The 144,179-nt window shown below is 36.1% G+C and overlaps 1 protein-coding gene across 1 annotated transcript; it reads left to right on the forward strand.

The window, feature by feature from the left end:
* The first annotated feature begins 1,218 nt into the window (after positions 1-1,218).
* MAN2A1 (mannosidase alpha class 2A member 1) lies at positions 1,219-104,671 on the forward strand. The gene is made up of 22 exons (XM_021524782.2): positions 1,219-1,433; positions 13,217-13,477; positions 20,834-20,978; positions 28,587-28,758; positions 30,499-30,626; positions 31,982-32,155; positions 33,111-33,297; positions 38,481-38,658; positions 42,593-42,795; positions 46,792-46,977; positions 48,283-48,397; positions 51,257-51,324; positions 67,832-67,997; positions 69,931-70,161; positions 70,437-70,559; positions 77,273-77,387; positions 80,927-81,060; positions 82,128-82,269; positions 85,367-85,500; positions 99,103-99,297; positions 103,554-103,664; positions 104,019-104,671. The coding sequence occupies exons 1-22, from the start codon at positions 1,299-1,301 to the stop codon at positions 104,169-104,171; spliced, it is 3,456 nt and encodes a 1,151-aa protein (XP_021380457.1). The 5' UTR covers positions 1,219-1,298; the 3' UTR covers positions 104,172-104,671.
* The last annotated feature ends 39,508 nt before the right edge of the window (positions 104,672-144,179 follow it).

A 144,179-nucleotide genomic window follows, 5' to 3' on the forward strand; every position in this document is an offset into this window, starting at 1 on the left:
ACTTTGCATGAAAGCAGAGCGGCATATTCTACTTCTTCATACTAGAAAACCCTTACCCAATCTGGAGCTTCACAGCGGCTCACAAGCATGCCTAACTGCGCTGGGGGGCAACAGGGATCCCACAGAAGAGGGGACAGGGCTCTGCCGAACCACGCGGATGCCGGAGTCGTTCGACACCGCAGGTCTCCCCACGCCCCGCACTCCCTCTCCTGCAGCGCCCTGCCGCCGCGAGGCGCGGGCATAACGGCGGAGTCCCCAGGCATCCCTCCCTCCCGCTTCCTCCTCCAGCCCCCTCGCTTCCACGGCGGAGGCTGCCACACGCCGACCGCCGACGGGGCGGCGGCGGCAGCAGCGGGGACATCGGTGCGCGGCGCCTCCGAGGGGCCGCGGGGCAGCTCCCGCCGAGCCGAGCCGGGCCGGGCCGAGCCGGGCCGAGCCGAGCCGGGCCGGGCCGAGCCGGGCCGGGCCGGGCCGAGCCGGGCCGGGCCGGGCCGAGCCGAGCCGCGCCGAGCCGGGCCGAGCCGGGCCGAGCCGAGCCGAGCCGAGCCGAGCCGAGCCGAGCCGGGCCGGGCCGAGCCGAGCCGAGCCGAGCCGAGCCGAGCCGAGCCGGGCCGAGCCGTGCCGGGCCGAGCCGAGCCGGGCCGAGCCGAGCCGCGGGGCTGCCCCTGCTCGCGGAGAGCGGAGGGGCGGCGGCCGCGGCTCGCCGCGGGTGGGGAGCGCCGGGGCGGCGCGGCCGGGGGGCGGAGCCGCGGCCGTGACGCGGCGCTCCGGCGGCAGCGGGGCCGGCGGCGGCGGACGGGCGGGGGCTCGCTCGGCGCGGAGCTTTGCGCCGCGGCCCCGGGAGCTCCGGCGGCGGCAGCAGCGCTCCGGCCGGGGAAGGAGGTGCCAGACTCCGGCGTCGCGGGGGAGCGGAGCGGCTGCTGAGGCGGCCGCAGGAGGAGGAGGAGGAGGAGGAGGAAGGGAGCGAGGAGCGGCGCCGCTTGGTCGGCCCGGCGGTGCCGCTCGCCGCCACTTCCCCGCTGGGCGCTTTCCTGCCCGTGAACTCGATCCGCTCCCGGAAACTCGGCTCTCCTCTCAGTCCCGCCGGCGGGGTCTCGACACGGCTCTCGGCCCCGGCGAGGCGGGCGGGGGGCAACTTCTCGCACTTCTCCGGAGGAGGATTTGGGCCGCCCAGCTCCGGCGGCGGCAGCGCCTGCGAGCCCCGCCGCGGCGGCAGAACTTTCGCCTCCGATTTTGGGGCGGCGAGGCGCCGGCCGCGGCGGGAGCAGCGCGGCGGCGCCGGCCCGGCAGCCGCGGAAATGAAGCTGAGCCGGCAGTTCACGGTATTCGGTAGTGCGGTCTTCTGCGTGGTGATCTTCTCCCTGTACCTGATGCTGGACCGCGGCCACTTCGACCACCCGAAGAGCCCCCGGCGGGAGGGCACCTTCCCCAAGGTGAGCGGGGCGGAGGTGGAGGGGAGAGCGGCCGTGCCGCCGTGCCGCTGCCGGGGCGGCGGGGCCGCCTGCGGACCGCGGGGGAGCGGGCAGGGCACGGGCACGGCCGGGCGCGGGTCCGGGGCTCGCCCGGCGGCTCGGGACGGGACCGGGGCCGCGCCGCCGCTGCGGCGGCTCCGCGGGTGGCGGAGCGGGGTGCGGGCCGTGCGCGGGGAGAGCTGGCAGCTCGGGACCTCAGCCGTGTCAACAACAGGTAGATTTAGAGAAATGCTGACTTGGTGGCTGCTTTCCTTTCCGCTGAGCCGTGCTTTGGAGCCGTAGGTGGCTGACCCGACTGCTCCTCACGGACGCGGTACTCCAGTTCTTCACTTTCCTGTGTTCACTGCGTGGCAGAGAAGTTTGAAAGCTGTGTGTCGTGGTTGTGTTCTAATAAGGAATGTTTGCCTGTGCGAAGAAACATGAATTTCAGAGAGGACGCGGTTTGCTGTGCAGAACGGCACAATACTGCTGGCTATACACAGCTGTGTGTTCTTAGAGACAAAAGACCTAGCAAAGCCCCACAACATAGAATACAAAGTTATAACCTATTTATGCTTGTACGTACTTATTTTTATTTTTATTGGAAACAAACAGAAAGGAAGTATATTTTAATACTGGAGTGAGACTTCAAGTGAATAAAAGAACTCTAAAAACTTAGTTAAAAAGTAACAATTATCTCTCTGTTAGAAACTCTTGTTTCATTCAATGCAAAAGTAGTAATTGATGTAGTTTTTTAGTAAATAGTAAAGACAAGGGCCTCGACTTAAATGTAAAGAAAGAGAGCAGATCTGTTCTGCCTTTATTCCTCAAGTTAGGGTTCAGGGCTCAGCCTTCAGTTTTTGCAGGAAGGAAGAGAACAAGAGGAAGAAAAGAGGAACAAGACAAGGCTGGTTACAGCAGCTGTGTCTGTTCAATGTGTGACTCCAGCAGGAGGGTAATGCCACATGCCACTCTTGTAACAGCTAAGTACAAGTGCTGCTTTGGAGATATGGACAGTATCTTATGTGAGGAAATCACTTAATGTACCATTGTTCTGCCAACTGGGTTTAATACAGGTATGTATTAAAGTAAGGAACAGGAAAGCTCATCCATGGGTGTTGTTTTATTTTTAGTGTTAGATTTTGGGTTGAAATACTTGAGTGAGCAAGGAAGATCTATTCCATGTGTTTTCTTTTCCATTGTCAGTGTCTTGCAGTAGTCTGTTCTTGTCCTGCAGTGTAATCCTGGTCAGGGGTGTAACATGGCCTTACCTCTTGTGACCATGGGTTTGGTATCTTAATCTATTTCCAGGCCTATTACTTCCAGGTGATGCAGTCAGCTAGAGACAAATGTTTCTCCTTTCATCCTCCTCCCTCCCCTTGATCTTCTAGAACAGTCTTTCAGTGTTTACTCTTTTTGTCTTTTCCATGCCTAGATTTCTTTGAAGCTTCTGATTCTCACTGGAGAAACTTCTTCCTTTCACTGGTCCTTCCTTTGGGTAAAACAGTTACCTTTGCCTTTCTTACTGCTTTGTCTTTTGAGGAAGTTACAGATGAAATTCAAATGTTTCACTTTGTCACAACTGTGTGTTACAACTGTTACCTCTGACACCTAGTAAATGCTTTCAGAGTTTTATAACATCAGTTTGAAATAAATGCAAAAGATAAAGAGTGGAATAAAAGCCTCTAGAAACATATGAAAGAAACACTTTAATACTACTACCTCAGCTGACAAAAAGTTGTTTGTGTTAGTGCAGTGTTGCTAGAGCTCAAAGTGCTCTAAGTGAAACTAGCCACAGATGTAAAACCTTTAGGCTGTTTTTGGTTGAAAAAAACTATGGCAGCAGACTGTCGATTTAAGAATGCGTTTTCTTTTCTGATGACAAGGGTCAGAATTTTTTAGCTTAGAAAAAAGTGTCTAGATTTGTTATTTTCTTTCATATGTTATTGGTTTGATTCACTTCATACCTCTCTGATTTGGCAACGTGCTTTGCTGTTTCTCTGTGCAGCTCTAGTAACAGCACACGTCACCTTTCATGTCCCGGAAGTTGCACGTTGATTAGTTTGTTCTTTCTGACCTATGTGGCTTACAATTATCTCACAGAAGTGGGTACTTCTGGAAGCAGTCCCTTGTTTAGCTTATAAGCATTTGCTATCTAAGTATTCTGTTTGAATTCTACCAGACCAAGAGATGGTATTTTTCAGCTGGTAGTGCCTGTTGAGCTGCATTCACCTAAAATGTCATTGTAACTAGTGCCAGTAGTAAAATAAGTTATTAGAACTTAGACTTAGTCCTCTTTTAGGCTTCTCAGTGTAGGCCTATGGGGTCAAGAGAATGTCCTCACAGAACTTGCTTACTTACTTAGTTTGAGAGTTCAGGACACAAACAAAAATGTCTTGCAGAAATAATTTTTGGGCAAGAGCTCCCAAGATGGATAAATATTCATTGACAGATGGCTTTATGTTGTCTTTGACCCAGTATTTAAATGCTTTTTGCTGTGGTACTAAAGAAAACCGGGCTTAGGACACAGCAGTAACTCTGTGTCTTTTTTGGTGTTTGTGCTGCAAAAGCTGGCACCAGTAGTCAGTTTCACGGTTAGTTTTTGCCATGCCTGTCTATGCTAGGGTGGCATCAAGGCAGCTATAATGAAACCTTAGTGAAAGTGATTTATAGCCTTGTCATTGGTGGTGCATTTAAATCTTAATAGCAGAAGATCTCTATGTTGCCATAGAATGGAAACCACTGTTAATTTGAGGAAAAATAGGTACCTATAATACATGTAGATCAAGGCTTATAGACCACTCTTCTGCAATTCCTGCAGGTATCTTTGTGGATCCTGCATGTTTGTCAGGTGTATATTATTCTGGTGAGGGCTGTATCACAATCATTATCTAAACCTGTTCCTTGCCATGGGATGTTCCTGTCTTGGGTCACATATCAGAATATGATGAGCCCTAGTGTCTTGTCTCAAGGCTAGAAAGCATGTTACAATATTGTGCAGAGATAAGCTCAAGGTGCAGGGAGACAGGTGCATTTTTAGGTTATTATTGTAGCAGTTGTCTGTACAGATCATTGTGTAAGATTCTTCTAATTTAATATGGTGGAAAAACGGTTGGATGTATTGCTTTTGGTAGCCATACTACAATATTCTCTTGGAAATCTTGTGTGACTGCAGAGTTGAGGAAATTTCAAAGTGGTATTTAGTTCTATGACATTGCCTGCACAGCAAGTGTCATGTATGAGGTGTGGGCTAAATTGATAACTACTTAGTGAAAGCTACATTCAAATCAAGTCTGAGAAGACATCCATAAGCAGCTTACCTTTTAGAACTTGTGTTATTATATAAAGATGAATAACAAATACTGACAAATCCATATGAAGATATTCTGGATTTTGGATTCATACAGTAGAATAAAATAGTGGGCTGCTTATTTTGATTCTAGAGTCTCACCAAAGCATGCATGGCACACACTAAAAGTCCACCTGAAAAAAGAAAAGGTGGAGGGTTTGTTTGTAATAGTGTCTTGCATCAGAAATATATGCTTGTTATGTAGTCTTATGATGAAAGTTAATTTTGAGTGAATGTTATGGCTAAGCAAGGGGGAAACAACATCACATTGAATCATCCTCTGTCACTGCCTGACAGGTAATGCTTTGAACTTGAGCTTTTCCCTCTAAATACTTTTTCACATGGTTTGGTTTAACTTTTATAGGACAATATCTCTGCACTGTGTTAAATATTGTTTCTGGAAATACATTTTTGAAAGTGAAGACTGCTATAATTTTGGTAGGTAAATGCACCAGCACCAAGGAATGCTTCATTTTGCCTTTATTCTTTTCTTTTAACTTTCTTAAAAGGCAAAGCAGAAACATACAGCAACTACCATGCTTACCATTTTCTTTTTCCTAAACAACTGTAACTTGATTAAGATCTCCTGTGTTTTTTCCCCACCTCTTTCTTTGACCACCATTGTTTGAAGCATGCTGTCATCTCATGTGTGTTAACTGCTTTTATGAACCTACCAACTGCACTGCATCAAAGAGAGATGATTGAGTACAGTTCCTCTATAAGTAGTTGGATTGAGTTTTTGTTTTTTTGTTGTTTTTTTTTTTTTTTTTTTGGTTCCTGTGTCCTTCCAGCAATTTATTAAATTCCCTGTCAGTTGATACTGCTAAAGGTTCTTGTTCGATTCTTGCTTTCAAGGCATCTACACAATACATCAGATACTCCAGCATAAATATCACAAGTGGTGGTTGTTTCTGTATGGGATATTATTATTTCATCTGAGCCAATAATTTGACAGCAGTACCACTTGGCCAAAATAGGGCAGAGCAGTAGTGGCAGGAAATTATGATCCAAATACAAGGCAGAAACACCAGATTTCTCTGAGTTGTGTGGTGAGCTTTGCTGAAGTAGCTCCTTGCCTGCTGTAAGGCAGCTCTGCCTTCTGTCAGCTCTGAGTCCCCACTGGGCTGCGGGCTTGGTAGGTGCCATGCCCCACAGATACACACCTTTTCCAGCTACAGCTTTGCTGCTTACCTTGCCATAGTAAAGCACCTGAAATCAATTAGTCAAGTGCAGTATGAACACATGTGTTTTGAATCTGCATGATCTGAGTAACTAGTGTGTTTTCATGAACTCATTTGGGAGCTTTCTGGCCTTTGTTATACAACAAGGAACAGGACATTTGTTTGTACAAGTATTGGAAGCAGCCTGGTCAGGTATTTTAGGAAATGTTTGTCTAAAATATGAATGGTGGTAATTAAGGTTGTGCATTTTGAAGTACTCATTTTTTGACCTCTGAGCACTGAAAAACTGTGGGCACAGTGACTTTTACTAGCACTTGTATGAGTTTTTCATCAGAGGAGATTGAGTTGAATGAAGCAATCTGCAGAAGGAATCAATTTTTCTGGTTTTGAAACATGTTGACTTATTTAAAAACAAAAAATTCCTATTAAAAACACTTAGTAACTTCACAATCTAAAAGCCTTTGAATGTCATGGAAATGATCTTGAGTGCAAATATTGAAAATCTAGGATTACTTCTGCTGAGTTTCTTGTACTTTGCAAAGGAGGAGCAGCCACCTTTGTGAACATAATTACAGGTCACTAACAATTTTTTTTTTTTCCTAATGTTCACAGTGTGTTTGTTTTTGTTGCTTGCACATTGTGTGTAAAGTTCTGGCTAAGCAGCAGTCAAGCAGAAGCTATTAGCCTTCTTCAATTATAGTCTTTAAATCTGGTGCAAAATGTATTTTACAGAATACATAGTTTACAAAACAGTAACCCTTAGCTATAACTGAGCACATCCTTCTGCTGCCTAGAGGCATTGCCTAACTTAATTGTATAAACAAAAGAGAGAGGTTTTCTAGTTTGTTCTTACTTAAGCTTTTCTTGGTCTAAGTTTTTACTTGTTTGAATGAAACTAACCATTATTAAAGTTCCTACTCTTAATGGCAGATGAGTTGTGCTTCACTTTGGTACTGTTAGACATTTAAATAAAGATTCAGCATAGGGTACGGAGGAGAATCAGCAAGGAGATGACCACAAAATGTGTCAGTGAGAGTAGTAGTGAATGTTTTTCGGTTTAATTGACTTTAAACTGGGTATTTCTGGATTTCTTTTTCCTTGCCTTCATGTCCTTGATGATGGTGTCAAAAGTAGTCCCTAACAGCATGTCTTATATTTGTCTCTGTACATGGCATGAAAGAAAAGTCCAGTGTAATAGTACTTTGAACATTCTTGTTTTTGCTGCCTCTGATGATAAAGCAAAATGTGAAAGTCTATCAACTAATTAAAATCTGTTTGTCAGACTGTTGAATCTCTGGATCAGAACTTTCTCATTTGAACAGACTTCCGTAGTTATTCAATTCGGAAGACTTCCAGTGCCTCTGTAAAGTGAGCTTTCTTAGATGAGTACTTTAAGGGTAGAAAATTACTAACAAGGTTTCTTATATTCTTTTTATTGTCACAAATGCACATAAGCCCTCTGCACGGATCAGCAAAGCCTTCAAACCTTGATTTGTCCTTTAACTGATACATTGTATGCTTGTTTTTTGTTCTGTATCCCGCCTTGCAAAGAGAATACATGCTGAAACAGTGTACTCTAATATTAAGCTTTGATGGTACATTGGGTTGCATTTTTAACTTATACCTGCTTGTTTTTTCTGTGCAGGAGGTTAACATTTAATTGCATATTTAGTATGTTCTGTTCACTGCACAGTGCTCTGATAGTGAACAAAGAATGCCTCCTGCTGTTACCATCTTGATAAGCTGGCATCTCATCAGAGTTTATATCAAGATTTTGGGAAAGATAGCTCATGATTTCTAGAGATGTACCTGGATATAGTATCTGGCAAGACTGGTGCAGAAAACTGTTATGATGACTGCCACTCAGTGCAGCCAGAAAATGAGACTGACTCCAGCTTGTAGTGAATGTGTATAGGCAATGACCTCAAATTACACATCTTTTGGAGAGCTCTGTCCATTGTGGTGCTCCACTTTATACACCACAGTTCTTTGGTACACCAGAGCCTCTAATGCAGGACACTGACAGATCCTTTGTGGTCGCCTTTTTCTTCATGTGGGTGAGAAAGGGAATGGGTTCTGGCTTGTTTTGAACCCAGCACTCAGTGGTTGCTGGCTGAGTCTGGATGCAAATAACCATATTCCAGCTGACATAACATCAGAAGTCTCTAATCTGGATTTCTTCTCTGCCTACCTGTTTCTATGAGATCTCATCTGTGGCCCTGTCCTACTCCCTCTTCAATTATTTGAGCTAGATGTCTTTTTCCTGATGAAGTGATTACTATTGGTCTGTTGAAAGCCACTGCATTTAGAGAAGGAGTGTGCATTCACTCAGAAAATGAAAATTCCAACTAGCATCTTTTCTGCAATGTACAGCGTTTAGATAGGAGAAATTGAACATTCTCTACTTCCTCAGAATGAAACATGTTGGACTATCACTGTGTTACTGGGCTTCCCTCCATGTGTTGGGTGTCACTGTGCTCCTTTCTGGAGAGTCCTTACTGCAAACCAGACTCGTGTCAGGAGCAAACAGAGAAGGACAAGCAGAGGGCAGTGGGAAAGCAGACTGCTCAGGAGGATTTGGGGCATGAAAACTGCTGAGGGGTTTGGAGTGACTGAAACATGAGCTGTTTATGCAGATGATTCATGTGTTGATAGTGGCAGGTTTCTCAGGCAGCTAACAGGTGTGGACACTTCTTATTCCAAATGGGAGGAAGGTGTGTGGATCTATATTATCTTCACAGAAGGCAAGAAAATTGAGAAAATTATGTTGGTTAAGTCCAACCCTGTGTAATCAAAGGGGTGGTGAACAGGTGTGCTGCTCATGTGATGCCATTCTCCTACCAAAGCAGCTGTAGCTATTTTGGTAGATTTATTGGCACTTTGCACTTCTTGTAGAAGTGCTTCCTATGCTGTGAAGTAACAGGGATTGGCTTTATTCCTTTAAAAAAAAAAAAAAAATATTTACACCTATGTCAATATATAAAGACAGAGGGAAATGAAAGAAAGAAACTTACACCAAAGTTATTACAAACTTTTTAACTGGTTATGTAGGCCAAATTATCCACATTGCTTTTAGTTTCCTTATGTTAAAACAAGTATGTAGATTAACAGAACATCCTTTAGTGTTGTTCAATTGTATTAGGATATACTTTGTGTATCTCCAATTTTTGGTGCAGTTAGGCATTTCTCAAAGTCTTGGGTCAAGGTTACTTCTCTTCTGAGAAGACTTGATGTTGTGAAGTCAGGAATAGTTCTGCTAACATTTATGACTTGTGTACCTACTAAAGTTTTGTTATTCAGTATCTACAAGGCCATGCAGAACCCAACATTTCAGGCAGAATTGGTTAATGTAAAATTAGTACATCTCTGCTCAGATTAAAAAAAAAATCTCTCTGCTAACCCTCAAATGTGTGCAAAAATGGAAATTTTAATTTAAAAGAATGCTGTTGAAGTATGTTTTTAGTAGCAGCAAGGATCTCTGTGTTTTGTCTTTTCATTAGATCTATTTACTGTCCCCTGTAACACGCTTCTAATCTGTTTTTCTGGTAAGACAATGTCTATTACTAGAAATTAATAAGATAAAACTGCTTTAGAGCAAATTCAGTTTGGTACTGTTTGGCCTTGATGTTTGAAGTCAGTTACCTTCCTTTAAAAATGTTGAAACTGAATTTATTTTCATCTGTTAAATTAATTGTTTTGAAGAGTTTGCAGTGTTTTCTATATTCAGCTCATATTTTAAAATAATTTTATTGAACAGGCACTACCTATTGAAAATGAGTAAGAAGAAAAGGTGAATGTACAATGAAAATAGACCTAGCTTTTGCATAATGGGGATCCATGTGAAATTTTCACCTTGAGAATGGATTCCTGATGTGAATTATTTTCATACTGAATGAAGGCTGGGATCCATTTCTAGTCTAAGACACTTGTTTCTTAAAGTTAATTCCCATGGATCTAGCATTCCACAACAAAAAGCAAAAACATTTTAATGATCTCAAAAATTTGATTTGTTGCAGTTTTAACTTGGGTATTGCATGAGGTCTTGGTTACATGTTCTTAACCGTAGCTTTTTATTTCATGTTTTGCATTCAAGTTGAGTTGGCCAATAGCATGTTTAAAAGCTTTAGAAGAGAGGCATGCTGTATCTCACAGTCTCCAGAAAAGAAAGCAGACTTTTCTACATTTATGCCCTCTGTTAGGTTGCACAGTGGGAGGTCTTCATAAGGCTTTCTTTCTCCAAATAACAGAAGACCTACCTCCAAAGTTAAAGTAACTTACTTTAACAGACTTCTGAAAGTTTCTGAAAGTGTCCTAGGTAGGCTGAAATCTTGGAGCTTACAAATTGTTGATGGGCATGTGTAGCAACAGATGAAGCTATTGATGTTTGAAGGTCATCTGGTAACAAATTGCTATTTGTAGGCAGAAAACTTAGTCTACAATGGAAAATATTTTGTCACATAATAAACAGTAAACTGGTAGAATTGTTTTAGATTTTTCAAGGTTTAACGTATAATAAGTTAAAAGAAAGGTATATCTTAAAGATATGAGATATGACATGACCTCCAAATTTGTAGGAAGTTCATATCTGTCTTCTAAAGACTGGCATTTTATGCTGGTGGAAGGATCACTCAAACATGTATTTTATGATGTTTTTATGTATTTATTTTTTTTCCCCCACTGTGTCTATTGTTGTCCTGGAAGAGCATATAATTGGCTAGATGATATAAACCAGATTGGTGGTGTATTCTGTGACCAGGTAGTTCACAGGCTATTGCTAAGCAATGTGAAACTCTTTTTGTGGAAGAAGGTGTAAAACATTTCTACAGCATGAATGAATGAGAATAAAAATTTTAAATAGTTGTCTGATTTTACAGTTGTAGAGACAGTGTCAATAGTGGTGGGATAGGTGTGAGCAGTGCTTTAGCTGCTTGCATACTTGATAACTCTGAACTGTAGTAATATGCAGTGAAGCTGGGGATTATTTGTATGGATGGCAGCTGTACTGTAGCTTCCTAGGAATCTAAAGATCAGAGCCTCTGGTGGGCAGCCTGTAAAGCCCCTATCAAGTATTTTATATATGTTATTTTTAGACTTGAGTGACATAATAGGCTGTTAGGCTTCATATAGAGAAGCCCTTCTTACTTTCAAAACATTACAGGTATTTCAAGGGAAAACACTAATTTTACGTAGAAATATGTGCATTATCTTTAACATAGCTTTTGAAAGATTTTAGTCTGATTGTTTCTTTTGTGCCACCAGGTGGCATGGGACTACAGTCTGCTTATTTTTTTTTTTTCTTTATTCTAGTATCATCTGCTTATCAATTTCTTCTTGTTTTCAGTTCATCAATTTTATAAATTTCTAGAATTTATCTTTAAACTGTTGGGATTTTAGGATGTAGCTCCTACATCTCATTTAGCTTAATCTGGTTCTGTCATCAAAATATATCCCTGTCTTTTTTGGAAACAGTAGCTGTCTGCCTGTGTTGCATTTTAAAACCTGTTACTGTTTTCAGGATGTATTAATCTAAGAAACAGAAATAACAAGCAGTGGATCAGTGCTTTTCATAGCCCATAAATTGCAGAGACAAGCCAATAGCATTAAAGAAATACTAAAACATATTGTCTGAAAATTATGAAGAACTTCCATAAAGGTAGAATTATAGTAATAACAGTTTAGAATCCAAAAACATGATTGGTAAATCTTGGTAAGGATTTTGTTTTATTTTTTTTTTTTCATTCCTGAGGACTTTGCAAAGCCAAGAGAATTTGAAAGAATGTACACATCAATTTAGAAAGGAGACCTAATCCTTTGCAAACCACTGTTGCTGAAAAGAAAAAGACAAATATTTCAAGTATATTGCTGTTGAAAGTGAAAAATGTGTCATGTACAGATGTTGTTTCTAATATTATACTACAGCCCTAAGAAAATAAGGCAGTGGTGCTGGGAAAAAGTCATTAAAATCATAAGTCACAGAGTAGCTGTCTACTGAATCAATGGTATTTGTGTTGAATGTAATGGGAAAATGTAGATGCCTGAAACTGAAGCAGGTTTTGCTGTTATGATGGCTGCTTGCAAAAATATCTAATCATGTGTTGTATCTTTTCAGATCTGAATTCAACTTTAATAATAGAAAGAGGCTGTTTTTTTTTTTTTTTGGTTCTCTTGTCACTTCTCGTTACGTTAAAATAATTCTGAGGAAATAAATTTCTGTAAACAATGATAGATATCCCTAAGGTCATATTAAATAATCTGGCCTTTTTGAATCTGTAAAAGCTAGCACCTTCATGCCTGAAAAAAAGGATCCCTCAAATAATTTGGAAGGAGTGGCTAGTACATGAGAGGGTGGTAGCATTTTGGGGTGCCTTGATTGGCTGTGCTTCCTCCTGCATTCCAAGAATACAGTGATTAGATACTATTAAATTGCTTTGTGGGATCTGTCTCTTCCTTCCAAGTTGCTCTGGAAGATGCCTTGACTTCTTTCAATTCATGCTGGTGCTGTTCTACAGCCTTCCTTTTGTGGAACTCCCTACAATGTCTAGAAAATTCTGTTGTTTGGCAATTGAAGATGACCTTCTGATTGAAAATGCCATAAACTTGATCTCTCTTTTACAGTATTTTCTTGATGATTGTAATAGTTCAATTATACAGATTTTTCCTGTATCAGGCTGTTAAGGGATCTCTTACGCCCATTAAGTTCTTTTGTTAATTTCTCTCCAACTTATGCTGAAAATCAGAAAGATGGTATTTATATTTTGTATGTATGGGAAAAACCTGAAATGTTTACAATATCCTCTTAATCCCATCACAATGTGACTGACTTGTAAAAAATTGCTTTCTGTTTGATGTTCTGATAAATGAAAAGATCGGATTTTTGGAAATGAAAGAGGTGAAAAAAGTTGAATTAGATATAATTGCTGCTTGACACTAAAACTTTGAGAATATCTTTGTATCACTGATTAAATCTTGTGCTGTGAATTCAAGTTCACAGAGGAAAAATGTATCTTTTGCTATTTTTTCTTGTACTGGAGAGAGGAACTTCTGTGTGTTGCATCAATTCCTTATTAGTTTGTCTTTATGTAAAATGTAAAATAAAGATATATTTGAATTTTCTTTGTGATCACATACTATTGTGAATTTTCTTTTTTTTGTTGTCATTGGGGTTTTTTGGGTCTGTCAAGAATTTTCCTGAGAAATAATTAAACTTAACTTTTTTTTTTTTTCTTCTGCCCTAGGGCCAGCTTTCAATATTGCAAGAAAAAATAGATCATTTAGAACGTCTGTTGGCAGAAAATAATGAGATTATTTCAAACATACGAGATTCTGTGATCAATCTGAGTGAATCAGTAAAGGATGGACAAAAAAATCCAGAGGCTGTAAACTTCGGTCAAGGATCTGTTTCTGAGCTGTTCCCTTCTGCTTCAGTTTTGCTTGCAGTTGATTCTGAGGATTGTTTGTTTGCTTCAAAAAGTGGAAGTCACAGTTCAGGTGTACAGGTAAGCAGTATGCCTTTAGCTGTTAGTATGTGTTTAATTCTGAAAATGTCAAGTTGCTGCTAAAATCGTGGTACTAAGGGATAATAGAATTGCTAAAGTGACTGCTGTGTTTAACAGATGAAATGAAACTGTTCCTTTATATCTTTTTTAAAAGTTCTCTGGAAATTTAATAATGATTATGAAAAGCCAACATTTGAGAAAGTTTAGAAGTTTTTTTGGAAAAATAAGTAAATCCCCATGGTGATTATTTCCCCACCAGTTCTTTGGAAACAATTTATTTGAGAATCTCTTTGATTTCCCCAAATTCTTCTAAAACTGATGAAAAATAACCTGGAAATTGTGGGTAGACTTGATTTAAAAAGTGGCATATGTGTAGATGAAGCTTGATGGGGAGGTAAAGAATGTTCAAGAATTAGTAATTTCAAAAAAATCTTGGGTCCTTTTGAATGTCATTTCTGTATTTCAGCATTCCTGTGTGTCTCCAGTTTGTATAGGCACTTTGATCAGAAAGGAGGAACATATACCATGTTGACTGGTTGGCATAAACTGCGGAGGTTGAAGTTTTTAAAGTCAAACACTTCAAGCTGAATTTATTTTGCTTTCTGGTGATGCTTGTGAGTTCACAGACTCTTATATATTCAGTTTTAATGGAGTGATTCAGGAGCACTGAGAATACTCTGTGAAGTTTGTGATCTGTACTGTTTTTGTGAGTCTTGTGGGAGTATTATAAATATTCATAGTACTCTAAAGCAAAGATTAAATTTGAAGTCCAGCTTTCTCATTTCAGAATTTGAAGTATTTTTATTTCAGGAGAAAGACAATGGACTTCAGTTAAATAAATACAATAATTAGAACAATTGCAGCCTCTGATGTATCATGCTTAATGCCTTTGGACTCTTCAGGGACAGGCACTACCTTAATGTTTTTTATAGAGAAAACAGATTTTTTAAAGGCAATATCTGAACACCACTTTGTGTGTCTGATATGCATTCAGATTTCTGTGCGGAGAAGTGAAACATCTGTACCAGTGGTTACAGCTTATTCACTGTACAATCTGTTGCCATGTTAGGTGATGTACTTTTTTTTTTTTTCTGTGCATTAAAAATAAGTTCAGGTAAATTAATTTTGAGATAAAATATGTTGTCTTACATTATTGGGCATGTTATGAATGGAAGGTAAAACATTTTCTAAAACTGCTCTTTGTTTTTGCTTCACACTTGCAGGATATAGCTATATCAACCAACTACCTACTACAAATCTAATGGGAATCTGTTGTAGCTAAACTGATTTTGGATGATTTTCTTTACTTTTATGTACATTTGTATGTACATAAGAAGCAAACATTCTGTTCCCCTGCTCACACTTTCCTTTCTTCCATGTGCAGGGAGGAGGGCTTAAATGTTCTCTGTGTCATTCCATGGCACCCTCTGCTCAGCAGGTTATTCACAACCATCATTAAGTCATTTTAATAGTGCTTCTGTACACAGTTAATTTCCCATCCTGTGAGTTTGAACTGCATTTCAGTTATGGAATCTAAGACCTTGACTTTAGTAGAATTCCTCTAGCACCACATTAACAAATTGATCTAAATCACTGATCTAAATAGTAAAACTAAAACCAGTTTTGCTATTTAATACTTTGCCAACACTGATGTATTCTTCATGCTCAATTTATTTGAGACATTTCCAATAATTATTTTGAACACTTTTTGAAAGAAATGTGTTAATTGCTGCTGTTTGTAAACATTAACTTAAACCCATAGATTTTTACATTACTTCTCCCATGTTTGTCAGGTGGGTGTATGAGAGACTAGAAAGTAGCAAGAGCCAATATAGGTGAGATTAAATGTTGGGATAAAAAAAAACAAAAACCAAAAACTATACAGAATGAAGGCAAAAGACTTTTCACTGAATAAATCATGAAAGTTGATTATAATATCCCATAATGGAGAAACCATTGTAAGAAGGTATTCAAATATGTATTAAAAAACCTTGTGATGCTACAGTGAGAAATATTGCTAGATCTGCTACTCAAAGACACGTGATTTTGTAAAATAGAAAAACCAAGTTGTTAACAACATGAGAGCAAAAAATTCTCAAATGGGACAGCTGAAGGATGCTTTTTTCATGGAGGAATTATAAATTAAGAAATTGTTTTGCTACTTGTGCTGTTTGTAAGTAGGTAGAAAACTGTAACAGAACTGGAAACTGAAAAGAAGGCTGACTTGAGAATGCTATAATTTAAGTCAGGTAAAAGACTAGTGTGTACTTTTTCCCAAAAGATAAATCATAGAGACAGGTAATAAAACCACAGAAATGAAGATGACTGGATTAAATATGGATATAATCTGATGCTTTTTCAGTGTAGTAGTTCAAGAAGTATCTGGCATTTTTGCTCAGAGAAGATGGAATTCTCAATAGTCATTATGCTGAGCTGGAGAGTCTTTTAAATAATACAGTGAGGTGTTTTCTCCTCTTGTCCATTTCAACTACTGAAGCATCTAACATCAGGCTTAGTAATGTTACTCTTTTTGAAAATGAAACATGAATCACTCTTTGAAAAGGTCACTTGAAGAGGCACAATATGAGCTTTTATTTCTTTTGAGCAGTGGTTTAGTATTCACTGTTAAGATGTTATAATGTTTTCATGAGATTTATATAATTTCAGCAATTTGAGTCCTTCAGTATAGAGAAAGAGTATGCCCATATAGAAAAAAGATAACTGATTACCTTCCCAATGTTTTAATAAAAGTCTTGTAGCAACATGGCTGTCTTCTGAAGCAGTCGCAATGAAGACAGACAGCATCCTTTTTGAATTTCTACTGTCTACTGTTTATAAAAAGTCCTCTATTTCTTTATCAGTATTTTATACTTATATGTGAATCTAAAATATCTCTGTGAAATACTTTCTTTAATCTCTTTTGCCTTTTACTGACTGGCTTGGAATTTATTCCTCACTTGTAATCATGTAACTTGTTCAAGTGATGATGCAATTTGTAATTAATCCTTTGCACAATTCCTACTGAGGATGGTGTTGTAGGAAAGAGCAAAAGGATTTAACTTCTGTCTTTTAGATTTCTTTTCATAAGTGTAGGGATTTCAGCCTGATCTGGCTTTAGCTGATTTCAGTGGAAGTTTTTCAGTTTTTTCATTTTTTTAAACTGCTTCTAATTAACCTCTGAATCTGAATGGTTGAGGTTGCCAGGGAACTCTGGGTGTTGTCTGGTCCAGCCCTGCTCAGGCTGGGCTATCAAGAGTCAGGTGTTGTGGATCATGTCCAGGTGACTTTTCATTATCTCTAAGGATGGTGATTGCACATCCTGACAGGGCAACCTGTGCCACTGCTGGGTCACCCTCACAAGGAAAAAGCTTTTCCTGGTATTTAGGAGGAACCTTCAGTGTGTGCCCATCACCTCTGATCCTGTCTCTGGGCACCATTGGAAAGAGACTGGCTCCACATTCTCTGCACTCTCTGCCTTTGATTTCCTGGATGCTCCTTCTTGCCATTCTTGAAGACAGGAGTGAGGTTGCTTTCCTCCAGTCTTTGGGCACTTCCAATCACCATGGTCATTCAAAGCTTTTTAAATGTGGCCTTGTAGTGACAACAGCCAGCCCTCATGGGTGCATCCCACCAGGGCCCATGGACTTAGATATGTCTCATTGCGTTAGGTATTCCTTGAGCTGGTCCTGTTTCAAGAAGAGACAATCTGATTCCTGGCCACATTGTCTCTGATAAAGGCCAGAAGGCCTTAGAGAGGCACCCCAGCATGCTAATTTCCCAGAAAGGATTTTGGCAATTTCTGTGTGATTGTGCCTTGTTTGTACTTCCTTGCTTGTCTACAAATGTTGGAGGTGACCCAGTTTTACTGATTTCTTACATTCTTTTTAAAAATATGACATCATTCCTGACCACTACTCCCTCAAAGGGCTGCTGTTGATTCTCTCCTTCCCCTTTTATTTTTAGCCAGAAGCTCCTTAATAGTTCAGCTATCTTCCTGGCAAAGGTACCTCTGCTGCCCTCAGCTGGATCTCATCCCTCCCAAACAGGCACAGATCTGAAAACAGGGTCAGAGAACCCCCAGCACCAACTCTGAGAACAATTATTGATCTGTACTAACACTGTCCTCCTCTCACACTCTTATCCCCCTCACTGGTGCATAGAAGGGAGCCCCATCTGTGACCTTGATTACCTACAGAATTCTGCAGTCAGTTTTGATGCAGTCTGTGCTGCCTCTGGTAGCATCAGTGATACCCACATGGAAGTACAACAAGGGTACTTCCTTGTAGCCATTGAGTTAGACAAGCTTCAGCAGTTCTCTACAATACCCAGGATTCAGGCCTTTGTAAGGCAGCAAACATCTCTAGATGGTTGGTCAGGGACTCTAAGACCTATTTCCTGAATTGCAGTTTCTGTCTCTCATAGTCATATCAGCTTGGTTTGGAATAGCTGTAAAGTTGTGGATGTCAGTAACAAAAAAAAAACAAAAAACAAAAAACCAAAAAAACAAAAAAAAAAAAAGAATGTTATGACTGTAAAAATTAGTATCTTGAAGAGTACATAAAATTGCTTGTCAAATTCAAGCTACATCCATAAGAAAAAACTCATAGGAATGTGTAGAATTCCATGAATTACTACTTTTTAACCAAATAATATTTTCATGGTTGGAATGTCCGAAGAGTTTGTCAGTATTAAGGCCATTCATTGTTAAGTGGCAAATTTACAAAGCATGCACTTACATTTTCTTCAGAACATTGTATTGTAGAGAAAAAATACAGTTCTTCAAACTCAGGTTTTAGAAAATACAGTATTTTGAAAATATGAAATAATAAAATATAATCCGTATTATGTATTGTATAAAATATGTATTATTTATTATTTCTCTAATATATAAATCAGCCTAATAGTGTATTTAGAATATATGCTATTAAGCTAGCCAACTTCAGCATAAACCTTATTTGGGCCCTTCAGACTGACAGTACAGAATCTTCAAGTATTGCACCTGTGTTTTCCACTAATCAATATTGTCCAAATATTGAAGCAATCATGAGGGACAAGTGATGTGAAGCAATCATGAGGGACAAGTGATGTGACAAGATCATCTCACACAGGCCACGGGTGCCTGGTGTACATGGAATCTGTCTGAGGCTATAGATATCTAGTGCACATTGCAGGCCCAGCTCAGGCTCTGCTAGATGCAGGATTGCTGTGTTGTATTCCCTTCTTACATTACCTTGTTTCCTTCATACCTTAAGCTAAGGGCCTGTGGTGGATTGACCTTTTCTGGCTGTCAGATTCCAGCCCATCCAAGGTCAACCCACTGTTTTTCCTTTAAGGACCAGAATCTGTGTCTTGAGGATTAAGAGATAAGGAGTGGTATGGCCAAATTTGGACCGAGCATTGCCAGAGCGAAATAACTGTAGGGATTCTTTTGTTGTTCTTATGAGGTGAAAGGGCAAGGAGTGAAGATTCACCTTGTATGTGGATGTGTGTAAAAAATTCCCTTTCTTAGGATTTTTATGTCACTGTGATTTAATATGGGAAATGTTGGGGATTTTTTGTTTATGTAAATGAAGTTTGTAAACAATATGTGATTGATTTATTGACTGTTCTTAAGTAAGTGCTTCACAGAGATGAGGGTGGAATGCTCTGGGTGCAGATGTCCAGGTGTTGGCAGTGAGGGTCTCCAGTATCTGTGAGGAGAGGCCAGTCCTGCCCTGTGCCAGACACAGCTCCAGACCCACCATGGGGTACAGCCTCCATCAGCAAAGCATGTCAGTTCCTCTGGCAGAATGGGTTTTAAGAAAGGGTAAAATGCTGCCTGACACAGTCTAAAGGCTGAAAACAGGGGAGAAGCCATCCTGTGAACACCATGGTCCTTGATGCAGGAAGCAGAGGAGGCATTCTAGACACTGGAGCAGGTTGGGAAGACCACAGTGTTTCCCTGAAACCTGTGACAGGACCTCATTCAGAGTAGGTGGATATTTTCAGGAGGAACTGGAGCCTGTGGGGGATCCACGCTAGAGGAGTTCCTGACGTGCTGTGTCTTGTGGCTCTCAGCTGGAGCAGGCAAAACATGCGAGAAAGAGAGAACAGCAGAGAGGAAACATTATGGACTTACCTCTCATTATCCAGCTCTATTTCAATTGGCAACAGATTAATTTAATGTTCCCAAAGTCAGGTCTCTTTTTCCTGTAATGGCAATTGGTAAATGACCTCCCCGTTTTTATCTTCACCCATAATATTTTATATTTCTCCCCATGTTTTGTTGATGAGGAAAAATGAGAGACCAGCTGGGTGGAGGCCAAAGTCAACTATTGCAACTAGGCCTTAATTTCTTTAGTCAGATATTTGTTTCAGATGTCTGTAGTTTTTTTAAGTTTTCCTAGCAGGACAGAAAGCACCTTACCACTGGGAAGGTTTTACTCTTGTGGTGCTAAAGTAGTGAATGACTGCAGTAGGAGTCCTTTTTTGTGTAAATGAATTGGTTTTTATAGAAATTTTGTCAGGTGTACAATTGTATTCTAACAGGGGTTTGGAACTGTTTAAAGTTCAGTTATTAATCTAGAGTGTCTGGAATTGCTTGTCTGATGTCAATTCATGTTTGTATGTTGTTTTCCTTCTTAAAAGCAAACCAGAGCCTTACAAAAACAATTTTCTTGAATCTCATATTAGTAGACTCTCTTTGAAGCTATATCCTAAGTTTCCTTAGTTAGCTCCCTAGGTTTCATAGGAACTTGTTAGAGTAATTCTAGAGTTGCTTTATTTATCTGTGACCTTTTTATTTGCATTGACAAGTGACATATGTCCTCCCTTGTACAATTACTATACTAGGGAACAGGAAATGTACGAGGCTTTGTTATAGCAATTTGCTATAGTTATCAACATTTTTGTTGATAGCATCTTTTCAGTTCCTTTTTGTGATTTTGATGTTTGCCTCTATCTCTCTCATGCTGTCATTCCTTCTTGCTCAGTTTATTTCCTTCAGTTCCTGCATTCCCCTGTTTCGGGTACTGTGTTATTTTGTATAATCCTTTTCATAATCTCTTGCCCAATGCCATTGTGAGCTGCCATAATTTTTGTGACTTAAGGCTCTTAATCCTACTGTTTATCTAATCAATGTCAGTTTCCTCAGTTCAGAGCCTGCCAAATTCTCCTCTTCCTGGCAGCTGTGTCTTTGGTGTCCTAGTGTGATTTGAAACTTGCTCTCATTTGTTGGTTTTCTATTCATTTGGCACATCATCCTTCCTTCTGTAATGAACAAGCAGATCCATTTTAGGTGAAAACAGCTTTGTTTTTTAATAGCAGAACTGTTTCTGGGAATTCATGTTTTATATTCCTTTAATTTTTCTTTTTTAGATGCTGGATGTCTATGACATTCTTCCTTTTGATAATCCAGATGGTGGCGTTTGGAAACAAGGATTTGATATCACTTACAATGAAAATGAATTTGACAATGAACCACTTCAAGTTTTTGTTGTGCCTCACTCACATAATGATCCAGGTAATATGTTAACTGAATTGATTTGAGGATCTAGAGGCTTTTGGATTAGGAAATGCATTGCCATTTCTGTCAAAATTTGAGTTCTTTTTAAGCATACCATTTAATATGTTATATATAAGTCTACCAAAGCAGTGAAACAGATGTATGATTTAAGTGCCATTGACTTCCAATGACAACTGTTATGATATAAGTTGTATGTCTACTGAATTTATTAACTGGAGCAGAGCTTCAGTGTTGAAATTGAAAAGTGATGGATTTCTCCTAACACATTCAGTTTATACATTACTGCATTAAATACCATGAATTCTTATTCTGATTTTTTGGACTATGGCAGATATCTAATCTTTAGCCTATGCTAAAGAAATGCACCTTCTTCACTCTTCACTTTTTTGTGCACACCCCAACCTATAGTGGGATAATGAAAAGTCTACATTCAGAAATATAGGTATACCTACATAATTTCATTTCCACCCAAGTGGGTTTACAGTGTAATAAACAAAATGGAGAAGTGTTCCTTTATTTTGGAAGTGTTCCTTTATCTTTTATTTTATTTCTTTATTCTTGGTAAAATTTACCAAGTAGCAAATTATACTGCTACACTGTGGTCCTGGTACATGTACACTGACCATGGGAGGCTGGTGGCACTGGTTGTTGTCACAGAAAGCCACAATTTAAGTGATATTAAATTTTACTCCTGTATGTCTCTCTAAATTTAGTTGCATGAGTACTGTGGATCTGAGTGAAGGTATGGTAGTTGGAAAATAAGTGGCTTTTATTTGCAAGCATGTAGCATTCTTAAAGAAAATGAATGTTAGAATGTGGAATTACTATATTACTGTCCACTTATGACAGGTAAATTATGGCAGTGTGGATATGATAAAAATATTCTGAGCAAACAATCACAGTATAGACCTAGATCTGCCTATTTATTGAACTGTCTTAGAACCTGTGTCCATTTATTTCCTCTCTGGTTCTCTTAAAGACTTCCCTAGAAAGAAGCAACTCTGTACAGGCACATAATGAATCAAAGCAATACTAAAGCAATATACAGAACTTACCATTCTCTTGGGTCTCCTGGAATGGGGTGTGGAGTTTATCTGTCTCCCTTTTTCTGCTGAAGCTGTTGGGATCTTATCCTAACTGGTACAGGACTGTTGGCACTCCACTAGAGGCCAGTTGCCTGGTGTCACATCTGCCCTCCTGTAATGTCTTTAACTGAATTGAGCAAACACCCTGTGCACAGTGTAGGCTGAGGTAACTTCTCAGGCACATGAGGCTTAGTTGCTGCAGGGGAATGTCCTGAGGGAAGCTGTGAAGAGACTTGCTGATAATTTCACCAGTGTCTGTTCAAGTAATGAGGTACTTTTTCTGCAGATTCTAGTAATTTCAATGTACGTGAAAGATATTTAGCAAGAAATGGCATGAGTAAAGTTATAACTGTATCAGCTGCAGAAGCTTCAAATTCTCATTAGATTTTATCTTTTCTCATCTGAGGCTGCTTCCTCTTTAACTTTTCATATAACCAGGTATGCTAGTGAGAATGTGTAGCACAAAGGCAAAGAAAAAGGACTTGAAACAGCTTTGTCTAGGGGGTGGCATCCCTGCCCATGCTGTAGGGCTGGAGATTGCATGGTCCCTTCCAATCCGTGTCACTCTGTGAATCTGTGAAACACAATCATTAGTGAAGGTGGTGGGTTTAAATTCCACCTTGTTTTTTGGAGGGATGACTGAATGTGCCAGTGCTCTGAAGCACTTTGTGATGCTAAATCTGGGTTAACTGCTTCTGTGTGAATTTAACCACGACCTGCAAACTTGGGGTCTCTGTGCTTCTCTCTGCAGTAGCTATAAGTGTTTCCCTTTTGGGAAATGGGTTGAGAGTGGGTATCCTTCAGACTTTTGATAATGGTGGCATGATTGTTTTAGTTGCTGGCAGTTGATAAAGATTTGAGCACCACAGTAGCATGTCCTAGTCTTAAACCATGGAGAGAAATTTGGTTGTTGTGTGAGATTATAGCTGTCACAGATAGGTGGCAGTTCCATCAGGAGCAGATTGAGTATATAACCTGCTGTGCTGGCACAGCCCTTATGTTGGCTCTCACCTGCTTCAGCTGTGGTGTTTTGTGGCTGGCTGAAGTGGAGGAGGCAGCTGAAATGCAAAGGGGAAACCTCAGATCAGGGCTGGCAAGATTGTCAGCCAGCACAGATGGACTTGAAAGATGAGGTTTGGATATGACCGGAGAGATGGAAAGACACCTCTAATATCTATTGATCTGTAATAATTTTGGTAATGACTAGTCGTTAAATTATTTAAGAATTAAGACTTGTGAGCTTTCTAAAATATGTGTGTACCAGTATCTCACTGCTGAATGTGGTGGTTACAGACCTAGTATAAACAGTACTTAAATGGAATTGGAAGTGACTGAAGTAGATTTTTCTCTTGCATCTCAGCCCACATGGAAGCATATGGGCACAAAAGTCAGAACTAAACACTACTTTTAAACACTCCATCAATTATCTATGACATTGGTAATTTTACCTTACTACCACTCACATTAATCACCTTTTGTTATTTAAGACAGTCTACATTTCTCAGGAGGAAATCTATATAGACCTAAGTCAGTGTTAAGATAGAAGATATCTTAACCATAAAACTTGATGCTGTTACTGCACCATGGAGTTTCCTGTACATTTTCTGTTAGCTGAGTCTGGATATGTTTTTCTGGTGACTTCTTCACCAGAACAGAGATTGCTTAAATAGTTGTCCGACCCACCAAAATACAAGAAATGGGGAACTCACAAGTTTTTCTTGACGTGCTGAATGAGGGAAATTAGAGCTTTATTCCTGGGTTATTTTTCAGTATTTCTGTGTTTACAGAAGAGGTGCAGTTCCTTTGCAAATCAACAAAGCTGTTACAGAAAGAACACTTCTGACTCCTGATCAGTAGAAATTTCCTTTCCATCTTAGCTATGATGGCAGCAGATTTGATATGTACTAAAGCAAAAATAGATCTTGCATAAGACTTGAAATGTAAGAAGTCTAATTATAATTTTGGTAGTACCTCACAGATCAGGGCAGATTTTAATTTTTGTGAAGTGTGCAATCATTCAAATTTTTAGTTATGCTTGTGAAATTAAGGTAAATTAAATCATTCTTGTTTTACCTTAAGCAGAGATCTTTTACAAGTTAAGGTATGCTCTTGGAAAAGTAAATACACTGTCATACTTTTTCTGTGTATTTTCTTATACCTAAGTTATTTTATTTGGTACACATTTTGCAGGAACAAGAAGATCATCTATCTAATTCCTTTTGAATCAGAATGAATGCTCTAACACAGGAGTGTTTCAGGGGACTTTCTTTCTCTTATTTGACTATGTGAAACAGAAAAATGAGAGAGTCTTAAGCAGCTTTTAGTTTTAATTTGAGATTGCCTTACCATCGGGTTTTTTGAGTTTTATTTCACAGTTGTGGCTATGAGTCATTCATCTTCATTGAAAAGATACTTTTTGGTGAAATTAGCACTGAAGTGTTAGAAACATCCATAAAATATTAACTATGCTAGTTCTATATTTTGCATCATAGAATGATGCAGTACTTATAAATTAAAAAAAAAAAATATGTGTGCATTCTCTACCTTAAAATAAGGGATTTTTTAAAATGCTGAATCTGCAAAGGAGCTAATGCCAAATTATTTTCTTGTGTAATCATACTTACTAAGATGTAAGTTAAAACTTAGATTTTGGATTTATTTCTGGTATTTGTCTTATTGTTATTGGCTGAATATGATCAATTAAAAACACATGCATACTATGCTTAAGTTCTTTAGAGCTCTTCTTTTAGAGGTAAGAAGTCATGGCTACTTACCCTTTTGTTTGTGGTTTTGTTTGTTTTATGAAAAACTTTTACTCTTGCATTTTGTGGGGCTTGGATGTAATTAAGAGCAAGGATATCCTCACAGTTTGAAATTTTTTACTTCCTCAGCTGTCAAAACAGTCTTCTGTCTCTTCTCACAGGAAGTAGTTAATTAAGCATCAAGCATAAATGTAAAAAAAACCCATTACTGATAATTTTTACAAACTTGGGTGTACATTTTAAAGACCAAGAACTGAAGTTGCACTAAGATAATTGCAAAGAGAATGCTCTTATTTTCTAGAAAGCTGTATAATGCTAGCTGAAATGTAACAGTTTTATTTAATACATAAGAGAAATAAATTACTCAAGTTTCTTGTGTTGCAAGAAGTGTCACCGATGGCTGAATTTTAGACTCAGTGAAATTAATTATGATCTCCTGAAAAGTGAATCAGAGATGCAAACTTCTATCAAAAACACATTCATCCACTATATATTGGCATAATATTTCAGAAATTCATGAGGTGATCTGCCTCTTCATTAATACAGACTTTGTCAGAAAGAAGATTTTATTTCCTCTTAAACATTCGAGGGTGACTTTTGGAAGTAAGCAATTGAAAAGCTTACTTTTTATTTCATCAGTTATTTTAAACCAAAATACAAAAATACAAATGTAAAAAACCACCCAAGGAGTCTTGCAGGTGTATGCCCGCAGTACCTAAATACTTTTTCTAGAAATGGATTTGTGATCCTTGTCATGATCAAATTGTTATGTGCTTTTGCGTAATAAAGTTACTTTTTGAATAACACTAATTTGTCAGCTTCTGTTCTGATTTTGTCCTGAAAGTTTCCCTTTATCTCTACATCTGTGTCAACCATGTTAAGACACCAGAGTGCCTTCCCCTAGTGCAAGGAGCTGATAGAGCTTCAAGAAAGATTTTGAGCTTGAAAGGGTAGACAGGAATAGTGGCAAATCAGTTAATAAAATGTTTCAGGACTTCGCAGAGCAATGAGTTGTGTTGATATTCAGATGTGATTCTTGGATCTGCTGTCAAGCCAAGTAAATTTACATTACAGGGGGGGGAAAATCAATTAAAGAAACAGCTGCATAAGGGTGATAAATCTCATGGAGGTTGGGGGGAGATAGCAAGTTTCCACACTTGCAAACAAGGACAAGCATGAGAGAATCAAAAGGAAAGCAGCTCAGCAGTGTATATGTACCCTCTGTTGTTATCACATAGGCTGGCAGAAAATGAAAATATCTGGCAAAGTCCTCAATATGTATTAAGTTAAGCCTAGCATAATAATATGAAAGACAGTACAATTTTTTCTCTTGTTTACAGGGTTATTAAACATTGGAATGGTGGAGTCACCATCCCTGGAGGTGTTAAAGGAAAAAGTGCATGTGGCACTGAGTGTCATGATACGATTTATAAGGTGGTGGTTAGTCAGAAGTTGGACTTGATAATTTCAGAGTTCTTTTACAACCTCAATGATTCTGTGATCTTGTGATTTATGCTGACAAAGGGCTTTATTTACATTTAAATCACCAAGCGTTATTTTGCTGTTAATAGCATATTTAGTCTTGATAATTGCAGCTTTAAACTATTGCAATTTTTCCATGTGTAAACTACCTTTGTATTGAAAGTTTCCTGTTCAAAATGGTACACCTTTTCTTTCAGCCTGGGAACAAATTCTTAGTTCATGGATAAGCACAAGAATGAACTTGAGTTGTAGTTTCTTATGTTCTATTAGTGACTGAGGTGTGAAATAATACTCTAGCTAGCAATTATACATTGATTTAACCATTATTTTGTTCAGCTTTTGATTTGTTTTTAAAATTTTTATTGTATGTCTCCATGCATAATTGAAGAGTCTCTGTAAGTCATTTGGTTTAGAGCAGCACACTTCAGGAAGTGTGGCATTCTGTTGGCTTTCAGCTAAATCTATGAATACCCCTAAAAATTTCCTAGGACTCTCTGGAGTGTATTCACTTCAGTGTGTTAACCATGTTACAATCTTCCTTATCTAAATAAACTGAGTATGTTAAAACAATCATTTCATTATAATACTGAACACTTTTTCCCTACATCATACTGTATTCTTTTGTCAGCTATTTTGACATTTAACTCAATGTTTCAGTTAAGCTGGTTTAATAATGTTTTTAAGAATGTTTCAGAAGACTAATGTAAATTTGCTTTTATTGCTGCAATATAAAATATTTTTAAATAGTTCATTATGATGATATATTTCTGTTCAGGAAAATCATAAGATGGCTTTAATTTATCCTCCTTTAGTTGTGTGTTCTGTCTCTTGCAGAAGAAATTTCTGATATGCATCTATAAACTGGTAGTCTAATACAGGTGGATATTTTTAATGTATTTTTCAGTAAAATATTCCTTTGATTTGTTGAAAAGTAAATGAGAATTGAGAAAGAATAATTTGCTATGTGATCTCAATTTTTTAAGTGGAAGTGCCTATTAAAAAAAAAAAACAACCCAGACTGAAGTGGGAAGAGGTCAGAAAGAAATTTGATTTCAAATTCAGATTATTCATCACATTTTTTTCATCCTTTAAACTGTTGCATAGCAGTAATTTACTGTCAACAGTTTTTTCGTATGAAGCTATTTCCATTCCTCTAAAGAAAGTATGTTTTAATTTTATGCTTTAAGTCCTCATATTAACTACCTTGACAAAATGCATTTTTGCCTTTTAAGACAGATTAGACCCCAATTGTCTATCTCTACAGAAACTTATATCAAAAGTGATGGTCCTCTAGATGCAAAATATCTGTAAAAGAAAAAAAGAATGACCTAGAACTTTTCCTCTGGAGTGTTAGTTTTATTTCTTCTTTTGTGAATTAAAAACAGTATCTCTGCATCTAAGAAGAATGTTTGGGTTTTTGTATCCCTAAAAGAAAGTATGATATATCCTTTGAGTCAATAGTCAGAATATATATAATGATATATAATTATAATTTAATTATAAATTATTTTTAAACTAAATTTGAGAATTATTTTTTAGCAATAAAAGTTTTTACATTTATGTAAATTCCTTGAAACAATAAAATGTCATTGCATAACAGCCTAATCCTGTATCCTGTAAGCAGACCGGCACTGTTAGAAAGGCAGCGGTTCTGCAGAGCTGAATTGGTAAATCAGAGTGGAATTACTAGTGTCATATTTATCTGGAGTGCTGTCTTCACATAGTGTGGAAGCTTTCACAGAATTTTAAAATGGGCATACTTGACAAAAGCTGGTAGGAGTAGGAAGGTGACACTATAGAGTAAGTAGACAGACCTAATTTTTTCAGATATAGTTACAGGTTCTGTGAAGAAAGATGCATATGCTCTCTAATGCAAGGTATAATGAAGAGTTAAAAGACATTATGTAAGACTGTAAAGTCTGAAAATGTTAAAAATTTTTTCCTTTGCATCTCACTGAAGCACAATTGTTTGAGTCTACGTATTCTGTTAATCAAATTTTCTACTATGTAAAGCATAGAAAAACTAGAAAGTATTAAGTCTAATAATTTCCATATGTTTATACATTTAGGAAATAAAACATGTAATCTTTTGTAAAAAGAAACTCCTTGGAAATTTAGCACTTCAAGGTGTCCATGACACAGAAAGCTTTTTAAGAACACTCTACTTAGCTTTTTCTGAGGAGTGAGAAGGAGCCAATTCTGTCAGGGGCTGTTCTCTAAAGAGGCTCAGAAGCCACTTCTCTAAAGAAGCTTCATTTATATTTTCTTTTTCCTAGGTTGGCTGAAGACTTTTGATGATTACTTCAGAGATCAGACACAGCATATTTTAAATAACATGGTTATAAAATTGCAAGAAGACAACCGAAGGAAATTTATATGGTCTGAGATTTCCTACTTTTCAAAATGGTGGGATGGAATAGATAGCCAAAAAAAAGATGCTGTTAAAAGGTTTGAGTACTGAACTTTTATTCTGTGTATCTTGTTTTGAGATTTTGTGTATTTGATTATACTGTAAACTTGAGATTTCACTTGTGATGTGGAATTGCTAGAATAATGGATTAACTGCTTCAGTTCCAAGTTTTTGGGATTGGTTTGGTTTTCTCCCAGTTGCAAAATAGGAATCTACTCAAGGAGGTGGAGACAAATTACTGAGTCAAATTACAGAGTTGCCTAAAAAATTGACAAAAGTTCCCGTGCACAACCATGAACGTGCCATTAAAATTGTAAAGGAGTAGCAATTATAATCTTTATTTGAAATCACACTAAGGAATTAGCAATAAAATAAATACGTCTTTCACACTAGCTATTGAATACGGTATTTTTTCCTTGTTGCAATGATATGCGATTTTTGTTTGAATAAAAATTTGTGAGTTTCTTTTGTGTTTAAGTACAAAGGGTTTTTATAAACATGCAGCTCCTTTAAGGATAAGGGTAAGTATGTACTACTCTACATCCTTGCTCTTCTTAGTAATTTTTAAAATCACAAGTCTAAATGGAATATAGAAGTAAGAGGTTTGCCTAGGCATTGAGACAAGGAAGCAGGCTGCTTGGATAAGCTTGCAGTATAGATCTAGTTTGGAGTTTTTATAAAGTGGGGACTTATTTTCTTATTTTTACTTGGCTTTTTTTTTTTTTTTTTTTTTCTTATTTTTACTTGACAGTTCTTAGCCCATCCTTGTGATAGCCGCCTTCTCATGCCCCTCTTTGAGATGCCTGTGTTGCAGTATGCATTAAATCTGTGAGACCTTCACAGACTCAAAGGTTAGGTAAAAGTGGGAATTTTGGGATCTAGGTAAAAAAGCTACTTATTAAAAATAATTATCTGCAGTGAGTGACTATTATAGCACAGCTGTGTAGTTTTTTGACATTAAAAATATCTCTTGGAACACAATAAACAATAAATGACAGTCACTAGGGAGCTGTGTCCTCTCTTCAGAGGAGTCAGGTATTGGTTAAGCTGCACTTGAGATTGAAGAAGACCTAGTGAAGCTGCCCTTGATACTATTTTTGTTGCATGATTTTCATTGCTCCTATTGGTATCATCTGTGATGGGACTAAGTTTTGATGAATTCACTGTGGGTTTTTTCTTGAATTCATTAAACACTTCCACTCTGGGGAACAATGTAAGTGCTGACACTGTGGGAACAACCTGGTGCTGGGAGTGTGATCTTTATGTACACTGACAATAGAGAGGATGGGTTATCCTGTGACCTGTTTCAATAAGGCATTTTGATGAGTGAGATGTTCTGAAATGTTTATAAATACAATAAACTTCCAATCTATCAGCTCTCTAAAACTCTAAAAAGAATATGAGATCAAAGATGGGGAGATATTTCAAGCAGTGCTTGAAGTGTGCAGTGTCTAAGCATCTTGCTCAGTTGGCCTTCAGTGCTGTGGTACATTTATTTTTTTTAAGTCTGTGCAGGAAACAGCTTTCTTCCCAATTAAAAAAAAAAAAAATCTAATGTAGCACATGCAGTAGAACTTTGCACAAAGACATGAAATACTTCACTGTTCAACAGTTCATTTTTCCCCTGTTTGATTAAAGAAATATAGCCCAGTGATGAAAGTAGCAAAAACAATTTAGATTTTAGAATAACATTGCTGGTGATTGCAATGGTAAACTGAAATTGATTTTAAAAGTGTTTTCATATAGAAGATTCTAAATATGATTTATATATTTTTCAGGTTAATAAAAGATGGACAATTTGAAATAGTAACAGGAGGATGGGTCATGCCTGATGAAGCATCTTCTCATTATTTTGCTTTAATTGACCAGCTGATAGAAGGACACCAGTGGCTAGAAAAGAACCTTGGTATGTACATGAATCTAAAATTTAACTATGTAAAGACAAGAAGTCAGTAGGAAAATACTTTTTTGTTACATTTCTGAGGTGCTTAGGAGACTTTTTACTCAGCTTTCCTGAAACATTAAATCAGACCACTTACAGGAAGCTGGATCAAGTCTAGTATTTGCCATTCATGTTTGCAGATAAAAGTTCCTGTACAAAGTATATTTGAACAATTTTCTGCCATAGCATTTTGTCTTGATCAGTATAAGACATGCATATAATGGCTTAACCAAACATTAACAGTAGTGCTGAATTTTAGATCCCGTGTCTAAACAGTCTTTAATTGCCTTTTCTGTCTTTTGAATATCATGACAAAATTCTTAAAGCTACTTAAAAACTGATACTGCTTTTATGTATTTGGATCTGTTCTGCCTGCTCTGTGTTCATTAGAGTCTCTTCTGTAAGGATTTCAGAACAAAAAAATTGTATGTAGCAGCAGCAGTAGTAGTAGTTTAAAAACCCAAACCCTTAGTAATGTTAGAATTGAGGAATTCTTGACTGCAGTTACATTGACTGAACTGTTTTTCTGCCTTTGGGATGTTCTTTTGTTTAGTTCTATAAGAGGAGAGAAACCTTTTTATATAGAAAATATTTGTGCAGTGATTTTAATAATAAATTGACATTATTTCACCCAGTTAACTGAAATTATTTTGGAAAGCTGTTTCCCCATTGTTCTTAGATTGCAATTTCCACAAACACATTACCTAACAAAAGGGTAATGCATTCCTTACTGTACTTTTTTGGAAAGACTGTAAAAAGTGCCCAAGGAGCCATGCTGATGAATTAATAAGAGTTAGATGTAGCTTCTTTAGTTACTAGTATAAAGTTCAGTGAAAAGAGTATTAATAAACATGATTCTCTTTATCAACAAACTAATAAATTAAGGAAAAAAGTTCTGAAGCCAACAAAGATTAACATTATTTAAATAACAGTGAAATTTCAACAAGCTATTGCATTTATCTATCCACATTAATTTTCTTTCAAATTTCTTTTTTAATTATGATATCTGTAAATGACTTTAAGTGAGAGGATGTGTATCATGTAATGATTCCAAATTAAGATGTTTGATGCAAATTTAAAACAGCATAGTGACAAGTACTATTTTAAAGTTTTAAATTTTTTTTAGAATACTTTATTTATAAGACATTTTGCTTGTTTGTTTAACTCCTTAATTCTAGTTTTTTAATTCCAGGGTTCTGCAGGAGATTTAACACTTAACTGGGTATATCATCTTGGAAATGTTATCTTTAGTACTCTCATTTGAATTATTGGAATAACTTTCTTGAGTGAAAAGTAAAGCATTTTACTTTTGTCAACAGGAGTAAAACCAAAGTCTGGATGGGCAATTGATCCATTTGGGCATTCACCAACAATGGCCTACCTTCTGAAGCGCACAGGATTTTCCAGAATGCTTATTCAGAGAGTTCATTATTCAGTTAAAAAACATTTTGCAACACAAAAGACACTAGAATTTTTTTGGAGACAGAACTGGGGTATGTGTTCTTTCTTCTATGTCAATTTATTTTGTTAATTTACAATTTAATTTAGGTAAAATATGAAGAGAACTTGAATAAGTACTGTTGAAATACTTACAAGAACTAGCAGAGTTTGTATAGACCTGAAAATTTTAAACTTGCAATTCTGTTAAACAAAAGCCTTTAATCTACCTTAAATTTATGAGATTTTTTTTCCTTCCCGCCCCCGCCCCGTTTCAATAATAGAAGGGGAAATGAGAATATTTGTGAGTTAGGAAAGGCACTAAATGTAAAACTGATATAATTGCCATTGTTCCTCTGTTCCTCTGATCTTCCTTTGTTTTCACTTTTATTTCTTTTATTTTTGCTTTTACCTTCTCTTGTTTTTTTTCCATTCTCTCATATTCCTTGCAAAAGTAAAAGGGGTGAAAAAATCTTTACTTGTTTTTACTTTTCTTGTTCCGCCTACTCCTTTACTTCCTCCTATGTGGAAATAAAGTGTAGGAGGAGGAACATTTCAACTAATTCAAATATTGTGCTAATGAGGCCATGACAGGAGGGTGATTGACTTTTGTTTTTTTTCTTTGTTTTGTTTTGATATTTGGTTTTTTTTTAAGTTGTTTTAATCCACTCAAAGTTTAAAAGATGTTTATTATTATTGTGTTTTATTACTTCTAAAATTCTGAAAATCACAAGTTTTATCTGAGAAAAACACACCTAATATTTGTTCCTATCGTTCCCAATCAGTTGGTACTTCATTAGAACATTACAATTTTGGTTGTAACTTTGTTTTATCCTCTTTATACATGTCAGGTACATACAAAAATAGACTCAAGCTATGGATATTCAAAATAAGAAATTGTCTTGGTGTGGTATCTTTCCAGTACAATCCTTGGACTGAGAACAAAGGAGTGATTTACTTCTGGCAAATCTGAAAGGGTTTCTTTTAAAGTTTTACTCTATTTAATTCCAGATTTGGGATCCAGTACAGATATTCTTTGTCATATGATGCCTTTCTATAGCTATGACGTTCCTCATACTTGTGGCCCGGATCCAAAAATCTGCTGCCAGTTTGATTTCAAACGACTTCCTGGAGGAAGAATAAGTTGCCCTTGGAGAGTCCCACCAGAAGCCATTCACGCTGGGAATGTTCAACACAGGTACAGTTTTTACATACTCCTCTAGGGAATAACCTTAAAAAAATGTAATTTTGCTGGCCAAAGATGACATCTGGCATAGGTTGGTGAATTTAATTCTGTTGTGGTTCAACCCCATTGAGCAGATCAGCTCCACTAAGCTCACTGCTGCCCTGGTGGGATAAGGAAGAGAATCAGAAGAGTAAAATGAGAAAACTCATGGGTTGAGATGCAGGAGAGGCCTTGGCTCTGTGCGAGCCCTGCTCAGAAATAACAAAATCATCTCTCTGTTGTCAACCCTGTCATCAGAGCAAATCCAGATCAAACCCCATACTGGCTGCTGTGACTCTACCCCAGCTAAAACCAGGTCAAGTTTTTAAAATAAGCTTCTTGTGGGTAAACAATACCTATTACATAACCTAGTGTTTGCTCCTTAGTTGGGAACATAACTCTTAGTAAGGAAGGGGCGTTTTTGAAAATTTTCTGTTCATGATACATGAGTCCATCTCTGAACAACAGTAAGAACACAGTCATCTGGTTGGACTCATGTTACTGGTTTACTGTGTTTTTTGTGAAGTTTGTGGACAGTGATCTGTCTCCTGAAAACAGAAAACTTCAGGAGCAGAGCAATGTAGTGTGCTGTAACTACAAACAGTGGAATATTTCCTGTGGTATATCCTTGAAAAAATTGGCATCCTGTGGCCTAAGTTTCCTGAAATGTAAACAGTAAGTTAATCTGATTCCTGTTTCTTTGTACCCAAAGTGAAAATTCCTGTTTCTTTGTGCCCAGGGTGGAAATTACTATTAACCTCCGTTTTACTTTTCAAACAGAAACATTGAGTAGTTTTGCCACTGTTAATAATCAAATTTACACTTCTACAAAACTGCTTCTCAGTTTTGGGGGGTGGAGGTAGGGAGTTGGGGAGGGAGAGTAAAGGAAGAAAAAAAAAAAAGAAAAGGAAGTGAGTTAAATTGCCAAAGGTGTTTCCAGAAAATAGTTTTATTCTGTGGTCCTGTTGCTGTCTTCAGGCTTCACACTACACCAGGATTCCAGAGTTAAAAGCTGAGGCAGCTGTTTATTATTTGTGCAAATTGCAGAATGTAACAAATATATTAAGGATAGCAGGGTGACTTTTTGGTCCTTTATGCTGAAGTTTTAAAGTGATAATGTGATTATGGTGCACTGCTTGTCTACATGTCAAGTGTGGGTCACTTTTTTCCTGAGTATAAATTCTGACAAACATAATGAAAACTTCACTTAAACAAAATTCAGTTACAAAATATTACTGAAGATTAAACCAAAAATAAACAGCATGCGTTATAACTGCTGCATTTAAAGGTAGCAATTGGAATGATGATAAGAAAAAGGGGGTTTTAACAAAGTAGAGAAAAGAAAGATGATGGTGGCATGAGAAAAGTAGAGAAATTATGGTAAACCCAGTGCCAATTGCACGTGAAGGAAAATTCATATGTCATTAAATCAAAGTTGTAAAAAAGAAAAATCTTGACTATATATCTCAATTAGCTGAGACAAATATTTGCAAAAACTCAACAGCTTGTATAACAAATACATGGAACATAGAGGCTGTAAATATAGTCTGCTTGAAATCGTCTTTTTAAGGGTCTTGTTTTTTAATTATTCTTAATCCCTGCACTTCCTAGATGCAATCTTTGCATAACAATCTAAATTGGATCTTGTAAAAGAAATGGTTTTTCACATGTCAAAGGATACTTAAGAATGTGATAAATGGAGCAGGGATGTAGTGAACATATGATCAAGTTGAAGTGATTATTGTCTCAATATGGTCTCTGAAACTTATTATTTTGCATCATCTTGTTTTAGTTAAAAGCAGTTTTGATGTCTTAACAGGGAGGTGAAACATCAGTATGCTGTATGACACCTATGGGAAAAGTAAAACTGGCACAAATAATCCAGGAAGCCTGGATTATTTACTTTTGGAACACTCGAATCACACTTTTAATCACACTTTTAATCACACTTTTAGCCTAGTTTCAAATAAATCCATTCAAACACAGGAAGTAATGTTTTGATGGAGAATGTTAAAACACGCTCTGTCTGTTGTTTTGAAAAAGCTGGAATACTGTAGACAAAAATGTTATTGATCTGACCTCTGTAATAACATGTTTCACAGTTGTTATGATGAGGAGATTTATGAGTTCCAGAATTGAAGAGTCTATCTTTACATCATAAGTTTTCCAAGATTATAGGTTTGCAGCACTCTAATTAATCTGCCTCTTATCTCTGATTGCTTTAAGACTAGAAAAATAAAGGAAATTCAAGGATTGAAAAAAGTTGATTAATTTAGACACCAGGTAGCTCACTGACCTTCTTTCATGCCAAAGCTAAAACAAAAGTAATAAAACTCAGATCCTGAATACTCAACTGGGACTGTTGCGTTTGATTTCAATATTATTTTGGCCTCACTTATATATTAAAGAGATACTGAGTTGAAAACTTTGGGCTAGTAGTTGGATTTTTTTATTGCCTTGTCACTTAAGTTGTGACCTGGTAAGAAGGAATGAAGCAGCAACCTAATTGAAAACGTGTACTTGTTTAATTACACTTCATAACAGCTTAGGTTATAAAGACTACTATTGGACTTGTCCTGATTTGCAGCTGCATTCTTATCCATATGTCTGAATGCTGAAGTGTGAAGTTTTTCACACTAGGAAAAAAAGCAGCTGTTGGTTGTTGTAGTTTTTGTTTGTTTGGTGTTTTATTTTTTTTTTTTAATTTATTTTCTTTGTTGGTTTTTTCCCTTGAATGGAAGTGAGTTGTTAGCAGAAGTACATTTTGTTTCTCTCATTCCAAGCATGAAATAAGAGAGAATCTTTGCTGCAAGTTATGTACTTCAGAGAAGAAGTAGAGAATGGACTTTCCTCTTCACGAGCTACTGTTCAAAAGACCAGTTTTGTCCTTTAGTTTTTTTATCTTTATGGTCACATTTTATGGTTCATGCTTGTGATTGCCTAACTCCTCTTTCTTTGACATAGGAAGGGTCAAAACCAGCCATATTTTGGTATTTATTTACTGAAATACTTGGTTTTTTGCATTAAAACAAGTTGTGGTATGAAAAGATTTTCTTTATTTGTGAAAGGTCTCAAGCATTCAGTAATAATCTGAAAGCCTGAAAACAAAACAGTCTATCATGGCTTGTCTCCTTTGTGATTTTCAGATTTTCACTCAGGTAGGTAGGATAAATGTATCAAAATGTACCTAGTTCTGTTTAACTGGGGAACAATAAAGGGGAAAAAAATGATGGACACAATGGAATCTTTTTTTTCTCCAGAGGTACTTTTTTGTCTTCACGTGCTCTGTCTGGAACTTTCTGCTGGCACTTTCACACTCCTGTATGAATTAATGATATAGGAAATAATTTGAGAGAAACTTAGAAGGATATACCTGAATTGATGTCCTTCAGTTTTTTACGATTAAAAGTGGTTTGCAACGCAGGAAAATCTTGCTGTTCTCTTAAAAGCACATAATAATCCCACAGTTATCAGTACTTTAAGACAGGGAGAGCAGCAATACTGATGAATTTTGCTGGATATTTGGAAAGAAACCAGAGGAGGACTTCTAAGAGAGATGCTGAAGTCAAATATTCTGTTAACTGTAACCTGTATTTTTCAAGAGATTCAACACTAAAGTATGTTTCCAAGCATAGCCTATATGTGGAAAATTTGAGTTAGACTGGCTCTTTAGAAGGAAGCATTGCCAAGTCTTGGGTTCTGCCAGTTGTTCTGGTAGATGTGTGGTGAGGAAACATCTGTGTTTAAATCTTAAAACCTGTTGAAAGTAATGGAAAATACTGATTGGCAATCTGAACTATGAATCCACTAATAGACAGGAGATGGGTGGAAGACACCAGCTGGGTAAATTCTAGTCTCATTAGAACTCTGCAGATCCTTAACTAAAGGTAATATTGTGGCCCCTTTTTCCGTCCAGGATAGAGTCAGACCTTGTGTTTATGCAGTACTTCTGCAATCAGATATATAAATAAGTTCTGGCATGCTGCTCAAGGAAAGAGAGGTTGCAATATATTGGGCTAGAAATTCTGCATTATGTTTAAATAGTAATTCTTCAAGAGTGTCAGTTGACAGGTGATTTTGCTAGATCATCTATTAAAAAGACATGAAGAAAAAAAAAGAAACCCATTAGAATCTGAGTTTTCTGGTATTTTGTCTTAAAGCCTTGGGATTAGTATTTCTGTTTTCTTAAATATTTTACTATGGTTTGTATTTCCTATGAGAATTATTTACAGAATTTTAATTAGAGGGTATTAGAATCTGAAAATACTGATAATAATTGTGACCTGGAGGGGAAGGGTTGAAAATGGACTTTTTCAGTAACCTAGATACCAGGCTTGTGATTATTAATATATTGCTGCTGTGGAACTGGTAGTTTACTCATCCTAGAATTAGTAGGTAGGTGCCAAAGTATAATTCTGCAGTTTTTTTTTCTGTGTGTATGTGTGAGTATTTTGTTTCTGAGTTGTTAGGGTTTCTTTTTTTGTTTTAAGTCCAAAAGGATAAAAGCAGTGGGTTTAATTCTTCAGGATTCAAAGATTCAAGAGGGATGGCTCTAAGATATGTAAGAATCTGGCTGAAGGGAGAACAGTGATTTTTAGCAGCAAGCTTCCTCATGCATTCTGTGGTGGTGTTTTTTTTTATTTTTTTATTTTATTTTATTTTATTTTATTTGCAAGTCTGGAGTTCTTCAGGGATTAATCTGTGGGCAGTTTTTCTGCCAAGGACGTGAAGATATAAGCTAAGTATCAAAGGAAAGTGCCAGAGGGGATGGAAGGAGCTTGCTTATTATTATAAATAAGGGCTGGAGAGGATTAGGATTGTTATCTAAATATAAAGCAGGTAAACATAATTTGAACTGGAGGTTAGTTTTGGCACAGGCACAAATTGATCCAGACTGCCCTACTGCTTGAGATGAACCTTGATAAGCTTATTGAAGGATTTAATTAGAGTGGTGTTTGCAACAATAGTAGGTTGAATGTGGTGTCCCAGTGGGGGAAATTGCATCCAGCTTTTTGTTACAAAGTGAGATAACAGTTTTGTATGTCTTGTTTAGGGCCATCCTGATGCACGACTTGGTATCTAAGAATTGTCTCACCAAATGCTGGCCTTTTTCCCCTCTGTCTTCTGAATGGCTCTTATTTTTTCCTCTCTTCAAGGGCTTGGATTATATTGGATCAATACAGGAAGAAGTCAAAGCTCTTCCGTACAAAAGTCCTGTTGGCTCCACTTGGGGATGATTTCCGCTACACTGAGAGCTCTGAATGGGATCAGCAGTACCAGAATTACCAGAAGCTGTTTGATTATATGAATTCTCGCCCTGAATGGCATGTTAAGGTAACTACAACACATTTTCTGTTTTGTGGGGAAAACAGTATTTCCTGATATTCTAAGATTCTTCATGGGGAAAATAATTGTAGTTTGGTTTGGGTTTTTTCCAAATGTGTATCTTTATATATTATGTAACAGTAGATTGATGTGTCTTGGTAGCTTACATTTTTTTTAACTTTACTAGCTTCTCTCCCTGAAAAACAAAAACTCTGCTGTTAATAATATTGGCTTGAAAACTGTAGTTTTCAAACTAGATTAATTTGGAGAACAGCTAGTAGGTTTAATTGTTTTCTTAGCCTGTTTTCACAGGCTTCAGGCATTGTTATTTAAGACTCATAGACTTTGTTAAGTCAAATAATTGTATTTTCTTATTAGAAGTTCAAGAAGATTTTGCTGCTTAAACCAAAATATCTTAAGAGATGCCATTGCTGGTACATGTTGAATTCAACAAAATATGAGACTGACATGGCTACAAAATGACTGAGTATTTTAACACAATTATCAGAGAAGGTACTACTTCAAATCAACAATTATGTGTGAGAATTAAAACACAGATTCATATGTTTTAATGTGCACTTCTTGTAGTACAAGGCCCTAGGGACTTCTTGTACTATAGAAGTTCTCTATATTCTGACAACTTTTCAGCATCTTTCAGCAAGACAGTAACAAATGGGGGCCACAACCTTGGGTTTTTTGAGTGTCACCTGGGAGTGCACTTTTGCTTGATTTCACATTAAGGCTTTTTTTTTTTAAGCCTTGGTCTGGTATCTTTCATATGGGTTTTGTGTGCATCTATTTTTCCTTATCTTTTCTGAGACTTCCCCTGATTCTTCCAACTGTGCATTTTGAGTAGAGTCTGTAGTATGTTATTACTTTCTGCTGACTTCTGGACTTGTATTCTGCATAAGAAAGATGATTTCTTGGGATTATAGCTTATCTGAAAACTGGATTTTACATGTTTCCTATGGGATGTGGGTGACATGATGTATGCTGAAGGAGCACTATATCTTAGTGGATGGAGACAGACCAGGAGAGTACTCTTCACATTTTTTAAAACTAAAGCCCATCTTTTAAAACTTAAGCTTGCTGGAGCTTGCTGCCATCACTGGCTTTACTTCTGTCAAAAATGTATGCTACTCTTTGGACACTAGCAGCAACATATTTTCTGTAGTTTTTACTAATTTGGGCTGGATGATTTTGTCTCTGGGACAAAAACTGAAGGCTCTATCTCTGAAGTCATTCTTCAAGAAGCTGTGCTGTTCTTAGACCTCTGAAAGGTTCTGCTCAGCCCACTCAAGGATTCTAGCAGTCTACTTCATTGGGCTGGGTCTGCCCATCTGAAATCACATTAACCCTTGGCTCCTGCATGGCAATATCTGACCCTTTTTCTGGTTTTTAATACCCAGACAAAAAGATTAAAAATCCTCTGGGTCTGCCACTGCATACCTAGGGTATTTTGATCAGCTGGAACACTGCATCAGAGCATTTCTCCTTTCCATTTTGTTCAGATACTTAGGTTTTCCTCTCTCTGTTTTCGGTTTTTTTTTTTTTTCTTTCTGAGTTGTTTGTTACCTCTCTCTTTTTTTTTTTTTTTTTGTGTTTTTGTGGTTTCATTTGATTTTTTTATTTTGTTTGAAACTGATGTAATTTATTCTTGAAAATATGAGCTTAAACGGAGACACATTTTCTTTCTTTCACACTCTTCTGCACTTTCCCTAGTGGAATGTAACTCCACAGGCAAGTAACAAGGCATGCTCAGCTATGTAAGAATCTAGATTATATAAAGGAAGAGTTCACATTTCTTCCAAAGTGTTGAGATGCCTAGGATTTTACTGCTTACACAAGGGAGTGTCTGCTCTGCCTTTCTGATCTAAAGGGAGATTTACTCTTGCAGACAGCTCTTAGTGATGTTTATCTAGTGGATATGTCTGTTAGGATTGAGACTCTCCTGCCAGCTACTATTCTGTTCTAAACGTGTGTGGTACATCACTGTAAAACATACCTATTTTGCTCTTGAGGAATTCCATTTCCCATTCATAGATTTCCTTTGCATCTATTATACATAAATTAAGCTGAGTCTTCTAGTATGCCAAAAAATCTACCAGTTTATTCCTCTGCTTCCATTCACCTGACTTTATGCTTCCTCTGGTAAGGTTTTACTCCTCTGATTCAATGCAGAAGTGAGATCATCTCTGCATATTCTCTTGGTGCATGGGCTTTGTTTTTTGTTTTCTACCTGTGAGTACCTATGATAGTGAGGGAGAAGACCAAGTATTCTAGAAGAAGTGCCTGATAAGGCAGTTTACTAATGGTGGGATTTCAGGGGCAATATTTATCTTTCTCTGCTGTACTGCCATTTAAAGTGGCAAGTTACTATATTGTCTCCACCTAACAAATACTTGGATGATCTGAATGACTTTGAAGTGAAAGTGTTTGGGGTTTTTTAAATTATTAAAAAGTGTGAATTTGATGTTACAGTGGTAGTCTGATAATCCTTATATTCCAAGTCACTTTTAAAAATGATTTTTACTAAAACTTGGTTTTGATGTAAATTATAGAACACTACATTGTATACTTGTTAAACATAAAAATAATAGAAAACAAAGTTACTTGTTACTACCATTATAGTTTATGGTGAAGATATTTTGAGTAACATAATGTGGTCTTCTATCCTGTTGCAGTTCCCATTAATTTTTTTTTAAACTTTCATTTAAAATCCATTTTGCTATCTATACTTCTTTAACAACATTTCTCAATCCTAACAATATGGACATCAATAATTTATTTTCTGCTTTTTATTCCCCTGAATTAAGAATACTGGTTTTTGACCTACCCTGTTAGGATCTGCTATTACCATGTCTGAGCCTTTTAAAAAATGACCAGAAGGTAATTAGTTAATTTTTTTTCTCCCACATGTTACATCTCTAAATGCAATTTCTTTTTACAGAGTTTAAGGAAATGCTGATTTTTATTTTTTTTTATTTTTTCTGATCAACAGTCATCTTTTAGGTTAAGCAAGATCTGGAACAAAAAAGAGCTAATTTTGAAAACACAGAATTAGGAGAAGTATGTTTTTGTTGCATTACAAAAATTTCTTCCTTAGCCCAGATGGCTACTTGTGTAATATTGAGATGTTACTTAGCTCGTTTATTACTGACGTACTTCTAAGATAAGAAATGCTTCACTTGTTTGTTGACATTTAGCTATTATATTTTAGATATCTATTTAAATAATAATAATAAAAAATCATATTTTGTGAGTTGTAGAATGGTTTTGTTTGGAGGGGACCTTTAAAACTGTCTCGTCCAACTGCCCTGTAATGAGCAGAGACATCTTCAAAGATTGCCCCAGAATCCCATCCAATCCTGCCTTGAATGTTTCCAGAGATAGATCATCCACAACCTCTGTGGGCACCTTGGGTGTATCGCCTCCCTTGTGTTAAAAATTGTCTTTATATCTAGTCTGAATCTATCCTCTTTAAGTTTAAAACCTCTTTGTTTTAGCACAAGAGGTCCAACTAAAAGCCTGTCCCGATCTTTCTTGCAAGACCTCTGTCTGTACAGAAAGAATGCAGCAAGGTCTCCCCAGAGCCTTCTCCTCTCCAGGCTGAACAGCCACACTCCTCTCAGCCTTTCCTCATAGGGAAGGTGTTTCTCTGATGACTCTTCTCTGGACATGCTCCAGCAGATCCATCTTTTTCTTGTACTGAATTGATATGCCTTTTTTGAAAATACTTGTATTGAGTTTTGAAATGCTATCCAGTTTGTCTGAAAAGTGTGCAGGGGAACTTTAAAAAATTTTGGATAGGTTTGCTGCTATAAATCTGCTGGAAGAGCGATGAGTTTCTGAAATATATATGGAACCAAACATATTCATTGTCTTTGTATTTTCTGCATAATGAAAATGGAAGTTTGTTACAGTAATTTTAATTTTCATTCAGGCCCAGTTTGGAACTTTATCTGATTACTTTGAAGCTCTGCTTAAAGAAAGCAATTTGGGTGAAAAGAGCAGCAATTCACTTTTTCCTGTTTTAAGTGGAGACTTCTTCACCTATGCAGACAGAGATCATCATTACTGGAGTGGGTACTTTACATCACGACCCTTTTATAAACGCCTGGACAGAGTCTTGGAATCCTACATAAGGTAAATCCTGCCATCCAGTACTTACATAATGTGTTTCTTGGCACACAGGAGAAAGTGTGTAAGTATTTGTCATGTTTTAACCTCAGCAGGCCCTTTCTCACTCCCCCACCAGCAGGATCTTGAGGAAAATTGGAAGTGTCAAAGCTACAAAAGTCATGAATTGAGACAAAGGCAGTTTGATAGGGAAAGCAAAAGCCACATATGTGAAAAAAAAAAAGTAAGGAATTATGGCTGTATTGTGAACTTTTTTAGAGAGAAGTAAAAATATTCTCAGAGGAAGCTGAGAAATAGCCAGGAATATTGGGTACCAAGAGATCTAAGACTGCTGTTCTTCTGGAAATTGTCTGCATCTTCTTTAAAGAAAAAAATTGTTGCTGAATTTTGGTAATGTAGTATTTAAGTGGTTCTCCCTTGTAGCAGACACAAGATGATTTAACTGTGTTATAGAGCTCCAGAAGGAAATATAGGGCAGATGGATAATGTGTAAATCCTGAACATTTCAGGTATAGTCTTCCTGAAGGATTACATGCAATTCTTTCCTGTAATGGGTGCTGCAGTAGTGGGACTGGCAAGAGAGATGCGGAAAGTGGCATTTCCAAGCAAGCTTGGAAACTAGTGTTTTGGAGTCAGATACGAGTACCAGTCAGAAGAGAAACTGTATCTAGCAGAACTTGCTTTATTTCTTTCAAGGAATCCAGTTTTCACTGTGGTAAAGTGGATGATTCATCGCAGGAATCTTTAATTTTTAGTGAAAGTAACGTTGTTTAATACTGCTGGAGAAGTCAAGATGCACAAGAGAACAGGAAAAGGACAGATAATATTCTTATAAATTGAATTATCTAGTTAATTTTTTGGTGTTTTTTTTTCAGTTTTGATTAATTTCCTTTCTGTTTTTTAAAGTGCATCAAGGATTTAATTTCCTTCAACTTCATCATAGTTTATTTTTTCAAGATTTTTAGGTGCGGTTATTTAATTGTTATTTTTCTGGAATTTGTTTGTAGTATTTAAAACTTTACATTATTAAAGAGATTCCTTAATTTAAAAGTTTCAGTTGCCTTCAACTTCTGAAAAAGATAAAGGTAAAGAATCTCTGGAGAAACACTAATCTGTTCATGGTCTTATGTATTAAAGTATAGTTTAAAAAAGTACCTGGGAAGTTTTTAGTTTTTCATTATCCTCTGTAAATAACATGTAAGGAAAAAACGTATAGATATGCTCTCATCATTTTAATATCATATTTTTTGTCAGTTTTGTTTTCAGAAACCATGAGAATCTTTGTGAAGGTCATATTAGCTATGAGAACAGCAAGAGTAGAGATTTATCTTTTATTTTTTATTTCTTTAAAATCAAAGGAAATACAGTAGGATCATATTTAATTCTAAAACTCATGATAATTATTTCCATAGTATGTTTGAGCTAACATCCATCCATCTATCTATCTGTATATACATATTTGTTGAGAGAAGGAGCCATGAACAGAAGGTAAATATGTGTGTGTATGTTCTTTACCAAGGATGAATGATTTTAACTTCCAGCAGTACTAGAATTAAGCAGCACTTCAGTGTTAAATAATAGCCAGGAGATAGTGTTAAGCCTCAGAACCCAAATATGAAAACTAACCATTTCAGCAAGAAAAGAGTTGGGTGTTTAAGGTTTTTCCTGTTTCAAAAGAGGTTGAAGGGTTGTGTAGTGAAGTGTAAGAAAGCGAAAGGATTTTATAATGGAGATTGACAGTGATTTGAGTCGTTATTGACATTTTTAATCTTAAGATGTATGAATGAATCAAAGTAGTTTAAAGGGTGATAAAATATGTGACCAGAAATTTATTTAATGTAATGAAAAGATACAAAGAACAGCAGCATAGTTTAAGACAAGTCTGGGACACAATTTTTGGTTTTATTAGTTACTGATGTAAACAGGGAAAAGTACCGTAAATCTGCAAAAAGAAAATTGAAGTAATTTAGTAGGTGAATGCAACAGTGATACTTCTAACTATACAGATGGATAGAAAATACTACATCTTGAGAATTCAAAATCTCTTGGAAAAAATATTTTTTTAAGGTTAAATATAAACTGGATTTAGGTAAGGTAAGCTAGTATAGGCCTTGACAAATCAGTGAAGCAAATTTTCATCTACTTGTAGTGTCCTATCAGGGAGAGATCCTACAAATGACAGTGAAGTGCAAAATTTCTGAAAACTGTATTAGGTCATCTGCAGTAGTTTGAAGCAGATGTGAGAAAACCAAGGTTTTATACAGATTTTATGGAAAGGAATTAGATGCTTACCTATAAGCTGAAGTGTTCTCTAATACAGTGTTATATTTCTGAGTGTCTTTCATCATTGACCATTGAACCTCTTTAGTGTTTAGAAAAATATTGAGATCTAAAAGCAAAATTCTGCATCTGAGAGACATCCCTATTAATACAAAAGAAAATTAAAATTAGTTGTGGGGAAGAAAATGTCACCTTATTTTAAGGACTAAAATTTGCTGTGTATTTTCTTTATAGCTAAGTTAGGTCAGTGTTTAGTGGCTAACTCAATTTTTTAAAATGCTTTTGGACAGGGTTTATTCACTAGATGAATGAGCATCTGATTATATTTTTTCAACTAAAATATTTTCATGTTTCTTTCAAATTAAGCTGCAATAGGAGGAGGGATCATAGAAGTAGGAATTTGCACTATGCAACATTTAAATCACAGTGATTAAGGTTAATCTAGCCCTGCTAATTAAATATAGGACTTATACCTTTTTTACACCTTGATTCTGTATGTAGCTTCTGAGTAATTACCTAGCTGGTAAGAGTAAAATCTCCACCTGTCCATGAAATATTGACAATATGAGAATAGTTTAGGCTGTTACATTTTCAGTGCACCTTTCAGTTTAATTTGGTATATGGTAGTTGCAGATTTTATATAATTGTTACAAAAGTGCTGTATAAAGATGAAGATTTAATCTGAAGGAATTTTTCATGTTAACAATTAATACCATGCATAGTCTGAAAACTAAGGTTTATTTGTTAATTTTTAAATTTTATAAAGTTTAAAATTGAAACATGCCCTCACTGACAGCTTGGGTAAATAAAAGAGTTAACTTATTTTCCTTTTCTTTTTAATTTATGACTTGCATGCCTCTAAGTTAGCATTACAAGAAAATATGTTGTTGTGCTTTCTTTGCTTTTTGTGCCATTAACCTGTATCATCTTTGTTCCTTCAAGTACTTGAGAAATGTTCGTTAACCTCTAATAAATGTTGAAAAATAATCGGACGCTTTTCAGACTTGCCAAAAGAGAATTACAACATTTTAGCAGAAGATAGGAAAAAAGTTAACAGAAGCTTTCACAGAATTTATGCAGGCATTTTTGTCAGTTAAATATACATAATAACTGGAAATTATGGTGATATTTTTTGTAAAATAAATTTAGATTCTCATAAAGCAACTGAGAATCTGGTGCTAATATTTTAGTGCTAGGCTTTTGCAGCAGATGTAGGCAAGAAAGGCTCTGCATTCTGTTCAGTGTGAGGGTTGTGGAATCCATTGGAATCCTCTCCATTCAGGTGAATGTGTTCAGCAGATACAGACATGGTTAAGCAGTTAGAAGAATTTAGTTTAAGTGCAAATGGCAGAATAGATATTCAATAGTATACAGACTAGTATATTTATTTAAAACAAATATATTTGATTAATAAGTTGTTTGTTGAAATGGGAATTATATGTTTCTTGTAAGGAACTCTAACCATGCTATGAGTTTTTAAGACCAAATCCTTATATCTCTCACACATTTATGAGTGTGTATTTTAGTTTGCAATGTCATAGTTTTATTTTAAAGGTCTATTTTCCATCACAGGAAGCTACAGTGTGAAGATAGGCTTAAATGTGCAAGAACAAGGTTTATAGAGCTTACAAAATTATTTGCCATTTATTCTTTAGATCAAATGTGTATTGCTTTTCACATTTTCGTCCCGTATAAATACTTGATTATTCTCTACAATTCCAGGGCAGCTGAAATTCTCTACTCCTTGGCTTTAGTACAGTCCAGTAAATCTGAGAAGATGAGTGTATTTCCTTCTGTGGATAACTATAAATTGCTGACAGAAGCTAGGAGGAACCTTGGACTCTTCCAGCATCATGATGCTATTACAGGAACAGCCAAAGATTGGGTAGTTGTGGATTATGGCACCAGGTAATTCATTATAAATACACAAACTTAAATCTTAATCTCCTTTTGCATTTTTAAAACTGAAGGGTTTATTTCAGACATGCAGATTTGATACAGAAATATACTCCACTGAAAGAGTAGAGGTGCTCTGCACAAAAAGTAGCTTTGTTTACTCATGCTCTTCATTTATGCAGTATTTTTTAACCCTCTGAGTAAGAATTTGGTGTCCAAACAAAATTTTGATGGTGTCCAAACAAAATTCTGATATTTCATTAATAGCAGAATTTTTCTGCAGTAAGTAGGAGAACTTTTTATATTTGTCTGTCATAAGCAATAATCAAAGATGTGCTAATTTAAGCATATGTTCCTTGGAAAATCCCACACACTCTGTAGCCTACCTGTCTTAAAAGTGGGAAGTCTTTCATGTTAAAATCTTCTGTTTAACTTGTCTGTCATTGTTTATTGTTTCATCTGGGGGGTTTTTCTCAGTATTGAGAAATTATTCTGTCAGCATCTTCATAGAATTTTTTGAAGAATATTGCATAATATATGTATGTCTGTGCATGCTTTAATTATGGGTTTGTTCAGAAAATGACTTCATATTGGAATGTTAAGAACTAGTAAATTTGATTAATTGAAGTGATGATGGTAGATTGATGCTATAGCATGTTCATTAAACAGATAATTATTTTAAATGCATCTAAAATACTCTTTCTTGTTTAAAACTATTTCATGACAACTATTTTTAAATTCTATATTTTTTATCCACCAAATCATAAATATTTACAATGCACTTAGTTACAAGAGAATGAAATGAAGGCATTTTTCACTTTACCAATAAAATTATCTCTCTGTCTTTAGAAATTTGTGGACATCTTGGTAGTTTATATAGTTTATAGTTTATATTTTTTGTGTTTCTGATTGTTCTCTTAATCCTGTATAAACACAGTCTTGACTTCCTGACAAGTGTTTCAGGCTTGTCTCCACTATAGAAACTGAAAATCAAATATACAAATTGCAAACCTTCCTAAGATTAGGATTTTGAAAAAGTACTTGGTATTCTGAGGATACACCTTTGGTAGCACAGCATACAGGAGATGTACCTCACTTTCAGTATGCAGGACAAGAATATAATTCAGAATATTTCTGCATTTTTCAGGCTGGCCGCTGATTGCTACTGTTCTTAATTTCATGCTATATTGATGCTAAAATTTTTATTTATTTTTCTGCAACTAATATTTTTGAGTTCTTTAATGTATTTAAATTTTGATGTTACAGCATTGAATAAAACCAGTTGAAAACTAACTATGATTTTAAATGTTTTAACAGGCTTTTCCATTCAATAATGAATTTGAAGAAAGTAATAATTGACTCTGTTCATATTCTCATCCTAAAAGACAAAAGTGCTTATAACTATGACACAGCAACTCCGCTCCTGAAGATGGTGAGCTCTCTCCCTTGATTTTTTCTAAAAATGAAATGTGAACTATGTCTTTTGAATTTAGTTTGAGTAGCCCTGGGAAACATCAGAATTAAATTTGAACCTAATGTCTTCTCAGAAATGTGCTACTTATCATTCTTCACATTAACTGAAGATACTAGAAATTAAAAAGCGAACTTATCAGTAGTTGATGCTGAAAGAAAGCCCATGTGGCTAAAGGAAAGGGACTTTTGTTCCCCTTTGTGAGTTAGATAGTAAAAGCAGGTATTCTAAATTTCTTGTGGGCATAAATTTGTTGGTGACTTAAGTAACATACATATGTAAGTGAATATATAACAGTACGCAGTCCTGAGAGTTGGCTTTGCTTCACAGAGGAGCTTAAGAAATGTGGGGAGAAAAAAATTCCCATCCCTAACAGAAGTCTTAACCTTGTTTTCAAGATTAGATCAAGACAGTACTTTGCGCCCTTTTTACTTTGCTGAAATTATTTGAAACAGGAATGTTCAATGAAGTGGATGATAAAGTCAGCAATGGATCCTCATGTATCATTTTGAAACCTATTTTACAGTGAAGAACACCTTGAAGAAAAACACTTCTAATATTACTGCCTTTCAGAATTCTTAGTTTCTTCATTTTCTGAACAAAAGTGCTCTTTTGTGACAGCTATGAATTTTTAGAAAGTCTACTTAATGCATTTACCCTGAAGATAGACAAAATGACATACTTTTAAGTTCTTTGTGCATAAACACAGCGGGGTTAGGACAGTCTTTATGATATGATTATCTCACACTTCTGACATAACAAACATTACATACGTTCAACTGGTTTAGTTGTGTCATGTCTTGAACTACTCTTCAGTCACATGTGCACATAAAAAAATTTGTTAATAGTTCTTTATACTTTTTATTGCTTTTATATAAATATATATGTGTATATTTATATAGATATATATGCTGCATTTTTATACTATGTGCTTGTGTGTCACAAATATATAATTTTTCTCCTCTTTGGAAAATGAATATGCACTTTCATAAAGTAGGAATATTTTGAAGGCAATAATGGGATGAAGGTTTTATTTCTGATCTGAATTATGTTGGAAGATGTTGCGATGTTACATTTTACTAAACTTTTGTTGTTCCTGTACTTCATCAGTCTGGATTAATACCACTGCATTGTGGAAGTGCTAATTGCTGTTTAAACTGTATATTGCCTAGGAGCATACTAACTCAATAAGCTGTTATTACCATTGTGAAAGCAGAAATTAAAAGGGAAGTTTTTATTTAAATTAATTTATTGTTTCTATATAAAACAAAAAACCAAGGTGATTACTAAAGCAGATTAAGATTTGTCTGTATGCCACACAATATCTACAGCACTATATCATTAATCTAGTATCTCTGCTATACACTGGATATAGCAACAAAAGCTTTTTGATGTGGGATTTGTAGACTGTTAACAGGAGAACTTCAGGATACTTACAGAACACCTTTGCAAACCTTGAGCAAGTTGGAAGTTCAAAGACATTCATTTTGGAGTACAGATTGTGGTATTTTGGTGGCTGATGGAAGCTGACATCAAGAATTGCTGAGAGATGGGCATCCAGAATGAATGTCAAGAGAGTTGAGAAAGACAAATGATGAAGACTCTAAGACTGAAAGTGGCTGTTGTTTTTGAGGGGTGAAGAAGTAAAAAACACTTAGAAGAGCAGAGCACAGTACTGTAGCAGCAGCATTCCAGCAGGTAGCAGGTATAGCCAGGGAAAAGTTCCCTTTCTTGGAGGCAGAAAAAAGGAGGTTGGGAATAAGACACTATTGAAGAACTCTGGAATGACACCACTTTTTCTATTCTTAATTATTAGTTGTGCAAAAAAGCATCATGATTTTTGTGGTTGATAACTGAATACTTTGTACTTCTTGTGTTAAGTTTTGCAAATTCTACACTAGTCAACAAACAAAAAACCACTTGGAAGGCAATACACTGATAAAGAGAAGACACTTAAGGATCCCAGAATGACCCAGGTTTGGTTGGATCATCGATGAGGGTCAAACTGTAAAAATAAAGCTGCAGCCATTACAATATTCCTGTACATTAGTCTTAGTTCTTTCAGTGCAGAAAGAAAATTTAGATGTAAGTGACAATTTCTGGATTTGAAAAGCATGATTTTAAGGAAATTTTGAGGAACTGAAAACTCTGCATTTCAATTTCAAAGTCTGTGATGGTCACCATTGTAAGAACTGACTGGGATGCACTGTGAATCAGCAGTTTGGCTGTTCTCAACAGTGACAGCAATGTTTTGTCTCTCCCTTTCCTCAGTGGAAGTGAGCCCCATAATTTAGGGTTTGGTGAGTACCACACCACACCTCAAATTATGTTTTTTGAAATTTTTTCATTTTGTACAACATGAGGTAACAGTGAAAGCTCACAGGAGACTACACAGTGAATCCTTGTGGTAAGTGCACGGAAGTATATTGTTTCAGAGTAAATTTATATCAGGAGAAGTTTAATAAAAGTATGTGATAAGTATTTGCAAAATTTGATGGAAGTTGGTGATTATGAAGTCTTGTGTGCAAAAATGAAAACACAGGTGTAATAATTTGATAATGGAATGTAATAAGGTCTTTAATGAAAACAAATATTTCACAGTGAATTGGTCAAAGTAAATGTCTTTCTTTTGTCAGTGTGAAGTATTTAGTTTATTAAATTTTTTGGTTTGTCATCCTCAGTAATGGGCTAAAATAAGATTTGGTTTCTGGTGTTGTTAATATGGCTTTGTACTCCACAAAATGCATATAATAGACAAAGCTCATATATTATTACCATTGAAGTGTATCCAAAAGCAAATTCAAAGATGTTCTCTTGTAGGATGATGTTCAGGCTTCTCAAGATTCTTTGCCACGCAAGACAGTTATAAAGCTGACATTGCAACCAAGGTAAATAATTTACATATTACTAAGTATCTGAGATTCTTTTAGCAATATATGTATTTTCTCTACCTAGTAGGTAGTTTTTGATGCCATTTCCTTTTATTTATTTTTTAAAATTTTTGTTCAAAATAGAGCTAAAAAGTTTAAAAAAATAAAGAAAATTCAAAAAATTATTCTGGGCGATTATGCTAATATTATGTCTAATTGAAAGAGGACACAGCATGTTAAAACTATAGGTATTTCTCACATACCACAGCTAAAGTAAGTGTTCTGTTTTTGACTGCTTTTACAGCATCGTAATAGATTGTGCTTGATTGTGTAATAGATTGTGCTTGAGAGAAGAAATAGAAGATTCTAATTAAGCATAATTACATGTGCCTCAATTAATTCTGTGAAAAAAATGTTAAGTTTTTATAAGGCCTAAAAATCACAATTTATAAATACTGAATTGTGTTTAAAAATCAAGTAGAAGATCAGCTAGGATACTGTTCTCTCTTAACTCCAACTTTCCATTATATTAAGAGGAGTTATTTTTTTATTTATATGCAGTTGTAGGGTATTCAGCTGAAATTTGCATCCTGCTATACCCATGAACACTCAGTATACCAACTGAAATAATGTAAGCATTAACTTAAAGTGGCTGATCCAATAAAGTGAATAAGATGTCTGGGTATAAGAACTGCTGTAAATCAAATAATGTCTCTGTAAATCAAATAACGCAAGGTTTTTGCTTACAGAACAGAAGATTTCAGATTAATTAAAAAAGCAGTGAATTCTATTTTTTCTGATGTTAGTATCTGATTTCTCTAGTTCTAGTGGCAAACTAATAAGTCTTACTTGCCTAATTGATGCAGGTGTCCAACTATTCAGCTAACTAACTGCTACTAAAAATATAGTTTAAAAATATAGTTAAAGTCTTTGAAAAAATGAGTAAAGTTTATTTCTTGTGACCTTTTGGGGGAAGCTGTCTTCAGTCTTCCAGCACTATATATACCTAACATGTCTAGTGTACACTTTTCTCTATAGAGTGTTTTTTTTTTTTAATAGGACTTCTCTTATTGGAGCACTATATAGGTGCTAGAAGATTATCTTAAACTTGTCCAAAATGACCAAGAACTCGGGTGCCTATTTATTTAACTAAAATGTTTTAGCTAGGATTGTATATGTAGTATATAAGCACTTGGTTGGAGGCAAGTAATGATGTGTATTTTCTTTGCCATTTGAGGATAGCTTTATTGCCTTTGCTTTCCTTATCTATTTTAGCTGTTGAAATTTTCCCCGTGCCCTTTTCATTCCCTAATACACCTTTTGTTTGCATACAGTGTTCCACTTTTGTCTCTGCATAATAGGATAAGTAAGTTTTTCCCTTTTTGATCTTAATTCTTTTCAGATATTTGCCTTTTTTGCCCCCTCTGACTTGTCAATTAAATATATATATATGACATTAACAATAATATTATTCTGGCAGACTACTGCTGCTATTCTCTAAACTGGTCTTAATTTACTAAGAAAATAGTACTAGTAGAAAATTACTAACTTCATATTGTCTGGTATTGTGAAGATACCATAGAGTCATATAAGGTACAATGATACATGTTCCAAAGACTGCAATCAGAAATATGGGAAAAAGAATGAAGAGGGGAAAAATGAGACAGAAAGCGCAAAGAAAGATTATAAGAGAATATTGATATTATTGACTAAATATTGATATTATTGACTATTGACTGGGGTTTTCTGGAAACACTTTGAAAGTAATGCATAAGTGTACAGTACCTTTTACATGTTTCACTTGTTAAAATTTTCATTTGTGTATCTCTTTGTTAAACTGTTTTTGCTTATAAAAATTAGCTTAGTCTCTTTAGGCTTCTAACTCTATCTCTGGTTGTAGTCTGAATCTCCACTAACTTTATTACCATTGGGAAAAGTGGTATGTAAGCTGATGCTATAACTACTGGTTAAATCTAGTATGTGATTATTATGATTGCATCTGAATTTTCTTGTAGCATTTAATGAGAAATGTTATTTTCAGTAGAAGCTTAAACTCATGTCAATAAATCTAAAAATTACTACGCTTAAACTTCAGACTTCAAAGTTTATAAGAAGGAAACTCTTTTTTTTTCCATTTATAGTTTTGGGGCATCAGCAGATTTTAAAAACTGATTTTCACCAAAACTTTGTTATTTGCTTATCTTCTGTTCTTAATAGTCTTTATTATTAATCTGTGTGTAATTGAATATCTAGATTTCTTTCCACTAGTGTGTTCTAATATGTCATTATATGGCATAGAAATTAAATCAATGTAACTGGCAAGATGTTACTTTTCTTTAATTGCTATTTAGCTTTTCATATTTTCGCATTTATGTCAGAATTTAAAAAAATATCTGTATTCTATCTTGGTTATTCTTACATAAGTGTGGTTCATATCAACTGTGCTTTTACAGTGACACTGCAGATGGGAAACTCGTAAGGGCTTTTCAACTTTTTTTTTTTCTTATTTTACTGATTGCAAATATAATCAGCTTTCTTCAGTACCATGGTTGGTAGTGTGCCTCTTGCCTGTTTCATCCATCCCTCCTTTTGGGTATTTTTTAGTTAAGTGTTCTCTTCACTGCTCGTGAAAGTTGTAGTCAGCAGTGAAAACTGATCTGGCAGACTGTATGGGAGCGCTAGGACAATTCTATTATATGGAAGAAAAAGAAAGCAGGAGGAGCATTATCTTTCAGTTGTTAATGTTCTAGTGTGAAGTTTCTCTATATTGTTGTGTTGTTGAGAATTATCTTTCAAACTGCTTCTAAGTAGCTGCCACCTGTAACTGATCTGGTATTTTTTCTGCCCTCATCTGAGCATCTCTTCTCTGTAGTGCTGTTGTTATATCTTTATTAATACCTAAGTGTATTTTTAATGTGTTAATTTCGATGAAATGGGTGTACAGGGTATTTTAGGTCTTAACTTGACTCCATGACCTCAGGGTGACTAAACGGTCTTATGATCAGGCTTTTGAATGCTGAAATTTTGGAGTCTTTAATTACACTAAATCAATTTTAACTGAAAAATGAAGTTGCATGCTTTTAAAAAAAAAATATTTCATTTAGCTGAACAATGGAGCTTTCACAAGATAATATCCAACTGGATATGGATCTACTTCAGTCTTGTTCTAAAGTTTAAAATTACTGCATGTCTTGGAGACAAAGCCCACTGAGCGCGCTGATAAATTGGATGCTGGCTCATGTTCTGTTACTGCCCTGCTATTTGGTATAATAATAGGTTTTCAGGAGCAGTCTACCAGAGGTCATACTTGCTGAATGACAAAAGACTTGCTCTCACTGCATTTGGTGGGTCGGGGGTGTTTTTGACTCTCCTGTCATCCAGATTAGGCTGTCAGCAGCAGGTGAAGGGACACTGGCTGTGAGAGGAAGGGTTTCCCAGCTATTTCTCTGTGCTGTTTTCTGGAGACAGCATTGCAGGGGAGCGTGCTACACAACCTAATGACTGGATTGAGTGTCTGCACCAGTCTCGATCTTGTAGTGGTCTTGTTTGACACAGTATGGTGAACCTTAGTGAAAAGGCCTAACAATGGCAATTAGGTTTTAGCTCTTCTTCCTGCTTCTTATTTTAACTTCTGAACCTTCATGTACCTATCTGGGCAATTTCAATACTGACCTCCACTGCACTCTATCCTATCCGAACTGAAGATACTATGGTACTGAAAAAATTTTAAAAATCATCAATTTAGGATTTTTTTTTGTGCTAAACTAGCTATTCTTATAATTTAAGAACAAACAACTTGTGTCAACTTAGGGGAACAATATGATATAATATCCTTCTTATCAGGCCAGTTTTATAGCTTAGCAGACACTATTTCCACTAGCTGAAATATTTAGGTTGCCTAGGGGATTAATGATAGGAGGATATCAATTATTTCTTCAAAGATCTGTCAAAGCAGTTTAGTGATATCCACCTTATAAAAGAATGTTTCCTTTTTTCAAATAGAGGATACAAAATAATCTTGGCTATTATCCTTACTTTGTTATCCTTGAGCAGGTTTTGGCATAAAGTTGTATTTAATAAAGCTTTTGGCATAAATTGTGTTTATACCATTACATCCAAAATGCATGGTATTTTTTGAGAAAGAAAATCCCAATTCACTTCTACAATTTTTCAACTTGATAATATTTTAAAAAATTATTTGGCAGAGTATTCACTGCTTTTTCAGCACAGCACTTTAATGCAAAAATTAAATCTATATTGCTAACTTTAATGTGTGATAGAGAATAATGTACCAAAGTCAAAAATTCTTGAGAGAGCAGTGTGTATGGTACTGTATTTGGTTGGATGACTACAGCAAGAATAATTTGAGAAGGAAACTTTGTTAGTCACATGCCATAACTATGTCTTTGTGAGCTTAGAATGTGACTAGATCAACGTAATACTCTTTATTTGGTAACTTTTGCTTTGGTGATTTTTTTTGTTTCCTTTTTTTTTTCCCTTTAGAACTGTGTTGCCAGTTTTGGTACAATCTATCTAAACTTTAGTCTAATGTAGTTACAAGGAGAGGATCCTTCAAGAGCATTTGACATTTTAATAATAAACATCTTAAATGCCTGTTATGCTTGCATGATTTCAGAAGCATAGGTATTCCTAGTTATACTCCAAAACTGCTGGGAAAAAAAAGGACAGTGGTAGAAAAGGTATTTTCAAATCTCAATGAAGGGAAAAAAAAAACAATTTTAAAGAAAACAAAAAACTGTAACATTTAAGATGTGTTCATATAAATATTTGTGGCAGTTCATGCATTGTGAATATACACACCTGTTCCCCAGAGAAGAAAACAGATCTTGAAAAAACAAGCAAACAAACCAACCAATACTTTTAAGTTTTGATTGGATGGAATAGTGATCACAAAATGCACAATGTTGTGTGTTTAAGTGAAACTTCTGTATTAGTATCTTTCAGGGAGGAGAGCAGGACAAATACTCATTCAGTCAAGCCTTAATACTCACTGCTTCTATTAGGAAACAATGCTTAATTAAGCCCTTCTATTAAACAGACAGTAGTGCAAGGAGGTGAAAAATTAGAAAACACTTTAGAGGTGATATTTGAAGAGCCTGCACTTTAGTATCCAATACTCTGGCTGTTTAGGTTCAATACAGCCTAATGGTTTTTTGAAAATTACTTTAAAGTGTTAATCTCAGTGTTTAGCTGCCTGATCAATTTACTAGATTTCAGGTGACCTGTAACCGCCAGGAACATGTTCTGTTTGTAGTAAACTCAAGGTCATTTTGGCTAAATTGATTGGATATTTATAAAGCATTCTCCTTGGTTTTCATGATGGAAGAGCTGTTGCAGAGGCAATGAAATGCTTGGCTGACTCAGGATAACTCAGACGTCTGAATCTTGAAATGTTTGTAAATGTGAACTTGAAATACCTATTTCAGTAAAAATCATTCTGGTAAAAGTGGTGTTCATTCAAATTGAACAAAAAAAGTGTGATGCATTCATTCTGTTTTTTAGGTGGAACTTATCAGTGCAACTATTACCAGTAAACTCTCCATTGACTATGTCTAATGGGACAGGAAGTGAGGGGTCTGGAAGAGTTTCACAGCACCTTGATCTCTTTATTCTCACTCTTTGTGTAAAGTCATAATACTTTTTCCAAGGCTTCCATATTTTCTGTGCAAATTTTCTAGTTTTCGTGTTAAAAATAATTTTCAAATATACTTCATACAGGCTTATCTCAGAATTGACTCCAGGCACTGATAATTGATATCTCTTTAAAAGTTTATCTATGAAGTCTAAAACCAAAACAACAAATAAGCTCAGAGATGAATGCCTGGTTTTGTTTAAGGGATTTAAAATTGCATGGTGGAACATTTTTTGAGGCACAATAAATTTTCATTATGAAGAAGAAGAAAACAGCTTTGATTTGCAATTAGTTGTACTTCAAAGCTTTTTGTGGAATTAATTTTAATTTTTTTAAACTCAGTTTTTGAATGCTATGCTTCTGAATTCAAGTTATTCTAAAAGTTGATACATTTCAAACTTTTAAAAATTAATTTTTAGCATATAAAAATTCTTATACATGAAACTTTTTTCAATTTTTGGTCTGTCTTACTGTGGATGAACTAATGACAATCTGTTTTAAATGTTTCTGTCTACTGACTGTCTTTGAAATTACCATTGCAAAATTAAACCAGTAAGTAAGTTCATAGTTTATGGGTTTCATAGGATCTTTGCTGTTTTTCTAAATTGCACAAATTAATCCTTTCATTTCAATGAACAGAATATCAGCATCTTTTGTTGAGGTTTGCAGTACCAGTGCAATCAGACAGAGAAGGTGTTTGATACTACAGTAGCTATAAAAAATTACAACATTAAACTAAAATATGACAATTAGGTCTCACAATACATTTCTGGTTTCCTCTGGGAACACTCTAGTGGAAGTATGAAATGCAGAAGGAACAGGCAAACTAAACATACTCTAGGGGGAGGAAAAACCCTGAGCTTGTTTTCAAAGCACAGAAAGTAATCATTATGAGGGAATATGGTAGTGAATGATTGAATACTGCTGAAAGATCTGCATCATATGCATGTACTTGTTGAAGAAGTTTTGGAAGTAGGATATACATATTTTCAGTATATTAGTACATTTGTGTATTATTTCTTTTTTTTCCAGGCACTGGCCCCTTCAGCCTTTTTACTGGAGTTACCTTGAGGCAATATTGTAGTTAGTCCAAGGCTCTCAAGGCACAGACTGAATTGATATGGAATACTTAAAAGTCTTTCTGCTCTTCTGAACCAGATTTTTTTTCCCTTCTAAATGCAGATTTATAAAGCCTGCACTACAAGAGGAACAAGGAAAGGATTTTAGTGAAGGTACTTCCTGATCCTGAAAAAGTCAGGGGGCTTCAAGCCCATCTTGGACCTCTGAACATCTCACAACTTTGTGGTAAAAGAAAAATTTAAAATAGTGCCTTTGGACTTAATCCTTTTATCCTTAATTGGAGAGTAGTTATGTGCTCCAAATTAGGATATATGTGCCACTACAATCCATCTAAATCATAGGAAGTATGTGTATCTGGCATATGTAGTAGGTACATAACATTTAAAAGTCTTGTCTTAGGTTGATGTTGATTTTTTTTTGTGTTCTCAGAATATGTAGTTCTTGCTGTGCCGTTGTCTGTGTTTTTTTTGTGAATGCTGTTTTCTTGAGGGTGTTCCGTGGTTTGTTCTTGAGAAAGCCACACAAAGGTCTTGTTTCCTGTGAGAGTGGAGAGCTGGATTATGTGCCTATTGTCTGCCTAATTCTGCCTTTTCATGAGCAATGGATATTATAAAGATTTCTCTTCAGAGCTATAAAGGAGAGAATTAATAGAAATGCATGTTCTCTCACCTTTATTATTGAGTCTGAAGTTCAGATTTGGGGTTGTCATTAGAAAGGGTAATCCTGCAGTGATTCTGAAATGTCAAGCCAAGATTATTTTTTATAAGCACAGAACCACTGTTTTTATTTATTTGTGTGTTAACCAGAACTGTCAGACATTACTACTCCTAGAAATAATATGTAATTTTTACATAGCTCAGTATCTAAACTACACATTCCTTTTCAAATGCTATTATAATTATGGCATTGTATTGTGTTAGTTGCAAATCTACTGAAGTAGATTCTTGTGAATTTACTTATTTATTCAACTTTATTTCTTTATGTCACCAGTTTAATAGTATAATGAAAAGCTGATCCCTAGATAATAGGTTCTGTTTCCACATTTTTACACCTTGTGAAAAGAACACAAATTTACGTTGTGTGCTGGTAATTTGAGGTTAAGATTACCATTCTAGTACTCTTATGCAGGATATTATTAATAAACTTCAAAAGATGTCTTATGTAAGAGGAGGGAAAAATCCCACTATTTCACTTCATATATTATAACATTTTATTATATATATTCAAGATTAATATTCTACTCTAGAATGAACAGTTTAATTTGATTATAATTTGCTGCTTTGATGTAAACTGATTTTGTTTTCATGTTAAATCTGTGATAGTATTGATGAATTTAAGAGACATTTAGCGGGATGTGATATAGAGGACTATGTTACCATTATTTATTTTATATTGTTAGGTGAACTCATAAATCTCCTTAGACTTTATCCAGTCAATTGAAAGACCCTTGGGGGAAGGTATTGAATCTTCTCTTGGGGAAGAACCTGCTTTTTCCTGACTTAATAGAAAGCTGTTTGTTTAACTTGATTTTTAATAAACCACCCATAATCCTACTGCCCCAGATTTTGTGTCTGAGATGATAGGTCATAATCATAAACAAAACACTTCTCAATTTAATTAAATGTCTGGGATTGTATAGTTATGAATGTGAATGGCTTCAGTGTCTACTGTATCTCAGAAGAAGTATGTTTAATCTCTAGAAACTGTTGAAACTATTTTAATATAGTTAGGTGTGTTGATGCAGTTTAAGCACAATTCACTGAAGTTTCATATGTTGCTTTGACCTTAGCTTTGTGCTACTTTCACTCAGTTAATAGACAGACTTGCTGGTTGCCTAGCTGTTTTCTAAATGTTTATTGATAAATGTTCGCTGGTAAATGCTGGATATCACATATTGTTCAAATTATATCCTTTGGTATCAATCTGAGTAGGGTGGATTTTTTCTGTGCAAAGTAAGGCCAAAAAGGAAGTAAGGATTTCTTTAGGCAAGATATTAAAGTCACAAGTTACTTTCTTTTCTATCTGTCATTCTAACAGATGTAATATAAATTATTATAATGTAAATAGTTTATAAAACTTGATGTCATACTGACAACAACGACTCTATATAGGATTAGTATTTAAAACTCTCTTGGTAAACTGGAGACATTATTTCACAATCAAAGAAGCAAGCAGTGGAAGTATTGCACATCACATGGAAAAATAATATGTAGACTTACCAAATGGATGTTAGTGAAGCAGAAGGTATGACAGAAGATGGAATTGAGAGAGTTACTTGTATGGTGTCAAAAGCACTTTTGCTCTTGGATCATTTAAGTGGAAATGTTCTTTGTAAAATGCAGCTGAAATACTCAAGAGTGATGAAGGCTTCATCAAAAATATGGAGTCAGAAGCTGGAAAGTGGTAATAGGAAAACAAGAGCCCTAAAGCAGAAAGCAACCAAAGAGATATTGAAAGAGCATCATCTGTTTAGTTTGAAAAGACTGATAATAAGGAAGATAAGTCTATAAATGCCTGCAGTCATTATGGTCATTATGCATACAGGGGAAAATAGGAAGACATAATTGGAGGAAATGTCTAAAATAATTAAAAATTTAATTTTATATTAGAAAAACTGGTACTTGAGTTACAGAACAATATAATCAGATTTGGACTTTTTCAAGAAATGCAATTGTAGCATTTTTCAAAGTTCTCCCTAGTGATTTCTCAGTTTGTCTAAGAGGTCAAGCTACAGCAGCCTCCTAGTCTTGCAGGGGGAGCTTTATTAATATCTAGATTTTCCTTTGTCTCCTCGGTTTACTCTTGGGAATCATAGCGAAAAAAGTGTATTTTGTAATACCTAACATGACCTAAGGTTATAGAACAGTCTGTTTTGTGCACAGACCTCTGTTTGACTAGGTGGAATAAAAGAGAAAAGGACTTGGTTAAGACATGTAAGACCTTCCAGTGATCTAAAAGGCTGAATGATGTTTGTATAAGAACTGGTAGCTCTAATGAGAGAATATCTGTTTAGAGTTGTTGTGCATAAGCACAGCAATTTGTTGTACAGGAAAACAGATTTTTCTGTTCAGGACAAAAAAGTTTTTTTCCTCTGACAAATATTATTTTGTCACTTGGCAAATCTGTTGTAAAAGCTGGATGCTTATGTATCACTTTTGGTGAAAGATTGTCTGAGTGCTGGATATTGTAACTGTTTTATGCATTAAATGTTTACAGAGTGATGTTTGAGAGGGTTGTGGAGGTCTTTTTTGGTGATTTCTTTAAATTACTATTACTGTTGATAGGTGGGTTTCACATGTGGTGAGGAGTATTGAGGAGTGCAGTAACTACTCGTACTAGTTGTGTAGATTGGTAGCAGCAGATCTGTTCTCTATGGGAATGCAAAGGGTCAGGAAACTTTCTCATACTGGAAAATCCTGCATTTTCCCTTTGCCTCTCTACACCCCTCCCTCTCCTCATCCTCCAGAAATTCTGTTTCTAAAAGAAATATCCTAAATCCCTAACATCAGACTTCTGTAAATTAGTTAGTGTGATTTAACATTGGAAGTGCACTTCCCCTTCTGGAAAAACCCCAGAATAGATTCTCTGATGTATCTAATGTGTAGTGCTGATTTTGTTCCTTTTTGAAATATGAACTAGGAAGAAAAATATTTTTGTATACTTGGACAAATATCCATGCATATTTGTTCCAAAATACATTAAATAATTCTTCAGGCCCTATGGGATTTTATATAAAAATTGACAAATTAATTTAAATTAATTTTAATACTTTTTGTTTCCTTTTTAAAAAGAAGTTTCCCACTATTGAAAGAAGGTTGTGGATCAGATGTCACTGATAATAGTTTGAGGTACACAGATTCACAGAGTTCAGTATTTGCAATAACATGCAGTAGAAGTAGTATAATTTGGGTGAAATCATGAGAATATTTTACATTTGAGAAATAAATATTCATTTCACAGGGAAGGAAATAAGGATAGTTTAAAATACCTGCAGTCAATTTTTCTTTGAAATTAGTATTAATCAGACTTAAATACTTTCAAAAATGTAGAGGACATTGGTCAGAAGACTTTCATGCATGAGGGTTTGAGTAATTCTGTCCAAAAATGTTGTCTTACAAAATGAATTTGGAATAGAACTGAAAAATGTCTTGAAATGCTGTGAAACACACAGCTTCTGAAGCCCAATTTAGTAACTGATAGAAGAGCTGTAGGGAAAAAGCATTAATCTGCTGCCAAGGAGAGTGTCACAATCATGAGCCTGCACAGTTGGCTTTTGATGAGTTTTGTTCCTAAAGGAATATTAAGAACAGAACATGGATTGAGATATTGAAAAATGTCTAATTTTTGTATAACCAGAGGAGCACTATGAACAGATCATATCCTGAAGATTGTATATATGACATTTATTTTCAGAACAATTATTTTATAGTCTTTATAATTATATTTTATAGGTCATCTTTAGTAATTCTTAGCAGAAAAGCATACAAAATGTATGAGGGGACCTGTACTTAAAATGTCATGTTATTCATACCCTTGATTGAGGAGGCCTTGACCCTTACATGAGGGACCATTAGAGTTTTGAAAAGAGCTAAGTAACTTGACATAACTTTTTTTATTTTTTACACCTACCAGTTTGAATAAGTATTCAGTAGAGTTTTCCGTCTTCAGAAAAGGGAATTTTTAATTTAGGTTTTATTCTATGTTTTTCCCCATGGCCCCCTCCAACAAGGAAAGAGAGCTTTTTAAATAACAAAATGAACAGATAAATGCTTGGTTTAATTAGATGGTCTTGATTCTTTTCCTTCCATGTACCTCCATCCCCAAAGACATGAATCTGTGTAATGGCAATTCATGACAGTTTCTTAACGATTGTAATCTCTTGGAATTTTTAGGGGGGGTTTTGTTGAAATTCCACCATACATCAGAAGTCTTGTAGTTTTGATTTTTTAATGGTATTTTTGGAAGCTTCCATGGCAAGCAGTGCTTTATACAGTTTAAATATTAAGACCTAGCTTGTTTCTACCTCATATACATCAATGTTTGGTAATTAAACATTACTTCCTACTGACTCTTCCCTCACCTTTCAAAGCAATTCTTTCTTGTAATTTTAAGATGTGAGACATTTTTGGTTCTTGGTTCTATTACCAGTAAGAGGATTTTTTTTTTAGAGAATTTCAGTTTTGTTTACAATTTTAAAGTCCTAGTCTATCAAAGTGCATCAAGAGTCAAGAAGCCAGGATGCATTTGTAGCTGAATTGTGGTTTCTAACCCACCAGCCTCTCTGGTGACCTTTAACATATGTAGTTACTTAAATTCCTTTTCTCTATAGTATAAAGCATTTAAATCTGTTTTCATTATTCCTCTCTTGTTTCTTTCAGAACTCACTTGCATCTGTTCTCTTTTGTTCTTCACTGGAAGACCACTGATATTTAGCTTCATGTCTTGTATCTTATCTCAGTTTTGGGTGTACTTATTACATTTTTTTTTCACTACTTAGATGGTTTTTACCTTGGCCTTTGTAGGAGGAGATGGAAAGAAGCTAATCACTTTGAAAGTTTTGTTCATGTAACTTTGCATTAAAATTATGCTTATGAGTCCAAAGAACTGACTCTGAATCCATTTATAATGGAAAATGCTCCAGTCTGTCTCAGAAGGTTTACTGTAGAAATTTCAGTTAAATTCATCTATCTGAGCTAGAGGTCCTCAAGGAACTGGTGCTCCAGATGTATTTGAATAAAGTTACTCTGATGAACAATGAACACTGTTGTCTTGAACTGTAAATCCCAAGTGCCTTGAAAGGTGTTTTTTGAATAAGCCCTTATCACAGATGATGCTCTGACATTTACTAATAGTGAATTGTGGTTTCTCATCTTAGTTGAATGCATCCCTTGAGAAGGAAGGATGAATGAACTTCAATAGGAAGTGGTAATTATGGTAATTGTGTTGCAGGTGTTACCAGTAAATGTGTGTATCAACATATATGCCTATATGTTTATACACATTGGAGAAACAGAAAAGAGTGATATTTTGAAATTCTGACGCTCTTCTAAGAAAAATCTTATTTTAGGAGGCAGAGATTAAAGTTGTTAGAGATCTAAATAAATCATCTTTATTCATATTTTTGTCTGCAAATAAAGCTACAGCACTTTACATATTTTTCTTAATTTAAGAATTAAAGTATTTGAAGTAAGAAGAGGGGAGGTGGAAGGGGTGGTGTGCATTCCAGCTCCTGCTGAAAATATTCCATAACGAGTTAAATCTCTTACTACAGGAAAGACTGGTCAAAATATTCTTGTATGTATACATTTAATAGAGTTTATTACGGTTATTAATAGTAGATTATCTAGGGAAAGTGCTCATGCTTATATGACTAAAAGACCTGTTTTTAGTCTCAGAGACTCAAAAAAGTATGGGGTAAAAGAATTTAAGGTGTATCTTTCCAAAGGTGTCTGAAAAGGTGTCAGGATTTTCTTTTCTTAAATTTTAAGTATTTGTGATGCATCCAATTTAGGATTAAGAGTTCAAATCTACAATAACTTCTCTTTTTTGAATGGACTGGGAACAGTTAACTCCTGCTGCGAGTGCAGAGGTGAAATATGTGGTCTCCATATGAGTGGTTTAGTCATGGTTTTTTATTTCAATGCAGTTTATTTTAACATAGTTTTAGGATTCTTAGATTTCTTGAATAAATAAAATAAATCATTAAATTGTTGGCCATTGTGGTGCCTCTAATGTAAAATATATCAGATATAATTTTTCATATTAATTTTACCAGTAACCCTTCACTCTTTAACTGAATGAAAGAGGTAAACTTTAATAGTTTTATTGGTGTTGTTGCTAAAGACCAGTTAACTGAATAATGAAAAGAAAATATTTGCTTGCTTTTTTTGAAAGACAGTAATATTCATGTTTTTGCCTTAAGATAAGGAGTAGAAAACCTTTAAATATTATGAGGTTGCTTCTCTCTGTAATGCAACCACAGTGCATTAAGCAATTTTACACAGCTTTTTGTCTGACAGTTTTTGCAATGATACAGCTTAAGTAAGGTGTAGCTCCTTTTTTTTTTTTTAAATAAAATCTACAATTTTAACATCCTATATTATTTAAGGGTGGAAGTTGAATGGTACTTCAGAAGTAATGTGATTTAATTACATTAGTAAATGCTTTTGTAAATGCACAAGAATTATCTTGCTTTCTGTAACTACTGCAGTCCTCCTAAAATTGTATGTCAGAACAAAATATTAGCACCTCGTCAAAACTTCTGCATTTTAAGTGCTGAAAATCTACCCTGTCATTGCTAGCCTCCTCTATCTTACTAGTCAACACACACACAATGAACTTAAAACACATTGATTCAAGGACTTAAAAATGTATCTATTTTGATACAATAGATTTGTTTAATCCAATGCAATTTTTTAAAAATAGTCTGATGAAATATAATAATAATAATAATGCTGCAGTTCATAAGGTCTTTTGTTATAAGTGAAATTGTCATGCAACTAATTAAAGTTGTGAAATATGTTTGTACCTATGGGAAGGTGAACAAAGTTTCTGGAACTATTTATTGCACTAATATGTTCTTTGCTTGGCAGATAATTTAAATTTCATGAAGATGTGTAGCATTACTGAAAAATTATTATATGGATAAGGTCTCCTTTTACTTGGAGGCATAAGAATTGAAAAATTCAATTGTATAAGAAGAATAAAGAAAAAAAGATGTGGTGTTCTGTTGATGGATGAGAATGAGGATTTATTCTGAGCTTTGTTGTTCAATCATCTCTCAGTCTGTATTGTTTCTGACAGAGTTCCTAACACTTTTTTCACAGTACATGAGGAGCTCTTAAAAAAATTTGGTATAATTTCTTTTCTCTTCCTAATTTGTAATGGATTAAGACTGAGAGCAGGGTTGGTTTAGCTAGGTTTTTTCATTCCATGAATGTCTTAAAAAAAAAAAACAAAACACCAATACAAACCAACAAAAAACACCTATTGAGATTAACCAAAACACATTAAATTAAAATCTTTCTCTGAATAAAGACAACTCCACATTAAGTACAAATTGCCCTACCCAGGTCTAGGGGAGGTTCTCAGAAAATCTTGCCCAAGTTCTTAATGACTCTGAAAGCTAACCCAGAATATGGTTAACTATTACATTATCTAGTAACCTAGGAGTCTTCAGCATTAAACAGGCCAAAAGAAAGCATCCAAAAGCATTTTTGGTTGTGATCACAAATGCACATTGAAAATCCTTGGTATACCTTAAGATCATGATTTAAACAATACTTCAGCACAGGAATTTAAGGAGTTAAAAAGAAAATATTTTTTATGCTATGCTCATTTGATATATGGCAAGTAGTCCAAAAGTTCTTGATATAAAAAGGCCTCTGATTTTGTTTATTCAACTAATGAGAAGCTGGAGTTGACCTTTCATTTTATACTGATTGTGAAATAATAGGGTAGCAGTGAAGTGCTGGGAAATTTACTAGCTAAGTTTGATACAGGCAAACAAAGGAAGCCAGTAAGAAGATAAGGGGGAAATGGTGGCCTGGTCAGGATTCTGAATAAGATTTGTAGGTTGGGTGGGTGGAGATAATTCTGGGTGAATTGTTTTACTCTGTGAAGGGGGTAACTGAATTTGGTTTAAGATGTGAAAGCAAAAGAAACAGAACCATGGACAAAACCCTGAAGAATCTGCATAGAAAACACAGAGTAGAGAAGAAGGAGAATCTGCTCAGAAGAAATGTGGAAGGAGTGATTTCATAAGAAATTGATCTCATGGGAACTGATGTAAGATCAGATCCCATGAAGAAGTAAACTGCTTTACAGTGGAGAGTGTTAAGGACATTGAAAATAGAGTATTGGTTCTTCTGTATATAGTTAAGAAAACACCAGAAGTTTTGGCAAGAGCAGATTTTGTTGTTAAAGGCTTCTAAAGGATGACATGAACAGAGGGAAACGTCAGGGAACAGCTGTAAGCACTCCATTCTTTGAGCCTGTCAGTGAAAAGGCAAGAAGTACAATGATAGTCCTACATATGTATGAACCACAAATGTTCTATACCTTCTATACTACAAATGTTTTTCTATACCTTGCAATACATGAATCTGTAATAATAAAAATTATATAGGCTAATAAAGGCAGTCTTCAGCTCAGGGCTGATTCTTTTGGTTAATAGCATAATCTATGCTCAAATGGAAGACTGTGGAAAAAAATAGTTATTCCATATGTACCTATTAAGAAGATATGCAAATAGTTGCCATAATGAATGATGCTAAATCATAATTTAAATAATTTTGTATTTCATTTATAGAAGAGAGAAACTAGTTCCTTTATTGAATATATATATGTAGAGCCAGTATTCTTCACTCATTTTTTTCTAAGCTGTGTTAAAAAGAGGCAACTGTGGATGAGAATTTGATAGTTCAGCCCGAAAAATACATTTAAAATACCCTTAAATGTCTTGATTCTGCTTGCAACTGTTAATAGCAAATCTTTAGCAATTTTAATGGGAAATAGACGTATTTTTTGTAAGGAATTTTCAAAATTTCTTGGACAAGTAATAGCATTAAGAAAAGATCTGCAAATAAGAATAATAATGATAATAATAATAATCTGATGTTAAATATCCATTGTTTCTTAGTTATGTTTTGTATATTTATTTGTTGTGGTATGTACCTGTTGTTCTAATGTTGTTTTAATTCTTTGTATGTAAAATTTATGTGCAGTAACATTAAACCTGAAGGAGGCAAGCTTGGTTGCTAAAAGATAATTTAGTAAATATGTTTCTTTCAGATACCTTTTGATACATAATCCTACGGAGCAAGAGCGATTTTCAGTGGTTTCAGTCAATGTGAATTCACCCAGAGTTAAATTATTGTCTCCTTTGGGAAAACCTGTTACTGTCCAGATTAGTGCTGTTTGGGATGGAGCAACTACAGTATCACATGAAGCTTATCAGGTACCTTACTTTAAATTAAAAGCATTAAAATATGTTTTTGATAGCTACTGTAGCTTCATAGTTGAAGAAAATGGAAAGTGTACTGCGCATATTGGCCATTCTGTTCTCCGTAGACAATACTATTAATTCAGTCACTATAAGAAAAAACACCAAAGAAACCTCACCGAAGAACCCCCTAAAAACTCAACATACACATGTTTTGCATTAATCTCTTCTAAACTGGTAAGCTGTTAAAGTTTGCTGTTAAAGTTTTGTGATATAATTTACTACATTTAAAGGATCAGTTTCAGCTGCGTGACTGGAAAATACTGGATGTGTGTCTTTTCCCCTTGCTTTCTCAATTGAGCTGCTTCTTCCTTCAAGTGCCAGTCTGTACACACAGTCAAACATGTCTGTATGTTCTCAAGCACTCCAGCTGGAAGGTCTTGCACATGAAATGACTCAAGCATTTACATTTAGATGTCCTCTTCCCTTCCAAATACTCAAGCTGGACAGATATCTTCAAGCCCATCTCCTGTTTTTTATTTGAAGCAAAACTTCTAAGAATATTTGGGTTGTACATCATTATAGAAAACTGTCTTCAATGATCACATGACATATCAGAAATTTATTTCATTAAATTTTTAATTAAATAAATTTTTAATGAAAAAAGTTTTAATGAAATAAATTTTTAAATGAAATAGTAATAGTGTATGACTGTAATAGCAATAGACCCCTTTCAGTCTTATGTTTTGATTCCTTTTGACGTAGGAATTTGGTTCAGGATAATATTCTGTGAAGCTGATTCAATAACTATCTCTGAGTTGTGTTCCAAAGGGATAATTATTGTGAGTAAACCTTGCTAAATAGCTCTACCCCACACACTTGCTCACTCACTGACCCAGTGAGGGTGGAAGAAAAAATTGGATGGGCATTGGTGAGAAAGATTGTGAGTAAAGCTGAAGCTGTGCACACAAGCAAAGCAAAACAAGGAATTCATTCACTGTGTCCCAAGGCTGAGGAGGTGCCCAGCCATCCCCAGCAGAGCAGGGCTTCATCACGTGGAGCAGTGACTTGGGAAAACAAGCACCATCACTCCAAACATCCCCCCATCCTTTTTCTTCTGGCAGTTTTTGTTGCTGGCATCATGTCGCATTGTCTAGAATATCCCTCTGGTCAGCTGGGGTCAGCTGTCCTGGCTGTGTCCCCCCAACTCCTTGTGCATCCCCAGTCTCCTCCCAGGGGAGCAGCAGAAAGGGCCCTGATACTGCATAAGCCTTGCTTAGCTGGAGCTGAGATATTTATCACAGTGTTATCAAAGTGGTTAATACTGAAACCAAGTGCCAAAAATGCTATTATGAAGACATTTAAGTTAATCCCAGCCAAAACCAGCACAAAAATTAGTATTTTTATTGTATGAAGAAGAGGAAGTGAAATTACTTTTCTGGACTTTAAATTCTAAACAAATTGTGTTGGAGATGTACCTTGTGTACTACTCTTCTATGCAGATTATAGCTCCTAAAAAACCAGAGACTGAAAATGAGACTCTTGCTTTATACTTAGTTATTTAAATTCATGTGTTTTTAAATTTAAATTTCAAAATCAAGTGATAAGTAGAGTCTGTGATAAGTGAGTCTGTGAGTCTTGATCCAGTACACATGCATCTTCAATGAAAAGCAAATATACTCAGAACTGCATATCACAATTAATATTCTTAACAAGATTCAAAATTGTTATTGTATAAATATAATGGTAATCTTGATGTTAAGCAAATTAGTCATGTAGATATTTTTGTTTGTTAGTTTTTCATATTTATTTATGGACTATGGGAAAACTCAGCCATCCTAAAATTATTCAAGCAAAAGGAATAACTCTGAATAAAAGGAATAAATTCTGTATAAAAAGTTGATATTTTTGCTATTTTTAGTAATGGTTACTTATTTGCTCCCAACAGATGTCTTTTGTGGCACATCTACCACCTCTTGGGATTGGAGTTTACCAGCTTCTGGAGGATGAGAGTTCAGAAGCAGTTTTAGCTGACTATAACATATATGTAAGGAATAGCAGGGAGGAGATGCCAGATGAGATTTTCAAGATAAAAGAGATGCAGCATTCTGTGGATAATATAATCTTAGAAAATACATACATGAAATTATGGTTTTCTGGAATGTCTGGATTACTGGAGGTATGTTATATTTTATTTCAAAACACTATATTTTACTTTTTTGTGCTGCTTTATGGAAATAAAATAAATAAATAAAGATACTGCACTACAACTCAGAAAAGAAAGACTTGCCTACTAATATAATTCGATTTCAGGTAAATTACTATTTCAGAGATTTTTTGATACTCGAGTGTCTACAACCTGCTCCTTTTATTTAAAGAAAACAACATGGAATATTTATGGAAATATTTATGGAAATATTTATGGAAAACTAACATGAATCTCTGTCCTTTTAGAAAATAAACACCAAGGAAGATGGTAAAAATCATCAAATGAAGATGGAGTTTGCTTGGTATGGAACTACCAGTAACCGAGATAAAAGTGGAGCTTATCTCTTCTTACCTGATGGAGATGCCAAGGTAAACTTTGTGTTTGCAAAGAAATTCTAATCTTGAAGTAATTTAAAGTGTTTGGCAAGTATAGATTGGAAAAGCTAGTTATCCCCAAAACTGAAATAAAAGCTGTGTATGGCTAGACATAATGACATGGGCTATTGAAATGGTTGGCAGAAGTTCATACTTCCTAGTCCTACATCAGAGCAACAACACAATAGAAATTTGAAAATGTGAAAATCCCCCCCACAAAAAATTAAAATGCAATCCTTGCCAGAAATTCAGTGAGATGCCACCATTCATTATTGATGAAATAAGTTCAGTTTTACTTTCTATGATAAAAATGTGTACTGATTAATTTCTACATCTTCACTTTTCTGATTTTTATTTTTTATAATTCTGAATGTGTTGCTTCTGGTTCAGAGCTACTTTTTAAGTTGATATTAGCATACTTAGTTTAATATAGTAATTAAGATACTGAGTCCCAATTGGTGAATATAAAGACAGAGTAGTAAGGAACTGTTCTGATTTAGTTCTCTAGGGTTATCTGTATTTTTAGCTGTGTAATTATTGGAGAGCAACAGCATAGTCCTAGTAGTTTTCAAATTGGAAACTGGGAGATGGCAGTGTTCTTACAGTGACTTCATTACCATATGGAGTCTACTGCTTCCCTTTTGGGACTGGAAGGGTAATATTTCAGAAGGCAAAAGATAAAATAATGTACATTTATGAAGCTAGCTAGTTGGCAGCATATTTCTTCTGAGTTTATCTTTTGAAAACTCAAGTTTCATACATAAGGCAAACGATGAGCTCTATGCTTACCATTTTAGGAAATATGCAAGAGTAATCATTCTACTTTTTGGCTGGAGGGAAAGGTGTTTGGCTTTCTTTCTTTCTGTTTTCTTTTTTTCTTTTCCTATTTCTTCCTCTGTGTAAATCAGTCTAGAAGGAAACAAGACAGTTTCCTTCTCTTTTAGCAGTCTTTCCTAGAAGCACACCTTTTGAGGTCTGTGATTTGACAGGTTTGAACTATTTAGTGTATTTAGTCCCATAATTTACTTCAGAAATGTTCATCAGTGTTTCCTTATCATTAATTTAAAATGCCATTTCATATTCCTTCATTTTATTGTGGTTTTTTTTTTTTTTTTTTAATCTGTGAATAGTTGAATAATATCACTTAGGTTTTTTAATTTTTACCTTTCAGTAGTTGCGTGGCCATACTTTAACTAATTTCATGTTATATTCTATTTCATCTTTTGCTTTTCAAAATAATCACTAAATCTAGCAGTTACGTAATTTTAACTATACATTTAAGTAATTTGCTTTATAAAAGTCTGGACAAATTGGGATAGCAAAATTGTATGGTTTAAACAGAAAATGTCTGTCACATGTCTGAAAGCACAATTAGAAAAGAAAAATTAAATTAAACTACATTTTAAGTTAACATTAAAAGAGTGCTGTTCAACTTCTGAACATTTTATACAATAAAAATGAAATTTTTATACTTCTGAAAATTCTCCTTCATTAATAGTTTGCTTCACCATAAGGCTCATTTGGCTTGCATTTTAATAACACTAATTAAATTGTCCCAATGGGAATAACAGAGTAATTCTATAGTAATTTCTAAACTAGTTTGAGCTAATGCTTTCTTTCTTAAAAGAAATGCCATCTGTTCAGGGTTCTTAGTGTAATGTGGATTGACTAACTTTCTAAGTCCTTGTGTGAATTGGCAGGATAGATGGCAGGTAATTTTCTTGATTTTTGGCTAGGTGTTGTTATTTTGATTTTTTTGTTACCTCCTTTACCCTATGTTTTACAGCAAAATTTGCAAAGAATAATTGCTTTTTATGTTGGACTGCTTTCCTCCAGTATGAGTAGGGTTATATGTTTTCTTTGCCTTTGTTAACTGATTAATTTTATGGCTGATAAATCTTTTGGTTACGTTGTTTTCAGTTCTGCAATACTCAGAAATTATTTTTCTTCATCTTGTTTAATCATTTGTCTAACCATAATTATGAACAATATGAACCGTGCAAAGTCCAGAAGAGTGGCACAGAGTGGGGTCTCCGTCCTGCAGGTCTAGAGAGATAGGACAGTCCCCCTACCATGCCTTTGTTTTTCCTCCAAAATTAAAAGAGAAAGCAAGGCACCAGGGAAAAAGGCAGCATCTTAATTTTTTTAAATGGCAGCGCAGTGCACCTGATTGACAATGATAACAAAGTTTGAAAGGAAGGGATTTTCTTGGGCCTCACAATAAGTATAAGCAGTGTCCTGTTCATAAAGACAAAACATGTTTTTCAACTCCTGTGATTTTGTGAAGAATATCTAACTTGGTTTTTTTTTTTTTTTTTTTGGTTGGTTGGTTTTTTTTTGTAGATCTGTGGGGAAAAAACTCACGGTATTCAATAAACTTTGAAACAGTTAAATGTCTGTATTTTCTTTTGTGTATTCAAGACAAGTCAATATGTGATGACTTCTTACTAGCCCTAATTGGTATCAATAGGGAATAGAGCAAAGCAGTTTTTTCCAAAGCATCAGATGCTAAATGTTCGTGGGATCAATGTGAATAGTTGATTTTTTTGTTTTACAGATAAGTTTTTCAGTATCCAAGTGATGGTTTTTGGTACACCCAGACTAGGAAGTTTTGATTCTCCCTCAGGGAGCTGGTTCTGTGATTCTGTGTATGTACTAGTTTCCATAGGTACTTATGTACCAACAGAATATATAAGAAAACAGATTATTTTTTTTTTTCCCTTGCAGGATCTCTAGTGCTAGAGCCGAAATACAGGATATTAGCTCAGTCTAACCTCAAACCTGGCAAATAAGGATCAATCTGCTATTGAGAAACACCTTTTCCTGCAGGCTTTGTCTTGTGATTTTTTTTTTTTTTTTTTTTAATTTTAGACCAATGCAGAACATTTCATGTATTGTTGAAAACCTTTCCCTGGGCATAGTTTTATTGGCACTCAGACCAACAGTGTGCTTCACTATCAGAAGTTTCCTGGCCACACTAAAACGGTTAGGAATGCTTTAGTTTTCTACAAGGGGAAAAAGTTAATTGCCCATACTTCATGCCTCCAGGCTGCATTTTCTATACAAGCCAGTAAATGTTTTGGTGAAGGTGTATACCCAATTATTTCCACCCTTTGGCACCTGTTTTGATTTTAAGTATTTTAATATACTATAGGGATCCATGAGGTTCCAGGTAGTCTCCCTTATAATTCCTAGCTAGCTTCTCCCCAGGCCTCCTTCCCACTATCTTTCCAAAAAAGAGATTGTCTTATTTCTCTCAAATAGGAATACAGAAAGATGATTTCTGAACCCTTTGACCCATAGTACTGTTGTCCTGTTTCTGAAAAATTCTGATTTCCAGCCTCAACAAAAGCTGCCTCACTAGGCTGCTGCATCTTATACAATGGAATTCATTCCACTGGAGCTGAGGGGAACAGATATTACAGCAGCTATTTATTTTAACTCTTTAGAAAGTAAAGTCTTCAGGCTAGCCATTGGGTATGAAAGCAACATGTTTTTATTCCAATTTAAAGTGTGAGTAATAACAGATTACTTCATGCTGGAAGGTCCTTTAGTCCATGCTTGTTTGCAAAGCAGACTTAACACTGAATTGAGATAAGGGCTTTGTCAAATCCGTTTTGCAAATGTCTATCATTGTTTGTTCTTTCCACATTGCCCTAGACTTTCACATCAAAAGTACATTTGTATTTCAGATCCGGGACCAGGAGCCTTTCATAGACCTGTGCATCTCACCAAGGATCTTTACAATGATTCTAGAATAACTGCGTATTCAATGCATAAAGATGTTTTCCTGTTTAAAAGTGAAAGCTTGGTTGATTGAAATGTTTTTGGTGAGGCAAACCTGGGCAATTATATCTCCATAGGATCTGAACTGGTATTTCTCCTGGCACCTATCAACAAATCAAGTTCTAAGATTAGTGCTTTTCTAGGCACTAAACATGAATTTGAAGGCTCCCCTGTTCTGTCGCTGCCATATTTTGACTTCATTTTCCCTGCTTGCCCAATAATCAGGGAAGATCAGTCATCCGTGAGAACTTGAGTGTATATCATATCACCACTCTTTCTATCAGAAAGAACTTGTCTTATCCCCAAAACTGCCTGGTAGCATCTGCCTTTGTAAGCCACCTTCCTCTTTTGTGCCTTTTCTAGCACTGTGACTGAATTAGAGGCTTGCAAACTCAATGCATGTCCTAGCAAAATGAATTACTATTTTTTAAAAATTGATTAGTTTCAGGCAATATCTGCAAAATAACAGTTCCTTTTCCAGGAAAAGGATCAACTCATCTTTTTGTTTAGTTCAGAACAGTCTATAACTTAATAAATAAGTTGCATTTATCTTCAGAAGAGGAGCTGATTTGGCTACATGTGCAGCCTGGAGGCTCAGGTGTGTGAACTTAACATTTGTGGCAACATCCTATAATCTGAGAGCTGATATATCCATTTCATTTCAGCTTTCTATGTATTTTGATAGCTGTTGTCAATATCACACTCATGTTTTGTACTAAAAAACTCAATGGAAAAGAGTTCCTCCAAATGTTTGGGTTTAGTATATTTTTTAATTTTTGAAATTACTTCAGGTAATTTTTTTCTAGTAAGTACACAACCTTTTATATTCCTGCCACTCACCCAGCATCTCTCCATTTTGCTGGCTACCTCCAGTGAGAGTGGAGCAAAAACTACTCTTACAAACTACACAATGCCTTAAGATCTGTGTTACTGTGATAACAGAATACATTTGGCAGTCCGCTGTCTAAGTGACATTCTTCTAGACCACAGCTCACTGGCTTGTCCTGATGACCTCAAGTTTTTCAGTTCCTTTTCTGAGAGTTCCTTTAGGTGCTGTTTCAGTCTGTTTTTTCTAGCTTGAGTATCTTCATGTTGCTCTGCCCTGCAGGGAGGAATTTGAAGGGTTTGATTACTCCACCATTTGTTTGGTCATCCAGTCCTTCCTTTGTGGGATTTTTAACTTCTAAAAGTCAGGTAGTCACTGATTAAATTAGTTTGTCTTCTCTGCCTATATGTAATAGAAAAGCAAATAAGTCTCTTCTGCCAGAAGGGGAGAATTCAGTCTACAGTTATGGATATTGTCAGTTTTTCATGGAAATAAGAGGTTTTAACTTAAGATCTGGTCTTCAGATCTTCTTTTATCACAGCATATTAGCTCATCTATCTAATATGCCCCCTGAATACCATATTCCTTCTGTATTTCTCACCTAGTAAATGGATTTTGCATAACAGATAACATTTGTCTGTCTTATTGACAAGATGGGATCCTGTGGAAGTGTTCCATAAGTTTTTCATGTAGACTATCAAGAAGTCTAAAACACTATTTTGAGGGTTTTTTTATTTATTAACTGGATAAGATTTTTTTGTAGGAAAACGCCCTTTCACCCTAAACCAAACAATCTTATCAAAGTGTAAGTACCTGCGATTTCTCTTCCAAACTGCTGTACAGAATATTTCTGTAGTTGATAACTGCAGAGTTGCCTCTTGTAGTTCTGGCAAAGCTTTTAGTAAAGAGTATTCTGAAGCTCTAAGAATAAGTATGTGAATCGAAAAGGTGGCTTTTTGCCCTTGAAAGTCTCTTTCACTTTTTTCTTTTATACAATACTTCTTGAAATCTTCCCTGTTATACATTAAGGTAAATGCTCAAAGAATATTGGATATTTGCCTGTACTTGCCCTTCTCTAGTGTGTTTTGTATGTATGTATGTTTGGTGTCATTGCTTCAAGAAAGACCACGCTCTGTCCTTATGGCCGTGCTATATACAGAAGTTAGACAGCCACCTTCTGAGTGCTTTCTGCCTAGATCTCTCTGAATAATGTGTTTTTCATGCATTTGGGATGAGTTTTTTGCAAGTGAAGTCTTTATTTGAGGTAGTTGCATGTGTTGTATTTTCATTTTTGACTTGTACACTCAACATTTAATTTTTACCTTTGCAGCCATCCATTTATTTCCATCTGGTGCACACAGTTTAGTGTGGGATCAACAGTTTTTTTTTTTAAATGTCACTGTTTGCCTAGCCAGAACTCTAAATACTGTGACTACATGGAAAAATAATTTTCTTCTCCTTGGTTTGATTGTGACTATGCAATGTTTGTCCTAATCTGTGGGAGCCATGAGTAGTAAGCCACTGTCCTTATTGACATTTCGTAATGATTCCCAGCCCTACCCTGCATTCCAGAGAGCTCCACTGACAGCTATGTCTGCTTCTGATGAAGGAGAAGCTTTTTCTTCCGTTTTCAAAGGATATGCAAACTGATCTACACAGCAGAGTAGGGAGAGGCTTTCCTTGTGCAGTGTGCACTACTGATGCAGGGAGTCAAACCACCTGCCCCAGAGTTTGAAAGAGCACTATTGAATTACTGGTTAGCAGTTATAATTTTTCTAACAAAAGATCTCAATCCAGATGCAATATCAATACTTTCATGTGCTTGTCTGTAGACCTTGTATCCTTTAATCCTCATAAAATACTTGTGAGATGTGTTATGAGACTTAACCTAATTTTAGCTAAAGAGAATATAAGACTCTGAAGAGAAGTTGCTGAATTCAGATTAGGAATAAATTTCAATCTCCAATGTTTTAGATCTAGAGTGGTTTAAAAAAAACCCCACTCTTTTAATATTTATGAAATACTTTAATTTATTGACACTACATTTATGAAAAACTTCTGAAATATCCACTCTGACTTTGTTTTCTTTTTATAGCCTTATATTTTTACAGACCCACCTACCATACGAGTTGCTCATGGAGTGATTTTCTCAGAAATTGTTTGTTTTTTTCACCACGTGACGCATACCATACGGCTATATAAAGTCCAGGGTAAGAGCTGTGGAATTCTGTCTCTCTTGGCAGCTATTTCATGTCACAATGATCTTGGATCTTACCTGCCTTTTTAATGTTTAAATGCACCTCTGCAATAGTGCAGAGTTCATGAGACTGAAGTTGTATTGACCCCATTACACTTTGCACTGTGATTTTTCTCTATCATGCTAGTCATTAAGGTGGTAAACTCAATAGGTTTGTTGGAAATACCCCTCCAGACTTTACTGACTCATCTGAATGCTGTAACTAACTACATATTTTGACAATCAGAAAAAAGACTTGAAATACCTTGGAGAGAATGTAAGAATATAGTTTCCTTCATAGTTTCACATTTACTGATGGAAGTACAATATATATCAGTGACCTTAATAGAGAAGTCTGGTTTACTTCACAACTTTAGGCTTTAGTTATTTTATGACCTCCCTTTGTATGTCCTTTTTCTTCTTGAGTGAGCTCATGACAGAGTTATCTGTGTCTGTTGAGAGGCACCAGCACCAAATGTCATTTTTTGGCTCTTAGGACATAACATCATACCAGTTTTCCTTTGCTGCCTTCAGCTTTCTTCCTAAGTTGCTTTTCTTTTTAAGTTCAGATATATATTGTTCAGCTATTGATTTCCAAGAAAATTCTAAGTAAACAGTAATTTTGGAAACTCTCTACCCTTCCAAACTTGATTGGAATTGGCCTTTGAAAAATGTAAAAGAAGGTGAAAGTCATGGTGTGATTGTATATAATTATTTTCATATAGAAACCAGAGTTAACATGCTTCCTGTGTATCTTTCTGTAATTGAGAAATATACATTTTTAGTTATTCATTATTTATATCTAGTGGAATTATTCTGGGATAAAAGAGCATTGATTAATATTTCCAGTTGAAGGAATTTACGTGTTTTGTATTACCAAGTTTACTGTAGGAATCAAAATTGTCTTTATGTTTTTAAAGTCCTATTTATCATGTTTAATTATTTTTCCTAAACAACTTCTAGAAAAAAGTTATAAGTACTTTGAAAGTCTTGCTTGCTCATCTCCTTCTTTCTTTTAGGTTTCAAAAATAGTAATGACATCATCTGATTTTTTTTGTTTGTTTTTTTGTTTTGTTTTCGTTCTAGTGTATTTCGATCTAGAACTAAAATTGATTCAGATGCTTCATTTTTGTGACATTTGTACACTGAGGTTTGACACTGCTGGAGTTTATACATACGCCAAAAGCTAATCAGAATTCAGTTCCCAACTTATATAGTAATTCTGGATCAAACTTAAACTCACACTCCTTAGGAACAGAAGCCAAGAGTTTGCATTCATTGCTGAAGAACCTAAGGAAACACAACATATATCTACAACTATGGTTTCTTTATTTTATGTGACAGATAGTTAAAATCATCTTATATGAAAAAAGATACTTTGAGGTCAGGAGGTACCAGGTTGCCAAGAATGTGGAAATAAAGTTACATTCCTGTGTGAGTTCTAGTAAACTAAAATTCTCAGCAAGGGAAAAAGCCTGAAAAGCCTTTTTTTTTTTCCCCTTTGTAGGGGTGATGTTGTTATTTTAAAATAGATTGCTCTGTAGTACTCCTTTTTCTTTAATTTGCTACTAAATGCCTGCTGGAATTATTTCAGTTCACAGTTCACAGAAAGTGAATTGTTAGTGAAAATCACTTGCTTGCCAATTCCAAACAAATTTATCTTTCCATGTGAGTGTACCTTTTTCCTTTGGTTTTTCTGACAATTTTTAAATTCATCACTGTGTTTCAATACTTACACCATTACATATGTAATGTATACATCGTTAAATCCTATACCATGCTTCCAGCTTTGACAAGGAAAAATTATGCAAAATATATTTTATATATTGTCTCTTTGCTCTTTTATGTGTTTTTATCTAAATTTCTTTAAGTAAACTTTTTCAAGGTTTAAAATCTGATAGCTTTGCATCATTTTTTTGCTGAGGTCTATTTCCTTGGCTTTGCAAGGGGAAGTATTTATATAGCATTACTTCAATTAAAATAAGATATTTTGAAGACTTAGTAGATATGTACAGTAACAAAGCATGTGGAAAAAAATCACTATGTGTATAAATGCATTTTGATTCCAAATCAGAACCTCATCTCCTGTTGTAACCTACCTACTTGCCAAGGGGTAGCAAGACTGATTGTGTGGCTAATCCAGCTATTGGATAGCACTCCCAACTCCTACATTTTCAGTAATTTTGGGGAAGATAGCTTTTGCCACTTTTGGCTTAAAATTCTGTTTAATCTGTTTAATACTCTGAGTTGACAACTCTGTTCAGTAATTGACCACTGAGTGATTTTTAACTTCTGCTGCCGTTGGCATCTGTTTTTGATATTAGCATGATTCTGTGAATCCTTTTATGAGAAGCTTGTCATACTTTACTTTCTTCATAGTTATATTTTTGTATTATCTCAAATTAGGCAGTACAAAAATAATGACAGTCTAAACTAAATTACTGTATTAATGTACTCATGCTTAATGTACTTCCTTAATGTACTCATGCTTTTAAATATTTGGAAAAAGTACTTGAACTATTTGGAAAATCTATTAATGGGAGCATCAAAAGTGGAGCATAGAAATCCACATTTTCCAGACTCAGTTTGGGAAAAATAGAAGTAATTAGCTGAATCAAGTGTTTTTCACTTAGCGCTGAAGTTTAATAGCCATTGGTAAATGTTAACATTTTAACAGTTGCTATACTTCTGCAGGTGGCATTTAGATTCTAAAATAGATGGGGGAACAAATACATATCTGTGTTCTGCTTGGTGCAATTCTTTTTGCAATCATTAGTCCCATTAGACTGCAGAAAGGGTAGAAATGGTGATGCTGAATGATGGTATGATTCCACTCCAGACTGTGACTTGAACTGTTTGAAAAGGTCAGGTTATTATTAAAGGTATTTAATTTTCAGTACAAGGCACTGTAGGGGAAAAAAAAAAACAAAAAACAAACCTCACTGTACAGCTTGTCTGAATTTTCAGACACCTAATCCATCCCTTAATAAATATGAACTTTTTTCCTGTCAACAATGTTTTGTGCCCTGCGTGTGGTTGTATCAGTTAAAACTTCTTAATTCACTGTCTTTAAGGAAGACTGTCACTAATTTCATTAAAGGAGCTGCTCAAAGTTTCCTGCTCAGTTGAACAGTTTTATCAAGAATACAATAACTTCATTCTCATCTGGGAATAGGGACAGCTGCTTAAGAGTGAAGAGGAGAAGTGACTGTCCAGGTCTTGCTCTAGCATATTTATTTAAAGACTGCACTTAACAGTTGTGTGCTGTTCCCTACTGGTTTACTAGAACCCACAGTGGTTCTTACCACATGTTGCTCTCTTTCAGACTGTCTGTTCAATTGATACCAAATTAGAAATATTGCTCTATCATCTGTTGCATAACTGATCTGTCTTCCAATATCTGCTTAGGTATAAGAGAAAATAAAATCTAGATCACTGTGTCCTGGGAGCACAGTCACTCTTACACATGTGGCAGTCTCTTTTAGAGATTTTAAATGCATCTTTTTCATGTAGGTTTGGAAGGTCAGTCTCTTGAAGTTTCCAATATTGTGGACATAAGAGGAGAATATAATCGTGAACTTGCAATGAGAATTTCATCTGACATAAACAGTCAAAATAGATTCTATACTGATCTTAATGGATATCAGGTAATTACCATCTTTTATTTGTAAAAGCTTAGGGTGTCAGGTTTTGACTGTCTAAATGTAAAGAGCTTATATTAAACAAACTCTCATGTTAAACTGCACTAATCATTTAAAAGGAGAAATACTTTTTAAAAATGTACCTATTATAAAATTTGACATAGACTAGACTGAGAAGTAACTGTGTGCTTTTAAGGAATTTATTGAGTATTCCTTTAAATTCTTTTTAAGAAAAGAATTATAAATACAACAAGTTATGTAGTTAGTTGCTTGTATATATGCATGACTTCTTTTCCTCTGTTTTGTTTGTTTAGTTAAAACCCATTGGATAACACAGTGTATAAGGACACACCTAGTGAACAGCTGCTTACTGCTGTGTTGGAAATAAATGGTGTATTTTTGGATATATTATACTTTTTCTATTGGTAATAATTCTGAGGAAAGGGCCTATGCCGTAACTTGAACTGTGCAGCACACACAAAAGAGAGAAAAATTGTTTTTCCTGACCTTCCTTTCTTGCTAAAAATAGTTTTGCAAATACAGTGTCCATGACTCCCTGAGTAAAAGACTACTGGTTTTCCAGTTACTGGTACCACTGCATTTTGCTGGAGACAATGAATATTTAAATATGGAAATAATTTAATACTACTACTCCTTTGTCATGTACCATTCAAGAACTTCAACAGTGCTTCAATAAGTTCCCATTATAAAACAACAATTCCTTTTCTGCTACCTTAAATCTATTCACTGCTTGCTCTCTAGAGGAGAATTTTTTTTCTCTCATTTTATAACTGTGATTATTCCTTTTTATAGTCTCCCTTTTTGTAGATTCCCTTGATGAATCTTTCACATTTTTTTAATATTCTTTGATCTAAAAGTACACTGAAGCTACAGTTTCCAAAGTGGTAATTTTAGCCACAAATCTCAAAAAAGCTAAATAATAATATACAGTTGAGTGAATACATTTGTGATGATTGTTCTTCCAAAGCACATGGGATAAATGTCTGAAAATGTCTTTGAAATTTAATTGCTTAAAAAAATGTATGTTTTTTAATTTTGTGTTCATATTGTAGATCCAGCCTAGACTGACGATGAGCAAGTTGCCTCTTCAAGCAAATATCTATCCTATGACTACCATGGCTTATATCCAAGATGTTGGTGTTCGTTTGACACTTCATTCAGCTCAGTCTTTAGGTGTTGCTAGCTTGAAAAATGGTAAATATAAGATGAAAGATATGACAAAGGTCTCTCCTTCATGGTATTCTGAAATAGTTCATTCAGAGATTACTGTACTTACCTACGAACATTTGAAGAGAGGAAATAAGTTTCTCCCACTCTGACAACTTTTCGAGTATGTCTATAACAGAGGAAGAAGAGGTTGGTCCCAAATGAGATCCTGTTATCTTCAATGACAGATCTCTCTCAAACTAGAAGCAGAGGAAAAAGATTGCAAAAAAGGCAGAAGCAGCAATAAATTTTCAGAACCAATAAAGTTTCACCCAAGAACTCTGGTGGAACTCAGCAATGAAATAGCAGAACATACAGCCCTAGTAGGAGAGGTCTTAAGAAGGATGCGATCATGTTTTTTGTTCTGTTTGTTTGCTTTAGTATAGACAGCATTAGTCTTAAGGTATATACAGCATAGCCTAACTTCTCTGTCAAGGAAAAACAACAGCAGCTTTTTTGAAGATTACTGTTAGTGAAATGAAGGATAAATATGACCCTGGGTAAGAGTGGATATACTTCTGAGGCAAAATTATACCTCACAAATTTAATGGACTACTTTGACAGAGCTGATGAATATGTTGACAAGAAAAATCAATTCATATTAAGAATTCCAAGAGAGACACAGTCTTGCTCCTTGGAGCAGAAAAGGGTGTGATGAATGGCCTGAAGGACTGGAAACAGAGAGCAGTTATTCATTCTATCAGAATGGGGAAGGTATTCAAATAAAGCTAGAGGTAGTGGGCAAAATAAATTATATAATTTATAACTTAAGATGTATAATTTCTTGCTATTATATATGTTGTTATTTTAAATTTATATGGTTTTGGATGATAATGGAATGAATATTCAGAAGAGAAAGAGTTCATCAGAAACTGTACCAAAATCTACTTCATCGTTTAAGAAGAATGTCATAAATACTCTGTTCTTACAAAAGGTGAATACCGTGCTGGATTGGTGGCAGTATTAGCAAACCTAATTCACTTTAGTGTAAGGAATTAACACTGACCTCTACAGTGATGCTTTAATAAAACCACAGTGGAAAATACCAGCCTTTTGTTCCAAGCCTAGCAGATACAAGACTCAAACCACATTTTAAATGCCTCCCCTTGCAGGAAACCCAACTTCTATTGGTCTGATCCTGTGAATGGCTCTGACACCACTGATGTTGTTAAGCACTCATTAAATGGGTATTGGAGACTAAATTAGTCTGCAGAGGCTCCGTTACCTGATAATAGTTTCTGTATTTGTCTTTAACATTCTTAGTCTCTGCATCACAAGATAATGCGCCATCTAAATCCACAGACACTCCCACTCTCTGCCATCACATTGGGGAATTTAAGGCTAGCACTGTTCAACATTTTGCAGTTTGTAGCAGCACGTAGCTACAGGGAGGCCACAACATCTCTGTTGTTTAGCAGGGGAATCCATTTATTCCCCCTCTGGGAGCAATGGGGCAGAGTCTTGGGAGCCTGAGCAAAGCCCAGAGAGCCCAGAGCTGAGAGCAGACCCAGGGCTGTGGGGTTTTATCAGGTGTCCCATGGGACAACTCTTAAAATCAGATTGCAGCCTCCTCAGAACGGGTAGGCTCCCAGCATTTAAGCATGAGGGAGAAACTGACCTTCTGTGAGCACTTGTTTCAAATCTGTCACAGGACATTCTAGACTTTTCACCTACTCCAGTTAAATAAAAGAGCAACAGATGTGTCCTGTATGTGACATGACATTGATTTCTTGACTCTTTCACTCTTTGACAAACTGTATTATGTTATTTAAGATTCACCCATGTCAAAGATTTACTCTGTGCCCACTAGGAAAAAAAGGAGAATGAATTAATCTGATTTTTTATCATTAAGCAATATTTCATTAAATTACTAAATTGGCTACTTTGCCCTGAAAAGCATGTTGGCTTTTTCAAAACAGAAAAAAAATAAGCTGGAGGTTCAGTGGTTGTTGAGTATCATATGCTTCGTTACATTTTTTCTGAAGTTAGCTCAAAGGGATCATGGAAGAAAATTCAAAAATCTTACAGTTTAGGCAAGCTAACCTCGGTAGCTATGTGCCTGTGTGTGAGACATAAGTGTGTCTAAAGGCATAAAGTTACATGAACAGTATCTTAGATCAAAATAGAAGGTTTTTTCTTACCATTGTCAGCCAACTTCTGTCCTGGTTAAACAAAATCTGTACTCAAGGGAAGGGAGGAATAAGTATTTGAGAAAATTGGGTGTTTGTAGAACACTGAACTATAAAAAAAGACTGTCTTAGTAAGCACTACCTTTCCTAGAAGCTTAAATTGTGAATTTCTTGTTCAGGATACAAACACTTCAGTCTTCAGTTTTACTTAGGAAACATGTACACTTGTTTGAAGATTGAGTGTGCAAAAAACATAACAGCCTTAATTACATACCCCAATCTAGTTTCCTTCTGGAGATAAGACTCTTGAAAAAAACATGAACTTCATTGTCCAGGTTATATATAATTTAACATTATGCTTAAAGAGCTATTTTGAGTGGCTGTGCTGCAGTTCAGTAAAAACTCAGAATTTCATGCTCGGTGCTTATCCAGTGAAAAGTTCTTTCCTATTTCCACAAGTGAAGTTTTCCATTCAAGAAGTGATTGTGAGTGTTTTTGTACTCCTTTTGATACCTTTTTTTCCCCCCTGGCTTCAATTGTGAAGCAGAAGAACAGAGTACAAGGTGAAGGTAATTCCTCTACAGAAGGTCTCTCCTGCTTGGGAGTGATTCTTTTCTTGGTTGATTGATTGCTAAGAATCCTTGTTGCAAATAGTAGTTAATAGTAATAATTTTTCATATTGAACTTTTATATAAACTCTGAAAGTAAAAATTGCTGGACATTCTGCAGAAAGGCTTGTGACAATTTTTTTTGAAGGTTATAAACAGCCACAGTCCACTGGTATTAGCTGTTTTTATAATCAGTCCTGACACCATTGATCAGCCCTAACTCTTCCAAAATCAAGAGAAATATTATGTTTTTTTTTTAAATAAGTTAAATTTTAGGTCAGGTTATTTATGTTTACTAGAACTCTTACCTATTCTTGACACTAGTATAATCTTAGGTTGCTCTTTCAGGTCAGCTGGAAGTGATCATGGATCGTCGGCTCATGCAGGATGACAACCGTGGCCTTGGACAAGGTGTTCAAGATAACAAGATTACAGCTAATGTCTTCCGACTGCTGTTGGAAAGAAGACATGGAGCAGATGTGGTAGGATTCACTGTCTGGAATTTTTATGCCAATTAAGATGTAAATATTAATTTCTGTTGCAGCAGTGAAGAACTGAGTAAAGAAATTATTCCATGAGCTGTAGAACTAAGTGACTAACTGAATAGAACTTCCAAGGGAGTTTTGTTATCTTACTTTCAAATTCTGATTGATTGTAAAGACTCCATCTCTCACTATTCCTCAGATAAATCCTGCAGTACCTACTTCCTCACTCACACTTCAACAAATAAGTGGGACACCATTGTGGAAGTCTCTTTTTTCTTTTTTAATTACATTTTTACTGAACAAGCTTTAAAAAGCTGCTAATTAGTGTGAGTTCTGCTTCTTAACGATGTTAACTGAATCTAAACAAAGGTTGACAAATAATTTATGTTGAATGGGTAGAAAGAGAAAGCCTCTTATAAATATAATTTTCTTAGAGAATAAATTGAAGTGGAAATATTTAGATGCCAAACATAAAAACCTTTTGATTTCATTATGATTCTAGGGAAGTTGAGACCCATTTTGTTGTAAGTGGGTTTTTTATATTTGCGCATATCTCAGTTTGCCTTTTTGTATCCTAGTCTTTTGAATAACCTCAATTTTCTTTCTGCTTTTTCTATTTTCTCTTTTTTTTAATCAATTTTGAGAAGGACAAAATCAGAAGTACATCTTCATACTGAGGCAGTAGAATCATGATGACAGCACTGAGTGTATTTTAAAACCATTGCATAGCTAAAGATGAGAGGTTGTATACTAAGCTCCTAATGAATATGCAGATAAATTGGAATTAATTCTAGTTTATAATGGCTATCATTAACCACTGTGAGAGGATGATAATATCAAGCTTAAAGCTAATTTTCACCATTTAATGATTGACAGTGGGGTTTTTTTCAGGTTGTACATGTCATTATGATTTTCTAGTTCCTCATCACGTATAATGCAGGCTGCATAATAACTGCATTTATCAGTGTGATGTGCAGCTACCCAAGCTGACCTGAGGTCAGCAGCAGTCTGGCTGTGACAACAAGAAGCATTGCACAGGTTTATCCATCTTTGCAAGAGGAAACCTACATAGGGATCTATACTGCCACCCAAAAATTCCTTAGTACCCAGGGTAATTTGTGTTTTATTAAATTAGAATGTGGACCTGGTAAGTAAGAATTTTTGGACATGGAAATCCATGTTTACATTAGAAAATAATGTGAAACAACAGAAGCAGGTCAAATCAGTTAGTGCCATAGTGCTTGTAGTGACACTTTGTGCAGTCTTGGTGCTTTCTGTAGAACCATAAAACAACTCACTAAAAGGCACCTCTGGAACACTTCCAGTCCAGTTCCTGCTCAATGCAGTCTATTTTTGTGTCAGAACAGACATAAAAGCTTAGTCATCCATTCTGACCATAATCAGGATGTGATGGGTTAGGGTGTTTGGTGCCATACCTCCGGGGAGCTCCCTGGTTGCTTCCTTCTAAAAGGAAACTGGTCCATACACGCTGAGATTGCTCTGCAAAGTAACACAGTTCCCCCTTGAGTGGGGCTGTACCACAACTTCAATTTCAGAACAGCTGCTGCTTCAGACCAAACCACTCTATTGGAAAACATTTTGAAGTTACCTCAGAGTAAAGGCAGCCTAAACAGCCCTGGGATTTTCTAGTTAGTACAGTATTTACATGTGTCTTTGATATGTTTGCCAACTTGTTTGTGATACAAGTCAGGTATCATCTCAGCAGAATAACAGTGTAATTCCCTTTGTTTGTTAAAATCATCTTTCCTACAGATTTGAAATTTTCTGTACAAGTTATTGAGAATCTTTCAAAGAAGGGGCAGTTACCTATTGCAATCAAACATTTCTGAGGTCTTTTGGAAATCTGTGCTCCAGCATCTTTCTTTCCTTATAACTCTTCATGCTGAGCTTATAGGGGTTTTAAATGTCTGCAGAGGACTTTAGCAATTGATTCTTATACAGTCTTGAAGGGACTTCACAGAAAGTGGAATCGTAACTGTGGGAGAGTAGGCACAGTCCAAGAGGTGCTGATCGAATGTACACAAGCCCCAGAAGCCAAGCGAGATGTTGTAAGGAAACATTTTCTTTCTGTGTTGTATCTGTAATTCCCCTTCCATATATTTAGAATGTTCTAGAATTTTATTTTTCAAAATTTATCTGAATATTTGTAACATTCTCTGATTCATGTTACTATTTCAGTTTTAAAGTAAGGGTATTTCTGTTTCTTAGATGTGCAATCATGCTTTTTTTTATCCCAGTTACTCAGACTGTAGTTGTTATAATAGTTTAAAAATAACCATGTCAGAAAAAATTTTGATGAAATTATATGCAGTTTATATATGTAATCAGCTACAGTGTGACTCATACATTGACCTTGATTTTGTTGTCAAATCCTATTTTATTATTTACTTCAGGAGCCACTGGAGGAGAAAGTTTTGACCATTTGACATCTTTGGCATTACAAGCTTTTCCTAATGTATGTTCCAAAACATTTCATTCTATCTTTTCTCAAAAACAATTCTGAAGAGCAGGATGCTTGCTGTTCTTTGTGAAACTTCCCCATAAAAGAATGTGCAGTTCTTTAAAAAGAATTTAAATAATTGTGCATCACTGGTGAAATTACTGTGGAGAGTTTTTGTTAACACAGTATCTACCAAAAGTTTCTTCTCATTTCTATTTCTAAAATACTTCTTTCTTTCCCCAACCCCACCCTGAACAGTAAATTTTAATGGCAGGGTCAAATCACAGAATGCCCAGAAGTGTAAGTGTGCAGTGGGTACTGCATATGTGCAGTGGGTGGATAGAGTGGAATTACTAATTCTTAATAAGCATTGGTATACTCAGTCTGGATTCTAATAGGTTCTTAATCCTAAAACTACCTGAGTTTTGGCTCTTGAATTCTAGCTCATCTGGTGAGTCATAAATAGTCATTCAGATATTCTCTGAAAAAGACTTCAGGTTGATGTGTTTTGCTGAAGCTTTTTTTAGTGTTTGTGGGGAATGAAGAGACTTGGAGGGGGAGGTTCATGTTTATATTTTTTGTTTGGTTATTGTTTTTTTTTCTTCCCTAAGATGGATACTAAATGTTTATTCACAATGACAGTATTGTTTAAGTGAGCTGTTTGTAGTAAGAGCTGGGCAAATCTCATTTCACTTTGTTATACTCATCTCATTTATTGATAGCTATGTTCCTCAGACTTCAGATTTTTTACTGTATTTTTGATATAATTTCTATGTACATCTTTTTATTCTACTAGATACAACTAATCCTTCTTATATGTTAATTTTCTCCTTGCAAACATTTTTGGCTTGATTATCTCTTTGAATAGTCTTCTAAGAGTGTCTTCTCTTTCTTCAGATTAACCAAGAACCAAATTTATGTCATTTTTAAATTGAAGGGATTAATTTTTAGCTGAGGATGAAACTGAATACATTTTATTAATACTTGTCAAAACAGTAAATGTTTCTGTCTTTTTGAAAATACAGACTACTTTATATTTATTGTAAGTTTTGGCAAAATAAGCATTAATAACTTTTATTTTCTGAATCCCAGCACATTATATCAGTATAGAAGTGAAAGAAACAGTGTTTATAAGAAGTAGTAATATATTATTTCATCAGAGATGTAGCAGAGAAAAGATAGTATGCTAGGCAAACACTTCCTTCTTAAGATTGCTATTTCATAACTTGTCTTGACTTAGTTAATTTCTATAACTGGATTTATAGACTAGACTTGAACAGAGAGCAGAGGATTCAGTGGTTCAAATGCCTGCTACTTCTGGGTGAGGTTGTTTAGAAGAATAATGATACAGTTAATAAAGTCAAAAATATGTCAGAGATAATCAAACTCCCTTTCTTCCACCATGTACAACTACTCTTTTTTCTTACTGAATCTCTACAAGTACTCACTTTCTCTGAAAATTTATGGTTGGTGATACAACCATTTTTGTCTGATTATTGTGTTGCATTTTTTCCTTATTGATGTGCTTATTTATAATGCATGGGCATGTTTCTCACTTTATATATATATATTATACTGTGCATTGCTATGCTACATGTAGCCATACCTTAGAAACTTATAATTAACTCATAATTAACTTGATTTTTAAAAAAGCAGAAACTTAACATTGGCTTAATTATTACTATTTAGAAGCTTTTTCAAGCCCATGTGTGACAAGTTCAGATACTCTAATATAATTTTTAATTGTAAGTGCCACAGTGAACTCATCAAATATGTATAAAATTCTTAGGGTTTTGGGGCTTTATGGTTGCCACAGAAGGAAAATAAAGACCTTTTCCTCTTGTTTTCACATAATATAAATACAATGCATCTTCTTTAGAGCCTTACCACATATATTTAGGAAAAAGTGAACACTAATTTTGTATTTCATTTGAAGAGATATTCAGGTACATGTTACTTCCAGTTTTGTTTAAAACACTACTTTTAATTCATTATTTCTCCTACTACTGTATAGTTTATACTGTATTTCTTATGGAGGAACTTTGTGTTTGCTAATCAAGAATAATGTCTCTCTTATTTATCTACAAATACCATCTGTTTTCAGGCAAGCACTGTCATTGTTTTTATGTCAGGACACCTTACAGCTTAATTTCCTTCAATTTTTTTTCATGATACAGTGACAAAGATGTGTTGCAGAAAGCTTTTAAATAAAGACTGCTTTGTCTGCAAGATCCATCCCTATGTTCTGGTTACAAAACATTCTCATCCTGTAACAGGGCAGCAGCCACTTGTAGCCGACACCTGGGCTGAGCAAATGGTACAGAGGACTGCCTTCCTCTGGGCTCTGCACATACAACTATGTCTCTTTTGTGTTCTTTTTCATGTGATTATGTACGTCTCAACAGTGAATTACTTTCCTTGGTTTGGTTTTCTCTGTCTTCATTTGCGTGTACCTGTCTGCTGGCTCTGGTTAGAAAGATTTTTACCTCAGTATTATGCATAGATAAAAACCTTGGTCTCTCCACTTCTAGCTCATATAATTCATCAAAGGATGAGGGTAGGCCTCTTTATGGTCTTTTGTGAGCTTCTCTGAGCTAGTGCTGTTTGAGGTCTGAAATTTAAACCTTTCTGTATCACCTCTTCTAGGAAGGGTTGATTCCTGCTGCAAGATCTGACTGTAGAGCAGAATCCATCCTAAAGTAGGGAGAAAGTGTACGAGTCCAGCGTCTTCTTCTTATAGTCTCAAATGAAATGACTCTCTGGGAATAATTTCTTTGCAGATGCAAGTTTCCACCAGTAGCAAGAACTTTGAATGAGGAGCAAAGTTCCAATGCCTGGAATTTAGCAGATATCCCTATGTACTTTCTGTCCTTAGCAGCAGATTTTTAGCTACTTCCTCAATCAAAACTGAACTCCAGAAAATTTCTGATCACTGTTTTCTACCACCATTGGGAACAGGATAAGATCTTGGCAATCTTCTGGGAAAATCCAGCACCATGTCCCTTTTCCAAACCTATCAGGGAGTATTTATTTAGGCATTAAGTCCCTCCTCCTGTGCCATTATCAAATAATAGAAACACTCTAAGAAAAAATAGAACAATAGATATAAAACTGGCAGAAAAGGCTATAACTGAAGTATAAAATACTTTTATTGCCAGGGAAACATGCTGTCTATCTGCTTTTCTGAAAATTTTCATCCAGCTATATTGATGACTGTGTATTTATCAGCCTCAGTAATTGTGGTAATGTGCTTATGATCACGGTGGGTAGATACTTTCTTTACCATCTGCACTCTTCCATAGACCAGTGAGCAGATGTTCTCCAAATGATCTCTTTATAAAACATGATTTCTGTTATGGCACCTGATTGAACATTAACTGTACTAAATGCAGTCACCAAAGAACAGTGATAGGTGGAACAGTGGAGCACAGGCTGCTCCTGAGATCATGAAAGGGAGAAAATTAGATTGTTCCTGGTGTGAAGCCCAACAAGATTTTGCCTTAGACAAAGAAAATTCTGGATTTTTAAATTATTTTTTTTTGCAAAACAAGAGGCTAGTTATGGGATGTTTGGTAGAATTGACACAGGAGGGGAAGGAGAAGGATTGAGGAGTAACAAGTGGGAAAAGCAAGGGTAAAAAGGGCATGAAAGGCTCTGATGAAGTCCAGTGCTTGCTACCATAGCTCATTCTAGATTATTACGTCTGATTTCTGTTCAACCCATCCTTTTCTGAATCCATGTGAGCCATTAGCCATCTTCAGGTAAGACTAGGAAACAGAGTAAGAGTTGTTTGCGACAGCTATTGGAGAGATATAAACTTGGATTGAGGGACCAGTACAACTGGCTTCTAGTTGCTGGCAGGACCTGTATTTTCTCTGTGCCTGTAAACAGCAAACTGCAAGCTGACAGGTCACAGGCCAGCTCCTGGAAGAAGGTAAGTCTGACCTGGTGAATCATTGGGAAGCCTAAGGTCCATACCTGGATATCAGAAGGGCTTCAAGTCCACACTGAGGTATCAGTGGTTGTTGAGTGTTCTTGTGAACCAAGAACATCCAGGTCTTGCACTCCAGACCTGGTCAGCTGAAGGGCACAGTCAGGTTTGGGTTGTCTGTTCTACACTTACCAAAGTGCTCTGCTCATGTGGGCTCTGGCAAAAGTGCTGTCTCTGCTCACATGTGGGGATGGCCCTGTGTTTCCATACATGCCTAACAGGAATAATGCTCTGCCTTTTTCCTGCATGGTCTTGGAGGAGCAGAACCATGGCAAGTTCTATCTATCAGCCTGGAACGAAAGGAATCACCTTTTGTTGGAGATTATCAAATTTGGCTCTATCAAACTGGGAAAAATTCCTCCTGTGGATACATATTTCCCTGGATTTGGTTACCTGCAATAATCCCAGGATTCTCATCTGCAGTTTTAGTGCCAACTAAGGATTGGTACAGAAAACATGTGGTGATTTTAGAGTCACTGAGCCAACAACAAGTTTTGTGGATATTTTATGGTGCCTCAGAATTTTCATTTCTTATATAATCAGCCTTCAGGAACCCCTTTCAGCTAGTGCAGCAGCCATGCATTTCCAATGCATTTTGATTAACAATGACCACATGAATTGATAGAAAATTTTCCATTCCCTGAGGTAAAGAGATTAAATCATATTTACTCTGCTCTCATGTGTCATCTTTTTCTGGTCACTTGAAAAACTATCAAAAGATCCTAAGCACCTAAGCACTCCAAACCATGGTTCTCAATTAAAGAACATAAAACCTATTGGAAAAAAAAAAAAAAAAAAAAAAACCACCAAAATACAAACAAACAAAACCACAAAAAAAAAAAAATCAAAAAACTTTGATGTGCAAAACTGTGAGATAATTGATGGATTTTTAAGTGTAGATAAAAATGTATATACAAACAGTTCTAATCCTCTAATACTCTGTATTTTTGTCCCCCATCACTCCAGGAAAGCCAGATTCTCTGGTATAGCAGAAAATAATCTGGCATCAGTATCCTTGTTTATTGTCTTTTTAAGATTACAGGATATCTGCCTTTTCAGTACTCACATTTGTGATTGTTATTTCTGGGTGCAACTTACCCAGGTTTTCCTAAAACTCTTAATTGGTATAAGCTTGGATTTTTAGCTTCAGAGATTACCTGAAGATTGTTCTGCTGAAGATTTTTGTGCAGCTTTGAGGTCTTAGATGTTCTGAATCCCACAGCACAGAGATCTTCCTATCACCTTATTTGATTTCCATACAGAATTTCCTCTGCAAATACCTTTTGCCATTTTCAAAGCTGCTTGAGGTCTTGGTCATTGTTTTCTTTGACAGATGCTTACATTAACCTTGCACTCTTGGAAACTGAAAAGGAATTATTCAGCTCAGAAGAATTAACCCAACTCATATTGGTTGTTAATTGCTATTTGTTATATTAGAGAGACCCATTATATTTCTTCTTTCCTTCTGAAAATCACTAGGAGTTGTTACAGGCATGCAAAAATCTAGCTCCAGGTATCAACCTCAGAGGAAAGGGAATGAATCATTCGTATCTGGAAGTCTTTCATAACTTGTCAGACTTTGATTATTCTTTTTTTATTACTGTGCAACTTTGAATGAATTTAAAGCAAGAACATCTGATTTTCACTTGGTGAGATAACAGCCAGGCAGTCTTGCATGCAAAGCCTGTAACTTAAGTTGAAGCCATTTACTGTTTGATGTTAATTTAATAGCTAGATTAGTGTCAGTCTGAAACAAAACCTGAATTTCTCTTGTAAGTTGTGAGTTTTAGGGCAATGTGTGTATAGAGCACTGTGCATATTTCTCACTCCTTCCTGCTTAGAGACTCCACCTTCCACAAATGGGGAGCCAATGTAGTTAAGGACTCAGGCTGTTTGCATTTGGTGAAAAATGTAAGTAATTTTAAAGCTTAGGCATCTGCCCTTACCTGTCACATATTTTTGTCACATGTTGTAAACCTGTTATTCACATCATCAGTGATGTTTTCTGTTGTTTGTTTCTTACCTATGAGTAGCATATTACAGAATCAATTTCTCATATAGAAGCAGCATCACATCAAACTTGCTGATGGATTGTCAGTCCTTGAATTATACAGAAAGAAACAATTCTTTTTCCCTGCATTTGTCTTTGGAATTCTTTGACTCACATTCTTGATTGCTGTCTTTTGCTAGTTTATGGTTAAGATATTTGAAAATATTTTCTCCATATGCTTTGGTAATAAAGATGCTCTGGAAAGTGGTTTTGCTCCATAGATTAGATTTTTCAGTCCAGAAACATTCGCCTTTGAAGAGTGGTGCCCGTTGATTTTCTGAGGCTGTCAAAGAGAAAGTTGATAAAAACTGTTTCCTGACACAACATGAAAGAGAATGAGAAACTTTTTATTTCCAGGAATAATCCAAGTGGTTTGGTATCAGACTATTTTACTCTCCATCCCTTGATTTAGCAGGGATGGGGTCCAGAATTAATTATACCTGTTTCCGATTTTATTTGATTGTTCTTACACACTGAGTCAGCATTCGCCTTTCAGCATGTTAGATTAGGTAGTGTGCATGCCAGTGAGAGTTTACTGTTATGATTAAGGTTTTTTTGGTGATGTTGTCACTGCAGAGAAGACTCTGGAGAAGGAGAAAATAGTCAAGATAATGTGATTTGATAAACTGTCTGCCTCAGTTTCCTTTCTTTAGTTTTATATGGGAAAATTTAGATTACTTGTCTGTGTTGAAAAGTTAATTCATTCTCCATTAGCTAAATTGGTGTTCAATTATCAACTCCTTCAGCTTTACTTTCTTCTCTACAGAAAAAAGTTTCTGAAGAGTCTAACTAGCATTTTCCTCCCTCTCATTAAGGACCTTAGTTACTTAATTTAAACTCTTATCAGGAAAGTCTCCAGGTCCTGGAGGCAGAGTGACTTTTTCCAGAGGCAGTGGGCAGTGCAGGAGGTGGAGTGGCGGTGTCAGGGACACCCAGCAGCCGCAGCACCGAGCTGGTTCACAGGAATGGGAAGCAGTGCCAGAGCTCACCCCTAGGTCAGGGGTGGCTCCATGTGGTGGAAAAGTTTCTCCTCCAGCCCGTGCTTCCAAAGAAAGGCTCAATAGTCTTCAGTCGTCCTGTCTCATGGTTGTTTATTGCAAGTTATCTAAAAGATTGTCTTCTCTGGCTGCTGTGGTTTGTTCAGCAGCTCAGGCAGAGGCACACACACACCCTGACATCCTCTCTGTCCCCTCACTTCTTTTTCTCTCCCCCAGCCTGCTGCTGCTATCTTTTATATGGTAAATTATGTGTTAAACATTTATAGTTTTTCCCCAATACCTACTACCTATATTAAATGATGCCTTTCTACTCTAAACCAATCTGTGAGTGCCAACATCACCAAGAAAATGGAGGTAAGGAAGAAAGAAAGAGGGAGGACAGGGCAGGCCCAAATCCCTCCATCTTAAAACTTCTGACCCCCATGTACAAGACCTAAAAACTCCCCTGTCCAGGTGTTAAAACCCCCCTGTACAGCACTCAAAAATTCTTCCCTCTACTTTGTGACTACTTCTACTATAATATCTAAGCTTTTATGACTTCTTGCTCTTCCTGCAAGGTTTGTAAATTGTTCCATCATTCAAATCCAAAATCACAGCTGTTTCCAACTGCCTGCCAGGGTCTCAAATGCTTCTGACCAGGGCCTGGAACATCCAAAAATGTCTGAGGGACATTTTGAGTTCCAACAAAGTCAGGGCAGAGAAGGTGCGGGCAGGGAAGCCATTGACAGGGAGGAAAAGGTGGGGGAGTGGGGGTGGTCAAGCCAACCCTCTGAGCAAACCCCGATCCCTCCAAGAAGTCCAGTGTCCCCTTATGTCACATTGCCAGCTTTTATGTGCTGAACTTTCTCCCACAGCCCGATTTCCCTGGTGTTTTTTCCCAGTCTGCCTCACTGGCAATTGTTGAGGGATCGCTCATAGCCCACTCATGGAAGCTTCTCTCCCTTGACCAGCTGCCAGGAAAAGGCTCCCCTGGGCCAGCCCCTATAGGAATCCTTCAACTCATAAAACATATAGGCATAATTAAAAATCAGATACATCCCTGTCCCCCATCCCTGAAAGTGTTCAAGGCCAGGTTGGATGGAACCCTGAGTAACCTGTTGTGCTGGGTGGCATCCCTGCCTGTGGCAGAGGTGTTGGAACAAGTTGACCTTTAAGTTCCTTTCCAACCCAAGCCTTTCAATTATTTCTGTGAGTATCAATAAAATACATCATTTCTGATATAAAGGCTCTTTTTATAGATTAAGCTATTCTGAAAACTTGTTGCAAATTGTGCTCCAATATTATATTGGATTATGGTTTGTGTCTCCTCAAAACTGAAAATTTAGAATTATTCACCATACTTTTGATAACAAGGGAAGACCCTAAATGAAACTCCATTTATGTTTACTGCACAGTCATTCAAGGGGTTGTGTTTCAGCACAGTTTTCAATTGGATAACTGTGTGTAGATGTACTGTAATATGGTTAAAAAGGCAGGATTTGCTTTGATTTGAGCTCATTAAGCCAGCATATCATCATCTGGCATTCATCAGATTCTTGCCAGTACTTAATGTTTGTAAGGCAGCCAGAGGAGCTCTGCTAACACTTTGAGTGATAAATGCTGCCATGGAAATTGAGGAAATTATGTCACTCTTGAGAGAGCAATACTTTAATTAGATGGAGACTGTGGAACTACATCTTCTGATGCATCATCAGCAGGGTACTGCTGAAAGCCATCCTCATGGTAAAGTTGTGCATAGAGTCAATATTCTTCCCATTACATTGTTCGTGTGCAAACCCTTCTCATCTCTCTGTCCAGACAGTCCTCTTTAAATTCTGGATCACTAAACTTCAGGGAAAAGACATACTCCAACCCCTGCATGATAGTGATGTACCTAGGGGAGATTTGAAGAGTCCTTTCTTAGTCTTCTGTGAAAGCATTATCTTCACCATGCTTGCAAAACCCTTTTCCCTTGGTTTCCTGGCAGTTTTTGACACCTTTTGTATGCTTCGTTTCCATTGCTGTTGCACGGATTCAGGGAATGCCTGCACATTTTCTGCTGGTGCAATCATTCAAAATTGACTGCCATTCCAGATGTGGGAATACAAGATTCAATATAAATTCTCCACCTAAGGCTTAGTTCCAAAGTAGATAATGCATAAGGACAATGTTCCTGCCTGTGATATCACGTTTAGACACAATGAGAGCAAAAATTAACCAAGTTGAATCAGTTCTGGATCTAACATTTGCCAGTCCTTCAAGGCTGTACTTATCTGCAATATTTTGTTTAAAAGAGTATAAAAGGATGAATAGATTATTTTTCTGATTGATGTGTGATTTATAAGATATTTTAAAAGACCTCATTTTAAGTTCTCAGATGCAAGCAATCAACTTACTTTGCATGGGGAAAAAAGGTGAAAGATGAGAAAATAAATGGCAATTAAATGTTTTGACTGACTTTGGTACTTCTATGGCAACAGAGGGAACAGTGTTTCTTTTTGGAGTGAAAAAATAAGCTCTTCCTTGAAAGAACATGGATCTGCACATTTTCCCTGTGTATAGAGCATGTATTCAGGCACTTGAATTAAAAACTTTTATATTAAACTGTGCATAGAGCAAGCTTGCTCATACTGTAATTAGAATAGAAGAAAATCATGGCAAAGAAGTCTACCAGTGATACTGAACTTTTCAATGAAAAAAAAATCAAGGCTAAATTGAGGGATTAGAAGACTCAATACTGATTAAAGATGACATAAGATGACAGATGGAATTCAATAGAAATAAATGCAATGAGACACGTGGAGGAACAATCCTTTACAATCATCCACTGTTATCATTTGGGGGTCATAATAGATTCTTAAAAATACTAAGCCTCAATGCTTAGTAGATACCAAAAAGCCAGAGTGTTATTTATTATTAAGAAAAGCACTAAGAATAAAACAGAAATTACCATCTTTCCTTGTTTCAGGCCTGGAATATTTTCAGTTTCTTCACTGTCAGCTGTATTTTGTGCTACTGCAGAAATATAAATAAATATGCATACATGAAAAGACACCCCAAAATAGAAATTACTGTTATGGTTTTCTGTTATAAGCTGAAAAATAATCTTCCCCTTTGCTTTAAGTGTCTCCCATTTGTTTTTTATTTCTGTATTTTCAACCTTCCATAAAATGCAAATGTAATGTAACAGTGCTTAAGATAGCATATTTTCAATAAATTTTCTGCAAAGTTTTCACTAAATATCACCAACAAGCAGGGATTTATCTGATAAAGTATGCAAGGGAAAAATAAGAGCAAAAGAACTTTTCACTTCCATTTCTACTCTTATCTTTACTGACATTCTAAAATAGAAATTGCCTTTTTAAAGTTATTTTGTTTTCACTCTTTGGCTTCTCTGGGGCATTAAATAGTTGTTGTGAATATGTAAGATTTGGTCGTGTCAGGTTTGTAAGACAGCCTCTAGCCAAGTAAAAACCCTGCAAACATGAAACTTTGGAAAGTACAGAATTTGTAAAATATTGGGATAAAATAGCTTTGGTTCCTGTTGTTATGACATTGAAATAAAATTTCTGGAAGAAATCTTTTGCAATGAAGACGAAGGCAAAGATGGTAGCTACTATTTCTTCCAGTGAATAGTTTGAGAGAAATAGATTTAAAATAGAAAGAGGGATTTGGGATACAGGTTGGAGAAGGCAAGAAATACAGGTCAGAAAATAATGTGGTAAAGGAGGCCTGCCTTTCCTAATGTGGAACAAGCTGTCTGCCTCTCCATATAAAAAGAGATACCTAATAAATTGGAGCAACTTGCTAAAGTAGTAACTAATTTCTTTTTTCCAGCCTGTGTTGTTCAAACATTAAGGCCCAACACAGAAACACAAGGAATGTTGTAAAATTAGGTGTCATCATAATTTTGAAATATTATTGTTTCTAAAACCCAGGAAGTATACCTATCAATAGAAGAAAATGAATGGATGATCAACATTTTCCAAAAGTAATTGAATGGGCAGTCTAGAAATTTAATTTTTTTATGTAATTATTGAAATCATGTATAAAATAAATGGGTTTCAAAATTTAGACGTAAGAGTATGTTAACTTGAATCATTCTTTTTTTATTTTGCAGAATGAAGAGAAGGCACCAGTCAGTTTTCCATCACTTCTTAGCCATATGACTTCTCTCTTCTTAAATCATCCTGTAATTCCAATGACAACGAATACAGATTCAGGTGTCCCAGAGTTGATAAACACATTTTCTCCACTGATGTCATCCATGCCTTGTGACATGCATATAGTCAATTTGAGGACAATCCAAGCAAAGGTAAGGTCAAACCACTGGGTTTTGCAAACATATGATACAGCTTACTGATATAGTAAAATAATTTATTCTTGTAAAGTACTTTGTGCGCAGGTTTATATGATATGATAAACTGCAGTGTGATTATGAGCTTTTCTTAATTTTGCAAGAACTGGAGACGTGTCTGAGTAATGAGAAATGACGAGATTGTGTTTTTTCACAACATATTAGTATGCATAATTCAAGATTCTCTCTCTGGAGGGGTTACCTTTCAATGAGTTCCCAAAGTTTAAGAGAGAACCATTCATATAGCTCAGTCTTTTCTGTACTAGAATAATTAAATTTAAGGTCATTAGAGTTTGTTCTGATTATTTTTTTAATAAAGAATATAGTTTTAAACCCAAATTTTATTGTTTTTTAAGCTTAGTTACAAGATCTAATTTAGTTATTCTAACAGCATCTCATGATTGGTTCCTGTGAAAGCATTCTCTGGTAAGCAAACCAAAACCAAACCAAACAAACAAACCCCAAATATCTAGCCAACACCAAAAAAAAAAAAAAAAACACAACAAACCAACAAACAAAATACTAAACATAAAAAGTCTTTTCTGTACTTAGTGTTTTTCTCCTTCAAAGGAAAGAAAGGTATGTAACCACCAGAATTTAATTTTCCCTTTGATTAATTGAAGGACTGAAACTCATTTTGCATTCTTTTCCTGCCAACTGTTCTATAAATTATTTTCAGTTTTTCAGCTCCTTTTAAAATGTGATTATGTTAACATTATGTTGTTTTGCAGTGCTATTCACCAGTGTTGCTACCACACTGCAATCCCTCTTTAATTCTGCCATACTTAGAAACTTACAAACTATTTATCCCTTTTCCTCTAGAGTCTCCATGATACCTGGGCTTGTCTGTATTAACATGAGATTATATTCTGTTTAATCTGATCTTCATTCTGTCTTAATCTGTATTTTAAAATTTAAACAATGTTTGCTTTCTTTGTAAATAGTTCAATCTTGTGTAAGCCCCTTCAGCTGTGACTGATTCTTATTTTGAATTTCAAAGTCGAAAATATCTTGATTTTGTGGGTCTTGTGCCTTTGAAAAGTTAGGAAGACACTGATACTAAATTAAATCTTCAAGTGATGTGAATTTTTCAGTCTTCACTGTGTATATTTTGTTTACTTCAACAAGCTCAGCATTACAAGTTTACTTCAACATATCAAGTTCAGGGGCAGAGCTTCATGAACATCTATCCCTCTCTTTTTGAGGTGCAAATACATCCCCTTGTTTATAGGATCAGTGTATGAAAACTGTGAAAAGACAGGCTTGCTTAGTGTCTGCTTTTTGAATTCAATGTTACTACTTCTAAGTGAATCCTCTGTTTTTATCTGGGCTGTTCAGGCCCCACTGTCCCAAGTGATATAGGACTGTTAGAGGCTGTGATCTCTTCCCTGTCCGCAGCTGTATGTTCCATTGATTACTGATCTACACCTCTTGAGCTTGCAGCATTAATGTGTCCACTTCAAAGTGAGAGCTTGCAGCAGTTTTAGGATAGGAGCACTGTCATTAGAGATACAGAATGTTCACCCCTACAGCAAAAATGGCACTATGCCTTGCAAATAATTCTGTAAATCTCTCCTCATTTTCTGCTTCCTTTCTCTTGCTTCCAAGAATTTGAATAAGTGACATTATTCTGGCTGATTGACACAATTAATTTTTTTTTCCAGAAACTTGCACCTCTCCATTGCTTAAAATGTTGATTTGCCATAATCCATTACAATTACAGATAAGAGAGTACCAAATTAAAATAATTGTTAAGATTTAAGGTAGAAATCAGAAAGAATATTGGTTTTGTTGTAAGATGTCTCATCTTGGCATGAATGAGTCCAGTCCATTATGATTACAACATTTAAAGATTTTTTTCCTTAACAGAACTCCAGCTTTTCAGAAGACACATATTTTATCTTATGTAAATGAAGATCTAGAACACAGTAGACTCGTCCCTTTATACTAAGCGTAAATACATACATTTGCCATATTGCCTAAACTTTTCAGTGTGTGTCCATTAGCTTACAGTAATTGAATTTTACAAAGAGTTTAAATGTTTTTTCTTTTTCATCAAAATTTTTGCATTTTGCAGCATTGCCCTGGGATACTGGTTATGAGAAAGCCTAACAATTTTTTTAAAAAGATTTCTTATAAGGTCACATTTTAATTCCCAGAGTTCAAAATCAAATCAAACTTTGGCAGCTCTTCTAAGAAAGATTTTTAGAGATTTAATAACACAGTGTTTAGGACTTTTTTGTTGAATAACAGTGCTGTGAAGTTTTACAAGGTTAAGAATGTTGTAACTTTTGGAAATTGAGGAGATTGTTGCAGGTTTTCATGCAGTTAGCATGGTCATGTTTAGAAGGTGTATTTGGTGTAAATTAAGTTCATCCTTGCTCAGACATTCATTAACCTTAAAATGTATTTAATCTAATTTTCCTAGAGATGATATAAGAACAGGTAAATTAAAGTAGATATGGAGGCTGTGACAACTTAATATTTCACCTGCTTTGATTATGTGTTAGAACAGCTTTATTTTTTTATGCAGGGTTATTATGTGTGTGGTAGAAGATGGACTGCTAAATCATAGATATTTATACTGACCAAAACAGTTTTACTAAGGGTATCTTTAATTGTGTGTTACCTTTTTGTTTTGAATCTTTTGAATCTTAATAAGGATAATATTTAATTCTAAAAAATATTCATGCCATCATTTGAAATGCATACATGCATTTTTTATGCAGATTAGTAGAAGATAATTTAAGTGAATTAGAGGAAGTGTTGATACCCATTACTAGCTTGTCATTTCTAACATTAATTTACCCCATAGGAAGTCAGGCTTTTTCAGTATGAATTTTAATGTTTCACTAATCTGATGTTTAAGCAGGCAGTATTATTTTGTGCACATAAAAATATCTACTTTTAAGTGCAACACTGTCAGATCAGTGACAATGAAAACCAAGTCAGGTGTTTCATCGTAGGAGGAGGAAAATATCACAGTTATTACCTTACTTACATGTAGAAAGTGGTACTGCTACCCCAGTGAACAGGATAAGAACTTCTTTAGCCAACAATGTTAATAAATACCAGAAACTTGGTTTCATATGCTGAATGCTGGTGCTATTCATAAAAAGTTGATTTTTTAGGTGGTTATAAGCTATAGTTCACAAAATCATTTCAAGCTGAGATTTTTTGTGATTTGTAAACTATGCAAAATTTCTGTTACAACTGAAAACAACTATTAGTGTTTTACTAAAAAAGTATCTAATTTCAACTCCAAATAATATTGGGTAAATTTTTATTATTTTAAGTGAGGAACCTAAGCCCACAAAACTTATAATTTTTTTTATTATATGAGTGAATACTTTATACTGTGAATATAATATAAGCATCAGTATAAGAACAAGTAAACCAGAAATAAATAAGAGAAAAATAGCCTGAAGAACTGGGATGGCTTTAGATAGAACCATCTTTTTTATGCTCTTATTGTATATATAATAAGATTAAGAGCTGAAGAATGTAAAGCAGCAATAAATAAAGAAACAAAGTAATGCATCATATTAAACAAGTGACTCCAGTGTAGGTGTGCAGTCACAAGAAAGATATTGAGGGGCTGGAACATGTCCAGGGGAGGGAAATGGAGCTGGAGAAGGGTTGGGAGCACAAATCCAGTGAGGAGCAGGTTACTCTTTAATGTCTATTGAGGCCCAAAAGCATTGAATATCTTAGAAATAAACATAAAATTTATTTCAGGCGTGTATTTCAGTGTACCTTTTTCTATACACCTTAAGCTGAGTTAGACAGCAGTTTTGCTACATGAAAGATTGTTCAATACATTGCTATTGAATATTTAAAACTGAGTATTGCAGTTAACGTATTTCTCTTTTTTTCCTGTTTTACCATATAATTTTTATGGGAAAACATTTAATACAGGTATGATAGCTACACTTCAGTCCTAAATCATGAGTACATGTGCATCTGTTGACCTTTAAATTCAGTGACTTATATTTATATTCTGTAGTACATTATATGTTTCTTCTCTTTGCCACTTACTCTTATGTTTAGCTTTATAAAAATTTTTTGAAGAGACATGACAGTTCAATCTAGACTGAACAATTTTTAAGGTGAAAATGTCTTGATCCGCTATATGATAAGGATAATTTTTGGTGCCCTAAAATGTCTTCCTGACTGATAGTTTGTTAGTAATCTTCTATAGTGTTTGTTTGTAGGTAGATACCAAACCATCTGATGAAGCTGCTCTGATCCTTCACAGAAAGGGATTTGATTGTAGATTTTCAAACAGAGACACGGGTCTGCTCTGTTCTACCACTCAGGGAAAGGTATGGCTGTTAATCTGTAGAAATTTTTAAATAAAATTTTAAAATAGGTTTTGGATTTTCTTTTGGGTGGAAGTAAATGTAAATGTAATTTTGTTTGGGAACTAGAAGAGTTCAAATCCAAATATTTCTAGTAATTTTGTGTATACTAATTAAATTACATTGAAACATAGTGAATCTGTCTAAAAAAGATCTAAATTATTGTACAGCATTTAATCTATGGCATTTAAAAAGGTTCAAAATCTTTAGCATGAGAATTTCTGATTCCTGAAAGGAGATGTACAGTTTTGAGGTATTTACTGTTTTTTCTAAATGTTGTTTTTTTTTTTTTTGTTTTGTTTTGGTTTTTTTCTCCAGATAAAGGTGCATAAACTCTTTAGCAAATTCAGAGTGGAAAGTCTTACACCCACATCTTTATCTTTGATGCATTCACCTCCAGATGTCCAAAATATAAGTGAAATAAACATGAGTTCTATGGAAATAAATACATTCCGGATTCGACTGAGATGAAATCCCGCTTTAATACTCAGATAAAGAATCTGCAATTGTATCTCCTCTGAGTTTCATGTGCAATAAGAGGCACATTAATGTTATTCCAGCTTCTGGATACTGTGAGAAAAAGATGCATTCTATAGTTTTTTTTTTTTTTGACCAACACAATGAAAAGCCATGTTGCAAGCAACTTTTTTCTTTGTTCAGATTTTTCCCCCATAAAATAGCAACATCATTATCAGTTAATACAACAAGAAATTTCTATGGATGTTAACCTCTCAACAGATTAAATCTCAGGTTAAATGCTAATTAATGATGTTTCTGGTGTTTTAATTTTCATAAACAGGGGATTAGATTATAAACAGCCTTCTTTTCCTGATTCTTGATGAATTTATATGTTAATAACTCAGTGTAGAAAGTCCTGATGCAGCTTGGAAATAAAATGGAATAAAATGTTCCTGTGTAGTAGCTAATGTCCAAATATTTGCAATCATTTATATAAATGACAATAATCTCAATTTATTCTGCAATTAATTTCAGTTTATTCAACACAAAGGGGATTATTAATTGTGGTGAAATGAAAGCCTGCAGTACTTGTGATAAGTGATGGTAGATTTTAATACTTCTACCATTCACCTGAGTTATGTAAATAGAAAAACCTGAACCTACAAAGTAATTTTGCAAAGGAAACGTTTAATAAAACTCCCATTTTGTTACTTGACACACTGGGATATGTGCAATTATTCCATTACCATGATGAGAAATGTCCATAATTATCATGAATACAAGATTTTTTATAAAACTCATTTAGATACCAGTGTTCTCTGAAATGAGTTTTCTATTTCAAGATTACCATATCAAAATAAATGTGCCTTATTTTTGATATGTCTTGTTACAATTTTGGTGTCTATGTTAATGTTTTTGGGAAAAAGGTAGTTTATATAATACTTAAGCTGTGTATCTCCTATTTGACAATGCTGGCCACACTGATCTATGTACTCCTGCACCAAGTTTGTGCTACCTTATTCTGAACATTTTGACTATTTGAATGTATTAATATGATGTCATGACATGAAACACCAACAAAAGAAGAATTAGTGTAGAAGCTAAATTCAGCTGCTTTCAAGAAAATTGCAACTTGATGCAAAGAGTTGATAGTAAGCAAGGTATAGTTTGCAAACCCATCAAAACATGTTATTGCATGTCACAGACTGTGGTGACCTGTTAATTCCAAATCATGTGCCTATATTTTAAACAACATTTTACAAACTTGCAACCTCACTTACATTGCCAGTGTTCATGTTACTGAAGAATGGAGACTTTACTTTTTCCCATATTAATTAATATTTAGTACTTAAGCCATCCAAGTGTGGAAACTATTTCTCTAAGTAGAGCTGCTATTTACAGTTAATATATATAAACATTCATTTGAGTATGATCCCATTTTATAGTCGTCATTTATTTTCATAACTTGTTCTTCTGTCTCTCACTTATGCTCTACTTTTCCATACCCTCTTGCTTATCCTCAATACTAATGCATGAAAAGTCATCATAACTGATAAAAAGATGTGCTAATTCTAATATTGCCTCGTGTATTTAATTTCATCATTGTAGTTCAACACTTATAATAAATATCAAAGTCTATCAAATTATTTAATGTAGCTACAGGCTATCTAAAAAGAAAGGGAAAGTCATAATTAGGTTTATGCATTGTCACAGCTTGGATCTCTGTTGAGATTGTATAGGTTTTCTTAATTCAATCTACTGTGTGTTTTGTAATAATGGGAATACTTTAGTAGGATCTGGTGCAAGTTACATCAAGAATATAGGAACCACTAACCACAAATGGAAGAATCAGATAAATCCAATAAATGGATGTTTTCATGCAATAAACATGTACTGTAACTTCTTAGAAAAAATATTTGAAAATGCTGGTTTTTGTTGGAACTCAAAGCTTAGTAGACTTGCCAACAGAAATTTCTCATATCACTTATTTTGTTGCTTCTTCTGAATTAAAATGTTTAAGATACTTTTAAAACATTCAAAATACAGTTTCAGTTTTGCTAGGCAGAAAAGAAAAATTTTGATGCAATAAAATTTTAAAGTATTTTGCCTTTTTGAATTGCTTTGAAAGATTATTCATATAGCAATGGTTCTTCACTGTTATCATGAGCTGTACAATCATGGTGCCTGAATCTTCCTTAACCAGCAGATATAACCCTTATTCCTTTGCGCTATTTTTTTTGCTTGCTTTTTTTTTTTTTTTTTTTTTTTTTTTGTGTGTAATGGCAGCTTTTAATTCAAGATCCTTTCCTGAAATCCCTTACTAAATCAAAACTCCAGTCAAAGTCTCAAAAAGGATTTTGCTTGAATTGGTTCAGAATGTTGCTGCCAATGAAGTTCTGTTTTCCTTGGTTTGGGTTTTGATTTTTTGGTTTGTACAAATCTTAATGAATTATTTTGCTGGTTTTTTGGGTTTGTGGGGTTTTTTTTTTTTTTTTTTTTTTTTTTTTTTTTTTTTGTTCTGTGAATTTGCTACATAATTAAATTCTATTATTTTGGGTTTATTCCTGTTTTTATAGCTGCTGGGTTTGTAGCTATTGGTTAAGAGAAGCAAACATCTTTACCTTGCCAGTATGATTTTAAGTACAATGCTGTGTAAGAAATGGTTTAAAACCTTGTAATTACTTTCCATACAAGAGTTGTACCTGTTCTGATTTTATGGTTTGGGGTTTTTTTACATTCCTTTATCTTAATTTTCTTTTGTTTACTTGCTCATATTGTCTGAAAGAAATTGATTTCAGCTGAATTGATATTTTCTCTTGGAAGGTTTTATATCTTATGGGGATATGTAAAATAAGATCTCTAATAAAAGGTAATGTTATTGTGAGATGTGGTCAGTGTCATTAATGCCTTGGCTTTAACAAATTTTATTTTTTCTTTTTAATGAGAGAAACAACAAACATAACTTCTTTGAAAAGGTTCATATGTCAGTATCTGTTGGGAATGACAGTTATCTGCAGCAAGATCAAATGTGCTGCCAAAGAGAAGGGGATAAGATGATAGCTTCAGAGATGTAAACGTGTGATTGCAGTGTGGGAAGGAAATGGGAAGTTCTTTTGCAAAGAAAGTCATGCACTGACTTAACAGAACATTTTAGAAGGTTTCAAATTCTAGAATTGTTTTTACGTGAATTAATGTTTATCTTTGAAGCATTTGGGAGCAATGAAATGGAAGCTGTTCTTGTAAATTAATAAACACACCATTAGAACATGGCAAGTCAAAATAACAGTTCAACTGTAATTAGACTAAACACTTTTTTAAAAAATTACATAATGCTAATATAATGTTCTGTAATAGCACAGGGCAAGTTGAACAGCATAAATATTTTAGGGGGTTGCTTACAAAGTGGTGGTGCAGCTTGAACATAATGATTTGCAAAGACAATAAAGCATAAATTTCTGTCAATGCCTGAGGCTATTTGATGTTTGTCTGGATAGCCTTAACTATAAATATGAAAGCATATACATACACAAAGTGAATCTCCATAATTTCAAAGCTGATCCTTCCAGATAAAACCTGAAAGGCAACAATGGGTATGGGTCTAATTTAAAGCAGCACTTCACAATTTTAAGTTCATCCCGTTTTGGAATCAAATAGTATCAGTATATTCATGTGGATAGAACATATTCTATAAATTCCAGTAATCAATATTATATTATTTTACTATATGAAATTATACTAATTATATTTGATGTATGCCTGTGCATGGTATTAAAAAAAAAAAAACATGCAGGATCTCTCTATACATCTTTACTGATAGTGACACTATTGCTCAGATTAAGTGGGTCATTTGACTTGTAATATGTTATATTTATCTGTGATAAAATATGGATTCAGTCATAGACTGTTGATATTTTAGGATAACTATTCTGTCATAATATAACATTTCAAAAATCAGCCAAAGGCATCAATTTTGTCTTCTAAAAGAGGAAACATATAAAAATAATATATGGTTTAGAATAAGCTCAGGTGAATGGAAAATTATTAGGATTTTTCAGATAGTTCTGTTACTGACAAAAATTTGTCTGTCTCCAATTTCTCAGTAAATTAAAATACTAAATTGTTAACCTGTAAGTCTTTCAATATACATATTTTAGGAACTAATAGTTTTTTAAAGTCTATATTGCATCACCTAATCTTTGCACACCAGAATTTCTGCGGAGCATCAGTAGTGCATGGTTTCCATTACTCCCCTTCCTTTAGGTAAATAATTTAATAGCACTAAAATATCCATAATTTATATAAAATTGTGCTATTTGGACTGTAAAGGCAAAGACATTTTAATTACACATTTCAGAGCTTCAGGTTTTCAATATAGCACATTCTTCCTCATATGCAGTGCCTGTTAATCTGATGCCCAGTCTACAAAAATCGTTCATATTATGGGTATCAATAGACTGGAGACTTTGGTCACAGTTTTACCTCCACCATTGCCACTCTCTTTGCATCAGAGACATCCATCATCCAGGAAAGCAAAGGAACAATGGCTTTGTTCCTTTCAAATCATGACCTGCAAAGTCTCACAGTCTCCCCAGATAGCTAGTCTATTTTTATTTTTATCTTAACTTACTCCGTTTGTCTTTTCTCTTTTCTTGGCAGGCCAACTAAAGGTGTGGGCATTTGTAGGCTCCAGCTTCCACACAGCCTACCAGCTCTGCTCACTGCACATGATGGAAATTTCTGGAGCTGGGCTATTTGCAGTGTCAGTCATAGCATGGGGTGTGATAGATTCTTCAAGAAATACATATTGTAAATCTACATCAATGATCATGCCAATGCTGTGCAGGCCCTACTTGCTTTCCAGAACTGCCTCGCATCACTGGCCTGCTGCTCAGGAATACACAACTTTGTTTCTCAAATCCACCTGAATGAGCTTCACTGCCATTCTCCCTTTTTCTTATCCTCAATTTCATGATATAACACACCATTTCAGGACATTTTGGCCATCTGGTAACATACCTTCCAGAAGTTCTGCATATGTTCAAAATTAATAATTAACTATCTTTCAGTTAAAAATGTCTAATGAAGACAAAATAGATCCTAAGTAAGCTGTGCTGTCAGAATCACTTGCAGTAGTATAGAGACACACAGCTTTGCAAACACAAGATGACCTTTTTCCACAAAACACTTTAATATCTGTGACAGTGAAAAGGTGCATTATCTATGTTCTCTTTTGTTTTGAATTATTTAAAACTATTTCTTTTACAAGCTAAAACAAAACTATGAGTTTAATGGAAGCAAATCAGACTTATAGTGATGGTGTCAAAAAATTGAATGCAGCTGTTACAAACATTCTTAATGGAGCATGTTAGTGAAAGTCCTTCAACCAGATAAAGAATTAAGGTTTGCATGGCAAGTGGAATTTGTTTAGACAGTGACCAAATCAGTTGCATTGCTTTTTCTTGTATCTTACTGACTTGACTAGTAGACATGGGAAAGAATCTGCTAAAGCTCAAACGGCAAACTTATTCAAATGGGTTTGACACAGGGATTCACAACCTATTAGCCTAACTGGTATACAAATACACAAAATGAGTTGCGAATTTTCATTAATCAAATATTGAGCATTTGAAAGTCAAGATGATAATAATTGCATTGTGTTGGGTTTTGAAATAGCTAATCATGTGTAATTGCTGAAAGGAAAGGTACCTTACAATCTGAATTTTTGGAAGTTCATTTTTAAAGATACACTCTGTGCAAAACTCATGATTTGCAGCTCTTGGTAGCTTTCCAGGGAGAACACAGGTGTAGCTGAAATGGGAAACCTATAGTTTGGAAAGTTTTAGTTACTGAAACTCCTGCAAATGCAAAATGGATCTCTGTTCATTTTCTGAATATTTTTATAACTCTTACCCAGATGGTAAGATATTTTGATTTTAATGCATAACATATGATAGAGTCAATCAAATATATGCTAGGCAAGAAGGAAAATTGTTCTGTCCTTGAATGCTGAAGAGCATTCCTGGATGACGATATACATTTAACTGGGGAGAAAAAAACAGCTCTTCCAAGATAGGATTCAAGAGCATTCCTCTAAATCTCAGAAATAAAAGTATGTGTTTCACTGACCTAGCAAGAGTTTGGTAGAGTTGTAAGTGTAACGCAAGCACCATCTAAATAAACATCAATAGCTAAAGAAAAGAAGAGGCACTGAGATCTCATTCCACTGGACTTGTTAAAATCTGTGTGGAATCTTAGAGCAGCCCTCCTCATTTTCCCATGTTTCAATTAAAGAATTTAAAACACCAAACAAGCCCCCATCTTACCACCCCCAAAACGCATCCACGCTGTGAGAATGCCGTGTCATCTCTGTCATGACTTTTAGAATTTGGCAACATGTTGTCTATAGAATTCCAGTTCAATTTTCTGTTGTAAACTGTGATCAAAATACAAGTTTTATTAGGCTTTCTACTCACAGTGTTTTCACAGTGGCGCTACCTAAAGCATTATGTGCCCAAAGCCTGGTGACTGTGGTGACAGGCTGTATTTTGGATATGCAGGTCACCAAGGAACAGGGTTGAAAAGATGCTGGCTGTATTTTGATGGGAGGTGTGGAACTGTGGGTGGTCAGGGTGTGAGTTTACAGATCCTCTAAAAGTGAGAGCAATCAGTAATGTAATGCTGCCTTACATATAGATCAAGTTGAAAACTGAGATTAAAAGAATTTTTAACAATTGGCATTGATGGATAGTAACTTGGCACCAGTGTTTTGTTTAATTTTATGTTCTACACTTGGCTTTAAAAGTAGGTACTGGTAAATTGAAATTAATCCAAAGGGCAAAGGGAAAACAATTTTGTGATAATTACAGCTTTGATAGAACAAAGGGATTTTTCATGTATGAAATTCAACTTCAAACGATGTTTTAATGCTCTTGTTTGTTTGCTGAAAGGTGCTGTCTTGGTACATGTTGCAGTCTGAATAAGAATCAATGAAGTTTTATTGACCTGTGAAAACACAAGGTTGTCAGTATGAACAAATGAGTAGAAATGTGAGTAATATTTTAAAAATTAAAATCCACAAAGAGAAATTTCTATGGACAGAAACAGGAGGGACAAAGCAGGCAGCCCTAAAACACAATTTCCCAGAGAGACAAAAATGAAAGAAGCTTTGTTGGACTTTGTTTCATATATCACCTGCTTATGGATTTGCCAATTTTCCAGAAGAAACACCTATGTTCATTCTAGTGCTCAAGGCTGGAAAAATTACAGTGGCTGTTCATATACTTATCTACCTATTTTTTCTTTCACACTGAACATAGGTTTAAGGACACAGAACTTACTTTAAGAACTTATTGAGAGAATCAAGTATATAGTAATTTTCCCTACTGCTGTTACTATGGGAGAAAGTCTACAGTTACTGCAGAGTTTTTTGGTTCAATCTAATGAACAAGTAAACACTTGCTAATCAGCAAATCTGAAATTCCTCTGTTTTAATTTTGAATTCAGTCTTTTTTGAATTACTTCAGAAAACAGCAACACATTTCCTGTGAAAAAGAATTGCTTTGCTTTGGGAGATCTATGTCTGTGGTCCACTGATTAGAAGAAATAGAAATAGAAATATTTAAATTTCTACGGATGGTAAGAAGCTATAAGATGCCTTACACTCAAAGATAGCTGATTTTTTTAAAGAAAAGAAAAAAGGAGGTGGATGTATGGAATTGGAAAATCAACAGGAAAGCATGTATTCTAGAAATATTCACTTTCAAACTCATGATAAATTGTTCCTGATCACACAGAGAATGCTTGAATGTCAAAACTGACGGAGTGTCGTGGTTTGACATGGAAAAAGAATTTTCTCGGAAGGCAGAGGTCAATTTGGATATTGACCAATTGAAGGTGGACATGCCTCTGAGAACACAGAGGGGTTAAAATCAGAATTCCCAGGAGAACTGGCTCTCTTTGGTTCTGGTCAGCGTGCAGTGCAGGACTCTGCCCTGCCCGGCCGTGGCTGGGTGGGGAGGGGGAGGCCCATGGCCTGACTGAGGTGGGCCCAGGGGTGGAGGGACTGGAACTGGGCTGGCCACTGCAGGTAGAAGGGTGGAGAAATCTGGGATGTCTCCATTTCCCCCCAGAGTCGAGAGAGAGAGAGAGAGAGAGTGAAGAGACAGCGGTGGTTTTATCAGCATCAGCAGTACGCCGCAGGGAAGGAGAAGAGCGAGGGGGCCGCAAGGTGCCCAGCTGCCTGTGGGAGCCAGAGCCTGAGCATCGAGCCAGCCCTGGGAGTCAGGACTTTTAACCCTTCCTTGAGAAATGAAAGCTTGGTGAAATTTCACTCCTCCTCGGTTTGAAAGAGAGCAAGAGAGACAGCTTGGACCCTGGGATGTTAGAAGGAGAAATTCTAGATGGAAGGGGGACAAGGAGTGGCTTTTGGCTGGACTCTTCCGTGTTGGCCACAAAACTGAACCAATTTTTTTCTCCTCCAAGAGAGACTGTATTTTAGGAGGATGCCAGTGAGCCAAGAGACCTGCTTCAGCTAGGAAAAGACAGAAGTGGAGCAAACAGAGAAGAGTTAGGGGGTTTGTGGTGGTGTCCCCTGACCTCAAAGGAGGAGAAGAGAAGAAGATCTCTGTTCTTGGACCCCTAGCCCCAGGGGAAAATGGGGGGGACTGTGGTCCCAAAAACTGAAAAAAATGAACTGTTGTTTTCTCCCCTCTTGGCAGGAATCCTTGAAAGGAAAAATCCTAAAAGCAGTCTGTCCATCCATGCATTTTGTGGTGAGAGCACTGTGCATGGAAAGGAGCAGGGTCACCATGGCAAACTTTTTCTCCGGGCGGTGCCGTGTGTGACATGGAAACACAGGATGTGGAGCTGTGTTTCTTGGGGGGTCTGTGGCACAGAGGAGACTCCTGTTCTCCCTTGATGGACTGAGTATCGATTGTCTGAAGGGTGGAAACCTGACTGGGGTCCAGATTGTGTCTCACTGTGGTTTGTTGGAGTTGGGTGGTGGGAGGAGGAATGCTTTGCAAGATTTTCATTTTGATCTTTGTGTGCTTTTTTTCCCTTCCTTTCTTTCTTTTATAGTAGTAGCTTAAGAAAGTTTTTTTTCTGTTATTAAGCTTGGGCCTGCTTTGCTCTGCTCTCGATTGCATTTCACAGCATTCATTTGAGAGACTGAATTTTCATGGAGGCACTGGCATTGTGCCAGTGTCAAACCATGACACGGGGAAAGAAAAAATGGATGCTGACCAGAGCATGGCTCCACTGATCATCACAGGCAGAGGAATCTTTTAAGATTATTTCATTATTTTAAATTGTTGGATAGTCTACAGTTCTAGAAACTTCAGTCAAGGTAAGACAGAATGAAACTGGGGAAAAGGGAAATTTGGCAGTGGGAAATGTGCAAATAGTGGGACTGAGAGAGCATCTTGCCAAGATGAGGTCACTGGGAGAAGAGCAAAGTACATTGGTGTCAACATATTCATGACTTGGAATTGTATGAGGACTGAAAATTAACAAGAATAAAGAAAAGTTCAGAGTGATACACATTTTCACATCTATTAGAGACCAAGGGAGAAATGTGAACCTACAGTTCCTTGGCAAGGTGACATATTTGGTGTTTGGATGTGTTTGTAGCAGACTTTGTCAAAAAAGCAGAAATATTAAAATCATTCAGTAATCTCATATAGGAAGATACTCAATGAAAACAATCATGCAAACCATGTGCAATCAGAATCCACAGGAGGCTTTTTCTGTTGTTTTTCTGTGTTCAAGGAGAGTGAATAACTCTTCAGAGTGACTCAGAGAATTGTGTTCTTAGGGGCACTGAAACACTCCCTGCATCCAAAGTGCTTATATGACAATTAATCATTTGGGACTCAGCTTTATCATTGGAATATGATCTCACATCACGACATCAAACAGATTTTACATAGCAGTCCTGGAGCTGAAAGGATGTCTTAAAAAAAAGAATTCTAATTAAAAGAAATGTCCAGGATATAAAGGCAAATTACAAAATATATATTTTGAAAATTGTCATCTAAAAATTTGGTGTCAATAACAGCTGTAAGATCAATGCTAGAAGATAGTCTGTGTGTAAGAATTCCAATACACTTGTTTACATACAATACTTTCCCAGTTGATGCACAGGTGTACAAGTAAGGATGACATTCATGTGCCCTGTAGATATGGATTATAGTACAAGACCACTGGATCTGTGCTCTTAAAGCTTTTTCAAATGTATGTAATCCTCTTTTATAATAACAAAGGGAGAAAACACAATTACAAATCATGTTCATTTTGATTTAGTGAATGCAGTGATCTTATTTCAATTTATGAGTTTGCATGCTATAGGTTGCAAGGGAATATAGTTTTGGTTTATATTTTGAATTTCAGGAAATAATTTTATTTGGGACAAAGTCTCTGGAAAATAGAATGTTTTCTCAACATAAAATATTGTGAGACAACTGTTCATAAATTTAAAATATGGATTTTTATATAATACCTCTGTAGTGTTTCACATTCTTGGAAGTAATAAGATCTTTAGATGAATTAGTGCACAAACCAGTTTAAATGTTTTTTGCTTGAAATTTATAATACTTAATCTATAATTTAAAAGTGGAATCAAGGAATATTGCACTTTTAGTCTAAACTTATACTATCTTTACCTATGTAGAGGATATAGGCAACCAGAGCATTTACAGCTGATTCCTGTTGCCATGACAATAGCTTTAGTATCTCTTTTGTACCTAGAAGGGCTTCTTTCTCCAAGCCTGATGCTCAGCTGCTCCAAATTCCTTACATGGAGAAAGATAAGATAAGGCTAATAGAAGACTAACAACAAACAAGATAAGAATACACGTGTGATTGTAAGTATGCCTTCAAATACAATTGAGGGAAAGCTATGAATGCAAAATTTCTTTAAGCAAAGGCCTACTCATGGTCAAGCTTGTCTGACTATGCATCTCTTCTTTTGTAAGAAAACTAATACAGTTAAGAAGAGGATGTGTGAATTTCGATACAGTATTCACCACAATTTTGGACATGATGAGGTTTGTGTCTGAAGCCAGCAGGTCAAAATAAAATGTCATTAACATTCCTGAAGCTCTAAATTCAGTGCCTTGTCACTTCAGACAAGAGAAAGATTTGCTACTGCAGCTAATTTTCTCCATTGTTCACTATTTAAATACCTCTGTTCATCTGCACAAGCAATCTTCTAGTGCATCATCACTGCATCAGAAAAAATAATGTAAAAAATTATTTCCATGATGTTTACTCCAAGGCTGTAAATACAATTGTGAGTTTAGGAGAGAAAGTGTCATCATTTCTTCCTTATTGTCTGAAGAGCTTATTTCAGAGACCTCTACCTTTTAGCAAATGGTGTAACATTTCGCTGGTAGAAGTCTCTGAGTCTCTTTTCAATAATAGCATTCAGTACATGTAACACTGTTAGTGACCTTTCAGCAGCAAATAATACGAATTCTTGCAGCTGTGGACCACATCCACATCTTGTCTGTTACCAATTATTCTACCATCAAGCAAAGACTACTATCCATTTTTTTATTAACAATTGCCAAAACTTTCATAAGAAAGTTTTACAAATTAAACTATCTATGTAAAATTTTTCACCTAGTTTAGGTATAAATAATCCTAGAAGTTGTTGAAACTTTATTAATCAGTTCTTGCAGCTATCACCATGAGACACTGGATTCAGAGAGAGAATATGTAGTGTAAAAATAATGCCATTAATCTTCTGTTCACTTCCAAGAGAAACGGAAGAATCTAGCTTCCAAATCATTTTTATATTGCTTTATCAGATTGCCTAGAAGGGAAAATATCACTAAAACCTATAGGTTACCATAATAAAGCCAGAAAGGCCCTGTGCATTATGATTATATCCACTTGCATTACTTGCATTATAATGAGTCAGTTCTGGTTCAAAGATAGTTGGGAGCATTTGGCACATTCATGCAGTGTCCTCCAAACTGTTCCATCATTTCCTGTGTTGGAAAAATGTTGTATTGGGATGGCTAGTTACATTTTTCTCTCCAAAAGTAAGTCTGATGTAATCCATTACAAACTGTGGAATGGAATATGCTGCCCCTCAAAGAAACAAGAGGCTGACACCATTGCTCTTTTAGTATTAAGGTTTTCTTGGCTTCCCCTAATGTTAGATTTGTTGTCTCTTACATAGCCAAATCTTTCATGATGGTGCAGCCTCCATTACTGTCTTTTCAAGCTATGTAAATCTTGTGTGCTGACATTGACAGCTCTGCTGGAGGTTATACTTTGGGGTTGGGCCATTAGGGAAGTGGTCTGAGGAGAATATGTCTGCTCTTCCTTACCCTAAAGAGCATACACTCTGTGGTTTGGGGTTTTTTGTGAGAAGCTTCAGGTCACTTTCCAGAGGGCTCTTTCTGTTTGATATTCACATCAGTCAGTGATAAGTATAAATTGTAAGTGTTCACCTATTTAAACCAATCCTTTGTGACTTTATGATTCTCTAGCTGCAGACTGACAAGACTGTCTGCATTGGTCTTGAAACAGAAATGTGGTATTTAATTTCCTCTTAAGATACCTGATGGAATTTCTAGGGATTTACCAGTGGACACTCTTAACTTTAAGGGCTGTAGTGCTAAGTAAACTGTAGAACCCTACAATTCAGTTTAGGTGTCTCACAAACTTAATTCTCTCTTAATTAATTCTTCTTTTCTATGGGCTTTACAGTAAGCCTAATTCTGCTAATCTCCTTAATTAAAACCAAAGGAAATCACACTATAAAACTGCTTTAGTGTTTTCCAAAGGAATAGTTTTTAGCAAGAAATAATATCTTTATGTTATACATTAGATTCAGAATATATTTTTAGATATTATGAAAAACTCGTTGATGCAAGTAATAATAATTATACAGCTACTAATTTACATTAAGATAAACAAGATAACAGAAATGCCACACTAAGGGGAAGTCGGTTTCCAGTGAGCTACTAGTGTAAGGAGAAAAGCTATTTAACTGTGAATTTTAAGGTTCCACTCTACACAGCAATAAAATTCCACTCCGATTCCAGCATACAAAGTTCTAACACCTCTGTTGGCCTGTCTGGTACCAGAAAACAGCTGCACAGAAATTAGAAAGTACTGATGATTTTGGAGATTCAATGGTCTCCCTGCTTTCTTGGAGAATCCTACTTTCCAAAACAGAGTAGCTTTTGGTTTGTAAAACCAGATGCATCTTGATATCTATTGCAAACCTTGTTTTTTTTTTTGTTTTTTTTTTTTTTTTTTAAATTACTGCCTTTTATAATAATATCTATTAATATTAAGCTGTTTAACAGTGGAACTTTAATTTTTTTATCAGTTCAAGTTAGGACATTGCCTGTTGTAGTTGATAAACCACAGTGTTCCTTTGCTGGGAATACACAGGAGTGTTTTGGGGTTGCAGGGGAAAGGGGGTAATATAACAAACAAATGTGCAGATGTAGCACAACTGTAGGAGGCATTCTGGCTCAAATGGCTGGGTCAGAGATCCATATTTGCAAATTTTCTTACATCCAGATGAGTATGCGAAAGAGGTACTTGTTTCATGAATATTTTCCTGGGATTGAATTTCAAAGTATATAAAATTAAAAAATATAAATAATGTCTGGATGTCCTCACTTCATTTTGTTTTGCAGCTGTTGTAAACAATGAAATACAAAAAATTACCTGAGCAGAGATGGAAATAACAGCCAGTTTTATGTCTCTCAGGAAGGCTTTTCTATTCAATATTAATATATTATTGAAAATTGTGTTCTATGGCAATTTATGCTGGCCAGCAAGGTTGTGGTTGTGAACTAGAATAAGTAGGATATATATTAGAAAATAATGTAAGCTAAATAAATTTATAAATGTACAAGAAGACTCTCCTCTTCAGCAGCCCCAAGTATCCCTTGGCTCTCATCTATATTTACTATGATTTCAGCTGATGTGACATGGATTGCTGAGATCTGAACTTTTTTTCCAACTATCCAATTTAGTTGGAATGTTTTTGTTGCAGGTTCTTGAATGTTTGAGTCTGAGAAAATGACAGAATCTGATGAAGGTATATTAAGATATATATAATGGATAATTCTTATCTTCTACTAGACTGGTGAGTAGGGTTTTTCTTTAGGTAGAGGTGACAAAATTTTGCTAATCTCTGGTGCCAACAGAAGGGCCCAGTGCCCAGCACTTACCTTTATTGTTAGATCTGATAGTCTGCTTGAGTTGTGGTGAAAAATTATTCTCTAATACACTGAAATGTGGATAACTTCTTCAAGTGGCTTTCTCTGAGCTGCTGCTGGGCACAGTTGATCCTGACTTGTTGGGGCATAACACCCAAAAAGCTAGCTGCTGCCTATCAGTGTGGGAACAGCTGCCTATATGTCTGGTCTGCCTATTTTTTTGCCAGAGAATGCATAATTAAAAATTCTCAGTGACCTTGCACTGTGACATCCTTTAGTTCTCCTTAGATATTTGTTTGAAACTCACTCTATCATCAGTACTGGAATAGATGCCATACTTTTTTTGCTTCCTTCAGCTTTTCCTAATTTTTAAATTTCTTATTAGTTCTTTTTTTTTTTTCTCCACAATTTTATAGTAGCCAACAGCCTATTGTAATAGATCAGATCAACAATAAAATCAAGCTGTTGAAGATAGGGTGCCTGTCTTTCTGCCACAAATAATCCCACAATATCAATTTCTGGGGGCTCTACCTTGGAGCTTTTGAGTTCTTCATTGATGTAAATACCTGCAGAAATGATCACTCAGATCAAGAAAAGAAAAAGAATGGCTGTTCTCTCTTTAGAGATATTTACAATATGTACATAAACGATTTACCTTTCTGTCTTTCTTCCTCAGAGTCCCAACTCCAGATTCTTGGACTGAGAGGAAGTGATTGGGAAATCTATTCATTTATAGTTCTATATACATTGGACATAAGAGCAGGAGGCTTGGATTGCTTCAGGATGGGAGTGTAAAACTCTCAGCTCAACAGTATCTCTACACTTATACCCACAACACAAATGTATATAAATGGATACAAATACAAGGTTTGGCTTATTTTGACAGTAAGGACAAAGCACAGAGACTGTTGTATATGCATCTATACTCCCATCCCCTGGTAGGTTTTTACTGTCTTCAGGTCCTCCAAGAGGTTTCTGTTCATTTGTCCAGCCTGTTATCAAAGTTGCGAACAACAGTTAACTGAAAAGAATTATGGTAGTCTATTTTATCACCCCCCACCTCCTTGATTTTGTAAGATTTTTCTCTTAACTGCTAATTTCTAATGAGATAGGAAGAAGTTATTTTAATTTTTTTTGTTTTCTTTTTCTCCTGTTTCTTTCAACATCTGTCTATTTATCATTAGACAATACCTGTATATTCAAAAAGACCCTAGTACCAAATTAATAATATTCAGAAATTATTACAGAGCTATATTACAGAGTTATATTTGTAACTGGTTATTTCTGAGTTAATCCTTTTAGAGTCATAAATAAGCAAAAGCACTTGTCTATGATTGATCTATAACCTAGCAAAACATACCTGCTAATGTTTTTTTAGGCATCTAGCTAGCAAACAATTAGTCTCAGGGAAAGAGCTGAAAGAAGAGAAAGGGTAATACCTTATTTATCATATGAAACATTCATTAGTTTTCCTGAAGGCTTCCTGCATAATTCATATCAATATTTGAATCACCTGACCAACAGAGAGACTGAAAAGCTAATGGTTTTTATGATGGTGCACTTACTTCCATGTATGCAAATGAAAGTTTAAGGGAATTGATATCTTCTGATTGTAATTTGTTTGAAATATTTTCTTTTCAACTACCTCTTCTGGTGCAAGAAATTTTCTGTATTATCTTGAAAATGAAAATACCTTTCCCTCTTTTTTCTGATTTGGTGTTATTCCTCTGGTATTGAATCATTCTTATATAAATGTTCTTGGCTTTCACAGATATTAAAATCCTCTTGGTATTTCCGTAGTCTTTGGATGTCTTTGAGACTAGAGCCTCTTCTGTGAAATAATCCTGGCATTTGCTGTAACACTTTGTCCAGACTTCAACTGATGTTTCAACAATTTTAGAAGACTTGATGCTTCAGTATCTTCCCTCAAACATATCTTCTCTATTGGCTTGTGTAAAATCAGGTCCCCTGAATGCGAGGATGATCTTACATAGGACAAAAGTAAAAGACAAAATGCACTCTTCTCCTCGGAACTAAAATCTTGTTTATTTAAGAGCCACCTCAGATCCAGGCGATGCCTCATGGGGGTAACAGAGGCTGAGGTGTCTGGTGGTGTCCAGGAGGGGAAAGAGACCAAAGGTGTCATCCAGGGGGGTTTTGAGCCCAGGGAAAAGGAGGGTGGGGCTGAGAGGCCATATCCATTGGGATACAGGTGAGGAGAGGGGAAGGGCAGAGCAGGAGAGACCACCATACCTGAGGCTTAGAGGGGAGGGGTGGAGACCTTGTGATACTGAACACCCAGTGCAAAACAACAACAACTAAATAAACTATTTAGTGCAATACATCATCTCCCCCTTTTCTATTAAATAAAATTAAAAGAACAGTGTAAAATAACAAGAAAAAAACAGAATTGTTTTAAACATATAAGTCCACTCAGACCCCCCCACCCCAAGAGTCCCCAGTCCTGGAACCGTGTGCTGAGCGAGTCTTCGGATTCTTGCTTGACTTGTCTGATCAGGCTTTTCATTTCCTGGAGAGCTGCATGGACATTGGGTGCTTTCAATGTTAAATTCAAGCAACAAAGTCCTTCAAATTCCTGGCACTCATGTCCACGCAGCAGCAGGAGGAAGTAGGGTCTCCTGCTGCTGCAGTGGACAGGCTTGCTAAAGCATCTGTGCCAGGGTTACCTAGATGTTTTGGCATGGTCCATGCAGCTGTCAGACTGCTCAGCACGAACAGGATGACAACGTGGACAGGGCTCATCGTGAGGTTGAGTGGGAAGTAGATTTTCTTTTCTAAAAGGAAAAACAAACATTTTAAAGCACATTAAAGGTTAGGGCTCTGTTGGAGGGTAGCTAAATCTCTTAGGAAGGTTCTTCTTCCTCTTCCCGGCATTGTCTTCTCTTTGAGATGACATCTGCTTGCTTTCCATCTCCATCTGCTGGAGCTGGATTTTTGGGGACGAAAGGTTTTACCCACTTTTTGGGTATCTGTTGTGGGTCTGTGAGGGTGAACATGCATACGTAGCCATGCCACCAGGTAATGAGCTCATAAGGACCCTTGGTTTCCCAAATTTCTGGGTCCTGAATGAGGACTGGTGGACGCCGTGACAACTTGAACCAATTTGTTACTGTGGAAATGCCACACTACCAGAGGACTCTTGTTTTCAAATTAACAATTCAAAAATTTAATTGTAAACAGGGCTTTGCAGAGCTTTTGTTGTGGTGTCATCCATGCTGCTGAAGTGCTCTGCCTTGCCAGGACTTGTTTGAGCATATGGTGGGCAAGCTCAATCATAGCTTGACCTGTGGAGGAGTGGGGAATGCCTGTCTTGTGCTTCACCCCGCACTGCTGGGCAAACTCTAGGAACTTCTTGGAGGCATGCACTGGGTCAGTGTCAATCTGAATCTCCCTAGGGATCCCCAACACTGATAAGGCTTGCACCAGGTGTTGTTTGGCATGCATAGCCCTTTCTCCTGTGTGGGCAGAGGCATAAACTGCACCTGAATATGTACTTCATGTATTTCAGGTAACCAAAACTGGGAATGTGAGTGATGTCTCTTTGCCACACTTTGCAGCTTCCAAGGCCTCAGGGGTTAGCCCTGATGCCCAGTGATGGCACGGCCTGGAGCTAGCAATTGGGACAGGTGGCCACAATGGCTTGAGCCTGACTCCGTGTTAGCTGGAACTGTTGGATCAGACCTGGCACATTCTGGTGGTGTTGCTGATGACTTAGCTTTGCCTGTTGGAAGACATCTGGAAGGAGTGCCATCTCTGCTGGGGTGGCAAGGGAATCTGCTTTGCAATTACCTTCTGCGATTTTGGCTGGCAAATCGGGATGTGACCTCATGTGCATCACATAGAATGGATGGTCCTGCTGTGAAACTAAATAAATGAGTTTTGAGAGCAACCTGAAGAGATGCTCATTCTCAATGTCTTTGAGAACTGCCTGCTCCACCCTGGACACTACCCCCCACCACATAGGCTGAATCGGTGACAAACTCCTCAAAGGCTCTCACCACAGCAACCAGTTTAGTGACCTGGGGCAACCCCTCCACAAACTCAACATCAGCTTCCCAATGCTGAGTCTGGGGATTTCTCCAAGTCATCACCGACTTGTGGGATGTCCAGATGCATCAGTGAACACTGTAAATTGTAGGCCTTGAGTGGTCTACAACTCCTTTTATCAGGAGCAATGAGGTGGAATTCCTCATTAAACTGCTTGTGTGACGGGGTGTGGACTGTTATTTGTCCAGTGTAGCTGTCCAGAGATAGCTGGAGATTAGCATTGCCCTGGAGCAGGTGCTCAAACATCTCCTTGGTCAACCTCTCAGGAGAGTTCCTTCCCTCCTTAGAAAGTTTTACTGGGAAGTGAATGCACCAAAAGTCACAAACAGCCAGCTCACGCAATCTCACCCTGGTCTTCTGAATCAGCTTTGCTATCAGCTCCTGTGGCTGTGTGATGGTGGGAGAGGAAAACCCACTCTATGATTGAGTGAATCCTTCTGCCCTTCAATCCACTGGAATATCAACCCATGTAAGTGTGGTAATTTTCCCACAACAATGAATTTGAAAGGCAGCTCAGGCTGATAATGATGAGCCTGCCTCTTGGCCAAAGCCTTCTGAATTGTGTTTTTTGCCTATGGTGTCATTTCCCTGGGAGAAACTAGCCCTCTCTCACTTTTCAATAAATTGAGGAGGCAATCTAGGTCCTTGTTGGTGAGGCCTAGCCAAGGCCTGACCCAGTTCAAAGATCCATACAAGGAATGGAGATCTGCTAGGGTTTTGGGATCATTCTTGAGATCCAGTTCCCATGCAGTGATCTCCAAGCCCAGGTATTTCCAAGGTGGCATACTCTGAACCATATCCTCCTGCAGTTGGAATCTAGCAGGGGTTAAAACTTTAACCACTAGGTCAAGTGTGTTTTGGAGTATTGTGTCATCGGGGGCACACAAAAGCACATCCTGTTGTGGAGGATGATGGCTTCCCTTTTCTGGGCATGTACTGGGGACAGCAATGAAGCCACATGCCACTGACAGATGGAAGGAGAGCACTTCTTTCTTTGAGGCAATACTTTCCAGTGGTAGTGCTTCATTGGGACTTCTTGATTAATGGTAGGAACTGAGAAGGCAAACCATGGTGCATCTTCTGGGTATAAGGGAATATGGAAAAAGCAGTCCTTGATGTTCAGGACAGCCAGTCACCAGTTTTGGGGAAACATCACTGGGGAGGGCATCCCTGCCTGGAGTGACCCCATGTCCTCAGTTACCTTGTTTATTTCTCATAAATCATGGAGGAGCCACCACTTATCCTTCCCTGGCTTTTTTATTACAAAGACTGGAATTCCAAGGGCTGGTTGTCTCTTCAATGTGACCTTTAGTCAATTGCTCCTCTACAAGCTCCTCGAGCCCCCTCAGCTTTTCTTTGCTAAGTGGCCACTGATTTACCCAGACTAGATTATCATCCAGCCATGTTAACTTGTGGGCGGGGTTCTCCACAGTGGCCGCCTCTGAAAATCCTGGGGTGTTTTAGGGATGATCAATATCACCCCTGCCACTGGTACATGGTGTCACTCCCCCACAAGGGAGCTTTGTATTCAGCAACAAATGGACAGACACTAGCCAATTTTTTCATATGGCCCCTCAATTTGCATGATGCTTTTTGATATTTTTGCCAGTGTGACTCCTCCTACACCTTGGATTTTGTCAGCCAGGGGTTGCAAATCCCAGTGTGAGGGCTGCAACTGTCACATCTGCTCCTGTGTCAAGCAACCCCTCCACATTGAGATGGTCTGCTACACACATTAGGTTGTACCCCATTATGGGTTTATCCTCACCAACCACTTCTGCCAGTAGACACCAGGTGATTTGTCATCTGCTGGGATTTCTGCTGGAACTGGAATGGCTTGGGCAATGATTTGCCCTTTAGCCAAATAGAAGGGTAGCTGAAGGCAGCATGCCAGGAGAATGAGGTTAGGTGTGTCTCCCTTGATGGTCATGGGAGCTGCCTCAATCTCCATGGGTGTGTGTGCAGTGTCCCCAGTAACAAAGTACTCACTGCCCAGTCCTGTGCGATCTTTTGTCAAGTCCTGTGAATCCTCCAGCAGGTCCACTCCAATGACTGTCCACTGGGTAGACCTGAAAACAAAAGTTTTGTGGTCACAAGCTTGAAACGCTTTTGTCCTGTAAACACTTTATTTGTGTTTACAGGAAGTTTACACTTCTGTTGTCCTGCACCCCGCTTCCCTTCCTCCCCGTTTTCTGTTTTGAGGGAGATTTTCCTCTTAGGGAAGCCTGCTGCATTTATGTCATGGCATGGTGTGGGCTCACACTCATGTCCTGGTTTTTTGTTTGATGGTTTTCTTTTTCTGCTGCTGGCTATGAGGGCAGTCTTGAGCAAAGTGTCCTGGGCTCTTGCAGTGGAAGCAGATGACATGCTGGAGCTGCTCTGGTGACATCTGTTGCCTTCTAACTCCTGGAAACACAGCTGCCACAGTCCTTGAGTTTGTCAGCCTTGCCCATGCCTTCTACGCAGCAAACAGTTTCACCTTCCTAGAAAACACCTCGATCATCTCTGCCAGGGTAGGTGGAGAGCCAAGAGGCAGTCCCAGCAGCATCCTGCTGCAGATCTCATTGGCATTTTTCTGCACCATTTCTTTAATTATCTCCACCTGTGTCCTAGGGTCTCGTACTTGTCTCTCATCTTGCGCACAGAGCCAGCTGACAGACTGCAAGAAACTCTCTGAAGGAGACTAATGTTAAGGTAACTATTCCTAGCTTCAACAGCTAGTAGCTGGTTAAAAGCTTTTTCTGCAGCTTTTGAGATTTTTTCTAGGATGAAGTTAGATAACACCCAAGCTTGGTCCTCAGGGTTAGCCCATGCACACTCACCGCATAGATGTTCATATGTGATGTCTTTGTTTTCTAGCAGAAATTCTACTAGGAGTCCCCTCACGGATCTCTTCCAGGAGCTTTCCCATAGGTCAAACTCTGACTGGGTAAGCAGGCACCAGAAATTATCTTGGTGGTCAGTAGCAACAAACTTGAGGGATGTTAAAGCAGCTCTTATCATACTTCTAAAAATTTAACTGTGTCTACTGAAATCTGGCTTTTACACAACTCTCTCTTGGTTTGGTAGGAGAGGGGCTGGTAGTCAGCACGATCTTCAATGCCAACCATGTGGTTGCTGCCATTTTTGGGATTGGGGTGGGGTCAGAACACAAAACTGGGGAAGTAGCAACTGGGTGAAAGTGTTGCAGGGAAGGTGCTCTGCACACAGCTGCCAGAGCCAGGGTACTGAGCAGGAGACCAGGGAAACAGAGGCTGTGCCAGGTACCCTGTGTTTCTTGGGGTGCCTCGCACATCCATCTCAGTTCAGGGGCAGAGGATGGAAATTATTCTGAAACATGTCTTTAATTTGAGATATGTATATCTACTGTAGTTTTTTCTTTAATTTTTATGAGTTTATATTCTTTTGGCACCAATCATGCTTTTCAGGCGTTGCAGTACCTACACAAGAGACAAGACAAACAGACTGGGAAATTCATTTTAGAATATGGAAACATATATATATAAAACATTATGGACTATAAAGTAGCTATTACTGAAAAAAAAAAAATTGTACCTGTCTCTGAAAATGTCAGATTCAGTGCTCACTAGCAGATAAGAAAAAAATCACAGATGGACTATATTCTTAGAGGGAGAGATAAGGAAAAAAAAAGCAAAGCAAACCACACCAAACATACCAGAAAATATTAATGAGAATTTGTACAAATCAACATTATGTTCCTGAATTGAATATTGTCAATAGTTCTAATTATTTCATCTTTCAACTATTATAGTAAAACTAGAAAAAATAATGTGTATGGAACAGAGAAGATTAGAATGGCTTCTATAGGAGAAAAGAGTGAAAAGCTGAGATTCATCAACAACAAAAAAACAACCTGAAAAATCAACAAAACAAACAAAAAACCCACCTAAACCAAAGCAAAAAACTGACTAAACAACCAAAAAAAAATCCCCCCCAAAAAAACCAAACCAAACCAAAAAAAGAGATGACATAGTTTCACAAAGATGTCACACATATCCAGAAAGGAATCTGGTGGCTGTTAAAAACAAGAACCTGAGCAAACCCACCATTCTGGGAATTTCTGAGCCTTAGGTTTTTGGAAGACAGGAGAGTAAATTTGGATAGGGATTATTTAACAGTGGTCCTGTACTCTTCTTAAAAATAATATATTGATCACTGTTACACCACATACAGTCCAAATCTGACCAGTCTGATCAATTATTGTGCAAAGTTGTTTACACAAGGTGCAAATAATTTATTTCTCTCCCTACTGGTCTCTCACAGACCACTGTAAAACTATTCTTATCCATAGCATCCATTTATCCAGAATTATGCAGAATAATTCTCAGGCAAAAATCTACTGAAATGGTGGTTGCAAGAAAATAGGTGCAGTTCAGATACGTGGATAAAAATTTATAAGTAAGCAGAAGAGAAGCGGTGTAGTATAACCACATTGTGCATCATGTCAGTCAACCTCACTCAACTGCCCACTGAAGTTTGGAATAAATACAAACAATAGTTTGCAGAACAAAAATACTGCTCCAGATACTTCTGCATCTTTGATGTAAAGAAATGAAAAGCTTAAAAATGCAGGGGGAAAAAAATGTTTTTTAATGCTTAAAAGAAGGAATGACTGTTTTTTCCCCCATTCCTGTTTCTGACTATTAATAATTTTAAACTTGGAGACTTGAAAGCTATCATCTGAAAAAACAGCAGTGTGTTTTTCTTGGGTCCTCAGATATTCTCTTAAGTCTTACTAGGTAGTTTATTTAACTCTTGGCAACAGAGGCAGTTTAGATTAACACAGGATTTCTTTCTTTGTTTTTCCCTTGACATGAACATCTTTCTCTAGCCCATCTGTAGGTCATAAATCAGGAATCCTATGCTCTTTAAACCCATGTGTCCTGAATCCATGCATGCTCCCATTCTTTAACTGGTGTGTTTGGTATGTAACCATCAATAATTAAGCAACTGAGATTATTTACATGATACAGACACCTGGTCATGTCAAGACGAGGACAGTAAGAGCCCCTTGGAAAGGCTAATAACAGGGAAGAAGCTGTAACTTTCCCAGGATATACAGTCAGCCTTCCCAAAACACTCATCACTTTTTGAAAATTGTCCTCTCTCTTTCCACATGCTTGGGAAAAACAGTGGTGTAGAGTGGGCCAAAATCCAAGCTGTTTTGGCAGTAGCAGATTATCATGCAATGAAAAGATATCCATATGGCCTTTTATATATTTTAGCTGGAATGTAGCCATGACCTGATAAAACACGGAGTACATGGCACTGGCACATTGCAGCAGCATACTCCTTCTCTATTTGCCAAGGTCATGGATGAAAATATTTAAATACCATCAGTTCTAAAACCAATACTTGAAAAATTTCCTAATTGCCTTTCTCTTTTTTCTTTAGAGCTCCTTCCCATCTCCCTTTCAGGTGGTTCCTCAATGATTTTTTTTTTAAATTCATATATTAATTCCCAGCTCTCAGTAACATTGTGTACTTTCAGGCTGTTTAATTTCATTTATTATAGATGTTTATACACCGATATTTACTTTTCTATCCCCAAATGATGAGAAAAGCTTTTTTGTGGTATGTTAAGCCACAAGACTGCTATGCTGCTTGAGCATGCATATCAAGGGATTTAACTACACTGAATATAACCCGTTAGTAATTGCTAAAAATCTTCACTAGCAAAGCAAAAGAAGGAAGAGAAAACAAAAAAACAACACTTCTCTATTCTTCAAATGAGAGGAAATTCACAAAATATAGTTCATTATAGTTAATGAAATTGCCTACTTGTTACGAAGTAGTCAAGATTAGGTATTGGGACATCAAAAGCTCAGTGCTCAGAACATTTGAATAATTTTGTGGGTAAACTTGAGTGAGCAGAACTTAATCTCTTCCATCCTCCTGCTGACACATGAACTCTGAAATGCCTTGGGGCCCAAAACAAAGCTGGCATGGGAGAGAGAGGTAGATTCCCTCTCTACATTATCCAGTGAAACAAACCCTTAGCATTGGTGCATAAAAAAAAAAAAATAAGCTATGAATGACTGAAGTACTCCTGGTAGGCTTGGAGGAATTTGGATAGGGCATGTCTGGGGGAAAAAATCCTGTCAGAATTGGTGCAATAATCTGAATTTATGGTATTTCTTAGGCACTGTCTTAGGAGCTATGTTATAACTCTACATATGGTCAGCAATCTATATTTGTCTGTAGATGAGAATTTGCAGTCCCTGTGTAGTTGATTTTGTAACAAGGACTTGATATTGTTTATGAGTGCTTTCACATTTATCCCTTCATTTCGCCTTACAGCTCCAGCATACTAAATATGACTTTCGTATTTGATTTTACTAAACCTTTTACTAAAGATTGTTGAAAGTCAGTGAAAGTCAAATATATAAGCTGCAACTATATTCTGAATGACTCTATCCTTCTCACCTGTGCTTTATAGAGCAAACTTCCCTTGGAAAAATCTTGAACTAGGGCACTAACAAAGGGTGATTTCATCATGTATTCCCAAAAGGCCTTGAGGTGAAGTTCAGATGCATTTTAAGTAACTGCATGGCATAGATACTGTGCTACCTGGTTACTCCAGTAGCAAATGAACAGATTGCAGACCTTTACATCTGTACTTTCTGTGTGCCTTCTACAGAAAAATAATCCTTTGTGGTTTTCTATCCCTTTCTGCCAGAAGCTTAGACCTTCCAAACTGATATGTTTTAAACTATTTAATGCAGCACATGCAACATAATTCCTACAGATAGGAGGGAAAAATCTTATATTGATGGAGATGTTTGGGGTTTTTCTATTCATAGGAAATAGGATAGGAGTATGCATGCTTATAAATAAAGCTAACTTCTGTATACTTCTGGGGAGAAGGTACCGATTTTGATGAATGTTCAACATAAACACATAAAAATTTGATAAATATTCAACATAAACACAAAAATTAACTCTAATTTTCCCATTAGGGAGAGAAGAACAAGTTCAAGACTGGTTATACATTAAACAATAAATTCATGGAGACTATTTGAAGAAGAGAAGACATTGTAAATGGAATTTTTATGGGAAAGGAAAGAGATTAGTCTTTATATTAATGTTTCTGTTCGATATCATTCAATTATTTGTCAATCATTTAATAAAGGACTGTGAGCCCCAGTCTGAAATTCATGGAACAATGAATGGCTTTATGTAAAACACTAAACACAAAAAAATATCCCTTTCTGTACAGATATGTATAAATACATAGAAATGTAGGTATTAGCAAAATCAGACCAGAAACTTCTCAGCTTTGGCTGCTAGTTGTGCAGTTGGTACTGAAAATAGTGCCTTGAAAACTGGGGGATTCTTCTCTGCATTGATGGAATTCTGCAAATTAGAGTGCAAGTAATTGGCAAAATCTAAACGGAACATTTTGTAGGAGGAATGTGGAGGAGGCTGGTTGCATCTTAACTTACATAAAGAGTGATCATTTTTATTAAGCGCTATTTCTTCTAAGGTTTGAACAGAAAATCAGTTTATGTTCTGCTCCAATTTGTAGAAACTGATTTTAAAATCAGAATCCTAACTTTCTAAAACTTTACCAATATATTGTGCAAGAAGGTAAAAATTTTATTTTTAAAGGAGACATATTTTGCATTAAATAACATGCTTGAACAAAAAAATATTCTTACAGAGAAATTTGCTGAAACAAAAATGTAGCTACTTCTTATGGACATTTTATAAGATCATATCTATTGCCTGATAAGGACATGTTAACCTAATTTTTTTTAATCTTACGTAAAGGATTTCCTTTAGTAGAGTGAGTCAGTGGTACTCTAAGCCCCAAAATAAGTGTGATTAAAAAAAGATATCGTGGTATACTCAATCAAATTTTGCTGATTTCAACTTGACATTTAAGTTATAATTTGGAATTTGTAGACAAACTTTTCTCATAGCTTATAAATGAGATAATATTCCCTGGATCTTTGTTAATGAAATTACTCACTCTAGAGTAGAAAAACATCTTATTTCTTATTTCTGCAAGTATTTGAAATATAGAAATAGAGTCAAAATGAGTTTTTGAGGAAGACTATATCTTTATGCTGATTCAGCAATCTAGATAACATGTAATTGTTTTCCTACCTACCAGCTTCCAGTCTGTAAAGAAGCAGGCAATTTGTATTTATTTTTATTTAATCATGGCTGTTTAATGTGGTTGCTTTTTAAAAGCTGTTAATTTTTATTTTGTATCCAAAACTAACCTACAAGAGACCAAAGAGACCATCTCTGTAGGGAAATATGTTGGACATATTTTTTCCTTATGAATGAGTTTATCTGGGTTGCTGATGTGCCAGGTGAGATCCTTCTATGTTGCACACAGCAGGGAAGAATCCTGGGAAATTTCTGAACCTTTTAGTGCACAGCACTGAGATAGGTGTGGCACCAGCTGATATCCCTGCCTGAAAATGGTACCTTGCTCTTCACTACCACTTCAAAGGTAAAGAGTTTCTACAGCAGCAAGGAGATTGGCTGCATCCACAGTTGGGTGGTTTGAGTGCAGAAATTGTCATCCTGGTTTCAGACATCAAGATTAGACCACAGAGGATTAAGTGCTAGAAACACTGGGCAGCTGCTGAATCCCACAGGGCCATGAGATGGTGCCAGAACAAAAGGCCGAAGAGCTCAATAGCCATAAAATCCATAGAGGCATGGAGGATTGAAAAGTATTACTGGTATTTGCAGTATTTCATTTTGTGTCTGCAAGAATAAAAATATATTTTGATTATTACTTATATTACTACCGAATGGCTAACTATGATACACAGCACTTAATCCCAACAGGAAGCTAGCTGAAGCCCCAGGAAAAGTTCAAGGAGTATTTTTAATTTCATGAAATAGTAAAGACTTTGGGTGTGTTGTATTTAAAAATAATGAAGCTGCAAAACCCAGTGACTTTATTAAAATATTAAAAGATGATCAATAACCTAGAAAGAAGATCCAACCTTGATTAGGTGTGGAACAAAATAACTGGGGGAAGGGAAAGAAAGTAAATGAAAAGCCCAAAAATCCTTGTCGGATTTTTGACGAAGAAATTTGGCTCTCTTCAGAAATAGTACAGGCCAGAATGAAGTATATAAAATGTGGGCATTGCTCCAGAGCAAAAAGAATTATTTAAATAAATATATAAATCTGAACTATTTTATGCAAATGAACCTAATTTAGAAAGATAGAGCTCTAACAACTGCTCAGGAGGATACTGGAGCCAACACAAAGCTCAGCTTCTATATAAATCTTGCAAGAAATGTAGTGACATCATTTTGCAGGAGTTTGCAAGGGCTTGTATCAAATGCACAAAATTGTGGATACTCACTAACACCACAGTCAAATTCTCCATAAAAAACTGGAAGGAGATAGGTTATTAAATGATTTTAAGCTGCATGCTGCTGTAGAAAAGTGTGCTGCCAGAAGTGGTACTTGTTAATAATAATGACCAAAACAGGCTTGGCTATCACACGGCTAATTCTATAAAGCAAAATGCACAAAGGACAAAGATCTCCCCAGGAGAAGAAAGCCTAGGAGTAACAGGGAGCACAGCTGTTTCCACTGGTATTACTTTTGCTTCAGCAAACATCCTTTGGTGTAATATGTCTTGTAGGAGGTGTACCTAATCTATCACTCAGCACAGTGATCTGAGAATGCTGCCCTGGACTGTGAACTTTAAATGGAAGCCTTGACACAAAATAAAAGAAGCTGAAGAAGTTCCTTGAGGAAGCAGCAGTGGTCAGGAACAACACTGGGAAGAACAATTGTAGTTATCTACAGATGACTCCAAAGGGAATATTAGCACAATCCTCTTTTCATCAGTGTGAAAACTGCTGTTTAAAACTGCAGACCATCTGCAGCAATAGAAATGAGGCATATTCAATGCAGAGGAGCTCTCTAAATACATAAGGCTTCCAGTCTATATGGGAAGCAAGCATTACCCAAAATGGAACAAATATCTCAAACTATTATTTTGATAATAATATTTAGCAGGGGTCTTGGAGACTGGCAGTCTCACCCTTCTCTAGTTTTGCCCTAGATAAAATAGAAAGGGCTTGTTGTTGTTGTTTTTTCTATCCTTAAAGGCTCACAAGGATTCTTAAAACTCAATGAGTACAAAAACATTCCATATGTAAGTGGTTTCCCAACTACTTCATTGGAAGCTTATATCCATCTCTGAAAATTCTTCCTAGTCTATGGTATGTCATTTACTGTAAATATTATCATTCAAAATATCTGAATGGATGCAAACACTTGGGTGGAGCTGGAGCCTCTGGGAATATGAGTTATATAATGAAGAAAAGTCCAAAAACAATGCTGTGTGACTTGTTTAGTAGAAATAAAAAAAAGCCCATAATCTCAGTTTCTCAGACTTCACATTGCATTGGGAAATCAATCCTTATAGTAAATCAAATATAAATTTATTTAGATTTATTGTTTCACATTTCTGTGTGAAAATACTCCCATGCCCTTGTTCCCATACCAATAACTGGGAGAAGTGGAGCACAATTTGCTGTCTACAGAACTCATCAGAGCAATGACCAGCAGTGGTGAAGTGTTTAAGTTTACACCTGTCTTCAGCTCCCAATGCTTTGAAACTCAAAAACATGGGACATCAGTGAGTAGTGTGTATTACCTGATTTCTTCTTAGAATAGAAATAAACCTTATTTTGTCATCAAAATGACAAAAATAAGGTTCTTCAGAAGTGTGTATTGGAAATGGAGGAAATCTTAGCCAAAGAAACCACAGTCTGGAATTGTGTGGAAGCAGAACACAAAGAAAAATTATTCTCTGGGTGAGGAACACAACCATTCCAATAAAATAAGACACATATTGCTCTGGGTTTAAAGTGCAGTATAAATGGATTTATGCTGCCAGAATTAAGATGACTGACACAATTTAGGGTATATATGTGTGCTAGCACTAAATTTTGGAGCAGTGTAGGGGAAAAGTAGACTCAGCTTTCAGGGTGAAGAGACTCACATCTTGAGGTCACTCAAGTTACTGACAGGTTTGCACTGAAGGGAAATATAACAGAATCATGTGTACTAAGGCTTGCAGGGGCATGCTTCCATGTACATCAATTACATCTTCAAATTCAGTGTAGGCATAGGATAAATGGATAAATTATACAAAGACATTAGATGAAAGTACCCAGTTCTAGACAGTGGAAATAGTAAGAAAAGCCTGAACAAATAAAAGCAGTAGGGAGATGCAAGAAGGGATTAGGGTCTCGATGTAGGCAGTATCAAAAAATACAGTGATTCAAAAAGAAGGGGAAGGCAGAACAAAATGTTTTGAAGGGGAAAAGCTGGTTCAAACTTCAAAAAGACCTGGTCAAATCAGGTTTTTGCTGTACAAGAGTTTTTTTTGGGGGCTTTTTAAGTGTGGAATTGTAGGAAACAAGTGTAGATAACCACATGAGCTTTTAGTAATGAAACTGTGACCAAGCTGTGTGGTGTGAAAAACTGGCTGTGAACTTTCTTTGGAAACAATTTCTTCATTCAAAATCCTTTGTCTGAAAGCCTGTGGGTTTCCACAAAAATGAGAAGATTTCTAGTATAAATATATTTGACTTTTTTTCTTTACAAGAATTTCTTCCTTTATCCTAACCCAAAAGACAAGGTGGGTCCAGAACATTATTCACGTGTAATAATGAGTAAAAAAAGAATAAAGTGCCCATTCCAGGCTTTTGCAATGCAGTAAGATGAAGAATTCATAGAGGAATACCACCAAATGCAGCAAGGTCAAAACATTTAAGTAATATCAAAGGAGTCCAAAATTTTATCCACCCTTTCCCCAGTTTGCTCGACATTTTAATGGTAAGAAAATCTATAGTTTCCAGGTGCATATTCTAGGAGGAAAAAGTGAACAAGCTAGTTTGATCGGAGTAAAAGCTTATGAAGAACACATTCTCCTAGTGAATGTACACACTACTGCACAGAAAAGCCCACAGAAATAAGAAGAAGCAATTGTATGAATCAAAAGCCAGTGAGCCAGTGTACTGTGGTAATAACTGCAGTTATCAATACAGGACAGTTCAATTTGAAGCAAAATCATATGAAGAGATCAGAATCTTATCACAACTTTTCTTTCAAGCATTATGTGTACATAAATGCAATGTGTTTCTTTCTCTATCCAAATGGATGCTAATCAGTAAAGCTTTCAAAAACAAAATTTCTGTGAGTAGCTTAAATTTGTCCACATTCATTAGATGTTTAATTAGGTGAAACAAGCTTTTCATTATATGCCAGAGTTTTAATTTAATTTGCCCAGGATAAGCACTTAACCATATCCATAAAGCTCTGATCTTTATTTTTTTAAAATTACTTCAGCGTAGCGAAGCACAAATTATTAAATACTGAAAATCTATAGGCAGACTAGAAATCAACATTATTTCTGCTAGATCTGAAGATATTTAATCAAGGTATCTCTGTGAAAATAAAAGAAAAATAATTAAACTCCATGCTATACAACTGTTCACTGAAGTAAACTATCATCGATAATAAGGTAATTTAACCTTCCGTTTGCTTTGTGGAGTGTACTTCAGTTGTATTATAATATTTCAGAAAGAATGATCTCTTAAAAATGATGAAACTTTTTCCAGTAATTTAAAATTAAAGATTAACAAAGACTTCTTTACAAAGGGGCAGATACTGAGTTTTGCTCTCTGAAGGCAAGGAAAGAAGTGTTTTTTAATGGAAAATATTTTTAACATCAATTATGTTTGTTTTCAATTTTAAGACTGATGAATTAAATGAAACATTGATGAGAAGAAGCCTTGCTAAACTAAAACAGGCAGCATGTGTGCTTTCAGGGTTTTTTAGCTCCCTTTGAAAAAAAAAATAAAATCATGTTACAAAAACAGAAGCAAGCAGCTACAAATACAGTCAGCATTCTGTTCCTACCTGAAAGACAACTTCAAAATTAAACAATTTCTCATATGATCATAGAACAATACTAACAGGATTTTATAAATATATATTTTCTATATTTATAAAATATATATTTATATAAATATATAAAATATATATAAAATATATTTTTATTTTTATATATTATAAATACTTGTAAATTTTGACTATATTTTCTTCTATGAAGATATTGTATCAAAAGGAGTTATCACTAGTAAATATCAGCTAAATAATTTTAGAGAAGAGTCCTGCAGCTGATCAATATCCAGGATTAGATAATATAAAATGGTTTTGGCAAACTTTTTTTGACCAATAAGTCACCTCAAAAGCAGCACAGTATTTACATGTCTGAAGTTATTGTTATTAAGTGACTTATGCTTCTCTAGTAGGGATTTTATGAAGTGATTTCAAAATCAAGCTCCACCTAAGTAATTAATATCATGATATTAATTTTCTTGCCCCAGCTGCCCCAAGAAACTGGAGGTAGCACAGGTGACCAGGAAAAGTCTTATCTCTTCCCATCTAATTTTCTTAATACAATTCACTGAGCTTTTTTTGAAGGTGGAAAGGGTAATCAAACAGTCAACGAGGCTGCCAAGAAAGAGATGGTGTCACCATTCCTTGTGGTATTCAAAAGATCCACAGATGTGGTACATTGGGATGCAGTTTTGTGGTGGACTTAGCAGGTTAATGATTGGGACTTGACCTTAAAGGTCTTTTCCAACCTAAATGACTCTTGTAACCTATGATTCCCTGCTATGTACACTGTAATCAGCCTGAGTAGACCACTGGTTTGCAATGTTTCTTTTTTTCCCCCAAATACTGGAAAATATTCAGGTCATTAATTACATTTGTTGCCATAGTTAACTTAATTATGTAAGGATAATCAAGCTCTTTGCTTCAGGATACAAACTAATTAGCCCAAGGGACATCTGCATTTTATGGATGGCACTGCAAGATTGGAAAGTGCATATAGAACTTGCTCTTCTTTTCAGATACACTGTTAATCACTAGTTGGACCAGAAACTGACTTTTCTTGTGTGAAAAAGCTTTATTGCATGTAAATTACATGCAAACATGGTCTTTTCTATTGCTGAATAAATAAAAAAGTACCATCACCTGTAGAGTTTGGGTCATTTGTTCCAATTAATGAGGGAAGGAAAACTGATAAACTGAACAAATATAATGGCCTAGTGCTGTATAAACTTGTTACTGCAATTTAACTGATACCTTATCAACCTTAAGTCTCTTATGAATGTGGAAATTCACGTTCTCCATACTGAATTGAGAAGACACTTTTCTGCCAAACAGTCTGAATGTTTGTACCCCTGAAAGGACAGCACAGCAAAGTCAGGCCCCTTTACAGAGATCAAATAAGGTGCATACAGTGTTTTTTGGTGTAATGCTTTATCCTGTTCTGAAGAATTTTTCAGAGTTAATGAAGAATTATGAGAAACAGTGCATTCTGTAAAAAGTTATTTCTTGCAGAAGATTATGAGGAACCAAAAGAATGGATTATCTGTCCAAAATGATGGTGGTGATGATGATGATGACCCTTCAGTTGCCTTAGGAGGTTTTCTAAAATGTCTTTCTACCTCTATGTTCTCTTTTGTTCTTAAACATACTAATTTTTCCGGGTTTGCCTTCCTAGGAACTGAGCAGCAAACAATGTAATTACATATTTTCTTTTATGCTAGTAATACACTATTACAGAAGGATGAAAATTAAATCATCAGAGAAGTGCATTGCCTAAAAGTGATGGTGAGAAAAGGGAAGAATGGTTAAAGAGTAAAAAATGGCGCTGAGAATTGAATTTGGCATTTTTGTCAAATCACTAAACTTCTTTTTATATAACTGTTCTCTGCAATAAAAAAAAAGTTCATATTTATTGTTGATGAGTTTCAGTTCTGTAGAGTTTATGAATGTTTTGAGACCAATTGAAAATATTTTGTATGCAAAAAATGTATATTTTAACAAAAGGTCTTTAGCAATAATTTAAAGATGCATATTAAATTTGTAATTAAATACAAAATTATGTGCCTCTCTGAGATGAGAGAGGAACTCAGCTTTCAGGAAAAATAATGGAAAATAATAAACCTGATGGCTGCAAGTTACCTAGCAGGTGACACTGTTATATGTTTATATGCCAAAACCTTTGATGTGTGTACAGCTTTTAATTGGGCTTTAACTCTGCTTGCCTTGGCAAGCTCTAGGAAGCTTTGGCACAGGTCACATACATTCAAAATGGTGATGAGGTCAGAGCCTTTGCTCCAGTCACAGAAGACTCAGGCAGTGATGGGACCCAAAGTAGACAAAGAGCTGCACACCCAGTGTTCCCTCTTGATTGGGGAACACTGAGTAATTTTGTCAGCAAAACTGATCCCTGATTAAATCTCAGAAACACACCATATTCATTTAAAGCCACAAGGATTCGTATCACAAGGCACACATGGATAAGTTGGATGCCTCTGCTATCAGTGTCAGTAAGACACTTGAAGATAATCACCTGAGTCTTGGTGCATCTGTTCTTGTGAGCAATTACTCTGTTCCAGACAGTCACTGGAATCAATGAGTCCCTTATGTCTAAAAAAGACCTACTGTTTTAGGCATAGGAACATATATCTCTAAAAAATAGAGCTGATTCAGAAAATGATACTTAAGAAGAGGGCTGAATGAACATCCTTTATCTTTAGCAGGACAGACTGTTTTTAAAGCTGGACTTGGGTTTTCTACCTGGTCACATTCTGCAAGCTTGTCAGACCAGCATTTTCATGTTTTCCATCTGAAGTATTCTGCTTCTTTTAAGAGAAAATTATGTAGTTATCCCTCAAATGTCAATGCCATGATTGCTTTCTCACCGTAAAAATTAGACAGTGACTTCAGCCACTATTCCTATGTACCACTAATTGGGAAATAGAAGTAGACAAAATGCAGTGGTTTTGTTTTCTTTGATCTTTCATAGAAAATTACTACCATGAGCCTTGTTTTGACCTATTGGTTATTCTAGAAAAGCTTTGTGAAAGATTAAACAACTTACAATAACACAGAATTGAGAGGGCAGAGATGCTCCTTTAACTGAGTTCCTTTAGATACTCTCCAATAAAAATACCAGAACAGTTTTCAGTTTGTAAAATCCTTAACCCATGGTCAAGAGTTTTGAAAACATTTTGATTCCAGATACTGCAAAGCATAATCCAATCTTCCTTTGTTGTCTTACATTCTGTGGTTAAAATGAACTATACAATTCATTCCATCTTACTTCTAGAACTAAAGCATTGTAAAAGTAAGCTTTGCAAAAGTAAGCTTTGCAAAACTGTTTAGATTTTTAGGTTTTTTTTAAAATATGCACTGCACACATATGTTAACAGGGTTATTTTTGACTCAAAATTCTTTCTTCAGCAAAGGCTGATCAGAATTTAATACTAGTGATTTTGAAGGGACAAATTTTTAGGCCAAGAAGGATGTATATGAATAAAACCAGCCCATTTTCTTGAATGTAAGAAAAATTACCCATTTTGTCTCTAGGGATAATAATTAAGTCTCACAATATATTTCTTTCAAGTTGCTTCTGGAAGTAATATGTCACCCAACAACAAGTAATAAGCCTTTACCCATATCCAACATGCTTATTAATATTTTGTAAACTTTGTCCTGTGCGGGAAACCAATAGTAGGTTTGTTTTTTTTTCAATAGAAAGCTTAAAAAATTATCAGATGTGTCTTGAAAAGATATATAATATTACTGACAGATAGTGATTGTAAGAATGCTTTGTTATGTTGACCTAACTCCACCTCCTATAAGAAATTTCAGAAATAGTATTTTTTACTCACTAAATGTATTACCACCTTGTTCAGGAAGCTTGCCCATCATCCAGAAAGAGAAGGCATAAGGAGAAACACAGGAGAAAATGAAGCTGACATAGAGGAATCTACATTGGTTAAAGAATTTCCATAGCAAGGGCCAGAGCAAAGATGTATCTGTGTGTTAGTGGCTCTTTCTATGGGTCTTCCAATGGCTGAGATGAACAGGAGTTGTGGACAGAGAAACATGAAACACTGGGAGACCCAGTGATCATTTTAAGAGCTAAAATAAGGAAGGATGAACTGAGAATATAAAAGTCATGGATGGTGTATAACAGGAAGTCAAAAATCCTAAAGACTGAAGGATTATTAGAATGGAACTGCAGCAAAAAACAGATTAAAATAGGACATTATGAAGACTGCAATCCAGTTTTTTTAGGGTGGATTTAGATCTAAGACTCATCATTATTTTGAAATAATAGGTAATGTGCAGACCAGAGGATGGACTGATCATTGACTTGAAGTCTGGTATCATCATAAATGAATTCAACTGACTATCAGAAAAGACAAAAGCCCAGGAAAATGAAGAGCCTTGCTCCAGGAAGCAGATTAATGTCTGAGTACATTTGATATGAGAACAAAGGGAGGAATGAGGCTTTGAGGCTGCTGCTCTAAGAAGTCCAGAGGTGACAAGGTGGGGAAAGAGACTGAGATGCCCAGTTCCTAAATTATTTTCTGTATGAAAAACACCAAGGTCGCCTCTATGGCAGTGTACATGTCACGGTGATTCAGGAATGGCAGCAAAGAGGAAGATGAAAGGTCATGAATATCTCAACTCTTCAAACAATTAGGAATCATATTATACATTGACTATGCAGTCAAGAATTCAGAGAGAAGGGTACAGGACAAAAGGCAAAAGGGATGAAGAAAGTAAAGAAGGCAACTGTGTGGAGAAGGGATATGGTGGCAACAAGCTCAGTTCTGGGACAGTGTCAGCCCAGGCCTTGAAAGAAGGAAGAAAGTGTGCAGGCGATGTCTGAAATCTGCTAGAGTTTGAAAAAGGAAGATGGAGTACAGGGGGGAAAATAGATTGTCAGTTTTGAAAGCAGCAAAGATCAAAAAGGAAAGAAAAAAAATTGAGGAAATCATGAGAGAGTGGTGAGAGGCACTCACCTCTGAAAGGAACTGAAAGGAATATTTAAATAACCCTCTGAGTACTAGGAGAAAAGTGCTATAAAGTCAATATCTGTGGAAGCTTAGCACTCTTCTCCTATCCTCATCCAGGCAGCTTACGCCTTGTTTCATGCTGCTGAAGTAATTTTTCTCCTTCCAGTATGACAGTATGCACTCTTGCAATTGCTTCTTGTCTTTTCTTAGATTTAGCTTCTAGCACAGTGCATAAAGACATGCATTTATGCAATAAAAAATTTCTTCTTTATCTGGATTTTAAGTCTGCAAATATCCATAACAGACCATAAACAACAAAAAAACTTAGGTTTCTCATTTTCTGCTTAATTGTTGTTTCCAGAAACCAGGTATTTTTAATAGATATATCCTAGAAGATATGAAAAATAATCATTATAGCAGGTTATCTGAGCCTAACTTACACTTCAGCCAGGAAATTTAGCTAATTTTTTTTCATATGTTACATTTTCTATATAATATAACATAACATAAGCTTTCAAGCTTTTCTTTCAAGATGTGGATTTAAATTAAGTTCTGTTTTCTTTTTATTTGGAACTGTTTCCCGTTTTTTCTTTTTTTTATTCTTCTCATGGTGCACAGTCTTGAGCATTTCTGAGCATGTAAGAAACTGTAATTGACTGTTCTGTATACCACATTGAGGTTATCGTACTGACATCACTCTGTAAATGACTATGGTTAAATAAAATAATTAAGATATGAAGCCACATAAAATGTGTTTCCTGTTAATTGTGCCCATCTCACCCTGTACAGTGCTTTAGCAATGAGTCATTGTAATTAATTGACTGTACAATAAATGTACTAAAAGTTGAACATGGTAATAACACCCTTTGGCTTTCAAAGTATTGGCAGAATGATGTTAGCATAAAAATCAGGTTTTACATCTTCAGCTGTAGATGCTTTAAGGCAGTGTGTGCCTTTTGGGCATAACTCTGAAGGACAGTAGCACAGACCACAGGGTTCCAGTGCTTTGGTGGACTGCCAACAGAGCACAGCAGAATGTTCATGAGCTGTGGCACAGTCTTGATCTGAAAGGACTGCACAAGTTGTTTCTGAAGTTAGTTTATGCCACATCTGCCCAGGACATGCTGCTTTCCATGATGCAGACATACCCCCAGTTCTACACTGACAAAATGTTTTCCTTCCTTTTATTTATAAATATAGCTGGGGCTGCAAGAAATGAGGCACTGAAACTCCTTTAGGGTGGTAGCTGGGCCATGATTTATTAATTTTTGACCATAGAGCAGTCTGGGACTCTGAATTTCAAAGCTGTTCTTTCCTGTTATCTTTGTAATTTGGCCTCCGATACTAATAAATTTTGCCATGTGCAATCACAGTTCCTGAAAATGTTTACATTTACAAGGGGCTAGTAACCATCTAGCAATCATAGTAGCAGAGCTTGTAAAAGATATGATCTTAAAGTCCAGATGCCCAGTGATTAGTTCTGCTCCAACTTTTATAGGAATTTACACTGACATTTTCTAAGTTAAATTTCAAATTCATTTTAGCTTCAGATAGTTTTCAGCCAATATGGCAGTTCTCTAAAACATCTTATGTAATTTTTGTCATCATATATTAATATTTAAGTTTTTTACCTAGAAGAATAGCAACTTCTAAGCAGCCTGGAATCTTGGAATTCTGCATGAAGAAATTGAATTTATTGAGACAGCAGTAGAAGTGAAGTCCCTTGTAATGTTTTGTCACATTGTGAATATAATTGTTTCATATTGAATAAAGTGTATAAGAAGGCTTGAATAGCACATAGTAGGAAGTCTAAAAAGTGATATTTTTTATTACAAAGTCTGACACAAAACTCAGTAATCAGAATGAACCTTTCTACTGTTTTCAACAAGATTTAGATGAAGCTTTATGATGACAGTCTGTTTTGAAGCTATGATTGTTTATTCTTTATGATGAATGAGAGATGTACTAATGAATCACCCTCTTGAATGCTAATGCAATATTTAAATAGAGGGCAATTACTGCCACCTTAAACAACTGATTCTTTCTCCCTCTTTCATTCAAATAAGTAAATTTGTTTCATTCTACCAGCCACAGGAAATAGAGAGTAAAACCATATTTTCTAGGGTATTTTCCCTACTTCATGTGCCCTTAAACATTTTTAGTCAATCTGTGATAAGCATCTTGTACCTCAGACTGTATTTTCCCCACAGAAGTGAAGAAACATGTGGATTCTTTTTTGAAAAAAAACCCTAACTTTCTTATGATCAAGAAATGTGCCTTCCCAATCAAGCAAACACTGTAATCTCAGGGGTATCATGCAGTAACATATGTAGTCTATTTCTGAAAGCTGTTTTGAAACGCTGACAGCACTGTATGATGTCCGTCCCTCCGTGCTGCAGGGATGATGTCCATCCCTGCAAATAGCTGCAGAGGAAGAGCACTCGATTGCCTGGGAAACCTGGGGCTGCCACAATGTGCTCACCACACACTCCCTCAGCCTTCAGCCTGGAGCAGAGATGCACAAAAGTCTGTGTTATCCTAGTGGCTTCTCTACAACACGCAGGAGTCAGTGTCACCTCTGTGGCAGCTGGTGGCTGCAGGGCTGCCAACCTGCCGAGAGCCAGCCCAGGGCACAGGCAGCTCCAGGCTGCCTTCAGCACAGAGCAGGGAGAGCACACTGGCAATTAGGAGCTCCTTTCCCGGGAGGGGAAGGAGCAATGTGGATGTGAAAGGTTGCTGTGCCAGCCAGAAGGGATATGTGGTGGCCACAGAGCCTGAAAGGACCAGGCTGCAGGACAGTGCGTGGAGCTGGGGCAGATCAAGGCATGAGGCCTGCAGTAAAGATCTGGGCAGGGGAATTCATCTGAGTGGTTTGCAGGGGGTTCTTTGTGTGAGTGAAGACAATGATCTTTAGCATGGAGGAAATGAGTTGTAGGTAAAGAGAAAATGAAAGAAGACCCACAGTCAAAACGGTCAAGCATGAACCAGTGGGTGTGACATCACAGCTGGGCACATCCTCTCTGCTGCCCTGCTGAGTGCCAGCTGCAAGGAAGGCCATCTGGAGCACTGATTTATACTGTGATTCACCAACATCAGTGACAAAAACAGCTGGCTGCCTCTCAGCTGTGGGTTCTGCTTTAATAATTAAATTCAGTGGTCCTCTTTCAGTCAAAGGTGCTTTCACTGTATCGTTATGAAAGTTCCACTTTAAAGTTACACTGGTGTAAATTTAATTTCTATCATACTTCTCATCTGGATTTGGGTAATGTCCTTTTTAATGCCATTATTTCTTTGAGAGACTGATGTGCCTGCATGTTAAAGTGAGGGCACAGCATCAGGATCTAAACTGTGTCCTGTTATAACAACCAAACCTGATCAATATCTGTACAATTTTAGAAGGTCTTACACCTACACTTTCTAGAGATCTTGCTTTAGGAAAACACCATACAGCAGAGTCTGTTCAGAAGGCAAGCAATATTTATAAGCTTCTTGTGAGGGTGATTTAGCTACATCCAAAGAATGTGTAGAAAAACTATTGGAAGCAGAGATAGCTTAGCTGTTTTCTTTGGTGTCAGAAATTTAACAATGCCTCATGGGATCCTTTCCAACTTTTCCCTAAGTGAAACTAGCAACTCAATTTTGTTCTTGCTGAATTCAGTGAGGAAAGGAACACTGCCTAAATTTGTTAGCATGCAAGGGGCAGGTTTTGGGATATTCCAGATAGTCTGTCCTTTCAGTTTCTCATCTTTTGACATCTTCTATCAGAGTCTCCTGGCAACAGTGGCACTTTTGACAAACAAAAGCCACACAGATACTGCTGTATCCCATCGGAATGACAATGACTT

This window comes from Lonchura striata, chromosome Z (genome assembly GCF_046129695.1).
Source record: "Lonchura striata isolate bLonStr1 chromosome Z, bLonStr1.mat, whole genome shotgun sequence".
Classification (NCBI taxonomy): Eukaryota; Metazoa; Chordata; class Aves; order Passeriformes; family Estrildidae; genus Lonchura; species Lonchura striata.

What these genes read in the sequence shown, in the direction of transcription:
- MAN2A1 (XM_021524782.2), top strand. Translation starts at nt 1,299, where the DNA reads ATGAAGCTGAGCCGGCAGTTCACGGTATTCGGTAGTGCGGTCTTCTGC. An exon ending in TATCACATGAAGCTTATCAG is followed by an intron (nt 67,998 to 69,930) that starts GTACCTTACTTT and finishes TGCTCCCAACAG; the next exon opens with ATGTCTTTTGTGGCACATCT. An exon ending in GAAGACATGGAGCAGATGTG is followed by an intron (nt 85,501 to 99,102) that starts GTAGGATTCACT and finishes TTTATTTTGCAG; the next exon opens with AATGAAGAGAAGGCACCAGT.